At 41.4% G+C, this 111,019-nt stretch overlaps 4 protein-coding genes across 4 annotated transcripts; 2 read left to right on the top strand and 2 right to left on the bottom strand.

Moving 5' to 3' along the window:
* The first annotated feature begins 40,914 nt into the window (after positions 1–40,914).
* Positions 40,915–55,050, top strand: LOC139422124 (homeobox protein Dlx4a-like). Its single transcript, XM_071173276.1, has 3 exons — positions 40,915–41,458; positions 45,094–45,290; positions 54,522–55,050. The coding sequence occupies exons 1-3, from the start codon at positions 41,122–41,124 to the stop codon at positions 54,771–54,773; spliced, it is 786 nt and encodes a 261-aa protein (XP_071029377.1). The 5' UTR covers positions 40,915–41,121; the 3' UTR covers positions 54,774–55,050.
* An 11,001-nt stretch (positions 55,051–66,051) lies between these two features.
* On the bottom strand, positions 66,052–72,652 carry LOC139422122 (homeobox protein Dlx3b-like). The gene is made up of 3 exons (XM_071173275.1): positions 72,325–72,652; positions 67,886–68,070; positions 66,052–66,372 (listed from the first exon to the last, which is right to left on the bottom strand). Exons 1-3 carry the CDS (start codon positions 72,650–72,652, stop codon positions 66,052–66,054), a joined length of 834 nt encoding a protein of 277 aa, XP_071029376.1.
* A 7,672-nt stretch (positions 72,653–80,324) lies between these two features.
* Positions 80,325–93,921, bottom strand: LOC139422121 (26S proteasome non-ATPase regulatory subunit 11). Its single transcript, XM_071173274.1, has 12 exons — positions 93,804–93,921; positions 87,496–87,597; positions 86,770–86,966; positions 86,376–86,433; positions 85,941–86,135; positions 85,370–85,514; positions 85,041–85,164; positions 84,698–84,823; positions 83,941–83,976; positions 83,695–83,746; positions 83,268–83,410; positions 80,325–81,119 (listed from the first exon to the last, which is right to left on the bottom strand). The coding sequence occupies exons 1-11, from the start codon at positions 93,892–93,894 to the stop codon at positions 83,268–83,270; spliced, it is 1,269 nt and encodes a 422-aa protein (XP_071029375.1). The 5' UTR covers positions 93,895–93,921; the 3' UTR covers positions 80,325–81,119.
* Positions 93,922–109,575: 15,654 nt separating this feature from the next.
* LOC139422120 (cyclin-dependent kinase 5 activator 1-like) lies at positions 109,576–110,648 on the top strand. Its single transcript, XM_071173273.1, has one exon. The coding sequence runs from the start codon at positions 109,698–109,700 to the stop codon at positions 110,637–110,639; it is 942 nt and encodes a 313-aa protein (XP_071029374.1). The 5' UTR covers positions 109,576–109,697; the 3' UTR covers positions 110,640–110,648.
* Positions 110,649–111,019: the final 371 nt, after the last annotated feature.

Genomic DNA, 111,019 nt, shown 5'->3' with positions numbered 1-111,019 from the left:
TTTGTAGTGTTTGTATTGATTCGTGTTTTACGTTTGTTTATTAAAACATGGATCGAAATCTACACGCTGCATTTTGGTCCGACTCTCCTTCTCATACGGAAAACCGTTACACTGTGGTCCTACTCATCACAAACCATCTCAATCTGGTTGAGGTCGGGTGATTGAGAAGGCCAGGTCATCTGATGCAACACTCCACCACTCTCCTTCTTTGTCAAATAACCCTTACACAGCCTGGAGGTGTGTTGGGACATTGTCCTGTTGAAAAACAAATGATAGTCCCTCGAAGCGCAAACCAGATGGGATGGCGTATCGCTGAAGAATGCTGTGGTAAATCACTGACAGTCTCACCAGCAAAGCACTCCTCCCCCCACCCCCAGTAACCCCAATGACATAACATTTAAGGACACATATTATATTCGTAATAATAGGTATTTTGTTAGGTAGGTATTACCTATTAAAATATGTATTTTTATAGCCCTCTTTGTTTTAATTTGTCTATACAACATTGGAGATACTTTTGTTTACTTTCTAGCTTTCAAAATAATAGATATGTCTAAATCTACAAAAAAAAATTCACTATGCTACTCATCACTTCTGGGACAAGCCAATATGCTTGCCCTAAGTAATTTAAACAATCCATTAAAAAAAGTTTTGCCGTTTAAATTACTTTGTGTTTTATCATTGATACACAGTTCAATATAAACAAAAACCTGTATGATGTGTAACTATTTCTAATTTTAAAGTGTATTTCATGATTTCATAGGCAAGGAAAAGGAAAAAAAATTCAAATGCAACCGCAATGACCCCAAAATATCTGCTACATCAGTTATGGTACATGCCAAATTTTTCTTTTGCATGTCCAAATTTGATTCCTTTACTATCAATAAAAATACATTGGATTTTTGACATCCTGTATTACAGCCTAATTAACCCTCAGCTCTCTTCTCCATGCCCATTAATCCTGAGAGAGATAAACCTCTCTTTGTAATCCCTAAAGCTGACCTTTTTGCTAACAGTGTTTAACTCAAGTGCCTGTGGTGTGAGCATGGGTTTCTCAGAGTGGGTTTGTGCTAGAGTAGAACTAAACTACAGCCTTAAAGGGGCAATCTGCAATTGCTACATCCATTTTGGGATTTATAAATGAATGATATGTACACATTGATTCTTGGAGAATATAACTTAGAAATGACATATGAGCTCAGTTAAATTGTCACACTCCATCAGAATCCAAAATATAAGATTGTTTTACTCAGTGCATTTGGAAATGACTCAGTCCCCTTGACCTTTCCCACCTTTTGTTACGTTACAGCCTTTTGTTACGTTACAGCCTAAAATTGATTAAATGTAATATAAAACCTGTTTTCGCTTTGCCATTATGAGATGTTGTATATATATATATATGCAACATCTCATAATGGCAAAGCGAAAACAGGTTTTTTGACATTTTTGCAAGTGTTTTAAAAATGAAAAAACAAATACCTTATTTACATAAGTATTCAGACCCTTCACTATTAGACTCGATTTTGAGCTCCAAATGTATTTGTCACATGCGCTGAATACAACAGGTGCAGACCTTACCTTGAAATGCTTACTTACAACAATGCAGTTCAAGAAATAGAGTTAAGACAATGTTGACTAAATAAACTAAAGTAAAAATGTTTCATAACAAGTAACACAACAAAATAACAATAACGAGGCTATATAGAGGGGGTACTGGTACCAAGTCAAAGTGCGGAGTAAAAAAAATGTGCAAAATGTTTTACAAAAATCCGTTTTTGCTTTGTCATTATGGGGTATTGTGTGTAGATTGATGAGGAAATAAAACAATCCATAATCCATAATAATCCATAATCCATTTTAGAATAAGGCTGTAACATACCAAAATGTGGAAAAAGTCAAGAGGTCTGAATGCTTTCCGAATGCACTGTAAATGTAAACAAACACTATATAGCTTCAAAATGTGGTTAAAACTATCATTTTATGAATGGTCAGACCTTGAAACCATAGGTCTGTCTATGACTTTGAGAGTGGTTACATTTCCAGCCCCATCCCTCGGCTTTTTACAGAAACCTGGGTGAGAAAAAACGCTTTGTTATTGTTTCAACTGCTGATTTCTCCTTTAACTGTTGCAGTAAAAGTAATGAATAATCCAGGTTAGGCAACTGACTCAACCAATTTTGATTCTAACCCCACGTTCCATTATGTAATTCACATGATGGTGATGAGATGTCATTCAGGTGTTGATAAATCTACATTTCTGACAATGAATAGGCATAAAACCTGATAGGTCGATGGGTCATTCAAGTTATATTGAGGAGCTCTCTGATTCAGAGGGGTTGGGTTAGATGCAGAAGACACATTTCAGTTGAATGCATTCAGTTGTGCAACTGACCAGGTATCCCCCTTTCCCTTCCCTTCCCTGTCAGTCACGTTACCTTGGGAGATGATATTGTTTGGAAGTCTGGCTTCAGAGCCTCATCCTACAGGATCTTCAAGATGCAGTCTGGGACTTCTCTCAGTGGCTTTTACACGGATTGAAAGGGTGATTGCTTTCATAAATGCTATGAATTTCCCCTGAAGCTGCTGCCACCACAACATTAATAATTTGAACGCGTTAGTCAGTACATGGAATATATTGTGTACACACACACACACACACACACACACACACACACACACACACACACACACACACACACACACACACACACACACACACACACACACACACACACACACACACACACACACACACACACACACACACACACACACAAAGCAAGATTAGTCAGATTGCCATCAGCCCAGGTTTGGGGTCAATTCCACAAATTCAATTCTAATTACATTCTCTCTCCCTGTAAATTCCATTTAATTCAATTCAAATTCCAGGTCAGTCTTTGAAATTAGAGACAATTAAATTCCTCTGAATTCCAATGTTTGGTAAATTCCAATAATTAAATTCCCAATTCAGTATTATCCCCAACAATTCAACAAATTCCAACTTGAATTCCCTCAGGCTGTCAGGCTGATCAAAAGCCTGCCTTAATGAATTGGACCTGAAGTTCCTATCACTATCACTGCTTAAAACAATTGTTCTAATTGTTCTAATGTCTTTTTTTTAAACCATCTTTATTAAGAGCTGTCATTTCATTGTGAGGAACTGCAGTCTTGTCAGAATTGTTTTCTGTTTTGTCTTCTGTTATGTGAGTTGTCCAATTCACTAAGGCACGGATCAGACATCCTATCTATACTGGAAATATAGTACTACAGGTTGACATAATTAAAAACAAATACTACAGTAAATGTTTGATACTATGGGCATCAATTCCATTAACTGGTAAATATATTGATATTGAATTCCAATTCAATTCCGAAGATTAAATGTTTTTCCAATTGCAATTCAGTTCCTATTCTAAAAGTCCAAACAGTCTAATTCCAATTAAATTCCTATTCCATAACTTGAAGATTTTTTATTTATTTTTTACATTTAATTCAACGTAAATTCTCTACTTCATGAGTGAATTCAAAAATAGAAATTTCAAATTAAATTGGAATTGACCCCAACCCTGCATCATGCTATCCTCCAATTGCAAATGCTGATGCTGACATTTTCGACTTGATAACTGGTTGTAGTTATACACATGCTGCGTTCAACCAGTTCGCAAGTTGGAAATTTACAAGTTTCCTAGTTTGATTGATTTAATTTATTATACATTTTATTAAAGATAAATGAATAAGGGTGCGCCAGCTGGTGACGTCTCCACATACAATTTAAGAAAATAATCAAGGATAACAAAATAAAGCTTAGAAGCTTATTTCCATTGTGGTCCTTTTTTTGGGGGGGGGGGGGGGGGAGATTGTGCAGCAATATTAGGCAGCAATGGTAGTGGCAATAAACAGTGACAGACAAAATTGTTGTTTGTTTCATAAAATGAGCGAATTAGTTCCGGATAGCACATGAACGCGGCAATAGAGCGGTGTGCAGCAGCATCGGCCAATCAAATTAAAGAAACTGAACATCTCAAACCATCCTCAGCCCCATCACAGATCCCGAATTAGATCAATGTTCACCAGCCACAGTCGGTCCAGATCTTTTTTTTTACTTCCTTGATTTACAATTAATTTAAAAACATATATTGAATTTTCCATAGAGTATGCATTGTGAGTTGTATTAGACTGGAAATCCTGATGTAACTAAAATCCTGATGTAACTGTCTAAATACTATACACTTGTTATTGCCATTTAGCCCTGATCAAGTTTGAAGGGGAACAAATGCACCAAATTATTTTTCAATCATCAACATAGAAATGCTACCAACATTTTTTTTACTGAAACTTGATACAAATAATGGAGTCACTCATGAGTCACTGAACAATATTTTGAAAGAGGAAGTAAAGTACTTTAAGAATATGTTCTCAATATGTTCTCATTTCAGTCTAACCGAAGCTAATTGTATGGATTTTTTCCCTATTAATAATGTAAAATTAACATCTGTACAAAAAGACACATGTGAAGGCCAAATTACAGAGGAGGAACATATTGATGCAATTAAAGCCTTTAAGTCAACTCCAAGGCTGGATGGCATACTAGTGGAAGTATACCAGTCTCTAGGGGCGTACCACAGGGTTCAATTCTCGGGACGACTCTGTTCTCTGTATATATCAACGATGTCGCTCTTGCTGTGGGTGATTCCTTGATCCACCTCTACGAAGACGACACCATTCTGTATACATCTGGCCCTTATTTGGACACTGTGTTAACAAACCTCCAAACGAGCTTCAATACCATCCAACACTCCTTCCGTGGCCTCCAACTGCTCTTAAACGCTAGTAAAATTAAATGCATGCTTTTCAACCGATCGCTGCCCGCACCCGCCCGCCTGACTAGCATCACTAATCCGGACGGTTCTGACTTAGGTATTTGTAGTTGTCCACATATTCTAAGTGTCTGGCTGGACTGTAACCTCTCCTTCCAGACTCACATTAAGCATCTCCAATTCAAAATCAAAAATCTAGAATCGGCTTCCTATTTCGCAACAAAGACTCATACATACCCTCGAAACACTGACTATCCTACCGATCCTTGACTTCGGCGATGTCATTTACAAAATAGCCTCCAAAACTCTACTCAGCAAACTGGATGCAGTCTATCACAGTGCCATCCGTTTTGTCACCAAAGCCCCATATACCACCCACCACTGCGACCTGTATGCTCTCGTCGGCTGGTCCTCGCTACATATTCGTCGCCAGACCCACTGGCTCCAGGTCAGCTATAAGTCTTTGCTAGGTAAAGCTCCACCTTATCTCAGCTCACTGGTCACCATAACAACATCGACCCATAGCACGCGCTCCAGCAGGTTTATCTCACTGGTCATCCCCAAAGCCAACACCACCATTGGCCGCCTTTCCTTCCAGTTCTCTGCTGCCAATGACTGGAACAAATTGCAAAAATCACTGAAGTTGGAGACTTATGTCTCCCTCACTAACTTTAAGCATCAGCTATCTGAGCAGCTTACCAATCGCTGCAGCTGTACACAGCCCATCTGTAAATAGCCCATCCAACTACCTAACTCATCCTCATATTGTTTTTATTTACTTTTTTTTGCTCTTTTGTATTTCTACTTGCACATCATCATCTGCACATCTATCACTCCAGTGTTAATTTGCTATATTGTAATTACTTCGCAACTATGGCCTATTTATTGCCTTAGCTCCTTACTCCATTTGCACAAACTGTATATAGATTTTTCTATTGTGTTATTGACTGTACTTTTGTTTATCCCGCGTGTAACTCTATGTTGTTGTTTTTTGTAGCACTGCTTTCCTTTATCTTGACCAGGTCACAGTTGTAAATGAAAACTGGCCAACCTGGTTAAATAAAGGTGAAATAAAATGTTGTTTTGGAAATACTGATTTTTTTGATATACTCAGAGGACCATTATTAGAATGTTTTAACCCCCCCCCCCCCCCCCCTATATAAATGGTAGATTATCGGACACTCAACAATAAGGTCTGATTTCATTATAACTGAAACAGGATCCAAGTGGTATATATAAAGATCCAGTCCATTTAAAAAATCTGAGGCCTCTTATACTTCAGTGTTGTGATGCAAAAATTCTAGCTAAATGCTTAGCGCATAGAATTAAAAAGGTTTTGTCAGATAAAGTACGACTGGAGTTTATATATAACTGCCTGGAATATTTCAATTTTGGAGAATCTCTTATAAAATGGGAAAAAAGTTATGTATAGTAACCCGAGGTGTAAAATAGTAAATAATGGCTACATCTCAGAAAATATTAAACTGTCAAGAGGAGTAAAACAAGGTTGTCCACTATTGGCATATCTATTTATTATTGCTATCAAAATGTTAGTTGTTAAAATCAGACCCAACAATAAAATTCAAGGAATTAGAAATTCATGGTTTAAGAACAAAAGTGTCATTGTACGCTGATGATTCATGTTTTCTTTTAAATCCACAATTAGAATCCCTCCACAGCCTCATAGAGGATCTAGATACTTTTTCTAACCTCTCTGGATTAAAACCAAGTGTACTATATTACGTATTGGATTACAAAAAAATTCAACCTTTACAATATCGTGTAGTTAACCAATAAAAGGCTCTGATGGGGATGTGGACATACTCGGTATACATATCCCGAAAGAAAGAAATGATCTCACTCCAATACATTTTTATAGAAAGTTGGCAAAAATAGTGGGATCTTGTTTCCATGGAAAGGAAAATAGCTGTCTATTTGGGGAAAAATCACCCTGATTAACTCTTTAGTCATATCACAGTTTACCTATTTGCTTATGGTTTTGCCTACACCTAGCAACCTGCTTTTTAAATTTACGAGCAAAAAATATAAAATTTTAGTTGGAATGGCAAGCAATATGAATTTGGAGGGCAGCAATTATTACGTATTAAAGCATTAGACCTCTCACTAAAGGCATCAGTCATAAAAAATGTATACTTACATTTCAGAACGGTTCTCTAGTAAATTAGTAAGAATGTCTCACCCCATGTTCAAGAATGGTCTTTACATCCGCTCACTTTTGGTGATTTGAAAATGAAATCTCCAAAATATCGTACTTTTTAAATTAAAAAAGCCATAGAAAGTTGGTTGCAATTTCAGTGGCACGTGGTTTTCAGTGCCACTGAAATTGGCACGATTCCAGTGGCACGATTCCATGGCACATGGTCTATGAATTGACACGCAAAACAACGGCAGATTCAAAACTTTGAATTTTTCAATTAAAATGTGTATACAAAATTCTTGCAACCAATAGAATGTTATATGAATGTGGGATACAATCCTCCCAGCTCTGCAGATTTTGCTGTGAGGAGGCAGTCATTAGTTCATTTATTTAGCTTATTATATGTAGCTCGTTTTTGGTCACAGGTCCAGAAATGGCTGAAGAATTGCAGCATTTACCTAGAGCTAACGCTTGCAGATCGCAATACTGGGTGGTTTGAAAAGTCATAGTCAATCAATCAATAATATAATCATTATTTTAGCAAAAATGTTCATCTTTAATTTACAATCTGTAGAAACTGAGAATAGTAAGGTTCAGTACTTTTGTGAAGCATCACAGCACAGTTGAAAAATATATGTTAAATAGAAATCCAAAATGGATGGTGTTAAGAGATAGATGGGAGGGGTCGAATGGAGCTGAAGGGTGGAACTAAAATGTATATAGGTTCAGAACTTTTATAAAATAGCACAGTTACAAATATATGACAAATAGAAATCAAACTGGATGGACATCAGAAATAAAGGAAGGCCAGGACTAAAAACAAACTAAATATAACTATTGTAAATAAGATTGTGTATGTAAAATGCGTATATAATGTATAAGCTGGAAGTAGAAGCCTAAGTGTTATTGTTGATTAGTTTAACCAATTGGGGAGGGCTGGTAGGGTTTGGGGAATAATAAAGGAAGGTATGTTGAAAAAAAGTGTGTATGTGTGTGTATATACAGTATATGTATATATATATATGTATATATATATATATATATATATATATATATATATATATATATATATATATATATATGTGAATGTTTATGTATGTATGTGTATATGTATGAATGTTTATATATGTGTGTGTGTGGGTATGTGTTTGTATGTATATATATATCTATAAATATATATATTTACCCCAAAAATATATGGGGGATTGGAAATGATGCAGACAATTACATTGATGGAAGCAACAATCTATCCGCAACACTAAAGCTGATCCACCCCCTAAAAAAATATATTTTCTTAGGATCCTCCTCTACCGATATGAGCATAAAACCTCATCACCAATTATAGTTCAACCAAGCTTTACCAGCCAAGGTGTTATGGTGATGTTGTCTCTGCTCTTGGTCAATTAGTCACCATGACAAGCAATGATTTGTTTAGTGCTTGTGTTAAATGGTGAAAGTGACACCATTCATGGGAAGAGCATCTAAAACCGTCACCAGTCATTGTGTGTTAAATGCTGCTGCCCTTGTGACCCCGTTCCCCTGTACCGCTTCAGGTGTTCTGGCTGTAGGCTTCATCAAAGGGCTTATACCCTGTGAATGTGTGTGTGTGTGTGTGTGTGTGTGTGTGTGTGTGTGTGTGTGTGTGTGTGTGTGTGTGTGTGTGTGTGTGTGTGTGTGTGTGTGTGTGTGTGTGTGTGTGTGTGTGTGTGTAAAAAAATATATTTTCTTAGGATCCTCCTCTACCGATATGAGCATAAAACCTCATCACCAATTATAGTTCAACCAAGCTTTACCAGCCAAGGTGTTATGGTGATGTTGTCTCTGCTCTTGGTCAATTAGTCACCATGACAAGCAATGATTTGTTTAGTGCTTGTGTTAAATGGTGAAAGTGACACCATTCATGGGAAGAGCATCTAAAACCGTCACCAGTCATTGTGTGTTAAATGCTGCTGCCCTTGTGACCCCGTTCCCCTGTACCGCTTCAGGTGTTCTGGCTGTAGGCTTCATCAAAGGGCTTATACCCTGTGAATGTGTGTGTGTGTGTGTGTGTGTGTGTGTGTGTGTGTGTGTGTGTGTGTGTGTGTGTGTGTGTGTGTGTGTGTGTGTGTGTGTGTGTGTGTGTGTGTGTGTGTGTGTGTGTGTGTGTGTGCGCGTCTGTACAAGTGTGTCTGTGTGTGTGTGTGTGGTGGGGTTAGGCTGTGTTAAAGTCAGCTCTAGGGAGTTAGTTGGTGAGTTGGGTGGGGGCAGGTTTGGGCCCTGCCTGCCTGGGGATTGGCCAGGTTGGTCGGCTGACTAGACCGACAGACAGATTGTCTCCTGCTCTCTGACGACTACCAAGCCTAGCAACTTCAAAGACAAACAGGTAATTTGGGCTCGACTCATCTTTGAACCTCACCTGATTGAGGCGTTCCCTTACAACCTTCCCCTAACCTCCCCTCCAACTCCCTCCCCCCAACATCCCAGTCTCCTGGGCTGACATCTGGGAGCAGGCACTGGCAAGCCTGGGTTATGCCTGGCGGTTGGTAATGACAAGAGGAGTGGTGGCGGGCACTACCCAACAACCAGGCGGAATCTTAGGAGCTCAAGACCAGTTAACCCTTGAGAACAGATTCATTTTCAGTAGAGGCAGGCACACAACATCAAAATATTTTTCAAACAAAAACAACCGTTTCTTATTGAACAATAAGAAGGTCCCCTGTTCAGACCGAGGGCGTCAGACCATTTTGTGTCTACTGAACATGAACAGGCTGTTCGATTGGCAGTGAGGGATGATGGGAAATTCCCTGCTGCTTTAAAAGCTGAGTGGATACGGACAGCGTGTTGAATTTCATTGTGTCATATTTCTTGCTGGTACACAGAGTGCTATGTGAGAACTGACACAAGAGTGGTAGAGTTTGACAACATAGTGGCGTGTAAGGTCACTGAAAGTCACTGCTCATTAGATATCCTAACGTTATTCGTCATAGAAGCAATAATGTTATTGGCTATAGAAGATATCCTAATGTTATTGGTCATAGAAACTCTTCTAATGTTATTGGATCTAGCCGGCCACAAGTATAGACACATTTCTTTAAAAAAAAAGGCTGCTCTGAATTGCTGACTTTTACGACTGAAACATTTCCTAAAGACTGGAATATGAACATGATTATTTAAATCTGGACTTGATTTCCTTGGTTTAATAATCATATGTGGAGGAGGCAATAATGTTCAGACATACACTACCAGTCAAACGTTTTAGAACACCTACTCATTCAAGGGTTTTCTTTATTTTTACTATTTTCTACATTGTAGAATAATAGTGAAGACATCAAAACTATGAAATAACACATATGGAATCATGTAGTAACCAAAAAAGTGTTAAACAAATCAAAATATATTTGAGATTTGAGATTTTTCAAATAGCCACCCTTTGCCTTGATGACAGCTTTGCACACTCTTGGCATTCTCTCAACCAGCTTCATGAGGTAGTCACCTAGAATGCATTTTAATTAACAGGTGTGCCTTCTTAATAAAAGTGACTTTGTGGAATTTATTTCCTTCTTAATGCATTTGACCCAATCAATTGTGTTGTGACAAGGTGGGGGGGAGGCATACAAAAGATAGCCCTATTTGTCCATGTTCCTAGCATACTCCACACAGACCAGTTGCTGGCTCCAGGTTGCAGGGTTACTAGAGACGAGACACCTAAGTGTCGTTTCCATGTCTTGATTGGCTCGCTCCGACTCGCCGTTGGATTGGGGATAAAACCTGGAGGAAAGGTTGGCCGACGACCTAAAGGTGCAGAACGCCTACCAGAATCGGGACGATAACTGAGGACCCCAATCAGAGACAATGTCAACCGGGAGTCCATGGATTCGGAAGACGTGCAGCTGTCCTTGGCTGATGGGAAGAGAGATGAAATGGGCTGCTTTAGAGAAGCTATCCACCACCATCAGGATGGTTGTGTTGCCATCTGACGGCGGAAGCCCTGTGACAAAATCCAGGGAAATATGGGACCAGGGGTGATGAGGAACAGGGAGTGGCTGAAGGAGGCCACATGGAGCTTGCTGCAGAGCCGTATTTTGAGCACACACCATGTACACGGTGACGAAGGCCGAGATATCAGGAGCCATGGTGGGCCACCAGAAGCATTGTCGGGGGAAAGCCAGGATACGACGTGCACCAGGATGACATGTAAGCCTGGAGGAGTGAGCCCATTCCAGGACTTGAGGCTGGGCCGAATCAAGGACGAACATCCGGTTAGCCGGGCCCCCCCAGGGTCCTGCTGGGAATGTTGTGCCTTGCGGGCCAGGGCCTCTATACCCCAGACAACCGAAGCCGCCAGACATGAGGCAGGGAGGATGGTCTCAGATTCAGAGGATGTGGCAGCGGAACTGTACAGGCAAGAGAGGGCGTCGGGCTACACATTTTTGGACCCTGGGCGGTAGGAGATGGTGAAATTGAACCTGGTGAATAATAGGGCCCAATGGACTTGCCTGGAATTAAGACGCTTGGAAGTATTCTAAATTCTTATGGTCAGTCCACACCAAAAATGTATGTTCCGCCCCTTCCAGCCAGTGCCTCCACTCCTACAGGGCCATCTTAACCTCCAGGAGTTCCCGGTTCACAAAGTCATAGTTCCTTTCCGCAGAGTTGAGACGATGGGATATGAAGGCACAAGGACAAAGCTTCTGGTCCTAGACGGATTGCTGGGAAAGGACGGCCCCTGCTCCCACGTCGGAAGCGTCAACCTCAACCACAAACTGACAGGTCGGGTCTGAATGGATTCGGGTGGTGAAGTAGTAAATCACTGCTTCAGATCCTCAAAAGGCCTGTCTGCTGCTGGGGACCATGTGAACTGTACGTTGCGAGAGGTGAGTGCAGAGAGGGGAGCCGCCCGAGTGCTGTAGCCCTGAATGTAACGGTGGTAGAAATGTGCAAACCCCAGAAACTGTTGGGGTTGGGGCCAATCCACCACCGCTCTCACCTTTTCCGGATCTATCTGGACATTCCCTTCAGCGATGACGTATCCCAGAAAGGAGAAAGTGGAGCGGTGAAACTTGAACTTCTCAGCTTTTACAAACAACTCATTCTCCAGGAGGCGCTGAAGGACTTGTCGAACATGGAGAACGTGTCGAACAGGCAGAATGAGAGAAAACCAGGATGTCGTTGAGGTAGACAAATACAAAACGATTGAACATGTCCCGGAGCACATCGTTGACCAGAGCCTGGAAGACAGTGGGAGCATTGGTGAGTCTAAATGGCATGACCAGGTACTCATAGTGTCCACTGGCAGTGTTGAAGGCCATCTTCCACTTGTTTTCTTCATGTATCCGAACAAGGTGGTAGGCATTTCGAAGGTCCAGTTTGGAAAAGATGGTAGCCCCATGGAGATGTTCGAAAACCGAGGAGAGGAGTGGTAGAGGATAACGATTCTTGATCGTGATGTCATTGAGGCCCCGGTAATCGCAGGGTCTTGTCCTTCCCCACAAAGAATAACCCTGCGCCGGCAGGGGAGGCAGAAGGGTGAATGCTCCCAGCAGCCAGAGAGTCCTTAATGTACTCCTCCATGCCCTTGGTCTCAGGGCCAGACAGGGAATATAGCCAGCCTCAAGGCGGTGTGGTGCCCTGGAAGAGATCAATTGCACAATCGTAATGACAATGTGGAGGAAGAGAAGTAGCATGAGCCTGGCTGAAAACCTCCAGGAGGTCATGGTACTCTACGGGAATGGCAGAGAAATCCGAGGCCGTACTTAACCCTGGGGGCGGACGTTCCGAGGGAGGCTGCGCTTCCTTCAGGCAATGTGAATGACAGAACGGGCTCCAACAAAGGATTGAACCCGTGGTCCAGTCAATATCAGGGTTGTGCTTCTGGAGCTAAGAAAATCCCAGAATGTGTGGAGACTCAATGAGGAGAAGCTGTATTGACTCGCTGCGATTTCCAGATACCCACAGATTAATGGGAACTGTGCTGTGCGTGAGTGGGGATTACCTAGTTCCGATACCAGGGTAGCGTCCATAAAACTCTCATCAGCCACAGAGTCAATAAGCACCCGGAGAGACTTAGACTGGTCTCCCCACAGCAGGATCACAAAAAAAGGAGTTAGGGTAATGGGAATTAGAGAATTCTCAGTCTGGCTCACCAGTGTACCCGCACCTACTAATGAGTTAGGTCTCTTCACTGGACAGGTGACTATGTAAAGCCCCGCAGCACCACAATACAGACAACTGTTGGATCTTAGCCTGCGTGAACGTTCCCTAGGGGATAATCTAGCTCTGCCCAGTTGCATAGGTTCCAGTGTATCCGACTCACCCTTCGCCGATGATTCTTGAGGGAACTCGGGTGGCTTCGGATCTTCTCGGAAATTCAGCCTTCGAGGACTTACGGATTCCTTCAGAGGTGAGCAAGCAGCAGTGGATGAACGAGTGTGATCTAGACCAGACCTCCTCTCACTCTTGCGTTCCCGTAGACGCCCATCAATCCTATTGGTAAGGGCGATGAGGGAATTGAGGTCCAACGGTAACTCCCGAGCTGCTGACTCATCTTTTATCTCCTCTGATAGTCCGTGACGGAAGGTATCGAATAGGGACTCCGGATTCCAGGCACTCTCGGCGGCCAACGTGCAAAAATCTACTGCGTAGTCTGCCAAACTACGGGAGTCTTGATGTAATTCAAGGAGTTTTCGGTTCGCCTCTCTCCCGTATACTGGAGAATCAAACACCTTCCTCACCTCTGCCATAAAATCTTCCAGATGACGACAAATGGTAGATTGTTGCTCCCAAAATGCCGTAGCCCAGGAGAGCGCTCTTCCGAAGATGCTCTGCAGCTCAAAAATTGTAAGCTGGGGATGATTAGGTTCCAGGATCCCCAGAATATCGCTCCGGAGGAGGTAAGCAGGGTTCTCGGGTAGCCGGGGTAGGCTGTACAAACCCACCACTGATTGGGGAGCTACTGAACAACTGGGAGGGCTCTGTGGTGGAATGCTGCCTTTGAGATAACCCACGGAATTGCTCCAGTAACGTCTTGAACCCCTGGTCGTGACGTTCCATCAGCGAATGGAGCCTTTGAATGGTGGCTCCTTGCTGGGAGACAGCATGACGATGCCGGTCGGTGTCTGCTGGGTCAGTCATGGCCAATTCATACTATAACGATGCAGGGCAAGATCCAGATGCAGATACAGGGGGCAGATGGTTTGAGTCTCTGATATTTATTATAAAACAAGAGGCAGGCAAGATACAAGTCATGGACAGGCAAATGATCATAAACTAGGTCATAGTCCATGTAGTACAGAGTAGCAGGCAGGCTTGAGATCAGGGCAGGCTGAATGGTCAGGCAGACGGGCTCAGAGTCAGGGCAGGCAAAGGTCAGAACCGGGAGGACTAGAACAACAGAGAATAGGAAAAAGCAGGAGCACGGGAGAAACACGCTGGTTGACTTGACAAGACAAGACGAACTGGCAACAGACAGACAGAGAACACAAGAATAAATATCTTGGCAATAATGGGGAAAACTGGTGACTCTTGGAGGTGGGTGGAGACAATCACAAAGACAGGTAAAACAGATCAGGGTGTGACACCAACAAGTGCTCAGCATATGTGGGAACTCCTTCAAGACTTCTGGGAGGCAGCATAGCCTAGTGGTTAGAGCGTTGCACTAGTAACCGGAAGGTTGCAAGATAGAATCCCCGAGCTGACAAGGTACAAATCTGTCGTTCTGCCCCTGAACAAGGCAGTTAACCCACTGTTCCTAGGCCATCATTGAAAATAAGAATTTGTTCTTAACCTCTCTAGGATATGTGGGACGCAGCGTCCCACCTGGCCAAAAGCCAGTGAAAATGCAGAGCGCCAAATTCAAATAAATTACTATAAAAATCTAACTTTCATGAAATCACACATCTAAGATACCAAATTAAAGCTACACTTGTTGTGAATCCAGCCAACATATCAGATTTCAAAAAGGCTTTTCGGCGAAAGCAAACGATGCTATTATCTGAGTGTAGCACCTTCGTAAACAAAGAGAGAAAGCATATTTCAACCCTGCAGGCGCTACACAAAACGCAGAAATAAAAATATAAATCATGCCTTACCTTTGATGAGCTTCTTTTTTTGGCACTCCAATATGTCCTATAAACATCACAAATGGTCCTTTTGTTCAATTAATTCCGTCAATATATATCCAAAATGTCAATTTATTTGGCACGTTTGATCCAGAAAAACACCGGTTCCAACTTGCGTTGCGCAAAATATCTCAAAAGTTACCTGCAAACTTTGCCAAAACATTTCAAACTACTTTTGTAATACAACTTTAGGTATTTTTTAACGTAAATAATCTATAAAATTGAAGACGGGATGATCTGTGTTCAATACAGGAGGAAAACAAACTGTAGCTAGCTTTCTGGTCACGCACCTCTATCTAACAGTACACTTGAAGTGACCCTCGTTTTGAACAGGGCTACTTCTTCATTACACAAAGGAAAAACCTCACCCAAATTTCTAAAGACTGGTGACATCCAGTGGAAGCGGTAGGAACTGCAAGAAGGTCCCTTAGAAATCTGGATTCCCAATGAAATCCCATTGAAAAGAGAGTGACCTAAAAAAAGAAATCTGAATGGTTTGTCCTCGGGGTTTCGCCTGCTAAATATGTTCTGTTATACTCACAGACATGATTCAAACAGTTTTCGAAACTTCAGAGTGGTTTCTATCCAAATGTACTAATGATATGCATATATTATCTTCTGGGGATGAGTAGCAGGCAGTTGAATTTGGGCATGCATTTCATCCGGACGTGAAAATACTGCCCCCTGTCACCAAGAAGTTAACTGACTTGCCGAGTAAAATAAAGGTAAAAAAGAATAATACTAATAATAAACTGTTGAAAAAGCATTCCAGGTAAAGCTGTTTGAGAGAATGCCAAGAGTGCACAAAGCTGTCATCAAGGCAAAGGGTGGCTATTTGAAGAATCTCAAATATAAAATATATTTTGATTTGTTTAACATTTTTTTGGTTACTACATGATTCCATATGTGTTATTTCATAATTGCGATGTCTTCACTATTATTCTACAATGTAGAAAATAGTCAAATAAAGAAGAAAAACCCTTTTATGAGTAGGTGTTCTAAAACTTGACCGGTAGTGTTTATTTATATGCTCTTGAAGGGGCAATCTGCAGTTCAAACAATAACAAACAATAGCAAAGAAAATACCCCACCACTATGTTGGTAAACAACTGGGTGATGTGGTTGGAGAAATTGAACCACTCTCAAAGTCATTGACCAAGCTATGGATGGAAGGAATGACCATCCATGATTTCAACATTCTACTTTTATGTTGTGTTTGTTTCCGATTACATTGTTTACAAACAGTTGAGAAAAACAAGCTTATTGTGGGTTCTGATGCGGTAGGACAGTTAAACTAAGCTCGTTATTTATTAGTTATATTCTTCAAAAATCCATGGGTTTATATAATTTATTTTACATTGGCCCTGAGCTGAGTGATTGATGACAGCGATTAGTCGTTCTTCATTGGCTGAGCCCAAAGACGGAATTCATCATCTCCCACCAGGAACAGAGAGAAGGAAAGAGAGACAGAGAAAGAAAGACAGAAAAAATAGGATCTATCCTCCCTCGCTTTACTCTGTACTGTTGCTTTTGACTGAAAGTCTTTGACTCTGGCTGATTGAGCCAGCAGCATACCACCCTGCATCCCACTGCTGGCTTGCTTCTGAAGCGAAGCAGAGTTGGAGGGCCAGTAGGGTTGGAGGGCCTGTAGGAGGCACTCTTTCCTCTGGTCTAAAAAAACATCCCAATACCCCAGGGCAGTGATTGGGGACATTGCCCTGTGTAGGGCGCTGTCTTTTGGATGGGACGTTAAACGGGTCTCCTGACTCTCTGTGGTCACTAAAGATCCCATGGCACTTATTGTTAGAGTAGGGGTGTTAACCTTGGTGTCCTGGCTAAATTCCCAATCCTCTCCCCTGCAACTATTCCCCAGGTTGTTGCTGTAAATGAGAATGTGTTCTCAGTCAACTTACCTGGTAAAATAAAGGTTAAAACTAAAAAAAGGAGTGATTTGTATTTTTTTCTCCTGCTTAAGTAAAGGGGAGGGACTACCGTTTAGACACAAAAAGAGGGTTGGGGGAAGAAAAAGAGAAAGGACATTTATCATTAGACTCTCTCTGTGTTGGAATAAGTAGGTTACACACACATACACCGACCTCTCCCTGTCCTGTGTCTTACACACTGTGTGTATTTTGTCTGTGGACTGTATAGTTATGACTAGCTGCCCAGTAAAGGCAAGGATAGTTTTTTATATGATGGTTGACAAACATAGGACGTTGTGTGACTGCAGGTTGACGTCATCCCCTACGTACTGGGAGAAGTGAACAACACACACGCACACGCACAAACACACATGTTCGCTCAGCTCAGGAATGTTTTCAAGTTCTCCAGACCAATTAGGTCAAAGTGGGTGCGTCCGCACCCTTCAGGCTGCCAAGAGGAGGCTTAGTCCCGATGAGGCGTCCCTTTGCACCCAAATACTCAGAGATTAGCTTTGACAAAAGACTAAGGTGCTTCTCCACCCACACCTGTGCCGTAGGGGAACCTAATCCTTCAGCCTTTACAGCACTCTTAAGATACCTAGTAAACACATAGACACGCACGCGCACACACACACACACACACACACACACACACACACACACACACACACACACGCAAGCACACTCACACACACACACACACACACGCAAGCACACTCACACACACACACACACGCAAGCGCACACACGCACACACACCACTTTTAACAACCCACACCAGCTAACTGATAATACTACTCGACTGATCAGATCTGTGAGTTTCTCTGTCCGTTCTCTCACCAAACCTCATGTCATCAATCATTTACAGTGCCTTTAGAAAGTATTTACACCCCTTGACATTTTTCACATTTTGTAAAATGTCACTGGCCTACATTTTGTCACTGGCCTAGACACAATACCCTAAAATGTCAAAGCGGAATAATGTTTTTAGAAATGTTTGCTAATTAATTCAAACTGGAAAGCTGATATGTTTTGAGTCAATAAGTAGTTAACCCCTATGTTATGGCAAGCCTAAATAACTATGCTTAACAAGTCACATAATAAGTTGTAGGGCCTCACTCTCTGTGCAATAATAGGGTTTAACATGATTTTTGAATGACTACCTCATCTCTGTATCCCATACATACAATTATCTGTAAGGTCCCTCAGTCGAGCAATGCATTTCAAACACAGATTCGACCCCAAAGACCAGGGGGATTTTCCAATGCCTCGCAAAGAAGGGCATCTATTGGTAGTTGGGAGAGAAAAAAAAGCAGACAATGAATATACTTTTGAGAATGATGAAATTATTAATTACACTTTAGATGGTGTATCAATACACCCAGTCACTACAAAGATACAGACATTCTTACTTACTCAGTTGGCGGTTGAAGGAAACTCCTCAGGGATTTTACCATGTGGCCAATGTTGACTTTAAAACGGTTACAGAGTTTAATGGCTGTGATAGGAGAAAACTGAGAATGAATCAACAACATTGTAGGTACTCCACAATACTAACCTCAATGACAGAGTGAGAGAAGGAACCCAATAAAAAATGTCAAAAATATGCATCCTGTTTGGGATAAGGCACTAACTTTATCTCTTGAATACAAAGTGTTATTATTTGGACAAATCCAACACAGCACATTACTGAGTACCATTCTTCATATTTTCAAGGATGGTGGTGACTGCATCATGTTATGGGTATGCTTGTCATCGGCAAGGACTAGGGGGTTTTCCTCTAGGAACAATTCTAGATGAAAACCTGGTTCAGTCTGCTTTCCAACAGAAAAATTCACCTTTCAGCAGGACAATAACCAAAAACACAAGGAAAAATATACGCTGGAGTTGCTTACCAAGATGACACTGAATGTTAGTTACAGTTTTGACTTAAATTGTCTTGAAAATCTATGGATAGACTGAAAAACGGATGTCTAGCAATGATCAACAACCAACTTTACAGAGCTTGAAGAATTTTAGAAAGAATAATGTGCAAATATTGTGTGCAGGTGTGCATTGCATACATCAATGATGTCGCTCTTGCTGCTGGTGATTCTCTGATCCACCTCTACGCAGACGACACCATTCGGTATACTTTTGGCCCTTCTTTGGACACTGTGTTAACTATCCTCCAGACGACCTTCAATGCCATACAACTCTCCTTCCGTGGCCTCCAACTGCTCTTAAATGCAAGTAAAATTAAATGCATGCTCTTCAACCGATCGCTGCCCACACCTGCCCGCGTCAGTACTCTGGACGGTTCTGACTTAGAATATGTGGACAACTACAAATACCTAGGTGTCTGGTTAGACTGTAAACTCTCCTTCCAGACTCATATTAAGCATCGCCAATCCAAAATTTCGCAACAAAGCATCCTTCACTCATGCTGCCAAACATACCTTCGTAAAATTGACTATCCTACCAATCCTTGACTTCGGCGATGTAATTTACAAAATAGCCTCCAACACTCTACTCAGCAAATTGGATGCAGTCTATCACATTGCCATCTGTTATGTCACCAAAGCCCCATATACTACCCACCACTGCGTGGCGCATAATTGTCCAATCACAGACGGATGTGATAATTGTCCAATCATGGACGGATGTTATTCTGCCTGGATTCGTACCAAGGACTGTAGTGATGCTTCTTGCACCGAGATGTAGTGCTTTAGACTGCCGCGCCACCCGGGAGCCCCATTCTACAGTACAATGTAGAAAATAGTAAACAATTAAGAAAACCCCTGAATGAGTAGGTGTGTCCAAACTTTTGACTGGTAGCGCAGCGCGTATGTAAATCAAATATTTATTTATTTAATTTTCAATAAATTTGCTAATATCTCTAAAAATGTGTTCACTGTTATTATGGGGTATTACCAGGACGTGTACTCAAAGCATGCGCGGACCAATTGTCAAGTGTCTTCACTGACATTTACAACCTCTCCCTGACCAAGTCTGTAATATCTACATGTTTCAAGCAGACCACCATAGTCCCTGTGCCCAAGGAAAGGAAGGTAACCGGCCTAAATGATTATCACCCCGTGGCACTCACGTCGGTAGCCATGAAGTGCTTTGAAAGGCTGGTCATGGCTCACATCAACAGCATCCTCCCAGAGACCAACTCCAATTTGCATACCGCCCCAACAGATCCACAGATGACGCAATCTTAATCGTACTCCACACCACCCTTTCTTACCTGAACAAAAAAGACACCTATGTGAGAATGCTGTTCATCGACTACAGCTCAGCGTTCAACACCATAGTGCCCACAAAGCGCATCACTAAGCCAAGGACTCTGGGACCAAACACCTCCCTCTACACCTGGACCCAGGACTTCCTGACGGGCCGCCCCCAGATGGTAAGAGTAGGCAGCAACATGTCTGCCATGCTGATCCTTAACACTGGGGCCCCTAAGGGGTGTGTACTTAGTCCCCTCCTGAATTCCCTGTTCACTCACGACTGCGTGGCCAAACACGACTCCAACACCATCATTAAGTTTGCTAACGACACAACTGTGGTAGGCCTGATCACCGGCAACGATGAGATGGCCTATAGGGAGGAGGTCAGAGACCTGGCATTGTGGTGCCAGGACAACAATGTCTCCCTCAATGTGAGCAAGACAAAGGAGCTGATCGTGGACTACAGGAAAAGGCGGGCCGAACAGGCCACCATTAACATCGACGGGGCTGTAGTGGAGCGGGTCGAGAGTTTCAAGTTCCTTGGTGTCCACATCACCAATGAACTATCATGGTCCAAACATACCAAGAGAGTCTTGATGAGGGCACGACAAAACCTTTTCCCATCAGGAAACTGAAAAGATTTGGCATGGGCCCTCAGATCCTCAAAAGGCTCTACAGCTGCACCATCGAGAGCATCCTGACCGGTTGCATCACTGCCTGGTATGGAAACTGCTCGGCATCTGACTGTAAGGCGCTACAGAGGGTAGTGCGAACGGCCCAGTACATCACTGGGGCCAAGCTTCCTGCCATCCAGGACCTATATAAAAGACGATGTCAGAGGAAAGCCCATAAAATTGCAGACTGTTTTCTCTGCTACTGCACGGCAAGCGGTACCGGAGCGACTCGTCTAGGACCAAAAGTCTCCTCAACAGCTTCTACCCCCAAGCCATTAGACTGCTGAACAATTCCTAAAAATCGCCACCAGACAATTTACATTGACCCCCTGCCCCCCTCTTGTACACTGCTGCTACTCGCTGTTTGTTTGTTACCTATGCATAGTCACTTCACCCCCACCTACATGTACAGATTGCCTCAACTAGCCTGTACCACTGCACACTGACACGGTACCGGTGCCCCCTGTATATAGCCCTGCTATTGTTATTCTTATTGTGTTACTTTTTATTATAACTTTTTATTTCAGCCTACTTGGTAAATATTTCCTTCTTCTTGAACTGCACTGTTGGTTAAGGGCTTGTAAGTATGCATTTCATGGTAAAGTCTACACTTGTTGTATTCGGCGCATGTGGCAAATAACATTTTATTTTATTTGAAAAGTCATGGGCTATACAGTGGGCTCTGAAACCTTTGACAAAGATGAGCAATTATGACTGTATAGAATATATAATTCAAATACTGAGCTATATTGAATGCTCTGAGAAAGAGATTGTTTTTAATGAGTGTTTTTACAAAATGATTGACAGAAAGATTTGACTTCCCTGAAGTAGTCAAAGTTTACTATTTGGTCCCATATTCATAGCACGCTATGACTACATCAAGGTTGTGACTACAAACTTGTTGGATACATTTACAGTTTGTTCCGTGCCCAATAGAAATGTATGATAATTAGTGTGCGTCACTTTGGAGTCACTTTTATTGTAAATAAGAATACAATGGTTCACGGATGTAAAATTCTGAATGCAATGTTGGATAAAAAAAACTAATAATAACAAAATTAATGAGTATAATTTATTTTATGCCAGGTTTGTGTGTGTGTGTGTGTGTGTGTGTGTGTGTGTGTGTGTGTGTGTGTGTGTGTGTGTGTGTGTGTGTGTGTGTGTGTGTGTGCTTGCTGCCTGCTTACAGTCCTGTTTACTGTTTACTGAACAAAAATATAAACACAATATATAAAGTGTTGGTTCCATGTTTCATAAGCTGAAATAAAAGTTCCCAGAAATGTTCCATACTCAGAAAAAACGTATTTCTCTCAAATTTTGTGCAAATATTTAATTGCATCCCTGTTAGTGAGCAGTTCACCTTTGCCAAGATAATCCATCCACCTGACAGGTGTGGCATATCAATAATCTGATTAAACTGCACGATAAATACACAGGTGAACCTGTGTAATGATCTGGGGACAATGAAAGGCCATAAAATGTGTTTTGTCACACAACACAATGCCACAGATGTCTCAAGTTTTGAGGCAGTGTGCAATTGGCATGCTGACTGCAGGAATGTCCACCAAAGCTTTTGCCAGAGAACTGAATGTTCATTACTCTACCATAAGCCGCCTCCAACGTCGTTTTTGAAAATTTGGCAATATTTCCAGCCGGCCTCACAACCTCAGACCATGTGTAACCACTCCAGCCTAGGACCTCCACACCTGTAGGTTTGCACATCTGAAGAATTTCTGCATAAACTATCAGAAACCGTCTCAGGGGACCTCATCTGCGTGCTCGTCGTCCTCACCAGGGTTTTGACCTGACTGCAGTTCGGCGTTGTATCCGACTTCAGCGGGCAAATGCTCACCTTCGATGGCCACTGGTACGATGGAAAAGAGTGCTCTTCACAGATGAATCCCGATTTCAACTGTACCGGGCAGATGGCAATCAGGCGTTGTGTGGGTGAGCAGTTGGATGAGCCCAAATAAATGCTTCACAGAGTTCAGAGTACACAAGTAACAGACACATCTCAACATCAACTGTTCAGAAGAGACTAAGTGAATCAGGCCTTCATGGTCGAATTGCTGCAAAGAAACCACTACTAAAGGGCACCAATAAGAAGAAGCGACTAGCTTGGGCCAAGAAACACAAGCAATGGACATTAGACCGGTGGATATCCGTCCTTTTGTCTGATGAGTCCAAATTTGAGATTTTTGGTTCCAACCGTCGTGTCTTTGTGAGACGCAGAGTAGGTGAACGGATGATCTCTGCATGTGTGGTTCCCACCGTGACGCATGGAAAGGGGGGTGTGATGGTGTGGGGGTGCGATGGTGAGGCTGTGCTTTGCTGGTGACACTGTCTGTGATTTATTTAGAATTCAAGGCACACTTAACCAGCATGGCTACCACAGCGTTTTGCAGCGGTACACCATCCTATCTGGTTTGCGTTTAGTGGGACTATAATTTGTTTTTCAACAGGACAATGACCCAACACACCTCCAGGCTGTGTAAGGGCTATTTGAGCAAAAAGGAGAGTGATGGAGTGCTGCATCAGATGAACTGGCATCCACAATAACCTGACCTCAACCCAATTGAGATGGTTTTGGATGAGTTGGACCGCAGAGTGCAGGAAAAGCCGCAAACAAGTGCTCAGCATATGTGGGAACTCCTTCAAGACTGTTGGAAAAGCATTCCAGGTGAAACTGGTTGAGAGAATGCAAAAAGTGTGCAAAGCTGTCATCAAGGTAAAGGTTGTCTACTTTAAACAATCAACAATATAAAAGATAGTTTGATTTGTTTAATTTATTTTGGTCACTACACGGTTCCATATGTGTTATTTCATGTCTGTGTTATTTCATGTTATTTCATGTTTGATGTCTTCACTATTATTCTACAATGTAGAAAATGTTAAAAATAAAGAAAACCCTTTGAATGAGAAGGTGTATCCAAACTACTTTTGACTTGTAGTGTAAATTATGTAATATGCCAGGGAGATATGTATGCTGTAGTTAAGAAAGTAATACTAAGTGTATGATGTGTAGTAAGCTGTTGGCTGCCAATATGCCTCACCCTAAAAATTTGGTCTGCTTCTCCCTCATAACTTTTCCTGCTGTTCTGACTTGGTGGTGCACATAACCTGTTTTAGGGAAATGTCATAATTGATTATTGTAAGAGCTTTCATAGTCTTTCTTTTATGCCCCCTTTATTTATCATACGGTTCTGACTTGGTGTACAGGGAGAATACTGTAAGAACGGCCCATGTTCTGAATTATGTCGCAGTACATTTCAAAAGTGCTGAAGAAATAGTTATGTTCACTACCATCTTGGTGTCACGTTCTGACCTTAGTTCTGTTGTTATGTCTTTGTTTTAGGTTGGTCAGGGTGTGAGTGGGGGTGGGTTGTTTATGTTCGTTTTTCTATGTTGGCCTGGTATGGTTCGCAATCAGAGGCAGGTGTCGTTAGTTGTCACTGATTGAGATCATACTTAGGTAGCCTTTTCCCACCTGTGTTTCGTGGGTGATTATTTTCTGTATCTGTGTGTTCCACACGGAACTGTTTCGTTTTTTGTTATTTCACGTTGTCATTTTGTATTTTCCAGTGTTCTATTAAAAGAATCATGAACATGTACTACTCCACATCAGAGGAGGAAGAAGACCGTTACACTTAGCTTTCTCATTAATGTCTTAATCGAAATTACGGATTGCCTCTTATCCGCTCATCATTCCCTCATGCCATATTTTGTGTATCTCAATTGTGAGTAGAAACCACATTTGTTTAAGTAAGTCAGCCATATCAGCTATGTGTTTTTAAAAGGCAGTACATGAAGCTGAATTAACTGTTTCACTGCCAGACAAGGCTCCGATGATAGCCAGGTGTAGAAGTAGTAAGCATTCACTCCATAGTGCTGAAAAGATAGCACTGCTGTTGGGACAACCTTATCTGGGCACCGTTCGTCACCGTTATAGTGCAATTAATGTATAGTTTAGCGTTGTGTTGTGTAGTGGCTTTTCTGGCATGCATCTCAATTTTGTTTTGCTTTTGTTTGCCCCACCTTGATTTAGATGCTAAAATTGCCACTGGAATAGTTCCCGTGTTGGATAGCCATAGCCAGCAAGCTAATGTAGCATCCATCTCTGTTAGAGCCAGGTGGTTAAGTACAGTCTTGGCCAAAAGTTTGGAGAATGACACAAATATACACTTTCACAAAGTCTGCTGCTTCAGTTTGTATGATGGCAATTTGCATATACTCCAGAATGTTATGAAGAGTGATCAGATGAATTGCAATTAATTGCAAAGTCCCTCTTTGCCATGCAAATTAACTGAATCCCCCCAAAAAACATTTCCACTGCATTTCAGCCCTGCCACAAAAGGACCAGCTGACATCATGTCAGTGATTCTCTCATTAACACAGGTGTGAGTGTTGACGAGGACAAGGCTGGAGATCACTCTGTCATGCTGATTGAGTTTGAATAACAGACTGGAAGCTTCAAAAGGAGGGTGGTGCTTGGAATCATTGTTCTTCCTCAGTCAACCATGGTTACCTGCTAGGAAACACGTGCGGTCAAAATTGCTTTGCCCAAAAAGGGCTTCACAGGCAAGGATATTTCTGACAGTAAGATTGCACCTAATAAATCAACCATTTATTGGATCATCAAGAACTTCAAAGAGAGCGGTTCAATTGTTGTGAAGAAGGCTTCAGGGTGCCCAAGAAAGTCCAGCAAGCGCCAAGGCCGTCTCCTAAAGTTGATTCACCTGGGGAATCGGGGCACCACCAGTACAGAGCCTGCTCAGGAATGGCAGCAGGCAGGTGTGAGTGCATCTGCATGCACAGTGAAGGGCAGCAAAGAAGCCACTTCTCTCCAGGAAAAACACCAGGGTGAGACTGATATTCTGCAAAATGTACAGGGATTGGACTGCTGAGGACTGGGGTAAAGTCATTTTCTCTGATGGATCCCCTTTCTGATTGTTTGGGGCATCCGGAAAACAGCTTGTCCGGAGAACTCTACCATCGGTCCTGTGTCATGCCAACAGTAAATAATCCTGAGACCATTCATGTGTGGGGTTGATTCTCAGCCAAGGGAGTGGGCTCACTCACAATTTTGCCTAAGAACACAGGCATGAATAAAGAATGGTACCAACACATCCTCTCACATCCAACTTCTCCCAACCATCCAGGAACAGTTAGGTGATGAACAATGCCTTTTCCAGCATGATGGAGCACCTTGCAATAAGGAAAAAGTGATAAATAAGTGGCGCGGGTAACAAAACATCAATATTTTGGGTCCATGGCCAGGAAACTCACCAGACCTGAATCCCATTGAGAATCCCATTGTCCCATTGTGGTCAATTCTCAAGAGGCGGGTGGACAAACAAAAACCCACTAATTCTGACAAACTTCAAGCATTGATTATGCAAGAATGGGCTGCCATCAGTCAGGATTTGGCCCAGAATTTAATTGACAGCATGCCAGGGTGGATTGCAGAGGTCTTGAAAAAGAAGGGTCAACACTGCAAATATTGACTCTTGGCATCAACTTCATGTAAGTGTCAATAAAAGCCTTTGATACTTGTGAAATGCTTGTAATTATACTTCAGTATTCCATAGTAACATCTGACAAAAATATCTAAAGACACTGAAGCAGCAAACTTTGTGTCATTCTCAAAACTTTTGGCCACGACTGTAGGCTTCACTAGCTAGCTGCATTTGAAGCTAACTAAGTAAGTGAAAGTGAAAAAGAATATACTAGGAAATATAGCTAGCTCTCTCTCTCTCTCTCTCTCTCTCTCTTGCGTCTCCTTAATTTAGGAAGAAATTAATTTGTTAATAACTTTTCAACTATTGTCTTTCTCTCTCTTTGAGTCAACTACTCACCACATGTTATGCACTGCAGTGCTAGCTAGCTGTAGCATATTCTTTCAGTACTTGATTCATTCTCTGAACCTTTAATTGGTGGACAACATGGAAGGGGGTGAGAACCATGAGCCGCCTAGGTTATGTTTTGAAGTCAATGTACCCATAGGAGGACAGAAGCTAGCTGTCTTACAGCTACACCATGGTGCTAACCTACAGAGTTCTGCTAAGGCTAGTGTAGATCTTCATTGCAAAACAGTATGTTTTAATCAATTATTTGGTGACATTAATATATTTGGTCTAGTTTTTTCTTAAATTAACTGAGGGGGATGGTCCTACCCTTCCTCCTCTGAGGAGCCTCCACTGGTGTTGTAACTGTTGCCAAACAATGACATTAACATATTGTTAAAAATGTGGCGGTAGGGTGACTCTTCTAGCAGGTCTCAAACCCAGGCCACTAGAACCAATGACAAACACCCTAACGACTGTGCCAATAAGGGATATCTCTAAGGCATGTGCTTATTGGGCCAGTATAGTTAGGCCCTGTACAGAAGAAACCCTAACCCCTCCTCCCTAGGCACTTGTGTAGATCTGAAACGTGATAGGTGTAGGCAATAGGATGAACGCACTCTATAGTACTGTACATCTCAGCTCTGTTAGAAGTACACTCAAGAAAATATTTTATTGATCATAGTGATTCAGGAGTATCATTAAAACAGGTTACTATTCCACCAACATTTTGTTTTGTGTATGTTTGGTGGGACATTGGTGGAATATTCTCCTACCCCACAGAAAACTGGACACAAGAATGTTTTTGCCACATTCCCAGCATACGTGTCTAGAACATTAATATTTTATGTTCTGAGAACATGGCAACCATGTTCTGTGTATGTTGTGTGGGACGTTGATGCAATGTTTTCCTAACCCACAGAAAACTGGAGACAAATGTTTTTGCAAACATTCCCATGAAACATGTCTAGAACATTAATATCTTAAGTTCTGAGAACATGGTACCCATGGTACCCAAATTACATTTGACATTAAAGGAATGGTCTCTTGGAAACATTCCTTGTACTTCACAGGAATATTCCTTTGAAAACATTAGTTAATGACCTAATGAGACTATTAAGGGAAAGTTGTGGGAACTTTTGCTTTCGAGTAGGATTATCATTTAGCCGACACTAATTGTGGATGTTTGACATTGATTAAGGACTGTTAAGGACTGGGCCAAGGCCAGCAGGATATTTACAGAATCTGTGAGGGTGACCTCAGGTTACTTAGAAGTTAGTTAGAGTGTAGCTAGGTCATATGACTAAGAAGAGTTGGTGTCACATCCTGATCTGTTTCACCTGTCTTGGTGCTTGCCTCCACCCCTCTCCAGGTGTCACCCATCTTCCCCATTATCCCCAGTGTATTTATACATGTGTTCTCTGTTTGTCTGTTGCCAGTTTGTTTTGTCTGTCAAGCCTACCAGCGTTTTCCCCTTGCGCCTGTCTTTTTTCTATAGTTCCTGTTTTCTCGGTTTTGACTGCCTGCGCTGACCCTGAGCCTGCCTGCCGTTCTGTACCTTGTCACACCGCCCTGGATTATTGACCTCTGTTTGTTATGTCTTTGTTTTAGTATGGTCAGGGGGTGAGTTGGGTGGGTAGTCTTATGTTCTTTTTTCTATGTTGTGGTTTTGTGTTTGGCCTGGTATGGTTCTCAATCAGAGGCAGGTGTCGTTCGTTGTCTCTGATTGAGAATCATACTTAGGTAGCCTTTTCCAACCTGTGTTTTGTGGGTGATTGTTTTCTGTTATGTGCATGTCACCTTAGAACTGTTTCGTTTCGTTCTCCTTTGTTATTTTGTTTAGTCTTCTCTGTTTAATAAATATAATGATGAACACTTACCATGCTGCGCTTTGGTCCTCACCTCATTCCAACGATGAGCGTTACAGCAGTTCTGTACCTTTTGACTCTGATCTGGATTACTGACCTCTGCCTGCCCTTGACCTGTCGTTTTGCCTGACCTCTGTTCTAGTAATAAACTTTTGTTACTTCGACATGGTCTGCATCTGGGTCTTCCATAAAATGTGATAGTTGGTTGTGAGGGACATAGCATAGCTCCACAAACATGTACATTTAAAGACAATCCCTGGGCTATTGATGGACAGTAAAAGGGTTGCAGAGGAAGTGGAGCTGATCAAGCATGGTGCACAAAGCCCAATATCTTACGGTCAATCCCCAGCCACCATAAACGATCACATACAGCAAGTTTTACTGTCCTATGGTGCCTCTTGTTTGCCTTATAGAGATGTTGGGATTAGTGCACTGTTTCCCAGACCAATGCATGAGTCACCCCAGCATGAGAGCTCATTATTCATTTCAGGGCTGGCCAGCCATGGTTGTTAGTAAAATAAATGCATATTAGAGCAATTCACGCCAGCAATTTCCAGATAGTCCTAGTTAGTATTAGATAGAACGCTGCGGACCTGTGGGGAAAACAACCTTTGGTTATTTCAGTTACCCCATTGGCTAACATTAAATAATTCTACCTTTTATCGAACACAATTTTCTTGTTGTCCGCCTGTTTTAGTCAATTACGAAACTACATTTAAGTACAACATGTCTAAAGATTACTTTTCAACATTGCCTGCTCCAGAGCATTCTCACTACTTAGAAAAACATACTATGTCGAGCTTCCCCTCATGCCCCTTTTCATGACGGTGCTAGAAGCCACGTGAGTGAGTGCTAGCTAGCTACCGACTGGAACATTAAGCTAGCCAAGACCAACAACCCAAATAAATGGACTAGAAGTACTCACTACAAGTAGTGAGTTGAGTTATACTAACCCTGTGATTAAATGTTTTCCGCACACATAGCTACGTGTAGCCTACTTGGACATCTCCCACACTGAATAGCCTGAAGCCACAGGGCTCCTCTCGCAGGCTATATTGTCCTATTTGGGAGCATTGCGAGCCGTAGCTCTGGGTTTTTGACCTAGTCACATGTACATTGAACAACACAGCAGCTTTTCGACATGTTTTGTTCTTTCTTTATGACTCAAAACTGACAATGAAGTTGGCTGTTTTAAAATATGGGTCGATAGAAAGTAATAATTGTTTACCACAATTTGTGAGCGTGGTCAAAGGGAATTCCTTATTATGTTGATATTGACTCTGGGTATGGCATTTTGGCTGCTGAATGGCCTTCTGACATGTGACAGTCCAGTTCCAGGGTTTCTCTGTCTCTAGTAACTTCCCGAGGGGAGGACTGATGGTGGAGTGGGCATATCGAGGACAGTTCTGGGAGATTTAGGATTGCATTGACATTGGTGAGGTGCAATTCCTATGAATTGAAGGAGAAGTGAAGAAGGCCAACTAAATTGATGGCATTTCTTGTCAATGAGCAACAGGTTGGGTTGGTTCATACTAGCCTTATGCGCTTGTCATGTATGTTTGCATCCTTCCCATACACCTTAATGTCACCAAATCAACATATAAGGCAACTCCTTTCCAGAATAGTGGACGTGATTTCTCTGTAAGAAGCAATGTGCCAGCTCAACCTGAACAGGAGCTCAGAACATCCCAATGTGCATCACAAATGCAGTGAGCCAGCGAAAGTGTGTGTTGGATTCAAGCAGCCGTAGTGGATCAAATGAATCAAAGCTTACTTCTAAATGATAAGGAGGTGACATAAGATTCCAATCTCGGAGGCACAGTTATACCACAGTGTTGGTTAAAGCTGTAGAGATTGAGTGGATTTGAGAATCCAGGGTTGGATTCTCTTTCCTCTCGTTGGAGCCTCCCAGTTGCCTCATTGATCCTCAGAGAGGCTTGTGACTTGGAATACTTGGTGTTGCCATGACAAACAGCCTACTTCCTTTTCCTAATCCAGACGAAGGTCTTTGAGTGTATATGCTGGGCGTATTGGATTCCTAACATAGTTGAAGTACACAACAATTGTCTTGAGTACAGGTCATACAGTACAGGTACATAAATCTTAAAAATGTCTCTCAGTAAAACGTGCTCATAAACAGGTGATTAAACCACTATTAAACGGTATGGTGGCAGCCATATTAGATTTTGGACACTATATTGGATTTGGAGAAAAATATGGGTGGGCCCCCTAATGTAATTGCAAGAATAGGGTCTGAACATATAACATTCACAGAGGAACTTTTGGCTGGAAAGAATGACAGTTTTCAGTCTCAGCCTACTTGCCTTAGAGGCAATTACAATAGCCACAACATCAAAAAACATGTGCAGGCCTAATTGTATGCATTTTGTCAGGCAGGACCATACAGCACTGAACGAGAGCAAATTTGACTTGAACGGTTGTCTATTGAACAACTACCAAAAAGTGAAGTTCACATTCATCATACATTTTAATTGTTGATATTCTCAGCATATTGTATCTGTGTGTTTACAGGTCTATATTTCCAAGATGCATTCATATGTCCTAATGCTGTTTGTTTGTGTATGTAGGGCAGATAACCGACTACGTGTATTCCACATTTTTAGCAATATCTGAGCTTGAATTTTGGGTTAGATGTGGCCCACCCCCCTCCAGCCAGGCATTACTCTGCACTTTTGTAGCTTTTTTTTGATTGTATGATAAAAAGCCGGTTGGTATTGCTGTTTAGATGTGATGACATGTATGCCATTTTTTGGCTCTCACCATGCATTATTCTGCACCTTTTGAGTTTAGGTTGTGTGTCACCATATCTATACATTTAACCACTTTTGCGATAAAATATTTTTACACAACCATCCATTTCATATCTGAGAGACCTTAGAGATATGCTTTGTTATACCTCTGCTAGTATCTCTTTCTTTTTGAGGATTGGCCACTTGTCTAGCCTAATGAAGGACTCTCTCATTCTGGAACTCTTAAAACTCTTATAAGCAGCTGGTTTCTGCTGTGGGAAAATCCTATGCTACTGATGCCTTCATTCAGGCTTCTGCTGTTTTGGTGAAAGTAATGTCTCCCCATTTCTGTAGCTTCCTAATGGAACTATCCTGAATAGCCTAACATATAACTGTTGCTGAAGTTTTGCATCTGGCCTTGTATATTTCAGTGTTGTTGTAACCAACACTCAGACAGACAAACAGACATTTTTCAACCATTTAGAATTTTTCACAATTATAAATAAAGGTTCAATAAATACATACATTTCCTATGCAGTTAACGGATAAAAAAGTATTGGGTCGGGAGGCGGTGCATGAGTCCTCTGTAATGACAGATGGTAACCGTATATCTGGTGGAGTAAAGTACTTACGTAAAAAATACTTTAAAGTACTACTTGAGCAGTTTTTGGAGTATGTGTACTTTACTTTACTATTTATATTTTTGACAACTTTTATATTTACTTCACTAAATTCTTAAAGAAACGTATGTACTTTTTACTCCATACATTTTCCCTGACACCCAAAAGTACTCGTTACATTTTGAATGCTTAGCATGACAGAAAATGGTCCAATTCGCACACTTATCAAGAGAACATCCCTGGTAATCTACTGCCTCTGATCTGGTGGACTCACTAAACACAAATGCTTTGTTTGTAAATGATGTCTGAGTGTTGGAGTGTGACCCTGGCCATACATAAACTAAAAAAATAAATAAAAATTGTACCGTCTGGTATGCTTAATACAAGGAATTTTGAATTATTCGTACTTTTGATACTTAAGAGACTTTTACTCAAGTAACATTTCACTGTGTGACGTTCACTTTTACTCGAGTTATTTTCTATTAACGTATCTTTACTTTTACTCAAGTATGACAATTTAGTACTTTTTCCACCACTGATGTTTTCTGTGAAGCTTTAGGTTTAAGTTCAGACAATGGTCAAGGTTATGGGGAGGAGAGCAGAGATAAACATAAATTCACAATAGTGAATTTCATTGTCCTTTCAATATATTCTATTCTGATAGCGAAAGCCTTGTCTTTTTGCCTAATAAAATGAACAATATCGAGAAAACTGTTCAGCCAAGGCTAGATAGGATAATATTTTATCGTCATAAAAACTATTGTTCTTTAAATATATTGTTGTGTAGTCCTAACAGTCACCCTGACTCAACCAATAAAATGATTTATTTCGTTAAAAGCCTTTCTAATATATATTCAGAAGGGTAACAACGAACGTCATCCGCAATCCATCAACCTAAAATAAGACAAAATATGTCGTAATACAACAGGCTACACATGACAATTCGTGCGAATTGCCTACATCTTAGAAATAATCAAATCAATAGTCTTGCATAAATAGCATACTGCTGAATTAATATATTATCCTATTGACCACTTCGAAATTATATGGTCGGCATTGCCAAGTTTGATGAAATGGCACTATTTCTACAGGCCACATAAGAACAATTAACTTATCTTTTCGATTCAGCTGCATGCACTTCATTTAGGAAACGACCCAAAAATGTCATTTTAAACAACGATTTTGTTTTTATAATATCCGTAAATTCTAAACATGGACCTACAATTTAATTTGATATTCGTGTCAGAATGTTTCTGTTTGTTGAGGCAAATAGGTAGTTTGACCATGTTTAGGAAAAGTTTATAGCTACGCGAAATCGTGAATGCGTCTGTTATTAATAATCAGAATGAGCAACGTCTAATTTCTTGTCCACTATTTTACAAAAATGTTTACTGGACATTTATACTTTTATTTACAGATATTAAATGTTGATTAATATGTGCAAAATTTGTAATTTGCATAAGCCTATACAATACAATGCCTAAACTAAATAAAAACCATCATTATTTACAGAACACATGGGCTATCTTTTGATTTTCCTCTGTAGGCATACTTCAAATGTGGGCAACCTATATACTACTTTACAGCGACCTGCAATTGTGACAAAATCTGATCTGAGAAAATACTAAAAGGTAGCCTACCCACTGTCCACATACTTCAATTCAACGTCTATTCCACGTTGGTTCAACATCATTTCATTGAAATGAGGTGGTAACAACTCTGATTCAACCAGTGTGTGCACAGTGGGTAGGCTAATGTGCTCACTCTCAGATTATTCCTCAATAAGTATGGGTGCTGTATCCCAATGAATAAAGTCCACAATGAATGAGATGGACAGACAGCACACCAAAAGCATGGCTTAAATAGGCAAATCCATAGATTATTGAAGACTAAGTGTTGGTGCCTGTGGTGTGATGCATGCTCCTCAGTCACTCTCACTGATGCACACACACTTTTGATGTTCTTATTTTGCCCACATGATCTGTCGGCATGAGGTTTAAAAAACACACACAACAAAAAAATGTTTATGCAGAGTAGAAACTGCATGACAAAAAAAAAATGTAGATTTGTGGTCCCTACAGGTGTAGCCATAATAAGACATAATCTGTCCCAGGGGGCCTCATTCTGTAACACCATGGTGGTCATGGCCAGGCTGTGGCTGATTACTCTATATGGCACAAGTATTAGTCTCATGTTACATTTGCCTTGGTAGAGAGGAGCCCTGAGGAGCTCCAATGTTTATTCTATTTTATTCAACTTCATTATCAATTGCGTCAAACAAAGCTTATAATTGGCCACTTGTGGCTAAACCATGTTGGAGATCACACATTTTAAAACAGCGATTAATTCCATCCCAGAATACACCTGAGATTGGGTCAAAACCTTAAACCGAACGGAAATGATATCCAGGTCTAAATTTATAATGCAATGTAATCCAACCTCTTTCTCTCAGACTGACTCCAATTGTGTATGAAGACTGTATACTGTAAAGTGTAGCGCTTTCTTTGCAACATATGTGCTCCGGACACACACACACACACACACACACACACTCACACGTGGGAGGGGAGACGCCAAGCAGTCTGGGCTGAGTTGAGAAGTATTGTTATTAACTTTTTTCCCCCAGTGTGAATAAAAGCCACAGTAAGGGCACATCCCTGCTCCATGGCTGCAGGGCCTGGCTTTGTTCTCCTCCATAATGCACACATAATTACAGTCTTAAAGAGAGGCTGAGCCTCCCTTGCTCGCTCTCTCTCATCTGTCCCTCACCTTGCACAGCTATGACAAGCGTCCACAACTCCACCTAGCTACCTATGCATACCCCAAAACAATTGCTTGGTGCCATGTCACCAGTTTGGTAACCCTGCTATCACTGGATTCCCAGCAACGTCCATCCCTCCATCATTAGAACATTTTTCCTTTTCATCCCTCAATCTGTAGCCTTTCATTGGACATACAGTACCAGTCAAAAGTTTGGACACACGCACTCATTCAAGGGATTTTCTTTATTTGTACTATTTTCTACATTGTATAATAATAGTGAAGACATCAAAACTATGAAATAACACACATGGAATCATGTAGTAACCAAAAAAGTGTTAAACAAATAAAAATATATTTGACATTCTTCAAAGTTGCCACCTGTTGCCTTGATGACAGCTTTGCACACACTTGGCATTCTCTCAACCAGCTGCATTAGGTAGTCACCTGGAATGCATTTCAATTAACAGGTGTGCCTTGTTAAAAGTTAATTTGAGGAATTGCTTTACTTCTTTATGTGTTTGAGCCAATCAGTTGTGTTGTGACAAGGTAGGGGTAGTATACAGAGGATAGCTTTATTTGGTAAAAGACCAAATCCATATTATAGCAAGAACCGCTCAAATAAGCAAATAGAAACAACAGTCCATCATTACTTTAAGTCATGAAGGTCAGTCAATCTGGGAACATTTCAAGAACTTTGAAAGTTTCTTCAAGTGCAGTCGCAAAAACCACCAATCCCTATGATGAAACTGGCTCTCTTGAGGACTGTCACAGGAAGGGAAGACCCAGAGTTACTTCTGCTGCAGAGGATAAGTTCATTAGAGTTACCAGCTTCAGAAATTGCAGCCCAAATAAATGCTTCACAGAGTTCAAGTAACAGAGATATTTCAACATCAACTGTTCAGAGGAGACTATGTGAATCAGGACTTCATGGTTGAATTGCTGCAAAGAAACCACTACGAAAGGATATCAATAATAAGAAGAGACTTACTTGGGCCAAGAAACGGGCAATGGACATTAGACCGGTGGAAATCTGTCCTTTGGTCTGATGAGTCCAAATTTGAGATTTTTGGTTCCAGCCAGCATGTTTTTGTGAGACGCAGAGTAGGTGAACAGATTATCTTTGCATGTGTGGTTCCCACCGTGAAGCATGGATGTGGAGGTGTGATAGTGTGCATGTGCTTTACTGTTGACATTACCAGTGATTTAATTAGAATTAAAGGAACGATTTAACCAGCATGGCTACTACAACATTCTGCATTGATATGCCATCCCATCTGGTTTGCCCTTACACACCTCCAGGTTCTGTAAGGGCTATTTGACCAAGGAGAGTGATGGAGTGGTGTACCCGATGGCCTCCACAATCACCCAACCTCAACCCAATTGAGATGGTTTGGGATGATTTGCACCGCATAGTGAAGGAAAAGCAGCCAACAGGTGCTCAGCATATGTGGGAACTACTACAAGATTGTTGGAAAAGCATTAAAGGTGAAGCTGGTTGAGAGAATGCCAAGGGTTTCCAAAGCTGTCATCAAGGCAAAGGGTGGCTACTTTGAAGAACCTAAAATATAAAATTGATTTTAATTTGTTTAACACTTTTTTGGTTACTACATGATTCCATATGTGTAATTTCATAGTGTTGATGTCTTCACTATTATTCTACAATGTAGAAAATAGTAAAAACTTGATTGAGTAGGTGTGTCCAAACTACTTTTGACTGGTACTCTCAATTTAATCTCACTCTCATCAATTCCTCCAATCCTCGTCACTACCTCTGTTAGGTATTTGAACTAACTGCAAATCGTTCTGGATTAGAGCGTCTGCTAAATGACTGAAATGTAAATCTATATAAGAAAGAACAGTTTTCATACTGTTGAGTTGAGAAACATTGGTAGTGTCTTTCATCCCTGAGTCAAGGAGATGTGTGCATCATCAGCAACATTAGAATAGAGATATTATATACCAGCTAATGACATGACCCTGGGGGAACAGCTAAACAGAAAATAGGCCTAGAACTGAACGCTGTGGGACACTACAGTCTTGAATCTACAACCTGAACTCTACTTACAAGTCAGTGGTTTGCCTGTCAACCAAAGAGTGATATCTATTCCATGCTCTTAGGGTGTACAAGACAAATCACCTTTAATACATTTAGTTTGTTACCCTGTGGCAAATTACATTCTAACTTTCACAATGCCAGCGAATAGCATATGCTGTTAAATTATTGAGTTTGTGCATGGTGATTGATGACCTGTGGTTGATGTATACTGTGCCACACGGAGACGAGTGGGGTGGTATGCTAATTCAGAGCCATGGCCTTACAGAATCTGTGGAGGCCCTGCCAAACAAAATAAGAATACTGTTTTAATGAGTAGATATGAAGACAGCTTTGTGACAAAATGTCAGTGTAGATTCAGTCTATCCCCAATGGCCTTAAGTTTGAGGCTGATGAACAGACTGACACACAAGATGTGTCACAATGTGTGAACCCATGATTTCAACTCAAACTCATAGGAGACTAATATATCATGACTCATGACATTTATATTTTACATTGTGCATCTATCCATGCTAGACTTCAAGATTAGCATGATGTGGTGATGGAAATGTTACTAAGGGGGGTTAAATGTTTAGGGGTGACATACACATCAACACATTGAACCCCCCAAAATGACATTTTACAGCCAAACATTGTATTATAAATGTGACAAGAATTACTACGTATTTTTTCAACGCTATTGGCACAGTGAGCATGGTCCCAGTGTAGTTCAATTAACCTTCCGGCCCGTCTTGGATAAGAACCCAAGAGCTGGCAACATAGAGGTAAAATGACATGGTTCATGCGAGGGGGAGGGCGTTCCCGACGATTACAGAGGTGAAATCAGAGCGCCGAAGAATGTTGGCGCGAGATGAAAGCGCAGGAATCTATCATTCTCGACACGTCATTCTTTTGGCGTAATAAGAAGGGTCATTCGGCAGAAGACAACAAACACGTACTTCTAAAGTCGAGAGAGACAATACTGTGTTTTTTCTTGGCACTCAGCACAGGGATAAAAGTACAGTGTGAATGTCTCAATGGAACCTGTTACGTCTTACCTTCAGAAGATAAATATGTATGTTCAGACTGTAATTATTTTCAGTAGGCTATATAGACCTAGCTTTTTTTTTTGCAATAGCCTATACAAAGACTGCATCCCAACTGATAGAATCAATTAGCCTAAATGTGGCCTATGCAATTTACAACAGGACATCGTGTCTATAGACCAAACATATTCTTGATTTGTGCAGTAATCCAAGTAAAGGACAGTACTTTAAGGTCTGAAACTTCATGAAAGCTGTTTAAATATTCTACTGATAATGGAAGGGATTTTGTCGATTTAAAGTTACAACAAGACATGCACTCTACAGGTCTAAATTCTACCTGGGGACTGACTGCACAGTGCATTCTTGCTGAATATTCCAAGATCGAGTTGGCGCTGTGGCTCCCTTCAAAAGACAGCGACAGGCGTTCAAAGAGCAAGATTAACAACAGGGTAGGGCGAACTGCCGCCGGCAAATAATAAAATACCCTTGTTGTTCATATTTTTTCTTTATTTGCACTAAATTGACACGTTTGGGGATTGTAAAACTGTATGTAGCCTATCGAGTTATGCTTTCCCTTGGGTTCCAATTCTAATATAGGCTACAAATGGACATTTGGTGAAACTAAATGTGCAAACGTGTTGGCTCATTGCATGGTAACGTGGTTGCATTGTTGGCCCCTTGCCAGCCAAGTGGATATTGGGATTTGTTTTCACTTCAAAGTGTTTTAGTTCGTTGTTTTTTTTCCTGTTGTGTGACTTAACTTAACCTCTGTAATTATTTTGCCATCACGCACCTTAAGCCTACACTGCATTTGTATCCTCCTAAAACAGGTAGGCAGGCACCTGACGTGTTATCATACAATACTGTTGTTGCCTTTTCGCATTTTCATGTAATTGAAAAAAACTTGATGATTGTGTTACACAAATATGAATATGGTGAACCAAGTAATATGCCAACATTTGGCTAGATGTTCTTTACCATTCGGCCATCAGATATGCGCCAATGCACCAATGCGCCAATGCACCAATGTGCCACCAGGACACATCACTGCACTCTATACTCCTCTGTAAACTGGTAATCTCTATATACCTGTCGCAAGACCCACTGGTTGATGCTTATTTAACCCTCAGGCCTCACTCCCCCCTATCTGAGATATCTACCGCAGCCCTCATATTCCACATACAACACCCGTTCTGCCAGTCACATTCTGTTAATTGTCCCCAAAGCACACACATCCCTGGGTCGCTCGTCTTTTTGAGTTCGCTGCAGCTAGCGACTGGGACGAGCTGCAACAAACGCTCAAACTGGACAGTTTTATCTCAATCTCTTCATTCAAAGACTCAATCACGGACACTCTTACTGACAGTTGAGGCTGCTTTGCGTGATGTATTGTTGTCTCTACCTTCTTGCCCTTTGTGCTGTTGTCTGTGCCCAATAATGTTTGTACCATGTTTTGTGTTGCTACCAAGTTGTTGTCATGTTAAGTTGCTTCCATGCTGTGTTGTCATGTGTTGCTGCCATGCTATGTTGTCTTCGGTCTATCTTAATGTAGTATTGTGTTGTCTCTCTTGTCTTGATGTGTGTTTGTCCTATATAACTTTTTTAATGTGTTTTCTTAATACCAGCCCTGTCCCCGCAGGAGGCCTTTTGTAAATAAGAATTTGTTCTTAATTAACTGACTTGCCTAGTTAATACTTTTTTTAATTAAAAACAAAAAATGAAATACAATTCGTTATAGAATAAATGTTTTCAATATTATTTGAAATAAATATAAGCCATTATTATGGGATAGGCCAATTTAATTCCACCCAATAGCAGGCGTTGGAACATGATTACATGGCCTACTATATGAGGATGAATGTTTCACCATAACGACAACAGTATTATTTTTGTTTTAGTATTACTGTGTAGGCTAGTGTGTAGACCTAATAGTTAGGCTATCATAATTATTCAGGGGGTCTCAGTCCTGAAACGTTATCTTCCGCGCGTTGCTCAATAGTTACCAAAGTGGCCTCGGCTAGAGCTCTGGCATAGGCTCTATGCCTACAGGTTAACAGCAACCTGTGACATTTAGACTTGTGACTGAATTACATAGTGACGACTCTAAATGTGCAATTTAGGCCTAATGATTTCGAGCGTCTTCGGCGCCACATCTGTCATGCGCTGGGCCCGGGCCGGCGTCAATTCAAGTTGATATTTATTGTCACCCATCTGTCTGCAACCTACAGACATAGATTACACATGACCGACTATGTAATGGTTTGCAGTCGAATGTGAACGTCTTCTTTCATCACGGACAAGATTGATAGCTAGGGGCAGCCTCCCCTCCTTCTCCAGAAACTATCAGTAATTACAACTCGTCCTCTCACCAAGTACAAAGCCCTAAAGAAGAGTTTCCCATTTGTTGCATTTTTGTTTAAAGAAAAACATGATTAATGTGTGTTGTGTGTTATACAGGTGCTGGGAGAGTGTGTGTGCGTGCGTGTTCTGTTTTATCTTGATGCATCTGAGCGTTTTGATAAAGTCAAATTTACAACAGTATAATAGCCACTATGTTGGGCTTCTGTGCCCTCGCTTGAGTCTAGTCATGCGTAGGCTAAATCACGCATTTGCGCCAGATGGAAATGTAATGTATAGTCTTGTAATGTAGCTATGTGTATCGCGTATTAATTAGGCCTGTGTACATATATAATAATTGATTATCCTATGGCATAACTTGTGCGAAAAATATTTGTCCTCACGTAAAAACATCACTGGCAAGTTGTCAAGTTTGTTGACCATCTTTGCAAACGCTAAAAGGCTACATAACAAAATCTAAACATGCTTCACATTAAATTAGCCTAGTTAATATCTGTTACAGTAGGCCTATCTTCTCATTTAGCATAAATGGTTTCCAAATTCTGCTGCATTGACATGTCACTGCTGCCCAAACTGGAAGACCGACTTCATGTAGCTTGTATTAATCAAGTTAAATATGGTTTGGCCTCGAGGCAGGATGACATGATTAGCCACCGCAACCAATGAGCAGGCGCGCTTGTGTATGCCAAGCGAGGTAGCAACAAGTCTAAACCATATGCACAAAGTGTTCTGAGAAACAGTGCAGGTTTTCCTGTTCTCTTTTTAGAGACGACAAAATAAAGGGACTGCGTAATTTAGAATTTGGAGACAAACGGAAGGATTTAGGAAATAACCTCGTCGCTCCGTGCTATTAATATTGGTTTTGTTTTTTTAGGTAGCATAACTTGCCTACTCAGTGGATATGCATCGGTCCCATCTGTAGCACTCTATGGTGCCCTTAACTGCGCCTCGAGTTTATGGACCCCCGCTCAATGATGACTATGAGTTCATTGTCGGACAGTCTGGTTGCTTCTGATCCCTCCAAATCGGCATTTCTGGAGTTCGGACACGGCTATCCCGGCCACCAGCAGCACTCCCCCGGCTTGTCTCACAACCACTATCCAGTGCACGGCTTGCATCCCGCCGGACCCTCGCAGCACGATAGCCCCTTTTCTTCCAGTGCGTCATCTTATGGCCGCCCGCTAGCCTATCCTTACCACAGCACCGTAAGCGCACACCACCCAAGTGCCTACCTGCCATACCAGCACAGTAGCCACAACAACGGTCTGGGACACACGAGAATAGAGGAAACAGGTACGTTTTTAAAAACATCCGTGTTGACATTTTGGAGTTTTTTCAAAATGTGGTTTCAGTGGCGAAGGCTATACGAACGCGATTGACTTCTAAAATTAGAATCGGGCACTTATATAGCCTACATAAACCCAATCATAAACCTGCAAATAAACCACTAATGAAATATAGGGAATTCCTAACATATAGCAAGCAGCATTACGGAAACCGTGCTCGGACCTAAAGGTGTTATCAATAAATAGGATGTTCCCTTGTCACATATGTAGTCTATAACACCTGAGCACGATTGAATATAATACATATTTTTTAACGGTCAATAGTTGACAGGCTACTGAACCTCGAGATGTATGCACGGATAAAGCAAGGTACTGTTCTCGTCTCAAATTGATATGAGAATCTATTTTCATACGATTTCACTATACCTAGGGCTATATGTAGCCTATTTCACCATTGCAATTATTAGTCTAATCCGATATTAGGACGGATGATTAGACCTAAGGCTAGACTACTTACTACTGGTCAATTTGCATTTATATTATTGGGCCGCAAGACAGGTCGGTTGATTAGCACAGTAATTAGCCTAGCCTACTCTCGATGATGATACACATGCAGCCGACATGGGAGGAAAAAACCGAGCCACTTTACATTTTGACCTGTGGTTTCCCACAAAACACAGGGTCCAGACAAAACATGTAATCTGAAAACCATTTGTCTTTGATGACGTTATTGCTTTTGTGATCCTACATTACTTCATTGATATTTTAGCATACAGATACCCGCATAGGACTACACGAAAGAGCCACATCGTTATACCTCGTAATTTTGATTAAAACGTTAAACAAAATGCATACAGCATTAATTCCACGTAGCCTACTGTCAATGATCAAAATAACCCGGTATCTAGGTTTTTACTTAAAATCATATTGTTTATAATGGCTAGTCCTATTTGGAGTGTGAATCTGTTTGGGACTAAAAGCTCGAAGACATTCAGATAGGAATGAATATCAACCAATAGGCCTACTCCTCTCCTCAAAAAATGCAATTATGATGAGTGAGTTCGCTTAGGGGTTTAGCAGTCTATTTATATTTACACAACATCAAAAACCTGATAATCGGCAGGGAATGTCATCCATAAATCGTTGACTGACTGTGATATCTCCACTGCACGGTTGGCAATTGCCATGTTTATCAACTCTCTCCAGACATTGAAAAGTAAAACTTTTCACCCGCGTATTAGGAAAGGGTTTGTGTGGCTATCTTACAGGCATTTTGTGTGATGGGCATGTTGGAAAGTCAATAAGTATTTAAGGCCCCAGATAATATAAACATTGCAGTCCTCTTGAGCATTAACAGATTCATTATGTTATTCTTAGTTCTCATTAAAAACCCGTCTTAGTTCTGAACAATGTATTATTATTATTATGATAATATAACCATGCAATTATGAGTTTAATTCCTACCAATAACAAGATAATGGCCTAATAATAATAACGGAAACAATATCAACAAATGTTATATCATCAATGAAGACCATTTGTATGTTGCAATTATTTTTGGAACGCTATTAGCAGGCCAATATTAGTTTTAGTGGTTTTAAAGGTGCTTTTTTTTTTTTTTTTTTTTTTCGCATTGTAATTTCAGAAAATGTCCATAATATATCTGTCGCTAATAGTGGAATAATAGTGTTTCACAGCATGTTGTGATTGTCTGTGATATTCACCTATTGATTTCTCACCTGGAGTGGCATCTGTGGTCAAACTGAAATATATTTTCAATAACAAAAAAATACAGTTTTACAGCTGTTTGAAACTGGTGGACCAAAACAAAAGAACAGTTTCTGCACAGTCACACAGCAAATTGGCCAGTGTTACCTATAGTGTTGCTTTTTCAGTATAACATTTCTAGTGTTGATTCAGGTGTTAAATCAACACTCATTGGTGTAAAAGTGTTGGAGTTAATAACCAGTCTTAAACCAAAACCACACCCATCAGTATCATATTTCCCAGCATGCTGTATTGCAGGTAGATTTTTTTTAGAATAGTTTGTTTTAATATCTATGTTTTTGCATGTACATTGATTGATGAATTAATCTTATGCTACTGAAATATAAATACAACATTCCTAAACAAATCAAATTTGTTACTTGGACTTTTTTCACCGGTTACTGAAATGGTTGTTCCAGTTTATATGGTTTAGGTAGTCTTATATCTTCTTCTACCTGACCTAGCAGTCATCATTCTAAATGCAGGTTGCGGGTTAATAAAAATTCAAAATGTTGGCTATCCCCTCTCTGGTTCGATTACGATAGGAATTACACATCACTTTGCAAGCCATCATAAAGTGACTCGCAGGCCTGCAAACCACGAGTTTCAGGCCACTGTAATAAGGCAAAATTAAGCCCCCAAAATAAGTCCTTATTAAATACTTGTATTTAGTTGAAGAATGACATTTGAATCATATTCGCTTCGGATCTTCTTTGGTGAGGGCCACAGAACAAAAACAAAAAGACTGCAACAACAACCATGTCTCTGTCACTAACAAATACAGTTGTTAATTTAACACTGAAAAGTGTGGGCCTGTATAGACACTAGACCAGTGTTGATTTAACACTGGAGAATTGGCTGTGCAGTAGCATATGATGTAAGGCCTATGAGTTTCTTTATTATTCGCTATTTGAATGGCAGGCTTAGAATAGAAAAGGGACAATCAAGATTCAACATTTCCAATGCAACTTATTTAACTCAACAATACAATACAACTTTATTTCCCATTAGTTACAGCAAACAGCATAAATATGCCTTCTGCTCATTCTCAACTGCCCCAGACAGCACAAATCACACATACCGTTGAGACGAGCCCTGGACAAATCACACATACAGTTGAGACGAGCACCGGACAAATCACACATACAGTTGAGACGAGCACCGGGTCAGCCCTGTATGTTGTGGGGTTAAGGGCCTTGTTCAAGGGCCCAAGCCACCCAACAATAGGGGAATGTCTTAAGGATGTGAACCCAGCAGCAGTTCACTTGCCAGATACATTTTTCCAACACCTGGCCCGGGATTCAAACCGGCCGTCTTTCGGCCACAGGTCCAACTCCCTTAGCCGCTGGACTACCTACCACCTACCGAAATTCTCTGCAATTATTGTTCAACTTAGCAAATCAAATCTAAATCTTATGCCACTGTAAAACAAAAAGTGAAGTAGATGAAAGATCAATCTCCTAACGCTATTACACTGGTTGTATTATAAGGATGGATTCATACAGTGTCATGTTACTATGAACACCTTGTGGGGCCTAACGCAGCTGTTTCCCTAAGCACTAGTTGGTATGTGCAATCTTCATAACAATGGGGATAATGGGGAGCACTATGCAGTCATTATATTCTTCATGCTCAATGACCTCTTTTGCAACATGAGGTAGAAAAGAAAAGTTGAGCTCTTGCCCTTTGAGGGCAAATTAAATGGCTTAAATTAAACATGTATTATTCAGTAAATGTATGATTATTATGATGATCATTATTATTATTATTGATGGTGTTGTTGTTAATATTGTTATTATTATTCCAACATTTCTGACCTCAATTGGACTTCCCGGTGAAATAAAATACAACTTTTTCTTCTTCATCCCTTTGAAGAGCTTGAGAAGCCGACCACGGTGATCGAGAATGGAGAAATTCGACTGAACGGAAAAGGGAAGAAGATCCGAAAACCTCGGACCATCTACTCAAGCTTACAACTGCAGGCGCTCAACCAGAGATTCCAGCAAACCCAATACCTCGCGCTCCCTGAGCGTGCCGATTTGGCGGCAAAATTGGGACTAACTCAAACACAGGTACACATTTCTCTATTTTTGGCCCATTTTAATAGTCTATTTCAGTTATTTTTACTGATATAACTGTTCAATAAGGTGTTTATTACAAGAGACTCTTCAACACACAACGATTTTGGTGGAAGTATTTTCTTTTTTAACCTGTTGCGACGACCAAACCCGGATCCGGGATTCTATTTATAGACCTAAGCTCATTACCATAACGCAACGTTAACTATTCATGAAAATCGCAAATGAAATGAAATAAATATGCTAGCTCTCAAGCTTAGCCTTTTGTTAACAACACTGTCATCTCAGATTTTCAAAATATGCTTTTCAACCATAGGAAAACAATCATTTGTGTAACAGTAGCTAGCTAGCGTAGCATTTAGCGTTAGCATTAGCGTTAGCATTAGCGTTAGCATTTAGCAGGCAACTATCACAAAAACAAGTAAAGCCTTCAAATAAAATAACTTACCTTTGAAGAACTTCTGATGTTTTCAATGAGGAGCCTCTCAGTTAGATAGCAGATGCTCAGTTTTTCCAAAAAGATTCTTTGTGTATTAGAAATAGCTCCGTTTTGTACATCACATTTGGCTACCAAAAAAAAAAAAAAAAAAAAAAAAAAACGAAAATTCAGCCCTCAAAACGCGAACTTTTTTCCAAATTAACTCCATAATATCGACTGAAACATGGCAAACGTGGTTTAGAATCAATCCTCAAGGTGTTTTTCCACATATCTCTTCAATGATATATCCTTCGTGGAAGCCTGGTTTCTCCTTGCTCTCAAATGGAAAAATAATTGCACCTGGCTTTACGCTCCAATTTCGACGCAGGGACACCAGGCGGACACTTGGAAAATGTAGTCTCTTATGGTCAATCTTCCAATGATATGCCTACAAATACGTCACAATGCTGCTAACACTTTGGGGGAACGACAGAAAGTGTAGGCTCATTCCTTGCGCAATCACAGCCATATAAGGAGACAATGGAAAACAGAGCTTCAGAAATTCTGATCATTTCCTGGTTGATGCATCATCTTGGTTTCGCCTGTAGAATGAGTTCTGGGGCACTTACAGACAATATCTTTGCAGATTCTGAAACTTCAGAGTGTTTTCTTTCAAAAACTGTCAAGAATATGCATAGTCGAGCATCTTTTCGTGACAAAATATCGCGCTTAAAACGGGAACGTTTTTTATCCAAAAATGAAATAGCGCCCCTAGAGATCAAAGAGGTTAAATGTGGTCTGTATAGGTCTCAATAGTTCGACTGGAATACATGTGCACGCATTACGCAAAGGGTTCACAAAGTGAACAATTCCTATAGCCTATTGTTTACTTGAGTCGGGCAACATGTCCCTCTTTTGTAAGCGTCTCATCTCACAAGGTGGTGAGAAGTTTAGTCAAAATGCTGTGCGTACCCATTCTCCAAGGCACACCTATTCTTTGCATCTGGGCTACAACACTATATGCATAAGTGCCATGTTAGATACTGTTAATAAAGGTCAAATGTCTCATCAAAAATGAGACTGGAGCCTAATGTTATGGAGGTATGTACATTTAAGGCTTTGAGAATTCCCACTCAAAGTAGTTGAAGTGTTGACCCTTTCGATGCTTTATTATTTAGCAAAGAGGAGAAAACGCTTTTTATTTGTCACATGCGCTTGAATACAACAGGTGTAGTAGACCTTACAGTGAAATACTTACTTACAAGCCCTTAACCAACAATGCAGTTTTAAGAAGATCCCATAAAAAAAAAAGGTAAGAGATAAGAATAACAAATAATTAAAGAGCAGCAGTAAATAACTATAGCAGGGCTATATACAGGGGGTACCGGTACAGAGTCAATGTGTCAATGTCAACTTGCTTTAGTGTGATGTCCTGCCATGTCCATGGAGGTGTTAGTCGACTCTAACGGCCTGTAACTGATATTGTTTCCCCTCATCAGTGTGTGGCACACACACTTTCATGAATATTTGAATGCAGCATGAATGCCCTTGGCTTCAGCTGGCATGGCAGTTCCCTGTTGGCAGGGAGGCGAGGCAGCAGAAGAGCAGGGTGTATCACCGTCCTGTATTACTTGTCTTACTACTGTGTTATCCATCTCCTACTATTACTTACTTACTCATCTGGGCCTGTATTCACTATGGGCCGGTTTCCTGGACACATGTTAAGGGTTGTCCTGGACAAAACAAAAAAAATAGTTTCAATGGTGATTCTCAATTGAGCATGCTTTTTAGTCTAGGTCTAGGCTTACTGACCCGAGTCTCAGAGTAGGAGTGCTGATCTAGGATACATTTAGCCTTTTAGATCATAATAAATACGATTATGGACAGGGGGGGAAACCTGATTCTAGATCAGCACTCCTGTACTCTGAGACGCTTAATGAATACGGGCCCTGAGCTCAGTGGTCTCCTTTAGCCTATATAGCTCTTGCTTCAGTGTTAAGGCCTCAGTCTCTCAGCCAATGGGTTCCTTTTGCAACTAACTCCTCACTTCTCACCAATCTCTGTCTGGCAAGGGAAGAAGAAGGGAGAGGGGTGGAACGACCGCGGCCATTTTGTCTGTCAGTAGGAATAGAGGAAGAGACCTTAGCGAGTTATCGCGTCACGTTTTATATAAATATTGTTAGTCCCATGAAGTTTTGGGGTTCCCAAAACGAGAGAAAAATAACAGCAGAGAAAGTACAGACTTTGGTAGGACTACATCATTTTTTATTTGGGAGAGCTTATTGCTTTCAGCCAGGTAATCATTCTATATTTCTTTAAATCTAGAGATCTCCCTCACTACGTTTGCCTGGGGACTTAAAAAAATACATACTGGCGAATCCAAAAGGGAATATGTACTCTGAATGCTGCTATACATCAATTGGAGTATAGTTTTTGGCGTATGGACGGATATGAAATGCATTCATTGATCCTCTGTGGCAAGAGACCATTCTGAACCTGTAGAGGCCGTAATGCGCTGCTAAGAGAGGAGGGCCTTAGTAATCCTATGTAAGTTCTACACGACAGATATCTGAGAAAGCGTCAACAGGGGACTTTCTGCAAGATGAGCCCTTTATACATATGACATCAGCAGCCAACATCTTTGTAACTGAGGGTGTCAGATAACTAATGTCCTCCAGAGCCTTTTCAAGTGGATGGCATTACACTGTGGCTTTTTGTTTTTGTGGAGCTAATTTCTGCTGGGTTATGCCAGATGTGCTATTACATTAATTGGTTTAATGTGCAATCCTTAAATGGATGAAATCACCCTCAACTATAGAGCTTACTGACATATAGAACTACAGTATTGTGACCCTCCCATTCACAGACACTTGACTTTACGGTTTCAAAGACATATAGAACTACAGTATTGTGACCCTCCCATTCACAGACACTTGACTTTACGGTTTCAAAGACATACAGAACTACAGTATTGTGACCCTCCCATTCACAGACACTTGACTTTACGGTTTCAAAGACATATAGAACTACAGTATTGTGACCCTCCCATTCACAGACACTTGACTTTATGGTTTCAAAGACATATAGAACTACAGTATTGTGACCCTCCCATTCACAGACACTTGACTTTACGGTTTCAAAGACATATAGAACTACAGTATTGTGACCCTCCCATTCACAGACACTTGACTTTACGGTTTCAAAGACATACAGAACTACAGTATTGTGACCCTCCCATTCACAGACACTTGACTTTACGGTTTCAAAGACATATAGAACTACAGTATTGTGACCCTCCCATTCACAGACACTTGACTTTATGGTTTCAAAGACATATAGAACTACAGTATTGTGACCCTCCCATTCACAGACACTTGACTTTACGGTTTCAAAGACATATAGAACTACAGTATTGTGACCCTCCCATTCACAGACACTTGACTTTATGGTTTCAAAGACATATAGATCACATCAAGCCAGGACTTTTTTTCTTGAAAACAATACTTTTCCAAATCTAGTTGGAGAGATTATTGTGTATACATGCATCTGAATGTTGCATCAATTGGGACTTTAGAGACATGATATTTCTAGTATATAAAGGACACCTTTATACACTGAGTATACAAAACATTAAGAAAACCTGCTCTGTGTATCTAATGGTCCACCACCCAAAGGACATACAGCAAATTTGACACTGATGCAAGCATTGGTGTCAACATAGGCCAACGTCCCTGTCGAACGCTTTCGACACCTTGTAGAGTCCATGCCCTGACGAATTGAGGCTGTTCTGAGGGCAAAAGGAGGGCAACTCAATATTAGGAAGGTGTTCTTAATGTTTGGTATACTCAGTGTATGTATATGCTAAATATGAAGAAGCACTTCTCGGAACCTCTCAGATATTATGTTACCTGGGCGGAAGCAGGAATTATTGATTAGGGAGCTATTGATAAGGTCATATTGATAAGGTCATATTGATAAGGTCATATTGATGAGGGTCATATTGATGAGGTCATATTGATAAGGTCATATTGATGAGGGTCATATTGATGAGGGTCATATTGATAAGGGTCATATTGATAAGGTCATATTGATGAGGGTCATATTGATAAGGTCATATTGATGAGGGTCATATTGATAAGGGTCATATTGATAAGGTCATATTGATGAGGGTCATATTGATAAGGTCATATTGATGAGGGTCATATTGATAAGGGTCATATTGATAAGGGTCATATTGATAAGGGAGCTAAGAATAGATAATTGGGATCGAACATTGCTTTGTTGGAATCACTCGTGTCTTCCGGCCTTCTATGAGCAGCAACCACCTAGCAGATTATGCATAGACCTTTTTGCACTGACCACCAGTCACCACACATTTAACTAAGGAGAGTGGTTTCCCCAAGTTGTACGGTACACACACTGAGATTTAGTTAGATATGTGGGACAGGATTTTCTGGCGTGATGTCTTGAGCTACCTAGTTACCAAACATTTCAGACTGAAAGCCCTTGTCAGCAGAGTGTTGCTGTTGAAATCTAAAACCAATACTTCCAATTATCATAGGAACAGCTACTTACATTAGCATGCTGTTGATTGACGTTAGGGTGAAATTCATTCATACTTGAAGTTCAATCCAATTCGGCATTAAAGGGGTAATCAGCAATCGCTATATCACTTTTGGATTTATAAATTCATGATATGTACCTATTGATTCTTGAAGAATATAACTCATAAATGCTTCATGAACTTAGTTAAACAGTCGTACCCCATAAGAACCCAAAGTATAAGCTTGTTTTATTCCAATGGTTGGAAACAAAGTAAATGTAACTAACACTATTTAGCCTCAGAACATGGTTCAAGTGACTAGCTACCTAGTCACATAACTTGGAGTCGAGTCTGACTTGAGTCACAAATTTGATGGCTTGAGACTTGACTTGAAAGAAAATTAAATAACTTGAGACTTGACTTGGACTTGGAGCCTCAAGACTCGGGACTAGACTTTGACTTGAGACTGATGACTTGAAATTATCTGGACAGGTTTTGTAATGTTTTGCCACTAATTTTGTGACACAGATTCTACGTGGATTACGCTACATGTAGCCAGAGAAAACAGCCGCAGCATCACCCTTGCAAAAAAAAACTGCAAAAGATTGGCTAGTGAAATGCACACTCGGCACTCTGATTGGACCAGAAAACTGTCAATCAACACAGGCAAGGTGTGCAAGCGAACAGATTGATGATTTGATGTACAGCTATAGGATCGGGTGCAGTGCAAACGTGAAATTGTAGGAAGAGAGGATTGAAATCAGGCCAGCAGGCAGTAGGGAACCCCAGCAATCACTGGGGAAGCCAACCCCCCCAACTTGAAAAACATGTTGACTCACCCTACTTGTAAAGAAACGCCAATGCCATCCTCCTCTCTTTCATGTTGAGGGAACGGTCTATTGTCCTAGGCTACCTGGCTAAAATGCATGCTCGCTAGCCTAACATCCATTCATGGGCATCGTTAGCTAGTTAACATTAGCCTTCTACATCTAGCTATATATTGAACTTTCATCCTCTCAGGCCAGGGGCACAACAATGTATGAATTAATGGTCGGATCAGAACCGACCATTATAATGATTGGCCAGGACGGAGAATTAAGTAAAACCACAAGTGCAAATCCATATCTCCATCCATAGCTAATTTAGGAAAGGGACAATTTTAGCTAGCCGGCCACCAAAGGACAACAACACAACAATTCAAGTTTTTCTGTCACTGACATATGCTCTCAATGGGATTTGATAGCTGGCTTCCCTTGACACTTTCTTTTGGTGCGCCAGGACCATTCACAGTTGAACTCGCTCAGTTTAGCTCATTGCTCTGATTGGCCAGATGCTCACTGGCTTCCCTTGCCTTCAATGCTGCGGGCGGCAACAATGTCATACGCGTTTGGACCAGACAGCATCAGATAGATGGCCTACATGTAAGAGAGACAGAGGGGTACTGTTTCGCTCGCTCGGATGCTTTCCCCCTCGAGATACATTCAGCCTCTTGCCAATTGGGTAGGCTAATTGTATGGTCCTGGGGGCTAAGTGTTTATATTAGGTAGGCCTACCTGTTTGAACTCCTGTTAGACAGATTTGATTTGTTTCTCAAGGGGTTTCTATTCAGATAGGACAGGTTAAGCTTGATTACAGAGGCTATTTATTTTGGGCTGTTGCCTGTGTATATTTGGTAAATCTACTTGTATATTTTATACGATATGGCACTTTCACCATTGGATCACCAAGACCTAATAAATCTACACTCTGAGCACATCAACCTGCCTTGCCATCAGCTGATTTCATGCCCTTACCACAGCTACAAGGTCCATATTTTACAATTACATATGCTAATAAAAATATGCTGTAGACAAAATAATGAAAAAAGCTGTCTGGTAGCCTCAATAAATAGACAAAGATTTGTAGTTGAACAGGTTGTTGCATGCATATATATTTTTTACTTGACTTTAAAACTTGTGACTCATCTCGACTTGTTTTGGTCTTAGAATGCACGTCTTGGACTCGTGTCTTGACCACATTCTACTTGGGACTTGACTTGAGACTCAAACATTATGACTTGAGACTTGCTTGTGACTCGTATAATAGTGACTTGGTCCCATCTCTGAAAGTTAGTAAAAACCTGCAGGTCCCCCTTAATAATAGTGCATTTGGAAAGTATTCAGATCCCTTGACTTTTTCCACATTTTGTTACGTTACAGCCTTATTCTAAAATGGATTCAATTGTTTTTCCCCTCTCATGAATCTACACACAGTACCCCATAATGACAAAGCAAAAACAGGTTTTTAGAAATTTTGCAAATGTATTCCAAATATCACATTTTCCTAAGTATTCAGACCCTTTACTCAGTACTTTGTTGAAGCACATTTGACAGTGATTACAGCCTTGAGTATTCTTGTGTATACACTACAAGCTTGGCACACCTGTATTTGGGCATTTTCTCCCATTCTTCTATGCAGATCCTCTCAATATCTGTCAGGTTGGATGGGGAGCGTCACTGCACAGCTATTTTCAGGTCTCTCCAGAGATTTTCGATCAGGTTCAATCCGGGCTCTGGCTGGACCACTCAAAGACATTCAGAGACTTGCCCCGAAGCCACTCCTGCGTTGTCTTGGCTGTGTGCTTACGGTCATTGTCCTGTTGGAAGGTGAACCACCGTCCCAGTCTGAGGTCCTGAATGCTCTGGAGCAGGTTTTCATCGGGGATCTCTCTGTACTTTGCTCCGTTCATGTTTCCCTTGATCCTGACTAGTCTCCCAGTCCCTGCCACATGATGCTGCTACCTCCATGCTGGTGGTGGTGCCAGGTTTTCTCCAGATGTGACGCTTGGCATTCAGGCCAAATAGTTTAATCTTGGTTTAATCAGACCAGAGAATCTTGTTTCTCATGGTCTGAGAGTTCTTTAGGTGTCTTTTGACAAATTCCAAGCAGGCTGTCATATGTGTTTTACTAAGGAATTGCTTCCGTCTGGACACTCTACCATAAAGGGCTGATTGGTGGAGTGCTGCAGAGATGGTTGTCCTTCTGGAAGGTTCTCCCATCTCCACAGAGGAACTCTGGAGCTCTGTCAGAGTGACCGTCGGGTTCTTGGTCACCTCCCTGACCAAGGCCCTTCTCCCCAGATTGCTCAGTGTGGCCATGCGGCCAGCTCTAGGAAGAGTCTTGGTGGTTCCAAACTTCCATTTAACATTGATGGAGGCCACTGTGTTCTGGAGACTTTCAATGCTGCAGACATTTTCTTGTACCCTTCCCCAGATCTGTGCCTTGACACAATCCAGTCTCGGAGCTCTACTGACAATTACTTCGACCTCATGGCTTGGTTTTTGCTCTGACATGCATTGTCAACTGTGGGACCTTATATTGACAGTTGTGTGCCTTTCCAAATTATTATGGGGTGTCGTGTATAGATTGATGAGGAAAAAAACAATTCAATCAATTTTAGAATAAGGCTGTAAAGTAACAACATGTGGAAAAGGGAAGGGGCCTGAATACTTTCCGAATGAACTGTAAATGTAATTAATTCAAGACATCACAACAACAATAATTCTGTCATCAGCGTGTTTGGGGTGACACTCTTGGGCAGATCTCTTATTTTGGTCCATTTACGAGCCTTTGTGAAATGTGGGCTATCTGAGCCGCGTTTTCCACTCATCTCCACAATCAATTGTAATTCATAATTAGATTTTACTAGAGCTGTTTTTACCACGCTGTGGGTGTTGCGGTTACATAAACGTCTCAACAGGCTCTCTCCATATCAAAATATCTCTGTAAATTCCCTGTATTGTTCGTATAATGGGGAAAAGCCTGCAATGAAGGAATGCCAAACGTATTGCTTGAGTGGTCTGTAGTGGGGTTGACAATTAATTATCCTGGCAACCTGAACCCACCCACCAGCTTTATTTTGTCTTTCTTGTGAATGTTCTGTTTTTAGTCCAACGTATTGTTCTCATATGGAAAATATTTGTGTTATTCCTTGGCGCTAACAATGCAGTCATATAGCCTACAGTTATACTTTTTATAATTTAACGCTCAATTTGCCAGCATGCTGGCAACAGGCAAAGGTGCATAACAATATTATCCAAAAACAATTATATTGACAATAACAACAATGAGGCCATGGATATTATAATGTATTATTATTATTATTATTATTATAGTGAGTACTGAGTAGACTAATAGTAATAATAATAGCTTATCAATGATGATAACGATTACAATAATAGCCTAATTGCAGGCTTAATATACTAAATTGTATTTATTGTTGCAGGTTAAGATATGGTTCCAGAACAAACGCTCCAAGTACAAGAAGATCATGAAGCATGGCACGGGCGGACCGGAGGGAGAGCATCTGCACGCTGGGTCATCCGGGTCTCCGTGTTCCCCGGGGATGCCGCCACTTTGGGACGTTTCCATGGCAAATAAGGGGACGCCTGCGCACTCCGGTGGATACATGAACAATTTCGGACACTGGTACCCAAGCCATCACCAGGAATCTACGCCGAGAACTCAAATGATGTGATAGGATATGGGACAATGGAATGGAATTCTGTACGCTCTCCTCTTGTACATGAACCGCGTAGCCTATCCCTTTTAAATATAGCTCCAAGCCCCAGCTATCACATTAGAGACTTTTCAGTTTTTGAAATGGCCGTTTAAAGGTATTTTGTTTGGATTTCATCCGAGGTTTTGCCTTACAATTTATTGGACAAATGACTACATGGATTTTGCTTGGAGGCCTATGTGGATCTGTATTTTGTATGCAGTTCAGTTCCAAATAAATCCTCAGTGGTCAACTATGCACTGCAATAATATCTATTTTTACGAAATGAGTTTGAGCATGAAAATGCCTAATCCTGTCCCCATGAGTTACGAAGCAATCTAAGTTAAATTCAAACGTTTACATTTCACCTGATAAGTAATAATTATAAACTCATGCATAACCAAAATTATGTCTTTGCATCAAATATTTAAACCACACATACACACACACATATGATATATATATATATATATATATATATTTTTTTTTATTTAAAAAAAAAATATGTGTGTGTGTGTGTGATTTAAATATTTGATGCAAAGACATAATTTCGGTTAGGCATGAGTTTATAATTATTACTATTCTTAATATTATTATTATTATTAGTAGTAGTAGTAGTAGGCTATTATTATTATTATTAAAGTTAATATCAAAATATGCCAAAAGTGTAAAAAAAAAAGGGACTTCTACGGCGCAATAATAAAACTAACATCTCACATAAGAAAGGGTCATGTATTTTACCCTAAAACATCTGGAAAAGCAATAGAGGGTACTATTTTAACATTGACAATGATTTTATAAAATGGCCATGTCAATTAAAGGTAATTTGGGACGTAGCTTGTTAAATAAAGCTTTCATTCCAACAGTATAATTACCAGCAATTTGCAGGCAACAAAATATCCCTCTCCAAAACTGAAAGTCCAAAGGAACTAATAGGAAAAGGACAAGGAGCATCCATCGGCTGTTGCGGCTCTACAAGGCAACGGAATCGTCATTAACCGAAATGACTTGCAGGTGTAAGCTAATTGTAGCCTATCAGCAGTCCGACACAAATAGCTGAAAAACGAGAGGCAAAAGACATGACAGCGCTCGAGTCAAAACCAACTGTGGTGATTTTTAAAAAGTTTAGGACTAACTATTGAGCACAGAGGTGGCACCACAGGTCCAGAGTGGGTGGCGAAAAAAATAATTATGGGGCCGGTAGTTTTTCTTGATCTGATAACCTAACCACGTATAGTGCAATGCCTTATGCGGTAGGACATGATTCATCTCTTGTAAAAAATAAAAGTTTAATATGGGCAGTGATGGAAATGTTTAATATGGGCTGTGATGGGACCAGAGTTTTTCTAATCAGGTCACATGGGTTAGAATAAAAAAAACAGGGAAAAGTCCTGGCTTTGGGGAGGATGAAAACCCAGTCAAACTGCAGCAACTTTGTACGTGTTCATATCTGAATTGTATTTTAAAGGACTAGTGGGGGTCCTATACACGTACACAGAGAAAGCAACATGATTGGACAATAAAACACAAGGAGCTTTCCTTATGCTGATTTGCATCGTGTAGTCCTACCCAATGCAACTGTAGGCCTAATAAAACATTTACTCACAGTCTGTCAGCTATTGTGTTTATTGATTCATTCCAGTTAATCATTTTGGACAGAAAAAGCTTAATTGCCTAGTCAGCCCAAGTTTGAATTATAAACCAAATTTGATCCATTCTGATTTTCTCACAAACAAATGGGTTATAAATAAGCATACACAACGTTACAGCTTAATTTACTCAGGCCAGAAGGACAGGGCGCATAGAAGGCTAGACTTTGCAGCTGCTAGCCTACAGTTGATCAGACTGAAATATTGTCTCGCTTCCACGCAATACATGTAAGGTCGCTAATGTTTAGGTGTATAGGCTGCTACATTTATGTAATAGCCTTTGCTTGTGTCTGTAGGGAGTATTGTGGTATCATGCTTGCTAAATAAATACCAGAGGAAAGTGAAGAGCGCGCCTTGATCTTTGTCCAGCGGGTGCGACGTGTTATTTCCGTGAATCTGATTTGGTCAAAACATCAAAGAGCCTGCGTCAGCATTCGGATGCGAAGGGCAGAAATTGTGCGTAAATTGACAAATGTGGCAAATCGGTCCAAGTAACAGCTCTTTGCCCCTCTTTATAAAGCTTTCCGTCGATATATTTTATTTTATCAAAAGTGGTGTGAATTGAAAAGTGCTGTGGAACTTTTTTTCTATATCCCGGCCATTGTCAATGTGCGGTTGGATTATTTTCCACAAGTGGACACTCAGGGCTAAATATGCTAACAAAATCATATTGTGTTGACCACCATGTTACCACTACGACCTACCTTGGTCTGAAGGTAGGCTAGGCTTTTTCACATGCTACAGGAGTTATGGTTTGCATCTATAGTTCCAAGTGGGAAATTTCACTTGAAAGGCAGTAGTGGTGCGTGGGTAAAATCACTTGGGAAGCCAGGGAAAAAGCCACATTACAACCTATGTGTTTTGATAATTGCGTTGTTTTCTCTATAACCTATCAGTTAATTCATATGCATTACGACCGTGAAATATAGGCCTGAAGGCCGAGACAATAAGAAGACACAGTGGCAGAATAAATTCAACTACACCTTTATTTAATCAGAAAACCGCCGAGCAACCTCTGTCTAAATACGCGAAGTCCATAAAGCATATTGCATGTAACGAACAGTTAGTTAGTTATATGACCTACAGCATGGTAAAGCAAGTTAATGTTTCCAACATTTTCAGACCACTAAACAACTATTGATTTACAATGAACGAAAAGATTAACGCAACATGCAACATTTTCAAAGATTTCACTGAGTTACAGTTCATATAAGGAAATCAGTGAATGTAAATACATTCATTAGGCCCTAATATATGCATTTCACTTGACTAGGAATACAGATATACATCTGTTGGTCACAGATACCCTAAGAAAAAGGTAGGGGCATGGATCAGACACATCTCCTTCCCATAGAGTTGATCAGGCTGTTGATCGTGGCCTGTGCGAAGTTGCTGGATATTGATGGGAACTGAAACACACTGTTGTATACTTTTATCCAGAGCATCCTAAACATTCTCAATGGGTGACATGTCTGATGTGTATGAAGGTCATGGAAGAACTCCAGGAATTGTGTACAGATCCTTGCGACATGGGGCTGTGCATTATCATGCTGAAACATGAGGTGATGGCGGCAGATGAATGGCAAGAGCATTCAAATTGACATCAATAAAATGCAATTGTATTTGTTGTCCTTAGCTTATACCTGCCCGTACCATAACCCTACTGCCACCGTGGGGCACTCTGTTCACAACCTTGACATCAGCAAAACGCTGAGATGACACCATACACGTAGTCTGTGGTTGTGAGGCCGGTTGGACATACTGCCAAATTCTCTAAAATGACATTAGAGGCGGCTTGTGGTAGAGAAATTAATGTTCAATTATCTGGCAACAGCTCTGGTGGACATTACTGCAGTCAACATGCCAATTGCATGCTCCCTCAAAACTTTAGACATCTGTAGCATTGTGTTGTGTGACAAAACTGCACATTTTAGAGTGACCTTTTATTTCCCCCAGCACAAGGTGCACCTGTGTAATAATCATGCTGTTTAATCAGCTTCTTTATATGCCACACATGTCAGGTGCATGAATTATCTTGACAAAGGAGAAATTCTCACGAACAGGGATGTAAACAAATTTGTGCACAACATTTTAAAGAAATAAACTTTTAGTGCTTATGGAACATTTCTGGGATCTTTTATTTCAGCTCATGAAACATGGGACCAACACTTTACATGTTGCATTTATTTTTTTGTTCAGTATAGAACCACGGAGAGTTACCGCAATTCACAAAGAAAACAAGGACTGACTCCACTATTCCAGCAGAATTTCAACTTCAACATCATCAAATCACCTATGCTTAGTCTTATACAGTGACTAAAAACTAAACGATACCAAAAACAATTTAGTCCAATCAACGTAAGCTAAATATGATGTGGCTGTCCGTGTTTCTGATTTCTGTGTTTGTGTGCGTGCAAGTTCATGCAAGTAGACAAAACATATTGACTCACCCTACTTGTAGAGAAACTCCATTGCCGTCCTCCTCTCTTTCATGTTGACGAAACAGACTATCACTCTGTCATACAGTACACACTTCTGTTTTTAGTTTTCTTAAGTTTCCTGGCTAAAATGCATGCTCGCTAGCCTAACTTCCTTTCATGGGCAATGTTAGCAAGTTAACATTAGCCTTCTACATCTAGCTACATATTGAACTTCCATCCTCTCAGGCCAGGGGCACAACAATGTATGAATTAATGGTCGAATCAGAATCACCGTTATAATGATTGGCCAGTACAGAGAATTAAGTAAAACCACAAGTCCAAATCCCTATCTCCATCCATGGCTAATTTAGGAAAGGGACAATTTTAGCTAGCTGGCCAATGGAGGACAACAACACAACGAGATGCAACAATTCAAGTTGTTTCTGTCAATGACGCATGCTCTCGATGTGATGATGGGAGTGACACCAAATCCAAACTTGCTTCCCTTGAGACTTTTTTTGTTTGTTGGTGTGCCAGAACCATTCACGGTTGAGCTCACTCAGTTTAGCTCAACGCTGATTGGCTATTATTTTATACTTTTTTTTAATCAAAGAGGCCAAATGCTTGCTGGCTTTTTTTTGCATTCAATGCTATGGTCGGCAACAATGTCATACTCTTTTGGACCAGTCAGCCTCAAATAGATGGCCTACACATACAGAGACAGAAGGGCACTGTTTCGCATGCTCGGATGCTTCCACCAGTAAGCTACATTCAGCCTCTTGCGAATTGAAGGAAAATTATGAGAGACAGAGAGACGAAAGATACATTACTTTCTATGTTTTTACTTTTTTTCTTGGGAGGGGGGGGGGGAGCCTTGCTTCCCTTGGCATCCATGAATACTGCTTGAACAACTCACCAAGTTGAAATTACAAGTGGAAAACTTTTTGTTATCCGAGTTGCGACGTTTCACCACTGACCTTTTACCTTTTCAACCAAAAGATGACAAATCCGTTTTTGACAATTACAACGTTATCAATAAGGAAAACACAGCTAGTTTGACCATTATGTCAATATTAAGCACGTTAGCTAACTTTGTTATAAGCAATGTTAGCTAGCTTATCAAGTTCAAATCTTATTGGATGAAGAATTGTTACGACTTCAATGGCACGTGAACACATTCATGTGGACTTGGCTACCACTTCCCAGTTTACCATTTCCCACGAGCACATAAAGCAACCCTTTGTCCATAATCGGTAGACAGTTTAGGCCTATATTAATTCTGCGTCATTTACCGAGCAGTGCACAAGAAAGAAACCTATTCAAACCAGTTTTTAAGAATTTATCCCCCCTTCCCAAATCAAACATAGGTGCTAATGTTGTGTCCTCGTTTTGCATGCACATGCTTACATTACTTCCTGTCTGTTGCAGCCAGTCATTGGTGGCAGCATAACATGCCAATTTTACAGGGCTCATTAGCTAATGGTGGGGATACCTAGTCAGCTGCACAACTGAATGCATTCAACCGAAATGTGTCTTCCACATTTAACCCAACCCCTCTCAATCAACGTCCACGTTATCGGCACCCGGGGAGTAGTTGTTGGGGGTTAACTGCCTTGCTCAAGGGCAGAACAGCAGACTTTTCCACCTTGCCTGCTCGGGGATTTGAACCAGCGACCTTTCAGTTACTGGCCCAATGTTCTTAACCGCTAGAGATACAGGTGTGTGAACCACAGACAGGCATGCAGCAAAGCGAGAAAAAAATGATGTCTTAATTTTTTGGGAGATTTCTACGATTATGGATAGACCTATACCTTCCGACCTGGGAAAAGCGTCCTAAACAGGTAAGCCTACACCACAGATACAGTCATTTCAGCATGACTTATCTCAACCATGTCTATAATTAAAACCCAACCTTAGGTGCAATGCATCCCCGTCTACGATTAGTAGCACCCCAAGCAAATGGCAGAAAAGTGTCCCTGCTGCAAACATCAACACTGAGAATAAATATTCCTGGGCCAGTGAAAAGCCCACAGCTGTCTCTCATGCCTCTTCCATCCCATCTTTGTTTGTGTTTTTTTTCCCCCAAATGAAAATGACAGTGGTGAGTGATGTTTGTGGTAGGAGTGAAACCATATCCCTTCCCTGCCTTGAGAGGCAGTATGACGTCTGCAAGCTGGGATGCTGTCCTCCTCAGCTGTGCTTCTCAGTTCTCGCCCAACCACCCAATCCACCTCCAGATAACCCCCGCACCCCATCCATAGGTTTGCTTGTGAGAATATGAGTGGGAATATGGATTCTTGTTTGACTAGATATGGACCGTGGCTGAACCTACTGCACTGAGAATACAAAACATTAAGGACACCTGCTCTTTCCATGACATATAGACTGACCAGGTGAATCCAGGTGAAAGCTATGATCTCTTATTTATGTCACTTGTTAATAAATCCACTTCAATCAGTGTAGATGAAGGGGAGGAGACAGGTTATTGAAGGATTTTTAGCCTTGAGACAATTGAGACATGGATCGTGTATGTGTGCCATTCAGAGGGTGAATGGGCAAGACAATAGATTTAAGTGCCTTTGAAAGGGGTATGGTAGTAGGTGCAAGGCGTACCAGTTTGTGTCAAGAACTGCAACGCTGCTGGACTTTTCACACTCAACAGTTTCCCATGTTTATCAAGGTCCACCACCCAAAGGTCACCCAGACAACTTGACACAACTGTGGGAAGCATTGGGCATTGAAGCATTGGAGTCAACATGGGCCAGCATCCCTGTGTGACGCTTTCAACACCTTGTAGAGTCCACGCCCCGACGAATTGAGGCTGTTCTGAGAGAAAAAGGGGGTGCAGCTCAATATTAGGAAGGTGTTCCTAATGTTTGGTCAACTTAGTTTGTTTTTCAAGTGTGGTTGATTCTGATCAATCATGTCCAACTTCGCTAACGATTCAGTTACCATGACAATGTTGAATGTGCTAAGTTGTTTGGTGGGCTAAAATCTCAATGCTACCCCCTCAGCCCACACACCAGACATATAATCAACTCCTATCTCCTAAGGCTTAAAGCGTTCAGACAGCCTGCTGAGTGAGGCATGAGAGACCAGAGGCCCACACACAGAGCAAGGGGGCACTCCTCCTGCTAACTACAACATTTATATTGTTTGTCCCATAGAGTCATAAGATAAACTTCACAGAACTTGACCGTTTCAAGCTTCCATAGCTTCCCATCAACTCAAAGAAGACATGATTGTGTTTTCATGTTTATTACTGTAGAATGATGCCACTTGTTAGTGAGAGTAAGGGGTTTCTTTGTGTCTCTGTTTTTGCGTTTTGAATTCTAACAAAGATATTTTGAGCTACTACTTTCAAATCCAATATCCCAGATATCTAAACGTGCTTGCCATAGGACGACACCTCCTCACTACATATGTTTGGACCAGAGGAGAAGGAGAAGATAGGAAAAGAAAATGAATACGTTTCAAATCAGACCAGCAGGGGCTGTTATTAAGGAACCTGTTAAAGATGGGGTATGAAGGGGTTTCCATGCTCTGTGCTCCATCCTCCGGGCCAGTACAGCAGCCTCTACCTATAGATGTAGGATCTTAATTTGGTCACACAATTTGTAATCTATTTGAGGTTGAAAAAGGCTTCGGAGGTTTGTAATTTTCACTTTGAAATGTCAAGACTTGATTTTCCCGTACAACAAAATGTTTTTCCACGCTACAAAAATGTCTATAAATTATAATCCACATTTCCTGCAGGATTATTTTCCTGCTGTAGCAAACTGGCTCAATTTAAGATCCTACATCTGTAGGATCCCCTTCCCATGATGTCCTGTTGTCCCTCTATCCATCCCTGATGACACATTCTGTCACTCTATAGCTCTGCAAACAGACCAGCCAGGTAAACTGTTGGTACTCTTGGTCGGTATGCGAGCGCCTGAAGCAAGCAAGGATTCTGGGAGATGGACAGTTATTTCGTCACAGTCTCCTTTCCCTTCCAACTGTCTCTCTCCCATTCGTTAACTGAGTCTCTCTCTCTCTCTCTCTCTCTCTCTCTCTCTCTCTCTCTCTCTCTCTCTCTCTCTCTCTCTCTCTCTCTCTCTCTCTCTCAGTAGTGTGCTATTAAAATCCAGAGACTCCAGTGTGTCTGCCCGCCTGTCACCTCCCACAGCTTCTTCACACGCAGGCTGGCAGCTCTTCCCAAATCCAGGGCATGTTCACCTCACTGACTCAGACAGACAGGCAAACGGTCTGCCTCACACACTTAACCCATGAGCCGCCAAATATAGTTGGTCCTTCCTTAACAACTTTAACTACAGTTGTATCTATCGCGTTAGTGCCTTTTTCACAAGTATGTGGTACATTTTAACAACTGTTATTCTCCTCACGTGTGAAAAGGTGGTGTGAACTCTAAATTAAATACATGTGAACATATGGTTTTGCATGTGAACAACTGACCTCGTGTGTCTCTCAGCTCAACGTGAAAACAGCTATTTCACATGTGTTTGTTTGTAAGGGAAGTAATGAAATGGTATGGGGGTTTTAAGGTAAGTGGTACACTGTTCAGCTAAAATAGTGTAAATATCTTTAATCAACATGATTACATTTGACATGATCCTTTAGTACTGACTTTAAAAAACTCACAACCTCTGGATTTAAGGTACGCTGATCTTTCTGCTGTGCCAGAAAGTCTGTAGCATTCTCAGAAGTCCCCTACAGATTCATGACCTATAATACATGCACTTAGCAAAATAGTGTCACCTGCACTGCTATTTTAGTCATCAGTTCATCTGACTTTTCTCTCATGATTGATTTAAATGACTTATTTCAGTAATTTGAAGGTTTTCTGTATAGTTGTCTAATGTTGGTGAGACATATTATTCTGTTTCAATGTTACTCCTGAATAACTAGGATAAATATAATCACTTTTTTGTGTGTATTTGTAACATTGCTGAGCTTTACTTTGAAGTCCAGTGTAGGAATATAGATGAAATCAGTCATTGACATGGTGGCGTAGCAGGAAGCTCTGAATGCTGTGAACCAAGAGGTTGTGAGTTCAAATCCCAAGTCAGGACATGTTGAATAATTATTGTATAAATAAATATACACAATGTAATCATGTGTGTCTAATATGTCAGTTGAAAACACTGCGACATCCAAACGACACTTTTTTGTTTGCAGGGAATCACCTGTGAAAAACATCCAGTGTTCCAAAACCACATGGTTTCACATTATTTCACATGTGAAATTTCAGATGTGAAATAAAATGAGCAAAATGTGAAATCATGTGATTTTCTATGTGAAATCATGTCATTTTCCCATAAGCGAGTACTGTAATATATACCATTTACGCAGCAGACACGGTCCACACATTTTGGTATGTGACCCTTGTGAGAATCCAACACACAATTCTGGTGTTGCTAGTGCCATACTTTTATGAACTGAGCCACATACACACCACTACAAATATAAGTACAATACTGCAAAATACAATACATGATTACCATCCCCATGAGCGTACCACCCTCCTTCAGGCCATGGAGGAGGCATACAATGATTTCAATCCAGACCTATTTAGACCAAAAGGTTTTTCCCAAGGTACATGAACAATGAAGATATTTACTGCCATTTCGATCAAAACCTATGGCCAAATGCTCAAGACAGGCTTGATTGAAAACTGGTGCCTGCTAAAGATTGTTTCTTTAATTTATTTAATTAGATTTTATTGTGAAAGATGTCTTCAATGATCAGACCTTTGATCGCACATGGGTGGCACAGTGGTATAAGGCACTGTGCCACCAGAGACTCTGGGTTTGAGCCCAGGCTCTGTCGCAGCCGGCCGCGACCGGGAGGTCCATGGGGAGACGCACAATTGGCCTAGCGTCGCCTGGGTTAGGGAGGGTTTGACTGGTAGGGATATCCTTGTCTCATCTCGCACTAGTGACTCCTGTGGCGGGCCGGGCGCAGTGCATGCTGACCAGGTTGTTAGGTGTAAGGTGTTTCCTCTGACACATTGGTGCGGCTGGCTTCCGCTTTGGATGCGCGCTGTGTTAAGAAGCAGTGCGGCTTGGTTGGGTTGTGTTTCGGAGGACGCGTGGCTCTCGACCTTCGTCTCTCCCGAGCCCGTACAGGAGTTGTAGCGATGAGACAAGACAGTAACTACTAACAATTGGGGAGAAAAAGGGGGTAAAAAAAATAAGTGATGTCAGTACAGTACTGAAGGACAATATTGAAACATGTACAATCATTATATTTCACAGTAAACTTTATTCCATTTTGTCCTTACAACTGTTTCAATGGGTCATAAAGAAGTTTATGGAAACAAGATTTGAATGTTATCTCAAGGGGTCATTTACACTTTTGTGTGTGTGTCTGTGTGTCTGTGTGTGTGTGTGTGTGTGTGTGTGTGTGTGTGTGTGTGTGTGCGTAAATATGACATAATTTAAATTGGTGTAAATAGAATTAATAAAAACAAAAACTTTATTATTCACTCCAAAGACTACCTATAAAATGTGTTTTTCTCAGGCACAAAACTGTCACATTGACTTTCTACTAACAGATCAATAGAGTATAAAATAGGCTACATTATAAATAACCTGAGTTTATGGCTTTTACCAAAAAATTGATTGCAAATGCAAAGAGTACCAAATACACATTTCTTTCCCCCTATAGTTCTCTGCAACTTCCAAGAGATGTTTTGTTTTGAACCATTGTGAAATAAAATGTTGAATTGAGCCTTGATGACATCTATATAAATGCAACAAATGGCAAGTATAAATAACAAATGTATGAAAATGGTACACGCTACTTCCATGTATCTGTGAGTGTTTCATATTGTGAAGAAACAAATGGCGTTGAATGCACTGACGGTATATATTTGCATAGCTGTAGATCAAAGAATCTGAAAGGACCTCGGTGGGCCACCGTAAAGGAAAGTACCACCAAATAGGCTGCCATTCTATCCATTCTCATATCAAATCTCTCCAACAGAGTGAAATGAGCCACTGATAACATTAGCGTCTCATCACTCTATCTAAACAGAATATGGACTTGGACTTGGACATGTTTCCCAAATTGTCCGTGAAGTTCAGCCCTCTGTATTGGCACACAAATCCCATCACAGCCCTCTAGGCTTTATTTCCAATGAGCCGCCATGTTGTTAACCCACAGTTTGTACCGGTACATTTTGTGTTAGTACACCGCCCCCATATTCTTAGGTGGTGTTGTGTGCTGATGAACCAGTCCTGAGTGCTGTGAGCGTGACTGTGAGGTCTGTTGATACCAGTGATGAGTGTAGTTCTCCACATAACACAGAGTGGAGCCGAGGGAGGGCTGGGGAGCCTGCTCTCTAGTGGCGGGGTCTGTGGGTACACTACGGTCCCAAATGGCCGGGGACAGGGGTGAATTGCAGGACATAGAGTCACTGGCTCCTGGGCTGTGGTCCAGTAGAACTTCCCCGTTCATGTACAGCTTCTTGAATTTGGAACGGCGATTCTGGAACCAGATCTTGACCTGGAAGAAAAAATATTTGAGCTACAGGTTTAAATAGAAGGTCGGGATGTTTGTACCAGAAAATGTGAAGTTAAAAATGTATTATCTAGCAAAGGGTTGTAATTTCATATTGACACCCTAGACCTTATTAGAATAGAATATACCTAATTATGTTGCATTGAAATTTGGAATCCAGATGCAAACTTAGATCAATTAATGAAGCTATCAATTATCAGATATGAAAACGACAGGAAGAGGTTAATAACCCCGGTGGTTTGACATATAATATAAACAATAACGCTTTTTTTTTTATCGCTTTGGTACTATTTTTACAAGTATTTGGTGAATTGTAAGATACATGTTTCCAAACTGTCCTTTGAATGTAGTATGCTACAGTCTGTACACTGTTTAACATTAGGCTTTACACCTGCACTACCCATTCAAATTGACAGAACATCAAATTTCCATCATTTCTATCCCATGTGGGATCAAAGGCGTGATCATTGAAGACATCTTTCACAATGTAATCAAATTAAATAAACATACATTTTAGCAGGCACTAGTTTGCATTAAGCCTGTCTTGAACATTTGGCCATAGATTCTCATCGAATTTGCAGTAAATATCCTCATTGTTCATGCACCTGGGGGAAAACATTTTGTCATGGCAAACTTCATTTTGGATACATATGTATTGTGTAGGGGATGCATTTCTTTCTTGTTTTGGACTTTCTGGATTATGTGTGTATTGGTATTGTATTACTGCACTGTAGGAGCTAGAAACACAAGCATTTCGCTGCACCTACTGTAACATTTGCTCATCTGTGTACGCGACCGATTAACTATGATTTGTTACATACAGAACATCTCTGATCAGATTTGTATTTTTTTTACTTACTGTGAAATAAAATCATAATAGTCATCATCATAGCAGTACATTCGAGTTTATATCATATCTTTATGTTATATTTTTATGTTTCTACTTCACAGACATACTTTTTTATTATGCAATTCTCAAAATCTGTTGTAGACAAACACGTTTACGTGTCCCATCTATAGGTTTACCAAACGTTTAAGTGATCATCAATTAAGAACAGTCGGATGAAGTAATAGTAACAAGTCTTGTGAGTATTACATTGTGAAAGGCAATTACTTTACATGAACATGTTTCGCAATGTGAAATATGTCTGTCTAGATGAAACACTGATTCAGTTTGGTGAAAAAGTGACTGTATGGTTTTGTGTGTTGTACTAAGTCAATTGAACATGTGCTTAGAGTTTTAAAACAACTGCCTTTTTGTTGATCTGTTTGGAGTTTTCTACTAAGAGTTGTGCAAATGGACCGCATACTTGTGAATGTAAGAAGCGATAAAGAATCTATAACATCTCAGATGATTCACTAGATGTAGAATTAGTTATGCAAAAAGATGCCAGTGTAGTTCATGGTTTTATTAGACAAATGAACATAAATCATAGAGATACAAATCTCTCAACAGCGTGTCATAACAGTGGTATGTGTGGCCTGTTGGCTTCCTCACCTGTGTTTGTGTCACGTCGAGTTGAGCCGCTAGTTCGGTTCTCTCAGGAAGAGACAAATACTGAGTTCCCTGGAAGCGATGTTGCAACGCAGCGAGCTGGTAACTAGAATATATGGTGCGAGGTTTTCGGATTTTTCTAGGCTTTCCGTTGACCATTCTCACCTCAGGCTCTGGTTCCTCTTTCACTGAAAAATGACAGAGCATTAGTAGGCTAAAGGACTAGAGAGGCTCATACATTTACACTAGGCCTACAGAGGGCTTCAACAGTAGGCTATAGGCCTATGCCTACAGAAATAAAATATTATGATAACAGATTAATGAAAACTATTATGATAAAAGATGAATGATGTTGTATTTCATTAGTCAACATCAATTAAAAAATATATAATTCTGCCTTACATTTTTTTTGTTTTTTTTACCAGTTCTGAAATATGCTCTACTCAATAGCATAAACAGGGTTTGGTGCACAAAATGTCTCTGTCCAAGAGATTTCAATGCCCCTCACATTATTATGGGATATGCCCACTAATGAGACAGGATGATTGATGCATCGAGTATATAGGCTGTTGGGGTGTTTTCACATGCAGTGATCAAGTCAAAACTCTAAGTCAGGCTATTGAGCCAAAAAGCAATGCGTGCCAGACTGGCATGATGTGACACCTGATGTTGATGCGCTTGGCTTCGGGCCAGTTCGAAGATAAATATTATTTCTGGATAAAACGATAAATGGTATGTTATAGGGCCTAGATCCCTAAACATTGTTAACAACACTACAATTACCATTGACAACACAAACACAATAGCAGTTCTCTCTCAAATGTGAAGGTTTCAGCTGCTTTGCAAAACCAATTTTGGATAAAACAAGGAAACCTTTTGCATTTACAGAATAGGCTGCATTTTAATTTGCATTCTAGGCCATATGAACAATTTATATTATTTAAGAGCTTAATAGCATAGTGTGTTATTGCAAAACGATCAAAGTAGGCTAGAACTAATGGGTCATTTGAATTGTATGATATAATGCACTATTCCCTAAGAGCTCATCTTAAAGGCCATGAACAGTCAAAATCATGTTTTTCGTGAAATTGGATGATATTTGGATGAAACCAGATCAAAGTATGATCACCAATGTATGAAATGTATATGACTGTTGCTTCCACTTTGATAAAGTTTTATCATAAAGTTATTGGTCCCCTCCCCCGTGTCAAACACTTGGATTCAGGAGTAGGGATTATTAAAGCTAGGTCTTCATCTGTGTCTGGTGTTAGCTAGCAACTGGTTAGCTAGGTCTTCATCTGTGTCTGGTGTTAGCTAGCTACGGGTTAGTTAGGTCTTCATCTGTGTCTGGTGTTAGCTGGCTACTGGTTAGCTAGGTCCTCATCTGTGTCTGGTGTTAGCTGGCTACTGGTTAGCTAGGTCTTCATCTGTGTCTGGTGTTAGCTAGCTACGGGTTAGTTAGGTCTTCATCTGTGTCTGGTGTTAGCTGGCTACTGGTTAGCTAGGTCCTCATCTGTGTCTGGTGTTAGCTGGCTACTGGTTAGCTAGGTCTTCATCTGTGTCTGGTGTTAGCTAGGTCTTCATCTGTGTCTGGTGTTAGCTGGCTACTGGTTAGCTAGGTCTTCATCTGTGTCTGGTGTTAGCTGGCTACTGGTTAGCTAGGTCTTCATCTGTGTCTGGTGTTAGCTGGCTACTGGTTAGCTAGGTCTTCATCTGTGTCTGGTGTTAGCTAGCTACGGGTTAGCTAGGTCTTCATCTGTGTCTGGTGTTAGCTAGGTCTTCATCTGTGTCTGGTGTTAGCTGGCTACTGGTTAGCTAGGTCTTCATCTGTGTCTGGTGTTAGCTGGCTACTGGTTAGCTAGGTCTTCATCTGTGTCTGGTGTTAGCTGGCTACGGGTTAGCTAGGTCTTCATCTGTGTCTGGTGTTAGCTGGCTACGGGTTAGTTAGGTCTTCAACCAGCATGGAACAAAAGGTGGGGAAAAGGGTTCAATACTCTGACGCAGTTGTCAAATCAACACATCACAAGAGACATGCCAAACGGGAGATGCATAAAGCATTTGACATCATTGATGCAATTTCAATGTTGTTTGAGATGCTTAGTGAACCACTAAATTAGCTTGAGAGGATTTTTACTGCAACACTGCAACAAAGTTGCTTGACATAGGCGTTTCAAAGAGCTGTCAGTCAAGACGAGGTCATGAATATAAGCTCCCGCCCACTCAAGCCTGTCTTTTCAAACTTCCTGCTGGTTAGCCACCAGCGCAAAAAAAATGTTTCTCATATTCTGAGCATTTCTATTCAAAACAAATATTATGGGTGATATTTTATTAACTCAAAAGGCTATTTTACATAGGAATCAGAATGACTGTTTGGTACCTTTCAGAATTTTGACAAAAATACAAATGGGGTAGGTTTTAGCTGATTTTATTTTAATTAAAAGTTGTCACATATCACATGTTGGCTTTGCAGCCTAGAATGCAGAATAGCAAAACATATATTCTTGACATACTGTCTACAGGCCTAGTCCTACTCAATTTGTATAGTATATCCATAAGGATTTTTTTAAATAACATGTGAAACATGTAAAAGAAACACGTGATAACACGAAAGTACACATGTGAAATCATCTCAGCACATATGAAAACATCTCATATGAAATAAATGTGACAACATGGGGATGCAAAATTTCAACACTTTATACCATGAAACTACATGTGACAACATTTGAATGTTTTTCCACATGTGAAAATGCTGATTCAATTTTCACATGTGAAAATGTTTCACATCTGAATCTGCAATTCATATGTGAAGTGAAAACATTATCCTCCTCACATGTATAAAGGGGGTGTTAACATGTGAACTCTAAATTGAATACATTTGAACATCTGACCTCAGCTATTTCAGTTATTTCACATGTGAAACGGTAAATGTCACATGCTTTTTTGTAAGGGAAGTAATGAAATGGTATGGCAATTTTAAATCTGGAATCCTTATTTGCTACATACATTTTGGACTTTAATGATCAATTAATGAGCAATTATCGATATATGCCCATTGATACTTGAATAATACAACTTATAAATGCCTCACAAGCTTAGATCAACTGTCCTACCACAGCAGAACCCAAAATGCAAGCTCGTTTTACTCCAATGTTTGTAAACAATGTAAATGTAAACAAACACTGTATAGCCTCAAAACATAATGTAAACTATAATTGTGACACATCATGGATCAATTGCTCTGCTTATGAATTTGAGAATGGTTACATTTCTCCAGGCCCATCTCTCAGCTTTTTACCAAAACAAAGGCGGGATGCCCACTTTGTTGTTTCAATTATGGATTCTAGCTTTAATGTAAGGCGAACATTGTTGAGATAAAATGTGTAATAAAAAAAGTGCATACATTTTTAATCAATATGGTTATTTTGATCACTTAGTACTGACTTTTCAACATGACCCAACCTGGGATTTGAACTCACAACCTCTGGATTTGGGTTGTGCTGCTCTTTCTGCTGCGCCACAAAGTCTAAAAGACTGCCCATTTTGCACTGCTATTTTAGTCATCAGTTAATCGGACTATTCTCTCATTATTGATTTAGTTTACTTATCTCAGCATTTTAAGGGTTTTCTGTATAGTTGTCTAAAGTCAGTCTGGCATAACATTCTGTTTTAATGTTACTCTTGTATCACCATGACAAATATAATCGCTTTTCTTGAGTGTATTATACAAAACTGAGATTTACTTTGAAGTCCAGTGTAGGAATAGTGGTGAAATCAGTCATTGACACAGACATGGTGGCATAGCAGGAAGTGTTGAGTGCCATGAACCAAGGTTGTGAGTTCAAATCCCACATGAGGACATGTTGAATAATAATTACTGTATAAATAAACATACACAATGTAATCATGTATGTAAATTACTGTATCTGCTAAGTGGAAAAACACTGTGTATAGTTTGTGACTTTCTGAGGACATCCTAATTTCGATTGCAGGGCATCGTGTAAAGAAACTTCATGTGAAATATCATCACATGTAAAGTGTTCCAAAACCACGTGATTTGACATGTGGAATTTTTACATGTGTAATAAATCATGCGATTTTCCACATGTGAAATAATTTTTTTCCCATAAAGGTAGGCCAAATGTAGTTGATAAATTACTCCGAATCAAAAGTACGCTAACTTACACTATTTTCAAAACCGTTTAACCCCCAAGACATCCAACAACCAAATGAATTCCTAACACCAATTAGGCTGACCAAATGTAAATTAGATTTATAGAATTTTAAGTAGGCACATTTAAATTCTGTGGCATAAACGTTGGTCCTCGTTGTCGATAAGCCTTTTGGATAGTTGATTTAACATCGGCCACGTGTCAAAATAGTAATAAACATAACTTCAAGATTCACCAAAAATGGCAACGTGCCTCATGCGTAAATCTTACCGGTATCTTGGAGATGTGACTGTATGTCCCGGGTATAATGAGCGTATTGCGTATGAGGATACGGGTTTTCCGATTTGGCAATGTAGGCCCCATGGAGATTGTAGTGGTGATGATACGAGTATGGCTTCATTGGTTGCAAGCAGGACTGACCGTGGCTGGGGTAGTAGTCGTGGTGGCTGTGCGTCGTCTGGCCGCTGTAGAACCCCATGTCCATGGGAGAGGACTTTGGCAGTATCGGCAAATCATTGGCGCCCGGGTGACAGCTCACTGTGGAGTGGAGATCAGACAACAGGCTCGATGCCGCCTTCTCAGAAGTAGTTCCATTCATCCTGCACGGCCCTCCTTCACCCCCCTAATAAAAACCTCCAGAAATAGAGGAGACTCGTAAGAAAGGCCCTAGTAAGTTGAAATTCAAGTTTGAAAAGTAAACATCAACTCCCCAAAATAAAACCAAAACAATAGGCCTATTGTGAAGCGTTGAACTCTTCAGAGTGTATCCAAAGTCCCTCGGCAAGACTGCACTGCACTGTGAAGGCACCCAACCCAACTGAACTCAAAATTACAGAGAGCGAGGGGAGTGAATGCTTCATTCCCAGTTTACCCTGAGGGCTAAACTGTGTCGCCAGCCAGGCTACACTCCTCTCGCCACGAAAACCTCCAGAACCTCCCCCGGCCTGAACCACAGTCCCACAACATTTCTGAAAGTAGAAGAGACATTTTCTGCTGGATGTGTTTATTAGGCAGTTAAGAATACAGTTAAGAAAACATGCACAGATTATGCAATCTCTATTGCACTCCACACTGCCCTTTCCCACCTGGACCAAAGGAACACCTACGTTAGAATGCTGTTCATTGACTACAGCTCAGCTTTCAACATCATAGAGCCCTCAAAGCTCATCACTAAGCTAAGGACCCTGGGACTAAACACCTCCCTCTGCACCTGGATCCTGGACTTCCTGACGGGCCGCCCCCAGGTGTTAAGGGTAGGTAACCCTTAACCCGTTTACTCCATGTGTAACTCTGTGTTGTCTGTTCACACTGCTATGCTTTTGGCCAGGTCGCAGTTGCAAATGAGAACTTGTTCTCAACTAGCCTACCTGGTTAAATAAAGGTGAAATATATATATATATTTTTTTTAAACATATCTGCCACACTGATCCTCAACATGGGACCCCTCAGGGGTATGTGCTCAGTCCCCTCCTGTACTCCCTGTTCACCCATGACTGCATGGCCAAGTACGACTCCAACGCCATCATTAAGTTTGCCGATGACACAACAGTGGTATGCCTGATCACTGACAACGATGAGACAGCCTATAGGGAGGAGGTCAGAGACCTGGCAGTGTGGTGCCAGGATAACAACCTCTCCCTCAACGTGATCAAGACAAAGGAGATGATAGTGGACTACAGGAAAAGGAGGGCCGAGCACACCCCCATTCTCATTAACAGGGCTGTAGTGGAGCAGGTTGAGAGCTTCAAGTTCCTTGGTGTCCACATCAACAACAAACTATCATGGTCCAAACACACCAACACCTATTCCCCCTCAGGAGACTGAAAATATTTGGCATGGGTCCTCAGATCCTCAAAAAGTTATACAACTGCACCATCGAGAGCATCACCACCTGGTATGGCAACTGCTCGGCCTCCAACCGCAATGCACCTCAGAGGGTGGTGCGTACGGCCCAGTACATCACTGGGGCCAAGCTTCCTGCCATCCAGGACCTCTATACCAGGCGGTGTCAGAGGAAGGCCCTAAAAATTGCCAAAGACTCCAGCCACCCTAGTCCTAGACTGTTCTCTCTGCTACCGCACGTCAAGCGGCAAGTTTCGGTCCAAAAAGCTCTTACTAGCTTCTACCCCCAAGCCATAAGACTCCTGAACAGCTAATCAAAAGGCTACCCAGACTATTTGCATTTTTACGCTGCTGTGTATAGTCACTTTACCTACATGTACAAAATACCTTAATTACCTTGACTAACCTGTGCCCCCGCACATTGACTCTGTACCGGTACCCCCTGTATATAGCATCGTTACTGTTATTTTATTGTGGGCTATTATTTGTTATTTTTCCATTTTCTTCTTTTTTATTTGTATTTTTTATTTATTTTTTACTTCAGTTTATTTTAGTAAATACTTTCTTAATACTTATTTTTCTTAAAACTGCATTGTTGGTTAAGGGCTTGTAGGTAAGCAAATCACTGTTGTATTCGGTGTTGTATTCGGACCTAATTAAGACATATTTAGTCCGCATTTAACTGTCTGCAACAAGGATAGGCACCATTTTTTACTGTAGTTGTGCATTTAACAAATGTAGCCTATATGCATGGGTTTGGGACTAGATCAATTTGATAGGCTAATTCCTCTTTAGGTTGGCTTGTGATTTGCCCTAAGGACTTTCCGTAGGAGTGGCAGCTCTAGAATTGGGTCGTCACTAGTTACCATAATCACAAAGTCATAAACCCCGCCTATTTCTACCATTTATCTTCTTAAAATCTGACTTAAAACCTAACCTCAACCGCAACCCTAACCATACTGCTAACCTTATGCATAACCCTTTTTGTTTCAATACATTTTTACGATAGCCTGTAGCCAACTTGACTTTGTGGCTGTGGTAACTAGTGGAGACTCTAGACGTGGCCATTCCATTCACATCCTCCAAAACAACCCAAAAACTGTGTTAATGACACCAAGGTTTGGAGAAGTCTAGGTAAATTGTGTGTAATTCGATTGTCGTTGATTATCAGATATGCAGCAAATGATGGCCTATCAGCCAAACAAAACGCAATTAACTCATATAGACTATAGATAGTGGCAAGTGAAACCAAGTGAACTTCTCAAGGAGTGTCAAAAAAGATACATCAACTTTCGCTTTCCTCTTTTAACTTCCATGGTTGAATGTTTGTAATCTTTGTCTATTAGCAGTGGACCAGGTTCTACGGAGCCCCTTGGGGGTCATGATGGGGGGTTAAAACAGCCAGGCTGTTTTGGGCTAATAGAACATCCCCTTAACCTCAGACCTTATTTTCTGCGTTTATTCCAAATCCCTATTCTTTCCCATACATTCTCCCATTGGGATGGATTGCTCAACGAACAACAGGTAATTTATTTCCGGGTTTTAGGACTAAAAACTGGCGAGCTCTATTTAGGCTACAGATTAAATGGCCGGCATGTTTATGAACTTCACAGGGTGGTAAAATTTAAATTCAAGGTGATGAGCACGATGATCCTTTCCAATAAATGTAGAGGGTTTTATTCTCGTGATATGATCATCGATGCTTGGCTGCCATTTGACAAATAAAAATAATTTCGCTATATTGTCCATAATAGCCTAATCTCATGTAGTTTATCTGCAAAGTGTTGGCTAGAGCACACGTGCCAATACTAGAGTGGGAACAATCGCTAATGCAAAACATTTGTGTCAGAAATACAACAGTAGAGTTTAAAATGCAATGGAAACCCATATAACTCGTTTTTTTTCGGTACATGGGAATTTAAGCGCAAAACTAAACATCTCTGGTGGTAAAATGCGCATAGGTCCTATAGTTTTTATGCGGATTTGAGAAAATTGGCATTAAAATCTGGCGCCAACCTACCTAGTAACCTTGTTTACATCCACCGTTTTTATGTGAGTAAAGTCATACTGTAGCCTATAAATGTTTTTCTAAACAGCTTTGATGGAAACAGGAAGTTTCTGTACAATTATATAAATGCCAACAGCTAATTTGTTCGTTTGACATGGTGGGATCTTTTTGTGTAGGTAAAATGTATTATGCGCGAAATGGCGATGGAAAAGCCTTTCAGCGCAGATATTGATATAGATTTATAACAATCACATCGACGTAAATTTGGGAGTCACGATTATATGGTGTGTTATCCTCCCACGATCACTCGTGAAACCATGCAGTTTTAGGATACATATTAAATACATTATGATTAAGTTCACAGGGTTGTGAACGTGCACGACGAGTTTGATACCGCTTTCCAATACATATCTAGGGTCTTATTCTGGTAACATGATGATCGATGCTTGACTGCCGTTTGACAAATACAAATATTCTCGCTATTATCCATAATTATATCATCATGCAGACTAGCCTACCCGCACAGCCTACCTGCACCGCAATGTATCTGTCAGCTGTTGGCTAGAGCGCACGTGCCAGGATGGGTAGCCACATTTTCTATTTAACGCAACAGTTTGTGCCAAAAAAAACCCAACATAAATGTGCATATTTTCTTTGAGATTTGAAGAGTATACTCATGAAAATCTGTCACCAATTGGATGGAAACCTAGCTACTGATAACTATTTGCTGTGTTACAATGACAATATGTTCACCTGGAAATTTGCCAGGCTATGGTATATGTACAGTCGTGGCCAAAGGTTTTGAGAATGACGCAAATATTAATTTCCACAAAGTTTGTTGCTTCAGTGTCTTTAGATATTTTTGTCAGATGTTACTATGGAATACTGAAGTACACTGCTCAAAAAATAAAGGGAACACTAAAATAACACATCCTAGATCTGAATGAATGAAATATTCTTATTAAACACTTTTTTTCTTTACATAGTTGAATGTGCTGACAAAATCACACAAAAATTATCAATGGAAATCAAATTGATCAACCCATGGAGGTCTGAATTTTGAGTCACACTCAAAATTAAAGTGGAAAACCACACTACAGGCTGATCCAACTTTGATGTAATGTCCTTAAAACAAGTCAAAATGAGGCTCAGTAGTGTGTGTGGCCTCCACGTGCCTGTATGACCTCCCTACAACGCCTGGGCATGCTCCTGATGAGGTGGCGGATGGTCTCCTGAGGGATCTCCTCCCAGACCTGGACTAAAGCATCCGCCAACTCCTGGACGTCGGGCCCTCATACCACCCTCATGGAGTCTGTTTCTGACCGTTTGAGCAGACACATGCACATTTGTGGCCTGCTGGAGGTCATTTTGCAGGGCTCTGGCAGTGCTCCTCCTGCTCCTCCTTGCACAAAGGCGGAGGTAGCACAAAGGCGGAGGTAGCAGTCCTGCTGCTGGGTTGTTGCCCTCCTACGGCCTCCTCCCCGTCTTCTGATGTACTGGCCTGTCTCCTGGTAGCGCCTCCATGCTCTGGACACTACGCTGACAGACACAGCAAACCTTCTTGCCACAGCTCGCATTGATGTGCCATCCTGGATGAGCTGCACTACCTGAGCCACTTGTGTGGGTTGTAGAATCCGTCTCATGCTACCACTAGAGTGAAAGCACCGCCAGCATTCAAAAGTGACCAAAACATCAGCCAGGAAGCATAGGAACTGAGAAGTGGTCTGGTCATCACCTGCAGAACCACTCCTTTATTGGTCTTGCTAAATGCCTATAATTTCCACCTGTTGTCTATTCCATTTGCACAACAGCATGTGAAATTTGTCAATCAGTGTTGCTTCCTAAGTGGAGTTTGATTTCACAGAAGTGTGATTGACTTGGAGTTACATTGTGTTGTTTAAAAGTGTTCCCTTAATCAGAATTTGTGGGTTTTGTTTGTCCACCTGCCTTTTGAGGATTGACCACAAATTCTCAATGGGATTAAGGTCTGGGGAGTTTCCTGGCCATGGACCCAAAATATCGATGTTGTGTTCCCTTGAGCCACTTAGTTATCACTTTTGCCTTATGGCACGGTGCTCCATCATGCTGGAAAAGGCATTGTTCGTCACTAAACTGTTCCTGGATGGTTGGGAGAAGTTGCTCTCGGAGGATGTGTTAGTACCATTCTTTATTCATGGCTGTGTTCTTAGGCAGGATTGTGAGTGAGCCCACTCCATTGGCTGAGAAGCAACCCCACACAAGAATGGTCTCAGGATGCTTTACTGTTGGCATGACACAGGACTGATGGTAGCGCTCACCTTGTCTTCTCCAGACAAGCTTTTTTTCCCAGATGCCCCAAACAATCGGAAAGGGGATTCATCAGAGAAAATGACATTACCCCAGTCCTCAGCAGTCCAATCCCTGTACCTTTAGCAGAATATCAGTCTGTCCCTGATGTTTTCCCTGGAGAGAAGTGGCTTCTTTGCTGCCCTTCTTGACACCAGGCCATCCTCCAAAAGTCTTAACCTCACTGTGCATGCCGATACACTCACACCTGCCTATTGCCATTCCTGAGCAAGCTCTGTACTGGTGGTGCCCCGATCCCGCAGCTGAATCAACTTTAGGAGACGGTCCTGGTGCTTGCTGGACTTTCTTGGGTGCCATGAAGCCTTCTCACAACAATTGAACCTCTCTCCTTGAAGTTCTTGATGATCCGATAAATGGTTGATTTAGTTGCAATCTTACTGGCAACAATATCCTTGCCTCTCCTTCCCTTTTTGTGCAAAGCAATGATGACAGAGGAAAAACAATGATTCCAAGCACCACCCTCCTTTTGAAGCTTCCAGTCTGTTATTCGAACTCAATCAGCATGACAGAGTGATCTCCAGCCTTGTCAACACTCACACCTGTGTTAACGAAAAAATCACTGACATGATGTCAGCTGGTACTTTTGTGGCAGGACTGAAATGCAGTGGAATTTTTTTTTGGGGGGGGGGATTCAATTCATTTGCATGGCAAAGAGGGACTTTGCAATTAATTGCAATTCATCTGATCACTCATCATAACATTCTGGAGTATATGCAAATTGCCACCATACAAACTGAGGCAGCAGACTTTGTGAAAATTAATATTTGTGTCATTCTCCAAACTTTTGGCCACGAATGTAGCTAAAGATTTCCTCCGAAGTACAGATCTATAACATTTAAGGTCATGAAGCAGAGCCAGATGGAATTCCTGCCTAGGGATGAGAGCGTGTAATTTTACCCTATTTGCACCTTTAATGATTTTGCATGCTCGTTACTATCATTTGCCCTTATGATTCAGAGGCATATGAAAACACTATGGAGGGAGGGAACTAATAAAACATATGGATTAGCCTGGCGGTTCATTTTTCTCCACCATGACCCCTAAGTGGCTCCATAAATGTTAATTAGGTGAGATATGAAATGCAGTCTTATTTATTAGGTTAAACCACTTTTGAAGTCTGAAAACATCTGACAAACTTTGATTTGAGGGAAATGTTCCTTGAATTAGCATGTAGCCTATTATTCCATAGTACTTTTGTCAGACAGTAGGTGCATCAATTAAAATACAAACATGGCTCAAGCAAAGCGTGAAGGATTTATCAACAGACATATTTGAACAAATTAGTCAACCTAAAGAGATTATTCCCCCTCCCCCCCCATGTGACCAACCAAAACAATTTCACTTGTGAAAATCACAATCCAATAGTGCTCCCTGGTGTCTGATAAGTGTAGGTACATCATGACATTCATTAGAAATGTGCCATGTGAGACCCCATGCCCTAGCTGGGTAAAAATGGTTTGGTGAACAGACCCCAGACTCAATGTAGCGCAGACTGTCCAAACACCTTCTGCTTATGTTCGAGTTGTCTAAACTGGAACAATTCATTTACCCTGATAAATGCAGCAAATATGCTGAATCTGATGACATATGCAAGATAAAAATCTATATACAGAGACCTGATAGATTTGAAGAAAAATCCAGGTATTTCTTGATTATTGTAATAGGCAATGAGCAAAAACAGAGGGTCAAGATAATAATAGTTAAGTTCCTCCAAACAGAAAATTACGCTGTGACATTCAACATTTATTAGCACTTGTCTTTTATCTATATCATATGGGAAATGGTAGACTAGTAGTCCTTGCAAAAAGTAGTCCCCACACCTTACAGCTTTTATATTTTTCAGCAAATGATCCACAGTTGTTTGAATACATGAGGAATAAACAACCAATTCACTTTCCCTGCCAGTCACAATCCATACAACCAGGTCAATCATTTCCACCACCTCTCACAAAAGCACACTGGGGGCTTAATTTATTCTCATTTAGTGTTAAATATATATATATATATAAATATATATATATATATATATATATATATATATATATATATATATATATATATATATATATATATATTTCTTTTTTTAAAGGGAGTGGGCGAAGTGTTAGCATGACAGGTATGACAGAGACACCTGGCAACATTATGTACAAACTGGAATTAGAGGCAGGGAGGGAAACAATTAGACCTGGATTCAAATAGTATAAGAGATCATATCAGGTACTTAATCTGTTCTCGATTGAGCTGGAACCAATAGAAAAGTCCCAAAAGGGAAAACCACACCCTCATGGTACCCCAGGCAGGATAAAAACAAACAACATATTGACCTAGCTCTGGGAACTATGAAACGGTGTGGCGATGACGGTGTCCTTTTCCTGTGGCGTGTTCGCAGGGACAGTAGTCCGTTCTCTGTCCACTCTGGCCCAAAGCCAGCAGACTCAGACTGCTGTCTGTGTGTGTTGGGGGGGATGAAGGCAAGAACACAGAGGTTGTTTGGCAATAGAACTGAACCTTTAGGTAGTGTGAGCCCACCAATTACACTCTTTCAGGAGACCTATATGTATCATACATGTTATGTAGATGTTTCTTTACAAGATTCCCCGATGGTCAGCAAGGAGGGGGATGCCGAGGAACATAGAAACCTGTGATGGAGAGGCCAGTAGTTGTAATGTTCGTTTGGGGGGGGGGGGGGGGGGGGGACAGTTTAAAAAAAATTACCCAGTCTGAATTGAAGAGGGGTGGGAGACAGCCTAGCCATGTCAGTTTGTGGATTGGTCAGTTGGTTTATTTGAGTCCGAACCCCCCCCCCCCATCCCGGAGTGCTTCACAAACTGTCTGGACACGCTCTGTGCTGGGTTACAGGTGGTCTCCTCTGCAGAAAGAGAAAATGGAAATGTGATTAACTGGCTGGCTGGAGCGGCAGATTTAGGGACACAGATCAAGCTAGTCATGGACTAAATAGCACTCAATATTAAAGCGGTTAATCTGTGTTCGGGAAACCGTCCCAGGGCTGTCATACATAACAAGTACGCATATTCAACATACAGTACCAAGTCAAAAGTTTGGACACACCTCTCATTCCTAGGTTTTTCTTTATTTGTTCCATTTCTACATTGTAGAATAATAGTGAAGACAAACTATGAACAAACTGGAACCAAACACATGGAACCATGAAGTAACCCCCCCCCAAAAAAGTGTTAAATCAAAATATATTTTAGATTATTCAAAGTAGCCACCATTTGTCTCGACAGCTTTGCACACTAGTTTGCTTTCTCGCTCGCCACCAGCTTAATGTGCAATTTCTTTCCTTCTTAATGCTTTTAAAAAATATATATATTTTATTTTACCCCTTTTTCTCCCCAATTTCGTGGTATCCAATTGTTTTAGTAGCTACTATCTTGTCTCATCACTACAACTCCCGTACGGGCTCGGGAGAGAAAAAGGTTGAAAGTCATGCGTCCTCCGATACACAACCCAACCAAGGTCTGCTTCTTAACACAGCGCGCATCCAACCCGGAAGCCAGCCGCACCAATGTGGTGCGCGATGAGACAAGGACATCCCTACTTTCAAAGTGCTTGATCCTTGGGGGCCAAGCCCTACCTAACCCGGACGACGCTAGGCCGATTGTGCGTCGCCCCAAGGACCTCCCGGTCGTTGCCGGTTACGACAGAGCTGGGCGCGAACCCAGAGTCTCTGATGGCACAGCCCTTAACCACTGCGCCACCCGGGAAGCCCTCAGGCTTCTTAAAGAAAAACTGGTCTGTGAGAGCCGGAATTGTTACTGGTTGGTAGGTGATCAAATACTTATGTCATGCAATAAAATGCAAATTAATTACTTAAAAGACCAAGTCAATAAGTAAGAACCGCTCAAATAAGCAAAGAGAAATGACAGTCCATCATTACTTTAAGACATGAAGGTCAGTTATTGCGGAACATTTCAAGCACTTTGAAAGTTTCTTCAAGTGCAGTCGCAAAAACCATCAAGCACTATGTGGAAACTGGCTCTCATGAGGACCACCACAGGAAAGGAAGACCCAGAGTTACCACCTCTGCAGCGGATAAGTTTATTAGAGTTATCAGCCTCAGAAATTACAGCCCAAATAAATGCTTCACAAAGTTTGAGTAACAACAACTGTTCAGAGGAGACTGAGTGAATCAGGCCTTCATGGTCAAATTACTGCAAAGAAACCACTACTAAAGGACACCAATAAGAAGAGTGACACTAAACTGGTGGAAATCTGTCTAAACCGGTGGAAATCTGTCCAAATTTCAGATTTTTGGTTCCAACCGCCGTGCCTTTGTGAGACGCAGAGTACGTGAATGGATGATGTCTGCATGTGTGGTTCCCACCGTGAAGCATGGAGGTGTGAAGGTGCTTTGATGGTGACACTGTCTGTGATGTATTTAGAATTCAAGGCACACTTAACCAGCATGGCTACCACAGTATTCTGTAACGATACACTATCCCATCTGGTTTGCGCTTAGTGGGACTATCATTTGTTTTTCAACAGGACAATGACCCAACACACCTCCAGGCTGTGTAAGTGCTATTTGACCAAGGAGAGTGATGGAGTCCTGCATCAGATGACCTGGCCTTCACACTCGCCCGACCTCAACTCAATTGAGATGGTTTGGGATGAGTTGGACCGCAGAGTGAAGGAAAATCAGCCAACAAGTGCTCAACATTTGTGGGAACTCCTTCAAGACGGATGGAAAAACATTCCTGGTGAAGCTGGTTGAGAGAATGCCAAGAGTGTCCAAAGCTGTCATCATCAAGGCAAAGGGTGGCTACTTTGAAGAAACAAAATATATTTTGATTTGTTTATCACTTTTTTGGTTACTACACGATTCCATATGTGTTATTTAACAATGTTGATGTCTTCACTATTATTCTACAATGTAGAAAATAGTCAAAATCAAGAAAAACCCTTGAATGAGTAGGTGTCTTGTACTAGTACTGTACATTAATTCTATATCACTCCAATTCTGCTAGCGGGCTCACGGGACGGACGGACTGACCTATGTGAGCTTCTTGGCTTTGTTGTAGAGTGAGTCCACTACTTTGCTCATGTTCTGAATGGTCTCCAGGGCCGCCTCATACGTTGTGTCTACTGCAGGCTCATCGAAGATGATCAGCACACCCTCGCCTTGGTCCAAAATACCTAGAGAGAGAGGTGGAGGGATGGATGGTTTCAAGTAGGTACATAAAAGGCAACAACAAAAAAAAGACCTAAAAAATGTTTTGTCTTTAACTTGAAGTTAATTATTACATTTTACCAACAACTATGGGACTAATATGACGGGAGGAGGAAATCTGGATTTAAACTCCCCATGTATTCATTTGAAAAGTAAAGCTAAAACTTTTAGTTTGGTCAGCAAGTTAAGCTTCACTGTCCAAATAACTACATTGTGAAAAATGTGAACACATACACTATCAGACCCCTACCATGAAATTTTGTGTCCAGAATCATCTGTGACAACTTCCTCTCAACATCTCCCTGTGTAGAAGTGAAGAAACCAAATCGACACACAGATAAACACACACACCGTGAATGGAGTAAAAAGAACACCAATGCTTGATTTATATATATATGTTTTCTTCTACATTACTGCTTCAGTCAACAGAGCAACATTTTAAGAAAGGAAACAGACAAGGCAAAATTTTAGAAACATGTAATAAGCGATGACTTACCTTGGAGAGTTTTATGAGGGTGGAAATGTGTTCTATCTGTGGGGAGACAGAACCACACTTGTCAGTGTTCTGGAACACAAGCTAAACAATGCAAAACGAATAGACAATTATAAAAATATTACTTTTAGAAACAGAGCCATTTGAACTTCAGACTAAGGATTTGTAAAGAATTTTACAAGACGAAAAATCCAAGCTGAACAAAGCCAAACAAATACTAGTCTTTTACAAATAGCCTTGTTATGAATTCCCAGCCAGTGACTTATCAGCATCTCACATCCCTTTCAAGCTGCACACTCCACTCCCCAACCCTAGGAGTAGAATAAACTGGCCTGTCAAACACGTGACCTGGGTTGCTAAGGGGTACATTGTTAGGGGGCAGGACACCTGACGGCTCCTCTGGCTGTACAGGCCAGTGTCTGTTCACTCCTTTGAGTGGACTTGTGGGATGGAGTGCGAGCAGAACTGAGTTGTTGTTATTGTTGTAACGCGTGTGTGTTTACTATTTACTCTTGGTGGTAAGTTAATGATAATTGTTTGCTTATATAGCCTTGACCTATACAGTCCTTTATATTTATACAGTCCTTACCAGTGCTCTTGCTGTGCTAATGTATTCGATTCATGCTACTTTTAAAAAACACAGAAATTCGGGTTTTTACAGACTTCACGAATTCTTAAGGAATTTTACAAGAACAAAAGCCTAGACCTGGACTGAACAGCATGCCCCCACCCGCCACAAAACGCTCAGCTGTAAGCTCACCTGTACCCTGGAGAAAGGCTCGATGACACGGATGAGGTTCTGTTCAAGCAGGTTGTCATAGAGCGTGGTCAAGTGTGTGCTTATGATGGGGTCATCTCTCAACTCACCTCTGTACTCTGTCAGGGCCTGGACAGAGGGGGAGGTAGAGGTGAGAAATGTGTGAAATAGAAGGATATAGATGGGAGGGGAGAAAGTAGAGATTTAGCAAAAGAGGGGGATATAAATAGAGGAAGAGTAAAACAGGTGTTGAGGAACCTACAAGGGATAAAAACAGCAAACGGAAAAAATGCATCTGTTCATCGATGTTATTCCGTGCTATTCAGTTCACTCAACATGTCCTTACCTTTTCAAAATCCTCCAGCGACCGGTTCTTGCTGGCTTGTGCCACGCATTTCAGAGAGTCCGTCTGTCTCCCGGCGTGCCGCAGGGCTAGCTTTCCACTGACAAGACCTTGGACCTCCTCAGGACTACAACAAGACAACAGGTTACTCATCCAATACATCACCTTTCCTCTAAAGCTCTTGTCATCTACACATAACCAACTCCATAACTAACTGTGGGGCTGCATATTTACTCAAATCCCAAAGTTATATATTGCGCAAGTATAATATAGTGATTACACATCGATCACGATAACAAACAACATGTAGAGTTGAGCGCTCAGCTGCTTACAGGTTGAGCATGATTTTGCAGAGCAGCATGTATTTGAGAGCGGTGATTGCTCTGGGGTGGTCGATGGAGTCGTAGCCTTCGAAGGCCTCGTAGAAGTAAGAGTAGGCCGTCTTCCAGTCCTTCTCCTCTGCTGCGTGGATGATCCCTGTAGGAGGTTGAGGTTATCAACCAGGGATACACAAACCTGGACCTCAAATCCTGTTGCAATGCTGATTGTCATTCTTGCTCTCTAATCAGGGACTGATTTAGACCCAGGGCACCAGATGAGTACAATGAGGTCAAAATAAAAATCAGATGTACAACTGGCTCAACAACAGCTCAACAACACAGCCTGGCCACCTCTGAGCGACCAGAAAATCCCAACCTACAACTACGTCGAGTTAGGATCCAGGCCTTTATGCTTGGTGGATGTGGAAGAGCTGGCTGATGATGCCCTCCCACTGTAAAATGCTTTAAAATGACAGATAAAATGTTAAAAAAATTTAAAACGGCAGAGGTCACGCCTACACAGTGGACATAAGACTGAACTAGTGGTGGGTGTTGTAGGGGAAGAGGATGGAGGGTAGCAGACCTGACTGCATGTCCAGGGCGGCCTGTAGCTTGGGCGGGCAGTAGATGCCGTTGGCGGTGGTGCGTGCAGAGGTGAGGGCGGCACGGGCCTTGGGCAGGTTGCTGAGGCCGTGGTACGTCTTACTCTCCAGCAGCTGCACCTCCACCAGCAGGGCCTTGTCATCCATCTTCTTCAGCTCCTGGAGTAGCTGGGTGCCTGTGGGAGAGAGGGATGGATGGAGGAAGGGAGACATGAATGAGTACACCAAGCCAGAGTTGGCAGATATGCAGGGAATGTTTTAAGTACTTTGATTGGGACTAGTCAACTGAAGTGTATAAAACGGAGTTAACATGTATCTGATGTGCACTTATTAGGAATGCCAACTGTAATCATATTCAGCTCTTTCTGCTGTGATTAATATTTCCAGTTTCTTTTCAAACAAGAAACTCAACGCACCTAGATGAAGCGCCTCCTGATACCGCTTTGTGTCAAAATACAGAGAGATGAGACGAGCCTGGAGAGGGAGAGAGAGAAGACAAAGTCAAGGATACCACCACCTCTGGAACCATCTTTAACATAAAATGGACCTCTAGTGGTGATGACTAAGAAAAATATGAAAATTGTTCAATTGGAATTTCAACTTGATTCCCGAATTGAAATGCATCATCAAGATCCACCAATGGCCCTTGCAGCAAAGGCTGCAGCGCTACATACAGCGAAATAGACTCAAGAACCCTAAGACGGGCTTGATCTCCATCCACTGTAAACCATCTGGTGAGGCAAACCAAACCCCGTGTCAGTGCTCCCGCTCAGCTCCCTTCCAGTAGGGTTCCCCTCTCCCACTCCTCACCTCCAGGGCCTGTCTGAGGAATGTTCTCTTCTCAGCCTTGGCCCACTCGATGCACTCCAGACACAGCTCCACCTCCTGGCCTGTAGCTGCCTCCATGTCCAGAAACAGGTCGAGCAGCGAGCGCACCAGTCGCGCCGCCTTGGCCTTGCTGATGGAATTCAGGAACGGCCGTACATACTTCAAGAGACCGCCCAGCTCTGAGGGACACAGACAGCAGGTTGGAGGGGGATCAGTTTAAGCAGGCCAAGGTGAGGAGCAGAAAACCTAATGTTGATCACAACGACTAGGTATTTGGGACGCAAGGCGATTTGTAGATCAGTAATTCTGGGCAGTCCGCATGCGATGCAATCAATCGCAAACTTGCGCAGTCAAGGAGAGACTTGTCACTCTCACCAACATTATAGAATAAGTTAATTGCCACAGCATTTGTCAGCAATTTAGTCCGATTCGTGTTTTGTTTCCTAGCCATACTGAAGATCATGACAACACTAGTCAGTATTAGTGTTGCACGGTATACCGGTACCACGGTAGTATCATGTTACCAAAACGTCATGATATCAACCTTTTAGAATACCGTAGTAGTTTCATATGATACTATTCACCTGCTTCTCTCTGCCCGCTTTTCACTCACATCTATTCCTCCACCAGTTTTTTTTTGTTGTAGAATTGTCATGATAGAGACAGACCCAGACCCTGATGAGTCTTCTGTTAGCAGCCTCCACTCACCTGCAGCCTGGCCCGTCTTAGCCAGCAGACCACCCAGCTCCAGGATGCTCTGCTCTTTGACACGCACTGCTTCCTCATCGCTCTCCTGGATGTCCCGCTTTACTGGAACAAAACAAAAATGGAACAAAACTTGTTGACATTGTCAACAACCTTTTACACGTAGACCTAGCTTCATAGATGGCAACATCTAGGCTATATGTGAGACAAAAATGCATCAGTTGTCAAATCACAGTGGGGATGCTAATCTTTAAGTCACAGATTTCAGTTGACAGCTAGCTGGGGAAATCATCCCTGGGTCCAACATTGGAACTAGTTCGCTAGCAGTCAATGTAACAAAAGGCTCTGCCACTATCTGTTGAGCTTCTGCTGTCAATCTGATTTAGCTGGCTCTATTTACCAACAAAAATGTGTAGTTAGCTAGCGAACATTACTGAAATTACTAACCATCTGGCTAACTTCAGCTTGCTATAATAAGGTTAGAAAAAGGCATGTCAGATAGCCATCACATTCGCTAACATTTAGCTAGATGTTTTTATTTTACCATTATTAATACAGGCTTTTCCTCATTGAGATAATATCTCTTTTCCAAGAGAGACCTGGTCCAATAGCAGCAGGGGGAACAACGTTTCAGACAAAACAACTTACATACATTAAACAAAACCATAAACACACACAGTACAACAAAAACATTTCACATTAAAAACACGAAAGTCTTGACTAAAAACAGCTGTCCTAAAGACAATTACACTCTATGATATATACATCGATCAAGTGTTTAAACTCCAACGAAACTAGATTACATTTCAAAATTTGTAAATCAAAAGAAACTTAAGAAAAACAAACATTTAGCTAGCTAGATGATTCAAATTTTATACATTCCGCTAGAGTAAAAGGTTGGAAATGCCTTTTACTTAGATTAACACAGCTGAGCCGGCGTGAGATATGGCTTGGAAAACGTACCTCAATCTAGGGATATAAATGGCATTGTACTCAGAATTGTCCCAACTACTAGATAAGACTTAACGACTGCTAATTTGAAGTAAACTGACGTTTGTCCTCATGCTAACTAACAGTAGCCACAAAATAATGCATTTTAGCCTATTCTTTAATTTAAATACCAGTCAATGTAGTGCGAGAGCTTCTGATACCGCTCAATCAGCTTTAATAAGCCCAATCAATTTGCAACAATTCTAAAGACAATTTGGGTCAAATAAATTATATATAAATAATTTAAAGGACGTTTAAAAAAATAAACTGGCCACGATTAAATGTTTTTTTCTCATTTTTTTTCTCTCAACTGGTAATTGAAGTACGCTTCCCATTCAAGCTTATGGCAACTAGGCAGGTTTCAGTGCATCACACACCACTTTGCAATGAGCTGGAGGCAGTACGCATTTCGAAAGCATACTTAATTGTGTGAAACCAGAACGTTTCACGACATGAGGCATGTCTTACCTTGCTTCAAAGTAGCCTAGCCAAAATCCAACCAAATGTGCAGGCAATCATTTTATAAAAAGACTTCCATATGCCATTGAAACCAATAGCCCTTTTCTTTTATGTTCTATTGGTTTTCAAATCAAATCCTTGTCCAGAAGCCAAAGGCCAGTGGTATAAAGTACTGTAGTTTTGTGGGGCATTTAACTTTCACTAAACTTCATTCCTAAAGAAAAAAGTATCTATACCAAAGTACAACTGCGTATTTTTTCCCACCACTGCCAAAGACACCCTCCTAGTCATGAACTCAGCAAAAAAATAAACGGATTCTCACTGTTGACTGGTTTATTTTCAGCAAATTTAACATGTGAAAATATCTGTATGAACATAACAAGATTCAACAGGCATAAACTGAACAAGTTCCACAGACATGTGACTAACAGAAATGTAATAATGTGTCCGTGTCCCTGAACAAAGGGGGGGGGGGGGGGGGGACAAAATCAAAAGTAACAGTCAATGCAGCTGGTGGCCACATCAGATACTGCAGTGCATCCCATGCTCATGGACTGCACCAGATTTGCCAGTTCTTGCTGTGAGATGTTACTCCACTCTTCCACCAAGGCAGCTGCAAGTTCCCAGACATTTCTGGGGGGGGGGGGGGGGGGGAGATGGCCCTAGCCCTCACCCTGCGATCCAACAGGTCCCAGACGTGCTCAATGACATTGAGATCCGGGCTCTTCGCTGGCCATAGCAGAACACTGACATTCATGTCTTGCAGGAAATCACACACAGAACAAGCAGTATGTCTGGTGGCATTGTCATGCTGGAGGGTCATGTCAGGATGAGCCTGCAGGAAGGGTACCACATAAGGGAGGAGGATGTCTTCCTTGTAACGCACAGCGTTGACAAAAAGCTAAGTCCGATGATGCTGTGACACACCGCCCCAGACCATGACGGACCCTCCACCTCCAAATTGATCCTGCTCCAGAGTACAGGCCTCGGTGTACCGCTCATTCCTTTGACAATAAATGCGAATCTGACCATCACCCCCGGTGAAACAAAACCGCAACTCATCAGTGAAGAGCACTTTTTGCGAGTCCTGTCTGGTCCAGCGACGGTGGGTTTGTGCCCATAGGCAACATTGTTTGCCGGTGATGTCTGGTGAGTACCTGCCTTACAACAGGCCTACAAGCCCTCAGTCCAGCCTCTTTCAGCCTATTGGGGACAGTCTGAGCACTGAAGGGATTGTGGGTTCCTGGTGTAACTCAGGCAGTTGTTGTTGCCGCCATCCTGTACCTGTCCTGCAGGTGTTGTGTTCTGATGTATCGATCCTGTGCAGGTGTTGTTAGACGTGGTCTGCCACTGCGAGGACAATCAGTTGTCCGTCCTGTCTCCCTGTAGCACTGTCTTAGGCGCCTCACAGTATGGACAATGCAATTTATTGCCCTGGCCACATCTGCGGTCCTCATGCCTCCTTGCAGCATGCCTAAGGCACATTCACACAGATGAGCAGGGACCCTGGTCATCTGTCTTTTGCTGTTTTTCAGAGTCAGTAGAAAGGCCTCTTTAGCATCCTAAGTTTTCATAACAGTGACCTTAAATTGCCTACCGTCTGTAAGCTGTTAGGGTCTTAACGACCGTTCCACAGGTGCATGCTCATTTATTGTTTATGGTTCATTGACCAAGCATGGGAAACAGTGTTTAAACCCTTTACAATGATGATCTGTGAAGTTATATGGATTTTTACGAATAATCTTTGAAAGACAGCAAAAAAAGAACCGACCCTGAGTTTATTAGCCACCAATACTAGTTGTTGCATAGGCCTATTTAGAGGATATCTACATATCTGTCACATGAAACCGCACACAATGCTATTTTCCCGCTAATTGCATTATGGAACATACTGTTCAATGCAGTGTCTTAGAGTAGGCCTAGACTATAGGATATATCAGAGCCTACTTTTCTTCACACAGGAAAAAGTAGGCCCTTTATAAACATTTCATGCAATTCTACTACCCTTTTTAATGGGAAAAAATTAGCAATATGACGTCCACCCAACTTGGAGAAAATTACTGTCCGAAAACAAACAAAAATGGCACTGACTCAATAAAGAATATGGCTTATGTTCTCCACTGGTGCATTTACATAAGTTTAGAATTTTAGTAACTAAGACTGATTGGAGACCTTGACTTTCCACATTTTGCTACATTACAGCCTTATTCTAAAATTGATTAAATTATTTTTCCCCCTCAGTCTACACACAATACCCCATAATGACAAAGCAAAAATAGGTTTTTTAAAAATGTCTGAAAAAACAAAAATGAAATATCACATTTACATAAGTATTCAGACCCTTTACTCAGTAAAGAAGCATCTTTGGCAGCGATTAGAGCCTCATGTATGACACTACAAGCTTGGCACAACTGTATTTGGGGAGTTTCTCCCATGGGCTCCCGAGTGGTGCTGAGGTCTAAGGAACTAAATGTCAGTGCTAGAGGTGTCACTACAGACCCTGGTTCAATTCCAGGCTGTATCACAACCCGGCAGTGATTGGGAGTCCCATAGGGCGGCACACAATTGGCCCAGCGTCATCCGGGTTAGGGTTTGGCCAGGGAAAGCAGTTATTGTAAATAATAATTTGTTCTTAACTAGCCTAGTTAAATAAAGGTAAAAAAAAAAAAGAAGTTGGATGGGGCGCATCGCTGCACAGCCATTTCCAGGTCTCTCCAGAGATGTTCGATCGGGTTCAAGTCCGGGCTCTGTTGTCCCTCTGGAAGCTTCTCCCATCTCCACAGAAGAACTATGGAGCTCTGTCATTGTATTCTTGGTCACCTCCCTGACCAAGGCCCTTCTCCCCCGATTGCTCAGTTTTGCCGGGTGGCCAACTCTAGGAAGTCTGTCGTTCCAAACTTATTCCATTTAAGAATGACGGAGGCCACTATGTTCTTGGGGACATCCAATGCTGCAGACATTTTTTGGTACCCTTCCCCATATCTGTGCCTCGACACAATCCTGTCTTGGAGCTCTGCGGACAATTCCTTCGACCTCAAGGCTTGGTTTTTGCTGACATGCACTGTCAACTGTGGTTAAATTTACCACAGGTGGACTCCAATCAAGTTGTAGAAACATCATGGATGATCAATGGAAACAGCATGCACCTAAGCTCAATTTCGAGTCTCATAGCAATGGGTCTGAATACTTATGTAAATAAGTGTATACATTTTTTAATTTGCTATAAATTTGCAAAAATGTATAAAAACCTGTTTTCTTTTTGTGATTATGGGGTAATGTGTATATTAATTTAATGTATTGTATGTACATTGATTTAATCAATTTTATAATATGGCTTTAACGTGACAAAATGTGGAAAAAGGGGTCTGAATACACTGTGCATGGCTGTCTCTGGGAATATTGGCCTCATTGACCCCAAAAACTCTGTATATCAGTCGTTCTCCAGTCCATAGGTAAAAACTGCCTTCTTGGCAGGTCAGGTGGGAGCAAATCAAGTGCCCTATAGGCCTACCACTGGCCAATCGGATGGCTCAGATTACCGTGTTTGCAGTAACTTAGCAGGCGTAAAATAAAGCTACAACAAAGTTGATACAGTGAGATTTCAAAACCATGACTAGAGAGACTCAACAAATAGAACAAAGATTGATTTCATGTTTAAAAGTTGACTAACACTTTCCATTCAACACTTTTAGAAGCAATAAAATGTGCATTCTCCCTACTTCCATTCACACTACAACCAGCACTGCAGTTGCAATGAATGAGTAGGAAAGTGTATCGATAGGCTTGCATTATTATTATTAGGGGCTTAAGTATTTTTTTAATATCAAGGAACATTTCACTTTCTCTGGTCATAGGAGTAACAACATGAATGTGTGCGGTGCGACTCAAGTTTAGCCATCAGCAGGAAGACAGTGACCCTTTTTGGTCAGTGACAGTGGAGAGCGGAGGGATGTTGAGGCAGACCCTCACTCTGTTGCCTTCTCACTCCTGAGACTGACCATCAGAAACAGGCACCATCAGCCCAGTAAAATAGAAAAGGTCATTCTTTAAATGTATGCTCACTCAGCTGTGCTTCAGGGAGTAATACAACTGATATATTACCAGTGTGATCATATAGCCTCTCGATTTTTTAAATATTTTTTAAATATATTTTTAAATAACTGGTCTGAGAAGAACAGTGTATTGGCAGGGCAATTCAAGTAAAGCCAAATACCGTGATAATGTTTAGGTCCTATAGCCTACTGCAAATAGTTAAAAACAAAAAACATTGGGAAGATGTGTATATTTATAAAATAAATATTTAATAGGTTAAAATTCATAGGTAAATTTAGCATAGGCTACCTTTTTTTAAAGTCATGTAACAAAATAACCTAAGCGGTAGATCTCGGCTTGAATTTTGACCCAGAAAAGGTTGTTGACCACTACTATAGTCCACACGGGACAGTGTAGCAGTCCCTATTCTCACACCCCAAATCCCGGTCTGGTCTGTCGAGTCTGCTTCGGAAGCGTTCCCGAAAGTCCCGCGATGTTGTGTCGATGGGTATAAGGTTGGAATAACTTCTGCCTGTGTCCGAATATTCTACCATTTAGCTAGCTAGCTAGTTATTAGTGCAATGCGCAAGCAAAAGGGTAGCTAACTAACGTTACCTAGCTAATTGCACATAGCATACTAGCTACCGGTCTCCCTGCTGCTGACTCACTGTGACCAATGGGGATAGGCCGATAGCCCGGTACGGTCATTGAGCTAGAGTACGGTAGCTAGCAAGCTACTACTAGCTAAATTAGACAGGAACTGTTTTAGCGATAATCTACACGTCCGAGACACTTGGATACTACAAGTTACGTTGCAGCTATATACTTACCTATTGAATGTAAAATATCGATAGATGCATTCCGGTCTGAACTGAGAAGAGACTGGGCTCTTTGAAACTCAGCCACTGCCGCGGCTGCCATCTTGCCTCCTCTCAATGACAGCTTGTTTCCGGTCTGTCAATCAACGTGTCTCTTATTTTCCTTTGAAGTTAAATGGCGGTTGCCGCCACCTACTGGACTGGAATATGTATCCTATGTATCACAGAAAAGTGAAGGACCCTTGCCTAGTACCCACTGATGTTGTCTCCTAGGCTAGCAGACTGGTTTCACGAGGCTAGTTATCGCCCTAAAATAAAAATAAAAAACAAATGTAAACCTCCTAACACAGGTTCTCATTGGTCTGGGCTATGGACATCTCCCTGTATGTGTAAAGGATAGGAATCGCCGTTTCCCAGTGGACCCTTAATGAGATTTCTTTTAATGAGAATTTTGGTTGAGAGGTTTACATCTGAATTTTTTTTACTCTCACAAGTAATTGGTGAGAGAGTGGTCTCAAATATTACATGTATTTGTATCCATTGTATGAATCATGGCCAAGTTCATGTTTCTTCTTCTTCTTTGGTATTATAGCAGTCTGTAAACAAAATGTTATAGATGCATGCTGCCACCTACTATTTTGGCTGGGTATCAGCCTGCTATTCTGTAGTATGAATTCATTACAAAAATTGCCCTACCAACTAACCCTGCACCCATTAAAACCTCACCATTATTCCACTACTTTGTCCCCATTTGATCCTACTCCAGGCCAGCAGCCTGGGAGGACGGGACACTATCGTTCAAAACATCTTGTAACTCTTCTGCTGTAAAATCTTGTACACCCAAGTACTTCGCTGCTGCTGCCACCACAACATCTATCCTCTGTGATTTACATTCCATTCCTACGGTATAATTCACAACCATGGCCATAAATGCCAAAAAAAAAAAAACTTACTGAAGCAAGTTATCACACTATTGGTCTCAGCCCATTCACAGGGATCCTCTTAGGATACCTCAACCTGGACCCATCTTCCTCTACTACTCTCTAAACTGCCTCAGCATACGACACCTTCTGCACTACTCTGATCCTGGCAACCTCAACCTGCCTTTCCCTCACCGGACACTTCTGATCTCCAGCACCATGGGTACCCTACATTTTACACACAACATCTTTCTACCGATACCACACATTCCTTTGTCTCATGTCCTCCTGCACACTTCTCACATTTAGGTATATCCCTACTACATACTGCTGCCACATGACCATAAGCATGACACATATAACACCCTAATGGATTCGGGATAAAAGCTCTCACGGCATAACTGACACATCCTAACTTGACCTTATCTGGTAAAGACTCTTCATCAAAACTCAATAATACAGACAGTGTCTTCTCTGTTTTACCATGCTCTCCACTGGGTCTGCATCTCACCAAACAGCGGGTGTCACAGACTTCAGTTGATCCTCTTCAACACTTAATGCCACTCCAGCTATCACTCCTTTCAACGGTGCCCTGCTCCGGAGAGGAAAGCAAGTCACAGTTCTTGTCCCCGGTCGCGTAATGCGGCGCACATGCTCCTACTGGACGGCAGAAACTTCCACTGACCCAACATTCTCCAACCTCTTCTGACACCACATATCATCCAGAAGGCAAGGTTTCATTCTCTCCAAAAATCTTTATCACCATCAGGACAAGGCTCAAACTCGGCAGTCTTCACCACATCTGCCACCACATTTAATTCATCCTCACTCTCATCATGTTCAATTTCCTTCTACAGCACTCCATATTTATTTATATGTTCCAATTTCTTCCCTTTTTCATGCCCACCTTCTTACTGACCTCTATGGGTTCCCCTGACTCGATCTCCAAATCCGACAACCATTCGGGTGTACTCACCATGGTACTAGAAGTTGGAGAGGCCAGAAAACTAATGGTTGCCATCTAAAATCATAGATCAGATGGGAGAACTCTAGAAGAGATGAGAGCTGGCACCTCTGTGTGGATACTGGATTGAATAAAATGTAATTGAAATTAATATTTTATTTATAATTGTTTTATTTAACTAGGCAAGTCAGTTAAGAACAAATTATTATTTACAATGATGGCCTACCAAAAGACAAAAGGCCTCCTGCAGGGATGGGGACTGGGATTAAATAATGAATGGATTCAATTAAAACGTTTATAATTATTTTAAACTTTTAAATAGTTCAAAATTGAATTGTATTGATTTATTAAAAACAGAACTCTTAAATTAAGGCCAATTAATATAATATGAAAGTGACAAGTCAATTTCACTTCCTTTTATTTGTTTAGTAGGCTAAGAATGAGACTAAAATGTGCATCATCAAAGTCATGAAACTGCGGTAATTTAAGATGTACACATGTCTCCGGGTGAATTTACTTACCATCTGCCGATTTTCTACATATTTGATGGCCAAGAAGAAGCACGAAGCCGAAAGGCTACAACAACCGTTTCTTTCTAACTACACACATTCACTACAACTCCCACAAGCTGTAGGCTACAATGTCTCTCTTTCGACAGCATACTGAATACATTTATGTTTTATTTTTTGCATTTAAAAAAGTAGCCTACTGGTTGGCAACGTTCAGTAAAAAACAACAACACGCGTAATCTAATATAAAACACAGAAAACGGCCTGTATAGTGGGTTCTTACCATCCTGTATCCCCAACCACTGGCTCTGGGCCCCTCTCTCCCCAGATCGCATATGAACACGTAATAAATCATGTCAAAAAGGTTTAGAATTAGAAGAAACTGCGGTGCGCCACTGTCCTCTGCTCGAGCAGGCACTCTCCAGTATTCTAACAAAAAATGTGGGGGTTGTAGTTCAAATTAGACTTTTCTAACTTTCGGTGGTGTCTTACTTCTTGAGTGTCAAATATTTTGATTAAAGACATCGGGTATGAGTAAATTAATTCACAAATACGAATATAATTTATATATATCTTAAATTAGCGCTTTTTCAAGAATTTGATTATATAATATTGAACCCCATTCAAGAGATTATGGGACATGATACGGAGGTAAAGCGGACGGGGCGGTTACTTTCACGGGGTATTAATTTCACCCCTTTTTATGAAGTCAATGCACTGCAAATAGATGTGACACTATTTCATCAAATCAATTGGCCTTTTATCGTTTTATTGAGGGGATTCAGTGTTGCCAGATCCAGTTTAAATTTCTAACCCAATGACCCCTGAAAACCCGCCCACAAGGCCTGAGACCTAGACAAAACATTTTTTTTTATTGGCAGCAAGAGAGGAGTTGCCACATTTATCCATGAAACCCCTTTTCCACGAAACCCTTTTTCCATAACGTTATCGAGCGAATTAAGAAGGAATATCTAGTCATTTTAAATGAAGAAAGCTAAGAAGCAAAATTCGGTTTTCCATCAAAATAATAATTATTGGAAATTATTACAAGAGAAAAGGTAATATGTTGCAAGAGACAAGGTAATTTGCCCTTATTAAACTCTCCAGATCATTTTCCATCACTGGATGTCAATTTAACTTGTTCTGACTGCAATGATTGAACAACAAGACCCTAGGAGGTGTGGTATTTGGCCAACATACCACAGCTAAGGGCTGTTCTTTTGGACATAATCTGGTTAACAATGTAATTAGAATAGTAAAAGGTGAGAAAAAAATGGTAATTCCCATGGTACACAGTCTGATATAACATGGCTTTCAACCAATCAGGCTCACACCACCCAGTTTACACTACCGTTCAAAAGTTTTGGGTCACTTGTTTTTGAAAGAAAAGCACATTTTGCATCTATTAAAATAACACCAAATTGATCAGAAATACAGTCTAGACATTGTTAGTCTCAATGTCAACAGTGAAGAGGCGACTCCGGGATGCTGGCCTTCTAGGCAGAGTTACATAGAAAAAGTAATATCTCAGACTGGCCAATAAAAATAAAAGATTAAGATGGGCAAAATGACAGTGGACAGAGGAACTCTGACTAGAAGGCCAGCATCCCAGAGTCGCCACTACACTGTTGACGGTGAGACTGGTGTTTGCGGGTACTATTTAATGTTTAGCACTTGTGAGGCGTCTGTTTCTCAAACTAGACACTAATGTACTTGTCCTCTTGCTCATTTGTGCACCAGGACCTCCCACTCCTCTTTCTATTCTGGTTAGAGCCTGTTTGTGCTGTCCTGTGAAGCGTGTAGTACACAGCGTTGTACGAGATCTTCAGTTTCTTGGCAATTTCTCGCATGGAATAGCCTTAATTTCTCAGAACAAGAATAGACTGATGAGTTTCAGAAAAAGTTATTTGTTTCTGGCCATTTTGAGCCTGTAATCGAACCCACAAATGCTGATGCTCCAGATACTCAACTGGTCTAAAGAAGGCCAGTTTTATTACTTCTTTAATCAGCACAACAGTTTTCAGCTGTGCTAACATCATTGCAAAAATGATCAATTAGCCTTTTAAAATTATAAACTTGGATTAGCTAACACAACATGCCATTGGAACACAGGAGTGATGGTTGCTGAATTTGGGCCTCTGTGCGCCTATGTAGATATTCCATTAAAAATCTGCTGTTTCCAGCTACAACAGTAATTTACAACATTAGCAACGTCTACACTGTATTTCTGATCAATTTGATGTTATTTTAATGGACAAAAAATGTGGATTGGGAACCATATTTAGGTAGCCTGTTTTGTATTGTGGGGTGTGGGTGATAATTCCTGTTTCCTGTGTTTGTGTTCACGTTACGGGACTGTTTCGTCTTCGTTCATTTTGTTGGTTTATTGTTTTTGTTCGTTGTTAAAGTATTCTATTAAAATGGATAATCATCACACTGCATTTTGGTCCTCCTCTCTTTCGCCCGACGAAGAACGTTACAGAATCACCCACCACCAAAAGACCAAGCAGCGTGGTAACGGGCAGCAGCAGCGGCGGCAGCGATACTTGGAGAACTGGACTTGGGAGGAGATTCTGGACGGCAAGGGACCATGGGCACAAGCTGGAGAATATCGCCGCCCCAAGGCTGAGCTGGAGGCAGCGAAAGCGGAGAGGTGGCGGTATGAGGAGGCAGCACGGCAGCGCGGCTGGAAGCCCGAGAGGCAGCCCCAAAAAATTATTGGGAGGGGGCACACGGGCAGTGTGGCGAAGGCAGGTAGGAGACCTGCGCCAACTTCCCGTGCTTACCAGAGAGAGAGAGGGACCGGGCAGGCACCGTGTTATGCCGTGAGGCGCATGTGGATAGCCCGGTGCGGCACATTGCAGCGCCTCGTATCGGCTGGGCTAGAGTGGGCATCAAGCCAGGTGCCATGAAGCCGGCTCAGCTCCTCTGGTCTCCAGTGCGTCTCCTCTGGCTGGTGTACATGGCACCAGCCTTACGCATGGTGTCCCCGTTTCGCCAGCACAGCCCAGTGCGGGCTATTCCACCTCGCCGCACTGGTCTGGCTACAGGGAGCATTCAACCAGGTAAGGTTGGGCAGGCTCGGGGCTCGAGACCTCCTGTGCGCTTTCACAGTCCGGTCTATCCGGTGCCACCTCCACGTACCAGCCCTCCGGTGGCAGCCCCCCGCACCAGGCTGTCTCTCCGTCTACTCCCTACAGGTGCTCCCGTCTGTCCAGTGCTGTCAGAGCCTTCCTCCTCTCCAGCGCTGCTAGAGCCTCCCGTCTGTCCTGAGCTGCCAGAGCCGCCAGTCTGTCCTGAGCTGCCAGAGCCGCCAGTCTGTCCTGAGCTGCCAGAGCCGCCAGTCTGTCCTGAGCTGCCAGAGCTGCCCGTCTGTCCTGAGCTTCCAGAGCCGCCAGTCTGTCCTGGGCTGCCAGAGCCGCCAGTCTGTCCAGAGCCGTCAGTCAGCCGGGAGCTGCCAGAGCCATCAGTCAGCCGGGAGCTGCCAGAGCCGTCAGTCAGCCGGGAGCTGCCAGAGCCATCAGTCAGCCGGGAGCTGCCAGAATCGCCCTTCAGTCCGGAGCTGCCCTTCCTCCGGAGCTGCCCTTCCTCCGGAGCTGCCCTTCGGTCCTGAGCTGCCCTTTGGTCCTGAGCTGCCCCTCGGTCCGGAGCTGCCCCTCGGTCCGGAGCTGCCCCTCGGTCCAGGCGTCCCTCAGTCCAGGCGTCCCTCAGTCCAGACATTAAATGTGGAGAATGATACATTTGTGATTGAACTGTGACCATGATCACAATTGACATTTTGGAAATCAACAGCCACAAGGTACAGGTTGAGCACAAATCAAGTCTAAGTGTAAAATTTGAAGACGTAATAGAGACATATTTTAAGAATGAGGAACATACACAGCTCCCGGAGAACTGGCAGAGCAACACTGACATGACAGTCCAAAACCTGAAGTAGGAACTTATTGATGATACACAGAAGCAATGTGAGGAATTGCTAAACATTATACAACAGGTGGGTCTTATCCTAAATGCTGATTGGTTAAAAACGCATTCCAGCCGATGTCTATTCCACAAGTTACCACAGGCTAAATCTATGACATTAAAATGCCTATTTACTCTGTTCCATCTGACTGCGCAATCCACTGTCTCATCAGCCCAGCCAGGCAATTTATCAACTTGATCTCCACTATAAAAAGCATCTAGACATTATCTCACATTTCTTTTCAACAAACATTTAGTTTTCAACAGCAGAGATTTGAATAAACCTTGCTGTTTGTCAGAAACATTTGTTTCAATATTCAAATTCAATATCAAATCAATTTTTATTTGTCACATGCGCCGAATACAGCAGTTGTAGAGCTTACAGTGAAATGCTTACTTACTAGCCCTTAACCAACAATGCAGTTAAGAACAATACCTCAAAAATCAAAGTAACAAATAATTAAAGAGCAGCAGTAAAATAACAATAGCGAGGCTATATACAGGGGGTACCGGTACAGATTCAATGTGCGGGGGCACCGGTTAGTCGAGGTATTTGAGGTAATATGTGCTGTACATGTAGGTAGAGTTATTAAAGTGACTGTGCATAGATATTAACAGAGAGTAGCAGCAGTGTAAAAGGGGGGGCATTGCAAATAGTCTGGGTAGCCATTTGATTAGATGTTCAGGAGTCTTATGGCTTGGGGGTAGAAGCTGTTTCGAAGCCTTTTGGACCTAAACTTGGCGCTCCAGTGCCGCTTGCCGTGCGGTTGAAGAGAGAACAGTCTATGACTAGGGTGGCTGGAGTCTTCGACAATTTTTAGGGCCTTCCTCTGACACCGCCTGGTATAGAGGTCCTGGATGACAGGAAGCTTGCCCCAGTGATTGGGCCGTATGCACTATCCTCTGTAGTGCCTTGTGGTCAGAGGCCGAGCAGTTGCCATACCAGGCAGTGATGCAACCCGTCAGGATGCTTTCGATGGTGCAGCTGTAGAACCTTTTGAGGATCTGAGGACCCATGCCAAATATTTTCAGTCTCCTTAGGAGAATAGGTTTTGTCATGCTGTGTGCTTGGACCATGTTAGTGTGTTGGTGATGTGGACACCAAGGAACATGAAGCTCTAAACCTGCTCCATTACAGCCCCGTCAGTGAGAATGGGGGTGTTCTCAGTCCTCCTTTTCTTGTAGTCCACAATCATAACTTTTGTCTTAATCACGTTGAGGGAGAGGTTGTTGTCCTGGCACAATACAACCAGGTCTCTGACCTCTTCCCTATAGTCTGCCTCGTCGTTGTCGGTGATCAAGCCTACCACTGTTGTGTCATCTGCAAACTTAATGTCACGACTTCCACCAAAGTTGTTCCCTCTCCTTGTTCGGGCGGCGTTCGGCGCTCGACGTCACCGGCTTTCTAGCCGCCACCGATCCATGTTGAATTTTTCCTTTTGTTTTGTCTGTTTACACACCGGGTTCCCACCTCATAATTATGTTCCTTATTTAACCCTCTGGTTTCCCTTTCTGTTTTGTGCGTGATTGTATTTTGTGTATTCCGGTGTGTTGTATTTTGAGTCCTGTTTTGTCCTTGTTTGGAACGGGATTTTGCTACGTTTTGGATTGAGTAAATCAGTGATTGTTACTCTTATCTGTGTCCTGCGCCTGACTCCTTCGCTATCTTTTAGATAGACTGTGACACTTAATGATAGTGTTGAAGTCGTGCCTGGCCGTGCAGTCATGAGTGAACAGGAAGTACAGGAGGGGACTGATTACGCACCCCTGAGGGGCACCCGTGCTGAGGATCGGCGTGGCGGATGTCCGTTACCTACTCTTACCACCTGGGGGCGGCCTGTCAGGAAGTCCAGGATCCAGTTGCAGCTGTCCCATAGTAATGAACGTGTCGGGAGTTGGGATGAGACATACAGGCAGGCAGCGTTTCTCAGCCAGTCGAAATCATGAATCAACTGGCATAATTTTTATGGATATATACAAAGAAATGTAAATTGAAAAAAGGTCAAACGAAATGAAGTGCAGCTAATTTGCAGTCTTTCCAGCTTCAGTTTGAAGTGATTGTGTTTGCTGTGTTGTTGGCTAGCTCCTCTGAACAACATTGTTTTGACGTGTGAGAAAATGTTCTATGCCAAGCGAAATCGCGCCTCAGCTCATTGTTATGGATGTATCCAAATAAATGTCACTAGAAAACTGCTTAAACAAATGCAAATGTGGCTACTTTGCTATTATTCTGGCTGCTCTTTTTGATGTGACTGTAAGTTAGCAATAACTGTTTAACTATTTAAGACGGTCCCCTTTTCTAATAGAGGCCGGAATATGATCAATACCCATAGCTTGTAGGGAGGCAGGGTTGCCATGGTGTAAGGACTTGTAGTGCCTTGCCATGGAGTATTACGTCAAGCATTTCATTAACTGCAAAACCACTCATGTCATCTATAGATTAGAATGTCCACAGTGCAAGGTGTTCTACATTGGACGGACAAAGAGATGCCTTCAAGACCGCTTAGTGGAACACAAGTATGCTGTACCGGTAGGCAATGAAGACTACCCCATGGCAAGGTACTACAAATCCGTACACCATGGAAACCGTGCCTCCCTACTAGCTATGGGTATTGATCATATTCCGGCCTCTATTAGAAAAGGGTACCTTCTTAAACAGTTAAACCAAAGGGAACGTTTTGGGATTTACAAACTACAGACCACTAAATACCCTGGTTTAAATGAACCCTTCCTGTAGGGTCGTGATAGGTCCATTTGCTGCCATCTAGTGGACATTTTGATCAATTGCCCTCAGCTGTGTTTAGACTGTTGTTGTTCATGTTTTGCTGTGTTCTAGAGTACTATGGAATATATTGCTTTCTTATTCTTGACACTTCTCCCAGTCATATTAAAGGTTAGAACTACCTTTCTAAGTGTCCTGATACTTCTAGCTTGGAGCTGTATTTTTATGATAACATAGCTACAGTATTTCACTTTTTGATGTGTATAGAATTGCTTACTAGGTGTGTCCAATCAATTTTGTAACCACTCCCTCTTCTAATTAGGGCAAAGCTGTCCACTAAGCTGGTTGTTTGGAAAAGCTGTTCAAAAGAGGACATTGTATTCTTTTTTTGTACTCCCTGACAAAGGCCATGCAGCTGAAACACCTCAGATTTTTTAAACTTTGTTTCTATTGAACATTTCCATACTAATAAAGGCATTTTAATTAATTATATGAAGAGTGCCTTGGTCCTCCTTTCTTTTTGATTACCAATTTACCAAAGAGCACGTTCTGTCTATCAAAATGTACTATTGTGTACCTTAGTAGCGCTTCCCTTCCTCTTCTTTCTGCTACCAAATACTAATTGAGTGTATGTAAACTTCTGACCCACTGGGAATGTGATGAAAGAAAGAAATGCTGAAATAAATAATTCTCTACTATTATTCTGACATTTCACATTCTTAAAATAAAATGGTGATCCTAACTGACCTAAGACAGGGATTTTTTTCCTAGGATTAAATGTCAGGAATTGTGAAAAACTGAGTTTAAATGTATTGGCTGAGGTGTATGTAAACTTCCGACTTCAACTGTATATCTGCCTCGTTAGGGAGATTAAGTATCATACATAATGTGTTATGTAGTCAAAAAAGTGTGTTATTGCTGAAAATACTGTGTTTACGTGAGGACACATCTTCACTATTTACTTTAAAGTGACAGAATAAGGGCCATAAATATTCAAGTGTACTTCATCAGAAACATTCTACTCCCATTCCAGTTTGCTACATAATGATATTATTACATGTCCTTAGACTTGGCTAGGTGCACATCTAATGTACTTCTATCTTCATCCTTAATACTGTATGAATCTTTTTACACTATGTTTAGAATTGGGATTTTAAAAAAATGCTTATTGTCATGTTATGACTCGTATTTATTACCTCACCCACAGGCATTTGTGGGGCTGCAGAGTTTTAAACTTCGAATGTTGGAGAATTAAAGAGGACTTTTTGTCTGTTGACCTCACAACAGCAACCACCACCTCACAATTGTTTCTTCGCCACAGAGCTGTGACCTGCAATATGCAAATGTTACACATTTAGAAGAGTCATTGTCCTCTTAAATATGAACTGAAAACAAACTATCACAATCCTTTAACATTTGAAGAAAAAAAACATTGTCACTTTCTGTCTCTGGAGTAATCATCTAGTTGGTGTTGACTGAATTTCTGGCCATCATCAATATTTCCCTTTCCCATTGTCATCTTTATTTGGGCAAATTAGCTGTGGCGCATGTTTATTGGCAAGGCTTAAATACTATGGACTAAAATAGCCAATAAAAATATGTGAAAAAGCTTTTTTTTGTTGTCAATAGGTAGATAAAAGCGCAGCAGGGTTAAACGGTTGCCATGTTAGCACCCACTATCTAATTCTAGTTGCTTATTACAATATATTAAAATATGAAAACAGATAATCACGATATGAAAAATCCACCCTGCACAAAAGCACTTATTTGTAAGAAATGAATATTAATACTTTTTCATTTTCAACCAAAACATTTACGGGACAGTAAATGAATTACAATGTCGTCTTTGAAATAAAGGCTGTGAAAGGCAGACTGGACTCTTGAGGCAGAGAGCTGGGCGACAAATGCAAATATTAAACAACCTTGTAAACGTATGCTTTAGACTAACAACAACCAGCTTAGTGGACAACATGGAAACTAATGTCACAGTCCCATGCAGCGGTATGCCAACGACAAATGACAGTTATACGTATTTCCAAACAAATGTGGACAAAAACATGACATCAACTATTACAAACAGCAAGTATTGCATGGAGTACATAAGGATGACCAGTGCACAAGCAAACATAACTTGATTTACTGTTTTAGAGGCCAATGAGTCCGGTACATCTGGCCCAGAACCAGGTTATTCTCCAGTGCTGTGACCCTCATCAAAAGAAAAGTCCTGAAAATAGTGATGACTCTACTGTCACTACAACAGCCTCCCCCTCGACTGTCCATGTCCCACAGCTGACTTAACATTTACCATTGCACTGAGCTGTAGGATTTCTTCATTAACATACAGCTGTGAAGGTATTCTTCAGCTCCCGACAAGATTTTTATGCTGCAAAGTCTAAATAAACAGAACTAGTTAGTAGTATACATTTATGTACCAGGGAAAACAAGGCTTTGACTTGAAATTACTTACCAGAGTCACAAAAAAAGCTTAGTCTTTGATATTTCAACATAGCAAGGACAAAAAAACTCTTTTAGACCTGCAAGCTACAAGCTAAGGCGGCTGTGGATATGGGAATCTCAGTTGTCATGGATCTGGGGGCGTCTACAGCTTGGAGGGCTCTCATGGTTCTTGGAGTGTAGACAAATGGTAGAAGGTGATCGGGGTGTTATGACCCCCGATTGGGGTGGTGTGGTGCTTATAACATAACGACACCTGTCTGGAGCTAGACTGAAAAGGCATCAATACCGTCCACTCATTAGGACCTGAGAAAGCAAGAAACTGAAGACAACATTTTATGCCCGACCATAAGATTTACCAAAATGATACCATTGACTCTGAATTTCAACAGTTACACAGTCATTGACTATCCTATTGAAGCTTGAGGACTGTTAGAAAGGAGCCTAGGGACCATGGAATATCCTGCGAAGGGTTTGTCCTGGAAGGGTTTGAGGGTACAAGGGGGTCAGACAGATAATAGTAATCACTGTTAACTGCTCTGTCAGTCAGATACTCTCTTTTTTCTCCAAATGACTTCTGAGTGTGGGTGTCCACTGTACAGCAATGTCCACACCTACTGGGTTTCAGGCTTACAGATTTAAGTCTAATAGCATGAGGTGAAAGTAGACAAACATCAGAGTGTGTGATATGAAGGCTTAGTCAGTGGACATTCTGAACCTTCTTTGAAGTCATTAGGTCACATGACCAAGGAGCTATTGAAATTTTACATTTGGAAAAATTAATGTAACATCATGTGAGATGAAAATGGGCAAACTAAAGAGTGTGCAATGTGTAGGCCCACTGATTGGACATTCTGAACCTTGTTTGAAGTCATTAGGTCACATGACCAATGAGCTATTGAAATTTGACATTTGGAAAAATTCATGTAAAATCATGTGAGATGAAAATGGACAAACGAAAGAGTTTGCAAAAAAGAAGGGTAGTCAATGGACAATCTGAACCTTGTTTGAAGTCATTCGGTCATATGACCAATGAGCTATTGAAATTCAAATATGTAAATAAATAATTTAAAATAGTGCGAGATGTAAATCAACAAAAAAAAGGTATGTGCAATGTGTGGCTATGCCATCGGGTTTGAAAGTTTTAGGAGTAATGGTTAAAGAGCTATTGAAATTTGAACATTTTGATTTGTCACTCTGTTTACGTCCCTAACTGCTGTTGGTGGACATAAGGAAAACTACAGGCGAATATCCGTCGAATTTCCAACCTGAATCTGCCTTTACCTCGATGTTCACAACTCGGCAAAAAAATGTCAATCTCAGAAGAAGATGTAAAAACCATTGAGAAAGAATCTTGAAGAAATGAGACGAGGAAATGAAAAGAAAACAGAAGCCAAGTTTCCATCCAGTTTTTATGTGAGTAAATTCATACGGTCTAAAATAAAGACTGAAACCACGTTTCCATCCACAGTTTTTATGCGAGTAAATTCATACCGTCTAAAATAAATACCGAAACCACGTTTCCATCCACCGTTTTTATGTGAGTAAATTCATGCAGTCTAAAATAAAACCAAGACAGCTGTGATGGAAACAGGAAGTTTCAGAACAATTTTATAAATGCCAACAGATAATTTGTTCGTTCGACATGGTGGGACCTTTTTGTGTCTGTATAATGTATTATGCAAGAAATGGCAGTAGAAACGCCTTTATGCGCAATTATTTATATAACAGCAAACATATTGAAGCAAACTTGGACTCATAACAATCTCACCAAGTAGACTAGCCTACCTGGCCTCACAGCCTACCCGCACTGTACCTGCAAGCTGTTGGCCAGTGCACACGTGCCAAGACCAGAGTAGGTACATTTGCTATATAACGCAACAGTTTTTGTAACAAAGCTATCCGTAGAGTTGGAAATGCGATGGAAACACATTGGTCCTCCCACTACGACTCGTCAGGAAAGCATGCAGTTTATTAGGCTACAGATGAAATAAGTTATGAACTTCACAGGATGATGAAAGTGCAAGGTGATGAGCTTGATGTTACTTTCCAATAAATATTGAGGGTATTTTTCTGGTGACATGGAAAGGCTAATGGCCTAAATTTCTAAATTATCCTTTTGATTAAGGATTTCAAGTGTAGGCTATTCCGCATTGTTAAAAAAACATGTCCATTGGAAATGCACGATGCAGAATTTCAGAATAAGTTACAAATGCATGTTTATCTAAAAGATATAGGCCTATATATATAGATATAGAACCCTGATCTGCCAATGGGGTTTGAGTTTACATGAGGGTATCCAACTAGTTTGTATGGCATAACTGTATTGGTTGTCAGTGGAGTGAAGGGCACCTCTGGATACAGCGGATTCAGCACCATGGACCGAGCACCCAGCGGTTGGCTACCCACACATCCACAGACAATACAGTCTCTAGCGCTACGATTGCGAGAGCGACATAGCAGAAATAGCAGCCTATAGCGTGGACCAATGGGATGGCTGCATATCAGGTTCACAGCCAACCCGAGTATCTGCAGATGCCTGCATCAACGCGTCGAGATTTTTGCTGGGTTGCTTAAGGATAAGCGCTCTATTTTTAGAATACATTTTATCGTTTTATTTTCAATGTTTAAATCTTCATTTTCTTCTTTCTCGACATTCCCTACGGCGTGTTTGAGAGAAACACCCCCCTCTGTCTGCTTCATCGCGAGGACTGCGATAACAGCCGTGCTATTGATTTTTGCTCTTCAATGGAATACATTTTTACTCCAATAGCGAGTGTTGGCAATACATTTCGCATCTGCTGTGTGCCGGTATTGCCCTCTATGAGAAAGAGACTATTCCATTACTCTTAGCTGAAGATTGAGACACCACACATAGACTTAACAAGAACCGGGAAACGTTCATTCATAGAGCATTCAGTTCCATAGCGCCTTGTCTTGCTCCCCCCTAGATACCACAGGACCGTGGACAGCGCTTGTGCCAGTGGCCGCAGCTCGGTGTGAAAAACAACTATTAGGCCTATCGGTTAATCACAATCATAACATGATACTCAAGAATTGACTAAAAGTAAAGATTACAAGCCGTGGTTCTATATGGATTAAACCAGAAGACTACTGATTTGAAGGTAAGACATTGTGGCTTTATGAGCAGTTGTTATTCTGCAGCTTGTGTCAGCATCATTATCAAGTGTTTTAATCAACATGCTATAAACAATACAGTATATTCGGTGTCTTTATCATTGCACTGCATTTGTCTTTATTGGGCACAATTAAGCAACCATTTTAAAAGCAATATCTTGGTAACTGAGAGAGAAAATGTCTTCAATAATGGTTGTGTCATCAATAAATAATATTTATCAATATCCCAAATACAAAAAATATGTAACATCAACAACTGTAACATCTATATCTATATCAAAGCTGTCTTGTGCTAAAGTGGATGGTGTTTTCATTCAAGGCTTCCATTTTGAAGCTAAGATGGATGCTTGCGCACATTTCTGGATCATGCTTCGGTGGCCTTATCTCGCTCCTTATATAAAATTCATAGTAATGATGTAATGTTTTGCCTGGTTAGATTAATTCAAATTCGCATTCGAAATTAGAGATATGGAACATAATCCATTTTATAAATGATATTAACATCACGATTGATATGCATATTAAACAAATACTAATTTCAAAATTGTATATTGAATGCTGCGAGATTTGGCCGTTATGAATGAACTGGGGTGTTTTATATAGTCCAAGGTCTATTCATTCATCTGTGACTAACACACACAAAAAACATGCAACTATGAACCTCCTGTAAACACAGGCTATTTAAGAAACGTGATAATTATTCATAGGCCAATTAACACACATATAAGGAATTGATTGATTAATCTAAACCAAGCTGTAAAGGAATTTGATTTGGTTATAAGTTGGACATTTTGATTACTTCAGTTTTAAAGATAGGAAGTCAGATTTGCGTCTGATGTATGTCAACCGAACAAACTAAAAACTATGTGTTTGAAATAAACACTAAATATGAATACTATTCAAATGTAATATCTAATATATCTAATGCCTTCCAATTAATACAAATAATACAAAATACTTGACCTCCTGCATTTTCAACAGATCAACAGTTGTTGTTTTAATAACTGTTGAAAATGCATTCAGTAATCAATGTCATCCAAATACCAAATGTTTACGATGCACAAAACGCTGTAGCATACTACTTTGTAATGCACTTTCTCTTCTGTTTATTGACAGGGACCATTTCCCCTCTCAGAGAACAATCATCTTTGGTTCTTCCCATTAAAATCACTTTTGTCAGATCCCTCAGAGAAGAGAACCAACACTCCATCCATAACTCTCTCCCCCAGAGGAACCATGGGTACTGTACTGTCCCTCTCCCCCAGCTACCGGAAGGCGGCCCTGTTCGAAGATGGCCCGGCCACTGTGGGCCATTACACGGCCGTCCAGAACAGCAAGAACTCCAAGGACGCCAAGAGCCTCAAGCGCCAGTCCCTCATCAGCGTGTTGCCATGGAAACGCATTGTGGCGGTATCGGCCAAACGGAAAGGTTCCAAAAAGCTCCCACCCGACGACGGGCAGAAGGTCAGCACTGAGCACACCATCACCAACAGCCAGAAGCTGAAGAAGTCCCAGTCCTGCGCCAACTTGTCCTCTTTCACCACGCAGGAACCCACCATAGCTGCCACCATCCCCACCTCCAAGACCGTCTCCAACGTGGCCACAGCCACCAAGAAGAACTCGCTGACCGGTTCCACTGGGGGCCAGGCAACGAACGCGGGCACGCCCAAGCGGGTGATCGTCCAGGCCTCCACCAGTGAGCTAATGCGTAGTTTGGGTGAGTTCCTGTGCCGGCGCTGCTACCGGCTGAAGCGCCTGTCGCCCACCGACCCGGTGCTGTGGCTGCGAAGCGTGGACCGCTCCCTCCTTCTCCAGGGCTGGCAGGACCAGGGCTTCATCACCCCGGCCAACGTGGTCTTCCTCTATATGCTGTGCCGCGATGTGGTCTCCTCCGAGGTGGCCAGCGAGCGGGAGCTGCAAGCCTCTCTGCTCACCTGCCTCTACCTGTCCTACTCCTATATGGGCAACGAGATCTCCTACCCACTCAAGCCCTTCCTGGTGGAGGCTGAGAAGGAGGCCTTTTGGGACCGCTGCCTGGAAATCATCAACCGCATGAGTGGCAAGATGCTGCAGATCAACTCTGACCCGCACTACTTCACCCAGGTGTTCGCCGACCTAAAAAACGAGAGCAAGAAGGAGGAAGAGAAGACAAAGTTGTTGATAGGCCTCGACCGATAAGAGGAACCGTGGGAAGATGGTAAAGGGAGGATCAGGGGAGAAGTGGGACGGGTGGGATGTGGATAGGGTCAGGGTGGCACGCACGACTACAAAAATAACACAAATGTTGTCTGGTGTTCCCATCTTGTATTAGTAGGAAATTGATTTAGCTGGAGGCCCATAATGGCCAATCAGGAGGCTCTGGTGTCATATATCATGTTAACAAGGCCAATGTTTGGGCATTATAGTACTTACAGACAATCACACAGATAAAATTACTGATAACCTTTATGTTGAGTGAACAGTAAAACACTGCCTTCAGGATATTTGATAACAGAGATGCAGCTTGGTCTAGGGCTGGACACATATTACATATTACTTCAACAGCAGCCAAACCTGAC

Source organism: Oncorhynchus clarkii, chromosome 12 (assembly GCF_045791955.1).
Source record: "Oncorhynchus clarkii lewisi isolate Uvic-CL-2024 chromosome 12, UVic_Ocla_1.0, whole genome shotgun sequence".
In the NCBI taxonomy this organism is placed as follows: Eukaryota; Metazoa; Chordata; class Actinopteri; order Salmoniformes; family Salmonidae; genus Oncorhynchus; species Oncorhynchus clarkii.
The sequence above is the reverse complement of the archived record's forward strand: the minus strand, read 5'-3'. Positions and strand labels throughout refer to the sequence as shown.

Excerpts from the sequence above, each read along its gene's own strand:
- LOC139422124 (XM_071173276.1), top strand. The coding sequence starts at position 41,122 with ATGGACCCCCGCTCAATGATGACTATGAGTTCATTGTCGGACAGTCTG. Across the intron at positions 41,459-45,093 it reads CACGAGAATAGAGGAAACAG|AGCTTGAGAAGCCGACCACG; the intron begins GTACGTTTTTAA and ends ATCCCTTTGAAG. Across the intron at positions 45,291-54,521 it reads TGGGACTAACTCAAACACAG|GTTAAGATATGGTTCCAGAA; the intron begins GTACACATTTCT and ends TTATTGTTGCAG.
- LOC139422120 (XM_071173273.1), top strand. The coding sequence starts at position 109,698 with ATGGGTACTGTACTGTCCCTCTCCCCCAGCTACCGGAAGGCGGCCCTG.
- LOC139422121 (XM_071173274.1), bottom strand. The coding sequence starts at position 93,894 with ATGGCAGCCGCGGCAGTGGCTGAGTTTCAAAGAGCCCAGTCTCTTCTC. Across the intron at positions 86,136-86,375 it reads TCAGGAGGCGCTTCATCTAG|GCACCCAGCTACTCCAGGAG; the intron begins GTGCGTTGAGTT and ends TCTCTCCCACAG. Across the intron at positions 85,515-85,940 it reads CGCCCTGGACATGCAGTCAG|GGATCATCCACGCAGCAGAG; the intron begins GTCTGCTACCCT and ends AACCTCCTACAG.
- LOC139422122 (XM_071173275.1), bottom strand. The coding sequence starts at position 72,652 with ATGAATGGAACTACTTCTGAGAAGGCGGCATCGAGCCTGTTGTCTGAT. Across the intron at positions 68,071-72,324 it reads GTCACATCTCCAAGATACCG|TGAAAGAGGAACCAGAGCCT; the intron begins GTAAGATTTACG and ends GTCATTTTTCAG. Across the intron at positions 66,373-67,885 it reads TCGACGTGACACAAACACAG|GTCAAGATCTGGTTCCAGAA; the intron begins GTGAGGAAGCCA and ends TTTTTCTTCCAG.